This window comes from Phyllobates terribilis, unplaced genomic scaffold (genome assembly GCF_046119375.1).
Source record: "Phyllobates terribilis strain yellow unplaced genomic scaffold, ASM4611937v1 Scaffold_5__5_contigs__length_657084704, whole genome shotgun sequence".
NCBI classification, from domain to species: domain Eukaryota; kingdom Metazoa; phylum Chordata; class Amphibia; order Anura; family Dendrobatidae; genus Phyllobates; species Phyllobates terribilis.
The window spans coordinates 183872893-184017071 of NW_027362765.1; the positions used below are offsets into that span (position 1 = coordinate 183872893).

Below are 144179 nucleotides of genomic sequence, written 5' to 3' on the forward strand. Positions count from 1 at the left end.
ATATATATATATATATTTGTACGTAAAATGTGTGTATTTGAGGTCTGCCTGGAAAGAGCCGTATTTTCAAAGCCTGTCTTTTCACTCTCAGCAATTGTAGAATTATTCTTATTAAATAAGATTCCAATAAATGGCTTGTTTGTCTTCCGTCCTATTATCTCATGGTCTGGGAGTGCTTCCAGGGTTGGAGCTGATGACTGCATTTCTTTTGGAAAAGCCACATCAGTGTTCTGCCCATACATACAGACATATTGTATTGCTATCTTCTCCTATGATGTGCGACAGAGCATACAGACTGGAATCACCTATAGAAGAGGTGATAATCTGTATGAGCGTTGCTGAGGTCATGTCAATGGCTGTTCCTTACACTGTTTTCCACCTTGATAAGGCCATGGACATGGATGTTTTCTTCCGAACGTATCTGATTTTATAGTCCTATTTGTTTCTACAAGGCGGTGATACAACCACATTGTCGCCCAGCTCTCCCAGGCTCTGAAATGGCAATGCTGCTTATTTCCGTAACTTAATTTCTAATTGCAGATGCCTATTGTGGTAGGTAATTGTAGGAGGTCGTCCTATAGCGACGCCTTAACAATTTGTTTTTTTTTACAGAAAGTTTTCGTTCACCCCATTATAGCCTACCACAGTAACGAGCCACACCAGCTGCCACTTTTGGCTTTCGATAGTAAAGGAGGGGTACAAAGCACTGGTGTCTCCAGCACAACCGATTGCCCCTTAGATCTTGCCATATTATATTAAATTGGGTATCCGGTGCTGTTCACTTCATAATCGTAAGAGAGCTATGCCAATGACATTACAACCCCACGCACCTGCCAAAATGTAAGATGTGTACATGTCCTGATCACTAGAATAAGACATGTGCACGATAATCGGTATGTGTGTGGAGTCGTAATGTCACCAGCACCGCTCGCCTCCAAATAACCTCCTTTACGGGACAGACCTCCTAATTGTTCTGTTCATAGATGTATTTATTTTTCTATTCAAACATTAACTTTATTTAGGATGCGTAGAACAAGAATAACAATCAGTATACAATTATAAGAATATTGTCTAGATCTGTTATTGCTAAATATAAAGAAAGTTCCAGTAGTAGAAAAATAATGGTTAAAGTCCATGTGCAGGTTGACATTAGACACCAAGGCCAGCATCAGTGTATTTACAAGGATCAGCCTATGTACAAGGTCCTCTGAACGAATAGAAATGATAAAGGGACCCCAAGAGCCAGAGTTACCTCTCCTGGAAATTAATAAATCAGCATGGTAAAACGGATCCTATGGCAGCATGGGGAGCCTTCAACCATTTGTCCCAAATTTTGTAGCTATTTCTTATGGAGTAACATAGCATTAATGAGCGAAATCCATTCAGATGTCATTGGGGATTGAGCCACCAGCCACTTCCTCACCACCGCCACCTTCTCTTCATAATATAGAGATTGTGTCAGAAAGGTGTGCATGCATCTTGACTTTGCTTCAAAATCAATGTATAGTAAACATTTTTTTCGGGGATCCCATTAAGCCATTTAAGAATCTAATTACCTGCTCCCAAAAGCCCACTATCCATGGAAAGTTCCAAATGAGGTGGAAGAATTTTGCAGGTTCTGTATGGGGCATTCATTTAGGTAATCAGGTTGGAAACTAGCTAGTTGTGAAGTAGTGTAATACGCCCTATGTAGGATGTGTAATTGTGTAAGATGTTAATTGTGATTCAAAGAAACTAATTTGAGTGAGGTTATTGCCCCTTCCCTCTCCTCTTCTGTTATCCCTTTCACAATATTTGACGTAAGTTTACGTCATGGTCGAGAAGGGGTTCCCACAAAATAACATAAATTTACGTCATGGTGGGCACAGGAGCAGTGCCAGCACGGTTGCCGCTGGAGGTTTGGCTTAAGTGAAAGCTGAACCTTGGCTGTCACTGCCAGGAGTGCTGCCCGCACCGCCCCGAGTATTTTAGCCCCCTATTTGCCAAGATAGATACCGATCGCAGCATTTAGAAGGCAGAGAGAGGGGGCTCGCTCTCACCTCCGATCGGCGCATCTGCAACATCGTGGTGAGGGCCCAATTGTCGCCATGGCAACCCAAGGTTGAAGTGACTACCTCCGAGCAAGCCAGCTTATGGGAAGCCTGTACGACCATGCTCAGAGCATAGTGAAAGAGGCTTCTGTCAGTCTAGCACTGACATATAATGCATTGCAACGCTGGTGCATTGCAATGCATTATACCAGCGATCAGACTAATAAAAGTTAGTCTCATAGAGGGACCAGGTTTTAAAAGAAAATGTTTGTGTGTGTATATGTACATATGTATATGTGTGTATATATATATATATATATATATATATATATATATATATATATATATATATATATATATATATATATATATATATATATATATATACACAATATAATTAGTGTGTGTAATCAATAAAACAACGTACTAGGCACTACAACTGCAGCTTGCAGTTTTCACTCAGCAACATCCACTGCTGCTTGTTTCTGGGAAACTCCCATGGAGTCAGAATCGGCACTACATCTGTAGATAAATTCCCAAAAGAGGTATAATTTCCAAGATGGGGTCACTTGAGGGGGGATTCTGCTCTTCTGGCACTTATGGGCTCTGTATATCGAGTCCGCAAACTATTCTAGGAAAATTTGCGCTCCAGGAGGCAAATAGCACTCTGTCTCCCCAGTCTCGCTGTGTGGCTAAGCAGTACTGTACAGCCACATATGGGGTATTGCCACATTCAGCAGAAATTGTGGGACACATTTTCTTGCCAATTTTACCCAATTTCCGATGTGAAAATGCAAAACCTAGGGCTAAAACAAAATTTTGGCGGTAAAGATGTAATTATTATTTCTTCACTGCCCAATGGTATAAAATTCTGGGACACCTGTGGGAAAAAAAAAATTATATATATATATATATATATATATATATATAATATTTTTTATTTTTTTTTCACAGATCAGAGTTTTAAAATTCTGTGAAGCACCAGGGGATTCAAGGTGCTGACTACATGTCTAGATAAATTCCTTGAGGTTGTCTAGTTTCCAAAATGGGGTTACTTGTGCGGGTTTCTACTGTTTTGGCATGTCAGGTGCTCTGCAAACATGACATGGCATCTGCTATCGATTCAAGCCAATTTTGCATTTCAAAAGTCAAATGATGCTCCTTCCCTTCTGAGCCCTGCCGTGTGCCCAAATAGTAGTTTTCCACCACATATGGGGTATTGGTGGAGAAATTGCACAATAAATTGTATGGTCCTTTTTTTCCTGCTACCCTTGTGGAAATTAAAACTTTGGTGCAAAATCCACATTTTTGCATGCAGCAAAAATGTATTTTCCAGGAAGTCCCTCCTGAGAGCACCATGGAGGTCGTCCTTCTTATCCTTTCAGGGACAGTAAACACTGACAGGTTAAAAAGCCCATCCCACCTCTACCCTTCAGTGTTTTTCCTGATCCAGTGAGGATAGGAACAGCGAGAGCAAGAACAGAAGATCAGCGGTGTTACCTTAGGAAGGCAGACTCAGGCTGATCGGGGGCTCAGCTTCTCTTTCCCCCTGGCAAGTGGCTCCTGGTTTGCAAGCCGCCTCCCTCCGTTGAGGGATTCTCGGCTCTGGCGCCCGTCTCCGGCACACTGAAGATGCGGACCATGTGCAAAGGCGCACTTCCACTGACGTCACCTAAGCGCGTGAGTTAGCGCACGCTCCCAGTGGAACACAGTCAGCGTGTGTTCCACGGTGGAATGTATGAGGCAGGACAGAGGTACCACAGACAAGGTAGTATATAAAATGTTACTATTGTCTGAAGCCCTGCTAGCTGGAAACTGGCTATGATGGAAGCAGATGTCCCACCAAAGCAGCCCATGGTGCATGTGAGTTTGGGGTGTTAAAATTAATACACAAAGTAGAAAATATGCAAAGGCTTGCCGTTAAGGTTGAATCCCCGCCTAATTAATAGATGTGTTCCTTTCTATGTAATATAGGACAGGGGAACTTCTACTACATCTATAGCAGCCAAGAAGGATGGCAGGGAAGCTTAGATGTGCCATATGCAACACTAAATTACTTGAAGCATGGGGGAAACCGTTACGCACGTGGTCAAAATTGTTGGTACCCCTCGTTTAATGAAAAAAAAACACAATGGTCACAGAAATAACTTGAATCTGACAAGTAATAAATTAAAAATGTATGAAAATGAACAAATGAAAGTCAGACATTGCTTTTCAACCCTACTTCCACAGAATTTAAAAAAAAATTAAACTCATGAAATAGGCCTGGACAAAAATGATGGTACCCCTGAAAATAATGTGACAAAAGGGACATGTTTAATCAAGTTGTGTCTACTAATTAGCATCACAGGTGTCTACAATCTTGTAATCAGTCAGTGGGCCTGTGTATAGGGCTACAGATACTCACTGTGCTGTTTGGTGACATGGTTACACACCATGAACCAGATGAAGCAAAGGAAAGAGTTGTCTCAGGAGATTAGAAAGAAAATTAGAGACAAGCAAGGTAAAGGTTATAAGACCATCTCCAAGCAGCTTGATGTTCCTGTGACTACAGTTGCACATATTATTCAGAAATTTAAGATCTGTATTTAAGGACTGTAGCCAACCTCCCTGGACGTGGCCGCAGGAGGAAAATTGATGACCAATCAAAGAGACGGATAATGCGAATGGTAACAAAAGAGCCCAGGATAACTTCTAAAGAGATTAATGGTGAACTTCAAGCTCAAGGAACATCAGTGTCAGATCGCACCATCCGTCGTTGTTTGATCCAAAGTGGACTTCATGGGAGACGACCAAGGAGAACACCATTGTTGAAAACAAATCATAGAAAAGCCAGACTGGAATTTGCCAAACTACATGTTGACAAGCCACAAAGCTTCTGGGAGAATGTCCTGAGACAAAATGAGACAAAAATTGAAGTTTTTGGCAAGGCACATCAGCTCTATGTTCACAAATGGAAAAATGAAGCATATCAAGAAAAGAACACTGTCCCTACTGTGAAACATGGAGGAGGCTCTGTTATGTTCTGGGGCTGCTTTGCTGCATCTGGCACAGGGTGTCTTGAATCTGTGCAGGGTACAATGAAATCTCAACACTATCAAGCGATTCTAGAGAGAAGTGTGCTGCCCAGTGTCAGAAAGCTTGGTCTCAGTTGCTGGTCATGGGTCTTGCAACAGGATAATGACCCAAAACACACAGCTAAAAACTCCTAAGAATGGCTAAGCGGAAAACATTGGACTATTCTGAAGTGGCCTTCTATGAGCCCTGACCTAAATCCTATTGAGCATCTTTGGAAAGAGCTGAAACATGCCATGTGGAAAAGGCAACCTTCAAACACGAGACAACTAGAGCAGTTTGCTCATGAGGAGTGGGCCAAAATACCTGTCGAGATGTGCAGAAGTCTCATTGACAGTTACAGGAATCGTTTGTTTGCAGTGATTGCCTCAAAAGGTTGTTCAACAAAATATTAAGTTAAGAGTACCATCATTTCTGTCCAGGCCTATTTCATGAGTTTAATTTTTTTTAAATTCTGTGGAAGCAGGGTTGAAAAGCAATGTCTGACTTTCATTTATTCATTTTCATAGAATTTTAATGTATTATTACTTTTGTCAAATTCAAGTTATTTCTGTGACCATTGTGGATTTTTCTTTCATTAAATGAGGGGTACCAACAATTTTGACCACGTGTGTATGTGAGAACTGTACTTCCAAGTTCATCAGGGAGGAGCAACCAACCTTTCTAACAGACATGTGAGGTCCATGATTGGGGAAGAAGTATAGGCGTCCATCTTCTCTCTGGTTTCGCCGCATACATCTTAACCTGGGTCTCGTGCAAAGAGGCTAAGGTAGGAGATGGAACGGAGTTCAGAAGAAGAACTACAGTCTTTCTGATCAGGAAGAAGATTGAGCCTTAGATCCTCTGAAGGAAGGGAAAAAATACCTCTTCTCATCAGAGAAAACAGATGAGTTCCTGAGAGCGGTCAGGAATACTATACAGGATGAGGAAGCTCAGAAATCTCATTCTATCCAGGATGAGCTGTTCGGGGGCCTAAGGTCTCAAAATAATAGTCCTTCCAGTAAACAACCACATCCGTGCCATGATTCTTGAGGAATGGGAGGATGCCGAAAAAAGATGGGTGATACCCCGTGACTTTAGGCTCTGTCTGCTGTTTAAGGTAGAAGACATTAAATCCTGGGAGGAAATTCCAAAAATTGATGTTCCAGTGGCCAAGAAGACTTCAATTCCATTTGAAGATTCTTCAAGTCTAAAGGAATTCATGGATAGGAAGGCTGGCTGCCCTCTGAAGAGAACCTGAGAGACATCACCAGCTATAATAAGAACCAATATAGTTGCAACCTCAGTCGCCAGATCCATGCGCCTGTGGGTTGACGATCTGGAAGAACACTTGAGAGAGAAGTCTCCTAGGGAAGTTATTTTAAGGTCCCTCCTCTTACTCAAGTTAGCTACAGGATTCGTGGCTGACGCATCTGTAGAATCAGTCAGATTTGCTGCCAGAAATAGTGCTCCCTCAGATGCTACCCAGCGTGCTATTTGGTTGAAAATGTGGTCTGGTGCTAATGAGTCCAAAAACAGTCTCTGTTCTATCCCCTTCTCAGGACCTAGAGTATTCGATGAGATTCTTGAAAAAGCATCAGACAAAAAGAAAGGGTTTCCTGAAGATAAGGCCAGGAAATATATGCCCATTCGTAGGTCCCCCCGCCCCTCCCGGAGACTGAATTATAAAGGGAGCTACCCCAAAGGAGGTAGGGATAGAGGTTCCCTTTTTTGGCTCTGGGTCAGGTTGGGGAAGACAATGACTCCATACGTGTGGGAGGACGGCTAAGTTTATACATAGAAGGCTGGCAGGAAGTTTCCCAGGATCAGTGTGTCCTGAAAACTATATTTTCCGGGTATATGATAGAGTTCATCCAGTTTCCACCCGGAAAGTTTGTCCTAACTGATTCCGAGTCACCGGCTGTTCTCTCTCCCATGTGGACAGACATACAGGACCTATTAAAAATAGGAGCAACAGTCCCAGTTCCCCAATGGGAAAGATTCTGGGGGCACTACTCGAGTCTTTTTTTCCATCAAAAAACTCTCAGGCGAGTAATAATAAATTTAAAACCTCTAAATCATTGGGTAAGATACAAAAGATTCAAAATGGAGTCAATCAAGTCAGCCATTCCCCTGATAGAGAGACGATGATGTGTACATTAGATTTAAAGAACGTCCCCATTCATCCCTCTCATCAGAAATTTCTAAGATTTGCAATAAAATCTTGAGATGAGATTCATCATTTCAGTTTCGATGTCTTCCCTTCGGCTTAGCCTCGGCCTCCCAAGTATTCACGAAGCTGGTAGCAGAAATTGTAGCTTACTTAAAGAAGGAAAAGATCATCATAATCCCTTACCTGGACGATTTCCTACTAGTGGCCAGTTCGGAGAAGGAACTTCTAGAACATCTAGAAATCTTGGTCTCTACACTTCAGAAATTAGGTTGGGTAATAAATTGGAAAAAATCAGACCTAGTACCAGAAAGATTTTCTTGGGAGTTCTCCTAGACTCCTATCTAAGGACCTCATTTCTACCAGTAGAGAAACAGAGAGAGTAAAAGACAGGATCCGTTTGTTCTCAAAAAATCGTTCGATCAGATGGGCCATGAGAATCCTTGGGTTAATGACAGCCTGCATTGCTTGTGTTTGATGGAGTCAATTCCATTCAAGAGAGAACTCAAAAAGGTTATTTTATTAGCCTGGGACAGACGGCAGGTAACTCTGGACATCGAAATCCCCCTTCCCCTGACTTTAAAAAGATCCCTGGTCTTGTGGACTGTCCCACAAAACCATCAAGTAGGGATCTCATGGACCTCCTGCCCGTGCATGGTGGTTACCACCGACGCGAGTCAATTAGGATGGGGTGGTCATCTAGAGGGGAAGTTTCTTCAAGGGGTCTGGCCTCCGAAAGTTCGGTCCAAATCTTTGAACTACGGAGAGCTTTGCTCCATATGGGAAGTTCTGCGACAGACTAGATCTCTAGTCAAAAACGGGTATATAAAGGTTCTGTAAGACAATGTAACGAGAGTATCCTTTCTGAGCCATCAAGGGGGACCAAGACATTCATTACTACAGGGTCTAGCTACAAAGATATTTCTTTGGGCAGAGAAGACGGTTCTGTCCATTTCAGCTGTCCACTTAGAAGGGGCCCAAAACCAAGTGGCAGACTACCTAAGCAGGCAAAGGAATTTGCCCACGGAATGGAAACTAAATGGGGAAGTGTTATCCATGCTTTGTCAACAATGGGGACTTCCGCGAATAGACTTATTCGCTACCAGGGAAAATTCAAGGATCAGGAGATTTTACTCCTTGAATCCCCTAAACAATCCAGAAGGGATCGCCACTCTTGTCTCAGGACTGGAGTCAAGATCTATCTTGCGCCTCCTCTACCCTTGATTCCAAGAGTACTGAGGAAGATTTAGGAGGACCAAGCAAAAATAATCTTGATAGTTCCCTTCTGGCCGAAGAGGAGCTGGTTCCCTCTATTGAACAAGATGGCCTTGGAGCAGCCTTTTCTGCTTCCCCTAAGGAAGTACCTCCTTCATCAGGGTCCAGTTCTTCATCAGAATGTGGTCAGTTTTCCCCTTTCAGCCTGGATCCTGAAAGGCAGGTCCTAAAATCCTAAGGTCTTTCTGATCAAGTAATATCCACCATGCAGGCAAGCAGAAAAAGCCTGTTACCTCAGTCATATACAATAAAATCTGGAAGAGATTCTGTGTAGAATGTGGGGAATCTTCGATGGATACCTCTCACCCAAATATTCCTAGAATTCTAGATTTGTAGGAGGGCTTCAATAAAGGGTTAAGGCCAAGTACTCTGAGGGTTCAAGTTTCTGCCCTAAGTGTTTTCTTTGACTGACGTTCATGTATTATTTAGAGGCTACCCGGGATCGGAGACAGGACTCCAATTTGTTTATCCAATATGGGGGTAGGAATAAAGGGAAATAGGCGACTAATAGCAAGTTGGATAAGATCCATGATAGGCCTGGCCTATGCAGCGGAAGGGAACCCCCCTCCCCCAAAGGTTTTAAAAGCTCATTCAACTAGACCAGTCTCTACTTCCTGGGCGGAGAGAGGGGGGCTCCGGTGGATTAAATTTGCAGGGCTGCAGCGTGGTCCAACCTGAACACTTTTTTCCAAACACTATAAGTAAATGTATTGTCAGGGCAGCCAGCTACTTTCGGTAGGAACGTTCTCCATGCAGTGGTCCTGCCCTAATGCCATACTCTGGTATTCTCCATGGTGTTGTCAGGATGGACGTCCTGGAAAATGGTAATTAGACCTACCGGTAATTGTATTTCCATGAGTCCATCCTGACAGCACAGTTAGTTTCCCTCCCTTGGAAAAAAAAATATATAGTGATGTGAATTAACATTTGTATGAGGAGATTTAATAAAATACCGTTGCATTCATCCTGGTGTGGTACTTGGAAAAGACACAGAAGGGTGGAGTTGGGGGGGAGGGGCTTTTTAACCTCTGTGTTTCCTGTCCCTGAAGGACGACCTCCATGGTGCTGTCAGGATGGACTCCTGGAACTACAATTACCGGTAGGTCTAATTACCATTTTTTCATTTTCACTTATCAACGTTGTAAAATTAATTGAAGCTCCTGTGTGTTCCAGGTGTACACCACAGCTCTAGGTGAGTTCCTTGAGGGGTTTAGATTTCAAAATGGCGCTCTTTCCCTTCCGAGCCCTGCCCTGTGCCCAAAATGTAGTTTTCCATCACATATGGGGTATCGGCGTACTCATGTGCACAACATATTATACTGTCCATTTTTTCCTGTTACTCTTGTGAAAATGCTAAATGTGGGGCTAAATCAGCAACATTTTTGTGGAAAAAAAGTAAAGTTTTCAATTTTTGCTTTGACATTGCATTAATTCCTGTGAAGCACCTGAAGAGTTAATAAACTTCTTGAATGTGGTTTTGAGCCCTTTGAAGGGTGAAGTTTTTAAAATGGTGTCACTTTTAGGTATTTTCTGTCATATAGGACCCTCAAGGTCACTTCAAATGTGATTCGTATGAAAATGTATTTTGTTGGAAAATTGAGAAAGTACTGATCAAATTTTATCCCTTCTAACTTCCTAACAGAAAAAAATGATGTTTAAAAATTGTGCCTCAAGGCTCTGTTTTGAGACCCATACTTTTCTCAACTGTACCTTTTTGGCCTAGGACAGCTCATAAAGTCCCATGGCTTCCATTGCCACCTATACGCTGATGACACTCAAATACTCGGATCTACCTCTCTGGCCCAGATGTCACTTCCCTGCTGTCCAGAATCCCAGAATGTCTATCAGCCATATCCACCTTCTCCTCTTGCTTCCTAAAATGCAACATCAACAAAACGGAACTCATCATCTTTCCTCCATCTCGCCTAACCCCCCTACCCAATCCATCTATCAAAATTAACAACCCCACCCTTTCCGCGGTACCAGAATTCCACTGCCCCAGAGTTACCCTCAACTGTGCCTCGTCCTTCAAACCGCACATCCAAGTTCTTGCTACTTCCTGCCGCCTCCAATTCAAAAATATTTCTAGAATTCGTCCTTTCCTCAAACCTGAATCTACTAAACTGTTAGTACTTGCCCTCATCATCTCCTGCAATATCCTCCTCTATGGCCTCCCTGCTAACATTATTGCACCTCTCCAGTCAGTCATTAACTCTGCTGCCTGACTAACCACCAATAGCAGAAATTGAAAGGTGGACCTCACCGTCCCGTAAAACAGCAGATTTATTCAAACCAAGTTAAAAACATGGATGCAGGAAGATATGAGCAACATGAAGAACGACGGCCGTTTCGCGTATAACTGCGCTTCAACGGGTCCTGGTACTAGGCTCTCATAGATTTACACTGAGAGCTTACGACCTTTTAACAATGATTTCCGGTCAGTGAGAAGTTGCAGTCACAGGTTGGCAGATCGGGACCGAATCAGCATCAGGAAGATCAGAAGACAGTGTCAGGTACAAGTCCTCACTAAATTAGAATAAAATCAAAAAGTTCATTTATTTCAGTTCTTCAATACAAAAAGTGAAACTCATATATAGAGTCATTACAAACCTTGATCTATTTCAAGTGTTTATTTCTGTTAATGATGATGATGATGATGATGATTAGGGCTTACAGCCAATGAAAACACAAAAGTCATTATCTCACTAAATTAGAATACTTAAAACCATTTTTCAAGCTGTTGTTTTTAAAATCCGAAATGTTGGCCTACTGAAATGTATGTTCAGTAAATGCACTCAATACTTGGTCGAGGTTCCTTTTGCATCATTTACTGCATCAATGCGGCGTGGCATGGAGGCGATCAGCCTGTGGCACTGCTGAGGTGTTATGGAAGCCCAGGTTGCTTTGATAGCAGCCTTCAGCTCGTCTGCATTGTTGGGTCTGGTGTCTCTCACCTTCCTCTTGACAGCACCCCATAGAGAATCTATGAGTTAAGTTCAGGCGAGTTTGCTGGCCAATCAAGCACAGTGATACTGTTGTTTTTAAACCAGATATTCGTACTTTTGGTAGTGTGGACAGATTCCTTGTGAATCTCCCCCAAATTTTTGAATCGCCTTTTCTTAACAATCCTTTCAAGACTGCAGTTGTCCCGGTTGCTTGTGCACCACTTTCTACCACACTTTTTCCTTCCACTCAACTTTCCATCAACATGCTTGGATACAGCACACCTCCTTGTGGAGTGTGTCAATGACTGCCTTCTGGACATCTGTCAAGTCAACAGTCTTCCCCATGATTGTGGAGCCTACTGAAATAGACTAAGGGACCTTTTTAAAAGCATCAGCAGCCTTTGCAGGTGTTTTTTGTTATATTAATTTACTGAGATAATGACTTTTGTGTTTTCATTGGCTGTAAGCCATGATCATCAACATTAACAGAAATAAACACTTGAAATAGATCACTCTGTAATGACTCTATATAATGAGTTTCACTTTTTGTATTGAAGAACTGAAATTAACTTTTTGATTTTATTCTAATTTAGTGAGAAGCACTTGTAAGTATATTACTAGAGCCAAGGAACTTACATTAGTGGCGCAACTCCAGCACTGAAATAAAAAAAAAATTCTGGAGGGGTGCTTTAATCCCTTAATGACCGCCGTAACACATTTTTACGGTGGTCATTAAGGGTACTTATTCCACAGCGCCGTTAAAATGCGTCACTGTGGAATAAATGTATAGCGCTGCCTGGCAATTCCTGCGCTTGTCAGTTATGTGTGACAGCTGACACCCTGCAGTATCAACCCCGGCCGGTCTCTATGACGATCAGGGCAGATTAACCCCAATCGTGACAGCGGTATAAGTGCTTACCAGGGGGGTCTTGCGACCTCCTTAGTAACAATCAGACCCCCGCTATGAGAATCGCGGGTCCCGATGGTTACTATGGTACCCTGAGATAATGTGATGATCTCAGTGTACGGTGGCCTGTGAGATCCAGCAATAAGTTGGATCTCACAGGCACAGTCAGTGAGTTCAGTGACTCACTGACAGGTCTAGTGAAAAAGTAAAAAAAAGTTAAATAAAATATGTAAAAAAAAAAAAAAACAAAGTTCACACAAATCACTAAAATCCATTTCGCCGCTCAAAACGCAGCGTTTGTAATAAAATAAAAATAAATGAAAAAACGTACACATAATTGGTATCGCCGTGTCCGGAACAACTCGCTCTGTAAAATACTGTTTTTAGTGTGTAAAAATAGCAAATCATAAAAAAAAAAATCTAAATCTGGTATCTCTGTAATCGTACTGACCCGACAAACAAATTGGTCTTATCACTTTTACCACACGGCCAATGGCGCAAAAAATAAAAATAACTGAATTCCTGTTTTTTGTTCATTCTGTGTCTGAAAAATCTGAATAAAAAGCGATCAAAAATTGTGTCCCAAAATGGTACCAAAAAAATCTGCAACTCGTCCGGCAAAAAATAAGCCATCATACAGCTCTGTTTACCAAAAAATAAAAAAGTTACAGCTCTCAGAATGTAGTGACAAAAATAACTACTTTTTATTAAAAAAAGCATTTTTACTGTGTGATAGCAGCAAAACCTAAAAGAACCCCATATAAATCTGATATCGCTGTAATTGCACCGACCCGAAGAATAAATCCGACTTATCGCTTATACCACACGGTGAACTGAGCAAAAATAAAAATAAGAACCTATTCTGGTACTGCTGTCTATTTCTTCATTCGGCCTCCAAAAAAAATCAGAATAAGGCTCTGCTCATGTTTATCCTGTGCTCTCTGCTGAGCGCTTACGTTGGGATTTCTGTGTAAATTCATCAAAACCGCAATTCAGACAAAAAAACACAGATGGAGCCACTCACTTATGAGGCTGATGGAGTCCCTTTGGACTGGTCTTAGTTCCGGCGGCGTACCATCATTTTAGGCTTTTTTTAGTGCACAAGTGTGGACGACCACAGATCTGTGTGTGCCTAAACAAGATGGAGACCACCGAAGCAGATGTCAAACAGTGTCTCCATCTGCCTCTTTGTGGTGGATGGTTCCGTTGGGGATTTAGTCTGAATCGCATTTTTGTGGGATTTACACAGATACCATGTGTGATACCAAGTGCTCAGCGTAGACTAGTGATCCAGTCTTATTCTGGAAGCAATCGAAAATTATGTACCCCAAAATGTTATCAATGAAACCCCTAATTTATCTCACACAAAACCAACCCCCTCTCAGGTCCGTCATCTGTCACTGGGACTATAGGGGGTCCCACATTACCGGTAGAACAAAGACTCTGGAAAAGCGACATGGCTCCTGCGCCCTCAAATAAAATCCAGTGAATTCTGTGCTCCCAAATCTAAATGCCCCCTCCTTCTTAGCCCCACTGTGCCTAAACCGCAGTAAGCGGCTTCATGTTTGGCATTATTGTAGCAGGGAGAGCGCTTAATTTACGGGGTGTGTGCCACCAGTAGCAATGTATGGGGGCACCACACTTTATGGGGGCACAATGCAAGGGCACTAAACTGACATATTTAGAATTCTGGCGTGGATGTTACATAATAGTCACTGCAGCAGTAGATGAATTCATTGAGATGTGTAATTTCTACAATGGGGTCACTTTTGGGGTTTTTCTGCTGTTCTGGCACCTTAGGGGCTCCGCAAATGTCACCCACAAACTATTCTATCAAAATCTATGCTCCAAAACCCCAAATAGTCCTCCTTCCTTCTCAGCACTGACATGTGGCCTAACAGTAATTTCTGATGACATGTGGGGCATTATCGCATTTGGGAGAAATAGCATAAAAAATTATGGGGTCCGTTTTCTTCTATTATTCATTGCAAAAATTGCAAATTTGGGTCTAAAACTACATTTTTATGAAAAAAATGAAAAATTTCAGTATGACGACCTAATGTTATCAAATTCTGTGTAGTACCTGTGGGTTCAAAATGCTCACTATACCCCTGGATTAAATCCTTGAGGGGTGTAGTTTCCAAAATGGGGTAACTTGTCAGGGTTTTCCACTGTTTAGGCATATCGGGGGCTCTCCAAACGTGACATGACACCCGTAGACCATTCTATCAAAGTCTGCGTTAAAGATGTCACTCCTTCCTTTTCTTCCTTGCCGTGCACCCAAACAATAGTTTTCCCCTACATGTCAGGTATGACCATACTCAGGAGCAATTGTACAACAAATTGTGGGGTCCATTTTCTCCTGTTCCCCTTGTGAAAATAAAAAATTGGGGCTAAAAGTACATTTTTGGGGAAAAAAAATTGATTTCTTAATTTCACGGCTTTACGTTATAAACTTCTGTGAAGCACCTGGCAGTTCAAGGTGTTCACCACACATCTAGATAAGTTGCCTGAGGGGTCTAGTTTCCAAAATGGTGTCACTTGTGGGGGGGTTTCCACTGTTTAGGCACATCAGGGGCTCCCCAAACACAACATGGCGTCTACTAATTATTCAAGCAAATTTTACATTCAAAAAGTCAAATGGTGCTCCTTCCCTTCCGAACCCTGCCATGCGCCCAAACAGTAGTTTTGCCCTACATATGGGGTATCGGTGTACTCAGGAGAAATTGCACAACAAATTTTGGGGTCCATTTTCTCTCGTTACCCTTGTGAAAATCAAAAAATTGGGTCTGGAGTAAACATTTTGTGAAAAAAAAGTAAAATGTTCATTTTTTTTTCCTTCCACGTTGCTTCAGTTCCTGTGAAGCATGTGAAGGGTTAATAAACTTCTTGAATGTTGTTTTGAGCACCTTGAGGGGTGCAGTTTTTAGAATGGTGTCACTTTTGGGTATTTTCTGTCATATAGATCCCTCAAAGTCACTTCAAATGTGATGTGGTCCCTATGAATATGGTTTTGTAAATTTTGTTTGGAAAATGAGAAATCACTGGTCAGCTTTTAACCCTTCTAACTTCTGAACAAAAACAATTTTTGGTTCCAAAATTGTTCTGATTTAAAGTAGACATGTGGAAAATGTTATTTATTAACTATTTTGTGTGACATATCTCTCGGATTTAAGAGTATGAAAATTCAAAGTTTGTAAATTGCAAAATTTTTGACAAATTTCCTTTTTTTTTCCACAAGTAAACGCAAGTGATATCGAAGAAATTTTACCACAATCATGAAGTACAATATGTCACGAACAAACAGTCTCAGAATCCGGGGGATCCGTTGAAGCGTTCCAGAGTTATTACCTCATAAAGTGACACTGGTCAGAATTGTAAAATGTGGCCTGATCATTAAGGACATAATTGGCTCTGTCCTTAAGGGATTAAGACTGTGTATGAGAGGGCCTCTCGCTGTGGGGAGTAACATGGATACAATCTAGTTGATGGACGTGACTTTCGCCAAGCATCTTGTTCTAGTCATAGATTGACTCCTCTTTGATCTATCTCTAGCTGACGCAGTAAGGTAATGTATGTACAGTGGTAGATGCCTAGCTCATGGGTGGTACATGATGTATCTTGTATGGTGGTTTTACCCTTTCATACTAGATGGTCAATAGCCTGTTGCCATCTTTGATGCTCAGACTTCAGTTTATACTACACCATGATTTTGCTTTTTTTTTCTGGTGGAATCTGCTGCTACAGTACATATACAGTCTGTGCTGCACTCCGGCCTCTCATTTTTTTTTATTGTAGTCACTTTGTCCTCTCTATACTCTACCGTCTCGCAGCAGGTTGCAGACCCAGCTTGTCTGATCTGGCTCTCATTACCCCCACAGCCTGGTTCTTGGAAGAGAATTGCTGGCAGCCGTCCTGGAGATCAACAGAAAGTTATATTTGTTCTCCAGCTTTTGTTCCTGAAATATATTCCAGGAAGCCTGCTTATAAATTTAGGACACATTATATGTTCATATACTATAAGTAAGGCCAGGTGCACACATTCAGTATTTAGGCTATGTGCCCACGATGCAGAAATGCTCCGGATTTTTCCTGAGCGTTTCAGCATCTCCCTGGCCGAAAAAACGCATGCGGTTTGTACATGCGGATTGTACATGTGTTTTTCCTGCCAGGGACATGCGGATGTTAAGCGTTCTTCATATGCATTTCCGCATGCGGGTTGATAAGTGCTTTCCAAGCGATTTTAGCATCACTTTGAAAGTGCTTGTCAACTTGGTCACACTATATAAATCCATGCAAACGGCATGGATTTATATAGTGTGACCCCAAAGAATGTCAAAAAAAAAAAATCCTATACTTACCTTCTGATGGCCCCCGGAGTCTTGCTTCCCTCCGTTCTCCCTTGCCGGCAGATCGCTTTACACTGAAGGACCTGCCGACGTCAGCGTCGCGTGACCCGTCACATGACTAAATGACGTCAGCGCAGGTCCTTCAGTCCACCGCGATCTGCCGGCAAGGGAAGACAAGGAGACCGGGGGCCATCAGTAGGTAAATATAATATTTATTTTTTATTTTATTCTTTTTTTTTTTTTTACAGGTACCATGGTACCCGGGTCCGGAGGAGAGTCTCCTCTCCTCCAGACCCAGGTACCATTCGCACATTGAAACGCTTGGATTCCGCATGTAAAGATGCAGTGATGCAGAATCCAAGCATTCCAATGGAAGTCAATGGTGGCGAAAACGCCGCGCTTCCGCAAAATAATTGGTAGTGCTGCACTTTTTTCCGCAATGATAATCCTTAGCGGAAATTTCCGCAGTATGTGCACAGCACATGCGGATTATCATTTGGGAACATGGCAGGCCTTCTACCATGTCTTTTTTAAGCGTTTCTGCAGCGTTTTTGCCGCAGCGGAAACGCTTAAACGCATCGTGGGCTCACAGCCTTAGTCAGTATTTTACATCAGTATTTGTAAGCCAAAACCAGGAGTGGATGAAAAATACAGAAGTGGTGCACGTGTTTCTATTATACTTTTCCTCTGATTGTTCCATTTCTGGTTTTGGCTTACAAATACTGAACCGTGTGCACATGGCCTAAGAGAGATATACATACCCCCTACTGTAAATGATGGCGTATGAGGATCACGTACAGTGATTTCTATACCATACTAGATGCATTGTTTGTTTCTTCCATCTGACCTTTTTCTCCTAATCTTCAGTATTATCCTTCTAAATTGTTTCTGTTCGGTTCTCTGTGCTGCACATAGAATGTACTAGTGACCACATGTCTATTACATGCACAAACAGTCACTGAAGTGCACATCATGTTAAATTGTATTTAATTAACATAGTAACATAGTAACATAGTTTGTATAGCCGAATAAAGACTTGCGTCCATCAAGTTCGACCTGTAAGTTCTGTAGTTGCTAAAGTTGATCCAGAGGAGGGCAAAAACCCCAAATGATTTAGCCAATCTTCACCTGAGGAAAAATTCCCTCCCGACTCTGAAACCAGCAGTCAGAATAAATCCCTGTATCAACCTACTATTTTATTTTATTTTTAAGTATATGCTGAAATCTGCCTGGTATCTAGAAAAGCATCCAGTCCCCGCTTGAACTGGTGTAGTGAATCCGACATTACCGTCTCCTCACTCAGTGAATTCCATATTCTCACTGCTCTTACCGTAAAGAACCCCTTCCTATGCTGGTGCTGAAACCTTTTCTCTTCCAGTCTTAGTGAGTGCCCTCTTGTTACCGTAATATCCCTCCTTTTGAACAAATCCCGGGCAAGATCTCTATACTGTCCCCTAACATATTTGTACACATTTATTATGTCCCCCCTCAACCTTCTCTTTTCCAGGCTGAATAGTCCTAGTTTTGCCAACCTCTCTGGGTATTGCAGTCCCTCCATTCCCTTTATTAATTTTGTTGCCCTCCTTTGTACCTTTTCAAGCTCATTTATATCCTTTCTATATATTGGGGCCCATAACTGAGCACAGTATTCCAAGTGTGGTCTGACCAGTGCTTTGTACAGTGGAAGAACAATGTTCTCATCCTTTGTAGCTATACCTCTTCTGATACATCCCATTACCCTGTTTGCCCTTACAGCAGCGGCCTGACTTTGGGCACTCCAATTTAGTTTACTATCAATCAAGATGCCCAAGTCCTTCTCCATCTCTGAATTCCCCAATGATTTCCCATTCAGTGAGTACTGGTGACTTCCATTTTTCCTTCCCATATGTATGACCTTACATTTCTCCTCATTAAACCTCATTTGCCATTTAATGCTCCACCTACCCAGCTTATCCAAATCCCTCTGTAGGTCTGCACTGTCCTCTTTTGTATTAATTGTTTTACATAACTTTGTGTCATCTGCAAATATAGATATTTTACTATTTATCTCGTTGACTATGTCGTTAATAAAGATATTAAATAACATTGGGCCTAGTACAGACCCCTGTGGTACCCCACTAGTGACGCTTACCCAATCTGAGTATATTCCATTTATAACCACCCTCTGCCTTCTATCCTTTAGCCAGTTAGCTACCCACTTGCAGACATTTTTCCCCAGCCCCATCATTCTCATTTTGTATAGCAACCTATTATGTGGCACGCTATCGAACGCTTTTGAGAAGTCGAGATACACGACATCCACTGGTTCCCCCTGATCTACTCGAGAGCTAACCTCCTCGTAGAAGTCAATCAGGTTTGTTTGGCAGGAGCGATTCCTCATGAATCCCAACGGGGTTGTCCAGCTTTTAGAGCCTTTGTTTAAACAAATTTTGCACCAATTGATACTTACAGGTTCTTTCTTTCCTTGCACATTCAATTTTGATGTAGTCATAAATCAGCTGAGAGAAGCTCAGAAAAAGACATAAAAGTTAACAAAAAGTGCAACAAAAGTTCAACAAAAAGGCTATACCAATCAAATAGTGCAATTTTTTTTTTAACAAAATCCAATTGCAAAAATGACTTAGCCCTATGTACATACATTTAAGAAAGAAAATTTTAACAGCCCCTTTAATCAGTATCATAGCTACCGGGGTGGAGGGGGGTGGGACAGAGGCTGCATCACTCTGGGTTTCACGCACAGAGGGGCTCACCCAGAACTACCACTACCATTTACTATATCTGCGTGCTACGTTCCCCATTCTGTAGACCACGGCCTACAGAATGCAGGGCGAAGAACTGCAGAAACGCCGGCGCACACACAGTATGCCCGCATCCTCTCGCAGTGACATCATCGTGCCGCATCGGGACTCTGATGTCCATTTTGTGCGCGGACGTTTTGAAGGAAGGCTTGTAAGGATCCTGGATTATGTGAGTGTATGTTTTTATTTTAATTAAAAAGTGTGCTGTGACTGGGAACATCATAAAGTATGTGGGCCCCTTCATACATTGTAAAGGCTAGTGTGGGGGCCCTCATACAATGTGAGGTGCTCTCAAAGTTTGTGGGCCATTATATAGCGTGTAGGCCATTATACAGCGTGGGTGCAAATGTGGGGGCCATTATACAGCATGCGTGCAAATGTGGGGCCATTATACAGCATGAAGGTTATTACATAGTGTGGAGGTCATTATAAAGTGTGGGTTGCAAATGTGGGTGCCATCATACAATTTGGGTGCCATTATATAGTGTGAAAGCTATTGTGAGGGCCACTATACAATGTGGGAGCTAATGTGGTAGCTATCGTACAGTGTGGGGATTATTGAGAGGTAGGTTCATTATACAGTATTAGAGCTATTTGGGGGCCATTATCTAGTGTGGAAGCTAATGTGAGGGCCATTATACAATGTGGGAGCTAATGTGGTGGCTATCATACAGTGTGGGGACTATTGAGAGGTTCATCATACAATGTGGTGTCCATTATACCATATTAGAGCTATTGTGAGGGCCATTATACAGTTTGTGGGGGGCATCATACAGTGTGGGGACCATTGAGAGGTCCATCATACAATGTGGGGTCCATTATACAGTATTAGAGCTATTTGGGGGCTATTATCTAGTGTGGAAGCTAATATGGGAGCTAATGTGGTGGCTATCATACAGTGTGGGGACTAGTGACAGTTCCATCATACCGTATTAGAGCTATTGTGAGGGCCATTATACAGTTTGGGGCCTAATGTGGGGGTCATCTTAGAGTGTGGTGGCTCTCATAAAGTGTAGGGACTAATAAGGTGTCTATCATGTAGTGTGGGGCCTACTGTAGGGGCCATTATACAGTTTGGGGACTACTGTGGGGGTCATTATATTGTGTTTTGGGGGAGCAATGAGGACATCATACTATGTATAGGGGAGCTGTGGGCCCATCATACTGTTTATTGGTGAGCATTATAATGTGTACAGTGGAGCTGTAGGCCCGCCATACTGTGTATAGGGGAGCTGTACATGGAGGGGGCACAGGTGACATTAAATGTTAAGTGGGCATTTAAGAAGTATTATTGTTATAGGGGCACGCCAGAGAATTGTGACCGTCAAAGGCGCCCATGTGGGCATTATTACTTTTTAGGGGCAACATGTGGACACTGTTTTCTAGGGCATTTGCACAGGGCATTCATATTTTCCATGGGAGAATTTTACCATCTAGAGGGCACAAAGGAGTTATTTACTTTGTAGGGGGCACAGTGGTGGACATTATTATGCGGGGCAGTAAGAGGAGCACCGTTTTTGTGACACACAGTACGTGCAGTAATAGGGGCACATATGGCAGCAGCGGCTCAGCATCGGGGTATCCACAGGATAAGGAGTTTGTGCACATTGGGAATAAATGGAGACGGTGCTGGAAATGTGAGCAGTCAAATGCGTCTTTGTTGCAATTTCTGCCGATGAGTCCTGGTTGGAGAAGTTATGTCAGTCTGGGGCAATCGGAAAAGACGGGAAAAGTGAACGACTACACCAGAAAGAACGTCAGCTGTAAATCTCTATATATAACTGTGCTGTAATCGCTTATCTGTTCTGCAGGACTGGTATTACTGCCAAATGTCTTAGGCTGAGGTTCCCCTGAAGCCACAATTAGGGTGTGCCACCGTAGTTGTAATCAAGGTTACCTGATTAAGGGCACATTCGGGTAATTCGCCCCCCTGAGCTGAAGCCATAGCTACGCCTCTACCTATAATCCTTGATTGCCCAATTAATTTCTCAATTTACAGTGGAGCACAATATTTTAAATATAATCATTCATCTTTCATACTTGCCTTGTAATTAATGATCTACGCTATGTGGGTCCAGGTGTGGCCACCTAGTGTCTGTGATGTGCAATGTGCATTGCAGTCTTCAGTGTTTTGCTAGCAGGTGACTGTATTTTTTAAAATTTAACGTTTTAAATAAATTTGCCTAGGGGTAATGGGTGACACATTTATACAAATCTCTACATTGTTACCTGCATTCCCTACCAATGGTAGTGACCTGTGTTAAGATGCAATGTCAGTTCTTCTGCTCCTGCGCCAGAGGGAGGAAACAAGATGGCAGTCTATCTCTAAGGCCACGGCCCCCTTATCAGTATTTGGTCAGCATTATTTCTCAAGAGTGAGAGCCAAAACCAGGAGTGGGTGATAAATGCAGAATTGGTGACTTGTTTCTATTATACCTTTTCTCTGATTGTTCCTCACCTGGTTTTGGCTCCTACTCCTGAGAAAAAATACTGATCAAATACTGATAGTGGGGCCGTGGCCTAGGGCAAAACACGGTAACTAACCTTTTCTTATAGCTGTCACACTTATCAAGATGAGGAGATCCAGACGAGAGGTCTCCAGCACCTCCAGTATTCATCAGTTTGTTTCGAGAATTATACTGTCATCTATGATTGTGACGACGGGTAAATATTAGCAAAGTAAATTGCTGCCAATTCTCTGGCACCAAGAATAATAGGGGTACATTCGCCAAAAGCAAATCATAAACTTGCCAAAACTTAATTAGCCTTAATTATTCCAAGCAGGAACTAAATGAATTAAATAAGAAATGTAAAAATAAAACTTTTGTTTCTCAAATATTTTTTATTCAAAAAAACAAAAAGCATATTTTCAAAGAGCACATAACTTTTCAGGTGAGGACTTTTGGCATTTGCACATCCAACAAGGCATTGTAAAACAGTGCAAAATGGGGTAGGGGAAAAAAAAACCAGACAAATGGACTTAATACACAAAATGCCGAGTGACTCCTATCAGCCTGTGTAGATTCACCAACATAGCAGTTATTCCTGATGGCAATGATTGAACAGGGATGCAGTGGTGAGAACAACATGATATGATTGTCTTCTATCTAACCTTGCTAGGAGATTGTGTAGTTGTGTGTCCTAACATTACAAAGGAGGGCATCGTATAAATCCCCTCTGATATACTAATGTGACTGGTCCCAAACAGCGGATGATGACGATAATTTCATAAGTGTTCATTTTTAGTTCTAGGCTTGTGAGTGATAGATATACTGCATTAATCCTAGACACTGGTGTGGTACACAAGAAGTGAGCAGCCACTGAACAAGTAGTTAAAAAAAACTCCCATGTGTCCAATTGTGGCCAATACTCAATATATTACAATTTGAAATGCTGTATGAAAGGTACATAAACCACAGTTAATAATGTGGATCTATCTGGAAGGGGCTGAACATTGTTTTTTTTCATTGCTTGCCAGAAACCATTGTATTATAACAGCCATTTAATTGTCGCGGCATGTGGAGGGGGTGCTGCCTGCAGCCTGAAAATCAGAGGATGAGAGAACAGAAAAGTAAACTTGGCAATTAGAACACAATACTAATTGTTTCCCCGTGTACGGATGCTCATTCTGGCTATGGCAGGGGCAGATAATGCAGGTTTACACATAGAGGATCTGTCCACTTTCCTGAGATGTCCATTTTGGTAAATACGTGTTTTCATTATAAAACAAAAATTACTTTTTTTTATTTCAATAACTCTCTGTTCTGATGATTCTCTGTTATACGTCCTTGATATTTATGAATAAATTGACAACTGGATGTCACCATTTTATCTCAAAGGGGCGTGTCCTTACACAGTCTGATATACACAGCACTGGTTGGACAGTATAACACTGTGCAGGGACACACCCCCAACTTGTAACACCCAGTTGTCAATTTATAGGTGGAATAATAGAGAAACGGTACAACACCGAGTTATAGGGAAATATAATGGGGGATACAAGTAGTTACTAAAACATTGACTATTTACAGACATGTCAAGAGAGAAAGCACGTCCCTTTTAACATTTCAGTAAAGGGAACTAGTAGGCTGACATTTTTGCTGGGGATGTTGACGGTTCTTAAATGAGTTGTCCGGCCTTAGATGGAAAGTCTGCAGTCACGCTTATGTGAATTCATTTATGACTCCTCACATCGTGCACACTGCGCACTTTGAAGTTTGTTGGGAGCCGGTGGTCATGTGACCACAAGTAGGCGATTTGCATACTTCAGGTCACATTCCGACTAGACTATACCCAGCCTCGTTCAGTACACTTGCATTGAGCGAGGCTGCGCTCATCTAGTTATCATATGACCACCTGTGTGCAAATCACATATTTGTGGTCAGGCGCCCACCATTCCTGGCACCGGCACTGGAGAATCCTTACAGTGAGCGTGATGTGAGGATTCACAAGTCTGCTGTCACATAGAGTGACTGCATACTTGTAGCCTGATGCCGGACTATCCCTTTAATGAACAGATTCACATATGGCTACTGCTGAGAAAATACTTAAATTTGTGAATATTATGGTTTGCTGCTGATCGGTGATTTGGATGTGGCTCTTAAACTTTAGATGCAACGCAATAATACCCCTCTCTATAGGCAATGTATCAGAAAATGTCAGAAACTATGGAGTCAAATTTCACAAAGACCAGACATAGGCCCCTTAGCCATTACTAACTATATTGATGGCAGCCAATGACATTACCAAGAATAACAACAAAGATGGCACTTTTTCTCACAATGGAATCAAAGCAGTGATTCAACTTTTGTGTTGTACTAGTTGTGATAAATTTCCCAGTGTGTGATTTCTTCCTCCATCTCAGCAGGAGCGCTAGTATTTTCCTGGAGGGGACTCCCCATTGGATCAGTGAAACTGAACTTTTATCATCTATAGCTTACCTTATACCGGCTGCTGTTTCTGTTCTTTCATTCCCCCGGTTAATGGATACAACTATGGTGTATAGTATTCCAAATATTATAAAAACGTGGTTGGATCAGCAGATTCCTGCCCATAATGAGTACTGATCGACTATATACAGATCGATTGGTGCTGCCCTTTCCAATGAGCAGACATGAGCTGTATGGGAACAGAATGATTCCAGTCCCCATACAGAAAGCATATAGTCAGCAGCACATCCCTGTCAACCATGTGGTAGACATATGCTTCATACCACAATAGGGCACAACACATTCCCAAAATGTAGAAATGTTGCTCTTGTTTACCTGAACTTGATATTTCACTTGTTATTAAAATTTGTCATCTAGCAAAGCATAAGAGACTGGAACAGAGATGCCTGTTTGTCTTTTTTATCGTTTTTTTTTATTATTTTTTTTTTAGAAACTGCAACACTTTTTTCTTTTCTTTCTTTGTTTCTGGTATTGCACCTAAAGGGGTTTTCCCATGAACAAAAGTTCATTTTAATCAATAGATCTTGGAATAATAATAAGTTCCAAGATTTGATGTGTTGGACCTTAGGTATCCATGGTTATGACCACTTAGCAACTAGCTAACTGTCACTATATCAGTACTATATCCGTGATCGTAACCATGGATACCGAAGGTCCTGCAATGCCTGCACATGAGGAAAGAGACATAGCGAATCAGAAGAACTATACTATATTTCTAATTGGAGGTATTTGCTAATATTATTATTATTATTACACCTACTACATATTGGGATAGGATCTTGGAGGTGGGAATACACCTTTTAACTGGCTGAAATGACAGAACCAGAGGCTGACTGATGTTGCCTGTGGTACGGGCAGCAAGAATCAGATTTCATGTTCAGTTTAATGAGATTACTTTGTAAGTGTACTGTGTCTGGGTAACTTGAAACTTTTGTAAGGTTCACTTGTTTATCTGAAAGGTTTTTTTTATTTCAAGGAAAAGGGTTAATGTTTTTCAAAGCAAACCTTCATCCCTTTTCTCTTCCAATAATCCACTTCCACAAACAAAATAGACTTGTACGAGAGGCTGATCACTGGTGAGAAAACAATGTTTTATTCTTTATGCAAATTAGACTCCAAGTGTATTGTCGGTGGTCCAAAACCAAGCAAGGGTTTTGGCTTGTACCAAACCCTCCCCAATGTTTCCCCACTTGCATTAATTCACGGCGCCAGCGCCGAGCAAAATGGACGTGTCCAGCTCTAAAATCTGATGTTAGTTGTTAGAGGGGAGGTGCGTGTGCGGGAGCTGAGAATGTACTGTGTATACGCTGCCCTGGAATGACCTCCGCAGACATAGGATTTCAGAGTAGGACAAGATGATGTAAATGGCTGTAATATGAACCCTAAAATACACCAATACTATGGCTATTCTAATCATATAGAACAAAATGAAGTTAATTACCTAATACACTGTGTTATGTCCAGTGCCTGGGTAGGTGCTCTAGAGATTCAAAGAATACTCAAAGGGAGTCTGTTATGATCAATAACCGCTCACCATACCCCCCAAAAAACCCAAACATATAATATCTGTACCTCTTATTTATAAAATCCATGTTTAATCCACATACAAATGAGGCTGAAGAGCTCTGGGTGTGTTCTGACCTGAACTTCTGACTCCACAGTGCTATTCCCTGCCTAGCACCCAGCAGCATACCACCAATGTCGGCAGGCCAAATAGCCCCTATGTGGCCCGTAAGCCAGGGGGCCGCAGTGCCAGTGCCAGCACCAAGCTCCCCCTCCAGTCATAACACGTTCAACTGTATCAGCATCCTAAATGCTGATATTCCCTTTTTCATCATTATTTTCAAGTATATTATTTTCCTCCTCCATCATTCTTCAAGCGTCTGACGTCTCATCGGGTGCAATGACGTCACTACATGGTGCCTGCTATTCTGAGATGTTGTAGTGCTTCAGAACGCTCACTGCAGAGACCGGAGCAGCGGGGGAACGTGGAGGAGAGGTGAGTATTTTTTTTTTAAATTGTGGTGGCCATAATACTGTATGGAAGACTACGGGGAGTGCATTATACTGTATAAAGGACTATGGGGTGCATTATACAATATGAATGACTATGGGCTGTGTAGTATATTATATGGAGGACTATGGGGTGCATTATACTATATGGAGGACTATGGGGTGCATTATACTATGTGGAGGACTATGGGGAGTGCAGTATACTGTACTGAGGACTACAGGGATTGCATCATACTCTGGGGAGGACTATGGGTTACATCATACTATATGGAGAGCTATGTGAGGCCCATTATACTATATGGAGGGCTATGTGGGGGCCATCATACTTTATGCAAGCAGTTATACAATGTGAAGGATTGTGTTGAGGGCTGTGTGGGGGCGATAATACTGTTTGGAGGGATAGTGCCGGCCATTATACAGTGTGGAGAGCGGTGGGGCCATTATACTGTATGTAGACCCATCATACTGCATGTGGAATCTAGAGTTTCAGTAGGAGGAAAATCACTTTGTAAAGGTTGCAAAGTTGAGAGATATGCTCTTCTGTGAACTTGCTGAATATTATTTTTTTGGGGTGTGTAGGGGCCAACTAGAACTTTTGCTATGGGGCCCCATGATTTCTATGTATGCCCTTGCTAGCACCCCCTTTTTCTGGCTTGACTAAACAAAGGATCGGGAAATGCTCAAAACACATCCAGAACACTTCAACTTAATTTGAATATTTATTAAACATGGATTTTATAAATAAAGGTACAGATTGGCTCATCTTTAAAGGAGCGACATGACAATGAAAGTGGTTTGGGGTAGGGGTGGCTGATTGTCTTGACATTATCTTGTAATGACTGTATGGCTACTTCTGCAATTCTAACAATCTTTAATAAAAAGGCTGTTTGTCTATTGCGACAATATGGAGAGTGTAGTAGATAAACCAAAATACATGAATTCTGACCGTGGTGTCTATCACCAATGGGGCCCCCCAGCAAAGATTAACAACATGTCCTTTATGATATAATTTTGCTTTTGAATATTCTTGTAAAGAGTTTTTGTTCCAATGGTAATTTACTCTAAAAACGTAGAAATAACATTGATGACTAAAGTGCTTTTAAAACATAAACTTAGTTTTTCCCTTTATATAAAGCACAATTTATAAAATAACAAAAAAACATTACTCCGGTACTCCTCCTTTCAAGCAAGACCGAGAAAAGCCAATTTTCCTAAAATAACAAAAAAATGGGATTACTTCCTCTGAAATAATTGTTTTGCCAATAAATATGAAGGTGATGCCCTGGCTGACAATAATGGCATAAATTGTGTAGTTTACAAACATGCAAATAGATGGATTATGGATGTATAATGAAAAATGACATGTGAAGGAAGCCTACCAGGGGCAAAGTTTTTGGTTTAAAGAAAAAAAAAAAAAGCCTAGTATTAACTTTGTCGTGAGTCCATAAACACATTTGATTATTTTGTGTACAGATTATAAAGCTGTGGATTCCTCAGGATAGACTGTATTCAGCCCAGATGTATTAGCAAAATGTCTTCCAACTGCTGTAGACTAGAATTATGCAATCAGGTGGCATTGCACATGACCAGTAGTTAGAGATGGCACAGGTCAGACCAGCTGGCTCGGGTCTTCAGAAAAACGACTGCTGCTTTCACCAGGAGAAGGAGGTCCATTACTGATGCAGGTGAGGTATGTGTTAATAAGCTGAGTGATCTCATCCACCTGAAAGCAGAACAAGCAGCTGTTAGTCACATGACTACATATCTATCCAGGAGCGGTGAAGCGTGTGGGTCCCATATGTTTAGTGCCAACACTAACAGAGATGTCTCCCGCATGCATCAATACTAAAGATTGGTGTCGACATGTATACCTATTTAACTTAAAACAATATCTTTACTTGAAGGGGTTGTCCATGATTAGAGATAAAAAAAGACTGACTCAATAAGGAGCCGGACTGTCAGGATTGACACTGAATGGTATCAAGCAGCTTGCAATGTATTGTAATAAGTGCAAGCTGCAGAAGTAAAATGCTGAAAAGTTTACTTTACAATTAAACAATTACTATCATTCTTTTCACTATAAACACGCAGTGCAGTTACATAGAATATCACTCATCATATCCTATGAAACTAAGTAACAGCCAACAACTTTGCTGAATAATATCCATAAGTGAAAGATTGCGAGAATTGTATTACCTATTAAATGGAGGTAACAAAATCCATTCTAAAGACTAACTCATTACACTGCATAACTTGTAATCATTAGCCACTTAAAATGCAGTTTTATCATATTTACATATCTATCAATACTTAAAGTGGTTGTTCAGTGGAAAAAATCTTTTAGATGTGATTCTGAGAAAATATAGAATTTATTATGTATTTGCATTATGGAAGGTGGCTGGAGAGGCCACTTCAGGCCGGTTTTTGACACCAGAAAGATCTCCTCATTTGGTATGTTATCAGTGCTGTGTGTAAAGGGGGCAGGCTGGTTTTAGTAGCTAAGCCAGACTCTTTCTCTGAATCAGCTGAAACTGGAAAATTGTCTGTCTCGGCTTCAGAAATGAACAGTCGGCTGACTTTTTTCACACACCCGTGATGACTTTCTTCTGTGTTCAGCACAAGCTGGAAGGAGAATGGCCGGGATTGCACTGATTTCAGAAGGTTCGGCAGCTTTGAGAATAACATTTTAAAATTCTACTTTTTTTAATTAAAATTAGGGACCCATAAAAAAAAAGTTCTCAATTGGACGACTGGTTTAAAGGGAAATTAGACAAGTTTTTTTTTTTTTTTTTTTTAAGAAAGAACATCACTCTTGGTCAGTGGGCTCAGTCTAGTATTGTACAGCCGCATTGATGTGACTCGGGCTGGGCTGACCCATACATTTATATGTAGTTTGCTTGGGTGCAGTAATAGGACAGCTTTCTGACACACGGCACTATATAAATGTACCGTTACAGTTCTTTAGATACAGGAATAACAAACTTGTACCATAGCAGCAGTGATTGACGGTTTCACTGTAAACCTCACCTTGGAAGTTTCGAAGATCATTTCTTTTTCCCTCACTGACACTTTAAAAGTGGAATTGTCTGAAACGCCAAAGGATGTTATCTGGCTGTACTGAATACTTTCAAAGGAATCCACTTCTCCCTGCTTGTAGAGACTAAGAGCGTTGGCATTGATTCCCAGCCAAAGCCGCTGTGAGAAACTCCCAACAGAACTCTGCATGAAAGAAAAACATAGTGAGTGAGGATCCTTGTACAAAATATACTATGTCATGAGCCGTTCTCTATTGAGGTGAGCATCATCTTATACGAACTACCCCGCATAGCTGTCGGCCACTTTTGGCCTTGACATATATTGGGTTTTAACATGTACAAGATCTCCTGCTCTACTCCCCTCTTATCTCCTCTTCCCACAATCACATACGAGATTTCTCCCGTGCATCCCCCCTACTCTGGAACTCTCTACCCCAACATATCAGACTCTCGTCTAACATGGAAACCTTCAAAAGGAACCTGAAGACCCTCCTCTTCCGACAAGCCTACAACCTGCAGTAACCCTCGCTCCACCATACCACTTCATGACCTCCTCTACCCTCACCTACTGTATCCTCACCCATTCCTTGTAGACTGAGCCCTCGCTGGCAGGGTCCTCTCTGCTCCTGTACCAGTCGGTGACTTGTATTGTTTAAGATTATTGTGCTTGTTTTTTTATCATGTATACCCCTTTTCACATGTTTAGCGCCATGGAATAAATGGTGCTATAATAATTCATAATAATAATAGAAATCCTAAAAAGTTTTAGAAGATATAAAATGCACTGAATTACATAAATTATGACTCCTACTAGCTCATTTGAGTACTCTCCATCAAAGGAGCCTTCCACCATTGAATTTATTAGGAGATGAATATACAAGTAGGTATAAATCATAGTTTCCCTTAGGAGCTTAAGAAAAAAAACAACTTACCATGTAAAAGTCAATGTCAAATAACGTGGATCCATAACCAGACCATTGTTTAACTATGGACAGATATGTGGCCATGACTTCAGTTCTATCCATGCTCTGTACAGCCTTCCATTTGTCTACAATAGCAGACATCATATTGGCCCCTTCTTCCTTCATTCGACCCTTGAACTTTTGACTTTCCTCAGCCTTCTGTTTAACTAAAGAGTTGTTCCACAATCCATTGGGAAGAGCTCCTGAGAAAAGACCTTTATGGAGGCCGGGACAGGAAGGTTTTGATGTGATGTGAGGTTTACTAGATGCCAACACCCGAGAATGAAGAATGTAGATAGGGAACAGCTCCTCTAACCGAGGAAAAGGTGCATTTGGGGAAAAGTCACCATTAAGGAACTGTAGACGGAGAGCTGCCAATGATTGCAACGTTTCCTCATTTGTTGGAAGATAGCCTTGGATTACCGCTTCATGTGCCTACAAGATAAAGACAGATGTAATTAAATCCCATTCTAAACTGGATTTTCATTCTCTAAAAGAGCACAGAAGTGACACATTTTACAAACCAGGGCTGTGGAGTCAGAGTTGTGGAGTTGGAGTCGGTGTCCATTTTGGTAGAGTCGAAATCGGAGTTGGTATAAAATGGACTGACTCCAACTCCTAAAATATATAATAAATTGGGTACAGTAGTTCAATGCAGTTTGTGGGGAATATTTTATTCATAAGAATTTGGGAAAGTTATGAAATGTCCTATAAATGTCTGTCCTATTCCTGATCTAAGGGTCTAGACTTTTAGCTGAGATTAATCTGTGCTACAGTAAATTTATCACTTAAACATGAGCCATGTATGAAGGAGTTGTGGAGTGTGAGTTGGAGTCATGAAAATTGAGGAGTTGGAGTCGGAGGTTTGGCTTACCGACTCCACAGCCCTGTTACAAACCATATCACACTGGCAAGTCCCAGTCCAACTGTGGGTCAACTAATTTTCTAGACTCCTTGCCTCTAGATAAAACTACTCCCCTGTACAAAATAAATGGATCCACACTGGAGCCAGCTACTACATAGAAATACCAGTTGGCCTTGTGACATTAATTTTTAGCAAAGTAAAGTGACTTTTAAAAAATTGAGATTCAGTTATGTCCTCTCCAGGCAGGCTCGGACAGGCCCACAGGAGAACTGGAGAATCCTCCGGTGGGCCCCTGTGCAAGAGTGGGCCACCACCCTCTTATATGAGAAGTACTTGGCACTATATACTTGATTCACTATGTACAGACAAAGGCAGCATCTTATTCATTTAACAATCAACCCATTTTATTGCTATAGAAATTTGTGAGTGAGGATGAAGTCATATTTGCAATTAGCTGAAAAGTGGGACCTTGGAGTTGGTTTCTGGTGGGCTCTTGGCACTTCTGTCCAACACTGTTTCCAGGTAATTTACATCATTCATATCATGACTTGGTATTTTCAAAGATTTCTGTAGTAATTGACCACAGGACTAAACAGGGGCCTGACACAAGATCGGGAAGCATGGTTACAAAATATAGATCTGTAACATACCTGCTCGAAGAGGAAAGAAAATTCTAAGCTGTCTTTCGAGACATCATCCGTGTCAAGGAAACAGTAAAGCTTGAAGTATAATCTCCATCGCGTTTCAAATCCCTTCTCTTTACATGTAAAGCTAAAAAATACAAAACAAAAATGAAGAATTGCCTAATGAACAAAGAGTAAGTTGATTAATATAATGATTTGTTTTACTCCCTTTTTTCGTTTTGACTTTATTTCTATCTACAAAAACTTTTTTTTGAACCATTACATTTTTATACAACAATTTTTTAAAAGAACATTGTTACAAAGTTACACTAAGAATATTTTAAGGGGTTTACAGTAAAACAAAAATTTAGATAAATTATTAAAATAATTCAGTAATATAGTTCTAACCAAGGTGACCCATAAATGCTCAATTCTGGGTCTTGGCTTCTAATCCAGTGCCCAAGCAGTGAGTGAAGGGCGCTGGCCCATTTTTTCACTGTATAGACATAGAGCTGGGCGGCCCTAGTTATTGAAATGAGCAATAAAGTCCAACTGACTGCGCCCCCCTCACCCCTAAGAACCACCAGTAAAGCTGTATTTACTTTTCAAACCTGGTGAGGGTATCGGCAACTATAGTGGCTTTGGCCAGAGCTTGCTCGTAATGGTTGTTCTGCTCGAAGAGGGCAAACACGTTTCTACTGTGAGTCAGCTTCAGTTTTTTGATCACTTCTTCCACCAACTGGTTCAAGGAAAAAAAAAATTGAGACAGATTCATGATAATGAGTCATTACATGTAAGAAGCCAGGGTCTAGCTCATGTTCCTTCTCCTAAAAGAAACACAGTTACTAATAAATACATTACAGATGAGACGGACAAAACCCAAACTGATAACGTAGTAAAAACACAGACACCTTCCAAGACAAGAACAGCTCGGTGCAAATTAGATCTCAAGCGTAAAAAACGCTGCAGTTTACAGTAAAAGCAAAGTGAATGAGATTTTAGAAGTTTCCGGCACATGCTGCTAATTATTTTCTTGCGGATTTGAACCATTAAAGCGTTTTTTTTTGTTTTTTTTTCAAATCTGCAGCCTGTCAATTCTTTTAGCATTTTTGTAGCATTTTTCACATATTCAAATAAATGGAGAAAAAAACGCACACAAAAATGCATCAAAAACACATATTTTTTTATGCAGAGTTTTTCCTGCCAGCACTCTATTTTTTGTGCAGAAAAATCTACTGCAAATACTCATTGTGAACATACCCTTACTGGTAGAGGAAGGGACAATCTTGGACAATTTTATACTTTTTATTTCACTATGAACTACACGGCAAGTTATTGCGCTGCTACAGTGCAACTAATTATAGTCGAGTTGTGACAAGCAAATTACAGCTGCAAGACAATCGTCAGAAATCCAAAGCCCCTGGATTTATGTGCAACCATATTCACTGTCATTATATGGGATTTAAGCAGCATTAAAGTGATCTTGTCTCATGTGACCTCAACTGGACTTGTAGACTTAGCCTTAAAGAGAGTGTCTCACTATAACAACCCCTTTAAAGAATGAAGCCCCAGCACAATTAGCCCGAGTATAGGCGTTAAATAATAGACTACATGCTAGAAGAAATAGCGACCCGTAGTCTGCTGATAGTGGAGAACTCACTCCACCCTGCATGCAAAGGCAGCAGGTGTTTCAGTAATATCTCAATACATTAAAAAATTCTGGTAGGTTTTCCAAAGATAAAGTTATCTTAGTAGCTACAAAAAAACTAATTTTGGATTAGAATATGCATTCTGTATCTTTGAATCAATTTTCCCATTCAACTATGCCACCTTTTCATAGGGCGACATAGTTTGATGCCAGATTTGCTTTAAGTTGTAATATTGTAATATCCCAAGGATAGTTCATCAATGAAAAATTAATAGACAACTTCTTTAAAGAGGATGCATTATATGTGTACTGGATGGCACCGAGATTTCCCCACATCAGCACGGGCCTTTTGGATTGTAGGGCTGATGTATAGAAATAAATAAAATAGTATCCACAATGCAAACAACCTCTCACCTCTCCAGCTGTAGTATGAGATGTAATTGGAACTTTACAGACTCCGGATCCCGGGTAGTAGACAGTACATATAAGCTCCTGCCGCTGAATAAGCACCGAGATCTCCTCGTAGGATGGTACAAACTCTCGCTGCTTTGTCTTATCCAGAGAAGATAGGATGAAATCAGCGTACTTCTCCATTTCAGTGTGAGGGGAACAGCTTTTCGTTCTAGCAAGGGCAAAATAGGATTTTATGAAGCAATTGATTGACAATCTATTACCACTGTCTTTCCAAACAATCATATGAAATTAAAGAGTTTGTCATAGAAATAACATACATTATATGGACAAAAGGAGTGGGATACCTACACATTAATCTACAGAAGCTTTTATAACATTCTAATATAGGTATTAATGTGGAGTTGGTCGCCCCTTTGTAGCTATAACCGCTTCCACTTTTCTTGGAAGGCTTTCTATAAGATTTTGGTGTGTTTCTGAGGGAAATTTTGCCCATTTATTTAGATGAACGTTCGTGAGGTCAGACACTGATTTTGGATGAGAGGTCCTGACTCGCCATCTCTGTTCTAGTTTATCCCAAAAGTGTTTGATGAGGTTGAGGTCAGGGCTTTGTGAGGCCAGTCATGTTCTTCAGCACCAAACTCACCCAACCATGCCTTTATGGACCTTCCTTTGTGCACTGGGGTACAGTCATGTAGGGCCAGAAAAGAGACTTCCCCAAACTGTTCCCACAAAGTTGGAAGCTACAATTGCCCAAAATGTCTTCGTATGGTGAAGCATTAAGATTTCCCTTCACTGGAACAAAGGGGCCTAGGCCAACCCCTGAAAAACAACCCACGGCATTAGGTCTCTTCCACTAATCTTTACATTTGGCACAATAATGTCAGACAGGTAATGTTTGTTTTCTTGGCAGTTGCCTAAGCCAGTCTTGTCCATTTTATGGCCAGACAGAGAAGTCTGATTCGTCACTCCACAGACTCCAGTGGCAGTGTGCTTTATACCACTCCATCTGTGCTTGTGCTTGGTGAAGTAAGGCTTGCATGCATCTGCTTGAACAGGGAAACTCATGTCATGAAGCTCCTGGAGCACAGTTTTGTGCTAATTTAATGTTGGCAGAGGTTTGGATACTTGCAGTTTTGGAATCAACTTATATACTATGCACCTCAGCACTTAGTGACCTCGGTTCTGTAACTTTCAGTGGTTTGTCACTTTGTGGTTGAGTTGCTGTGGTTCCTAAATGCTTCCACTTTTCAATAATACCATTTAGAGTTTCTCATGGAATATTTGGGAGGGAAGAAATTTTACAAACTGACTTGTTACAATAGTGACATCCTATTACAGGACCACACTCGAATTCAGTGAGCTTTTGACAACGACCCAAAAATGTTGGTAAACGCAGAGACTACATGGTGAAGGGCTGGATTTCATATATCTGTGGTAATGGTGTCCATAAGAGTATATCATTCTCCTACAGAATGGGTGATGAATGCATGATTGCTAGGAATCCAACCATTATAATCAGAACGGTGGTCCAAAGGTTACCTGTGTGAATGGAGCAGTCATGAGCAGGTGCGACTATGGGAGGGGTGGTTACGCATGAACACTATAATTCCATTCAGACAGTGCACTTAGGTTTCTCTGTTCTCAGTATTAGGTCACGTTCACACATTCAGTATTTGGTCAGTATTTTACATCAGTATTTGTAAACTAAAACCAGGAGTGGGTGATAAATACAGAAGTGATGACGTGTTTCTATTATACCTTTCCTCTGATTGTTCCACTCCTGATTTTGGCTTACAAATACTGAGGTAAATTACTGATCAAACACTGAATGTTAACGTGGCGTCAATGTGAATCTGAGCACCCCCAGCAATCATAGATTCATCATCTGCCCTATAGACTGTATGTAATCAGTAAGGAAGGACAGACTTTACCTACCATCACTTATCTCAGGATTCCAGTTGTCCTTCCACAGTTTGACCACTAGTGGCTGCTATTGTTCACCTTAATAATTGTGCTGCAATTCCACTCCTTACCACTGGAGGCTGCTGTTGTGCTCTGCAATTGCCCTTTACTAAGATGGCAAATCCTGAACCTGTGAGATCCATCTTTCCTGTTTGGGCCTACTTAAAGCCGCATGGATCTCTCACTCATTGCTTGAATATTGTGTCTAGCTGTTAGCCTAGTTTCCAGTCTCCAAGCTCCTGAACATTCTTACCTAGATTGTTCTCAGCTATCTACAGATTGTTTCCTACAACTCCTTTTGCTAACTACAAGAACCTCTACTATCGCTTGCTGTTCCTGCTTGTGCTCCTTCAGCCACTGGTTTCCAGCAATACTACACCAGTATCGTAACACTTATCAAGATTTGTTTTTCACTGCTTATCCTATTATATGTTGTATATACTGTATACATCACCCACCGTAACCCCAAATAAAATTTTCACCAAGAGTCTCATTCCTTTGATTTCGTAATATAATAATGGCCTGCTCCTGGCCCAGGAAGAGACAACGAACAGCTTGAAATTAACATTTGACACCTTGTAGTCATTCCATTAGTGTACAAAGAGCTGGGGAGGGGTGCAAATTACAGGAGATGATTCACCATATTTGTCATTAATAAGTAATATCATCAGAACTAACTCCATGTAACCGGCTCAGGTCACCTTGATGGCTTATAATTGACTACTAATTTACCTGTGCAGGTGAAACTGTAGGAAGCGAAGGACAGCAGGACTGGGCAGGTAAGTGCAGCTCATGCAAGTAAGCAGCTGCCAATATCGGAGGTCGGATGCACTCCCTGGCTCTGGTGGATCTGTGGTTTGCTTTATAACCTGGCAGTAAACTTCATCTCGAAGAGGCCGTAGGTCTAGGCATGTCTGAAGAACCCCCTGCATTAGCGGAACAGGGTCTCGTTCATTCTCCATTTGCTGTAGGGAGTTAAATATCTTCACCGCTTCGTCTCGTAGGGCCGTGTATCCTTTGACATTATGGGCTGAAATAAGCAGAAAGTGCAGATTAGGGTTTGAAACACACTAAAGGGTAATGCTGATCTGTGATTTGCACTAGTCTAAATATGAAATATATACAATCATACACGATTTGCATTTGTGAAAAGGCATGCTGCAAAAATACATGAAAGGGGGCACTTAAAAGAGCTTAATAACCTTTCGTTACACGAGTCTGACAGGAGACAGATAATTGCTCTTACAATTTCTCTTCAACCGTTTCACAAAAAAAAAAATCAAGGTTTGTAAGGTTTTGTCCCATGGCCTAGAAGGAGGTATGAAAAATGGGTGCACAAAACAGTGGTGTTACTCTCAGCCAATGATACAGAATAATGATTCTTTAGTTTCCATGCGTAACAACTGGCAATCTTACTGCCTCCCAGAAACAGATATTAGTCACATAGCATAATGTTAGTGGTTTAAATAAATGCCAGCGATCAGCTGATTGATGCAGGTCTTGCTTCTAAAGCCCCCGTCTCACATAGCGAGATCGCTAGCGAGATCGCTGCTGTGTCACGGTTTTGGTGACGCAACAGTGACCTCACCAGCGATGTCGCTATGTGTGACACTTTGCAGCGATCAGGCCCCTGCTGTGAGGTCGCTGATCGCTGCAAAGTGTCCTGGACCATTTTTTGGTCGTTGCTCTCCCGCTGGTCAGCACACATCGCTGTGTGTGACCAGCGGGAGCAGCGATCAGGCTGGTAACTATGGTAAACATTGGGTTACTAGGGGCACACGCGCTCCTAGTAACCCGTTGTTTATCATGGTTACGAGCCTGCTAAAGTGAGCGGTAACCTCCCGCTCACTGTAGCAGAGTGGTAACCATGATAAACAACGGGTTACTAGGAGCGCATGTGCCCCTAGTAACCCAATGTTTACCATAGTTACCAGCCTGCTCCTGCTTCAGCAGGCTGGTAACCAGGAGCAGGACATCGTGGAAAGATTCTTTCCACGATGTCGCTGCTACCATGATCGTTGGTGAGCCTGCCTGTTTGACAGCTCACCAGCGACCACATAGCGACGCAGCAACGATCCCTGACAGGTCATATCGTTGTCGGGATCGTTGCAGCGTCGCTAAGTGTGACAGGGCCTTAAGGCTGGCTGCTACAAAGGAAATATGGCATTAAGGAGAAACTTTACCCCATAGATCCCAGTCTTAAGCCTCTCACCTAGCCAAATCAGATCTCACACTTTACACTGATGAGGGGCAATACCCAGAAACACCATGTCTACAAACTGAGATTTTGATTTGGCTTTTATCCTAAGTAAGATAGCAAGACTTGTTAAAGGGTCGATATTGACTTTTAGGATTGCTACTTCCAATAGGTGGCGCTAGATTTCTAGTCCTCTTCCGCTCTAAAGAGACAATTTGCATATTTTGTTGCGGTTGTTGAAATGAATAGATGAATATAAAAGGCATGGATGCACCCGATATCCCAGAGTGGTTTTTCATTCTGGCTCAAAGGGAGAAGAGTTCCCCTCAGTGATTTTCATATACCTTAAAGAAAGCCTGTCAGCACAAAATGACTGTACAAACAAAGCATATCTGCTTAGTGCACCCTTGACATGACCATTACACCTTCCCAGATACTAGTTTTCCATCTATCTCCTTTTACTTGATTAATAGCTCTGTCTTTACAGGAGGTAGATAGACACCAAGTCTGTAGGAAGGTGTACTGAACTGCTCAGCCATACCAAGGGTGCACATATTACTTGTGCTTTGTTTGTACAGTCATTTTGTGCTGACAGATTCCTTTAATAGGGGTTGTCCTAATGCAGCAACCAATATGATCTCACGCATTTGCACAATGCCGCGGTATGGAACAAATCAGAGGAATCAAAGAACCGTTTCCGAGAAAAGGCACAAATGTGGTAAAAATAAAATGAGATATGAAGCGTGACCAGAAGCTTTCATTTTAATATTTAATATGAGATGTTTGCACTGCTTTGTCTGCCAGACTGGAGGGAGGGAACAGAGACAAGGGATCAAAGGACAGAGAATGACTAAGACATTTCCAAATTCCCTGGTGTCTGGGGTCCGCATCAAAAGACAATGATTTCCTTATTAGCTGGAGTGGGAATCCCCCAAGTGACAAGCTGCATGTGCGGTAAATGATCGTTTTACAGATGATCAAATCATAGATTACCAGTAATATTTTGGTCATCGTAGAGGTGCTTGGCATCTTAGTTTGCTTATATATGATTGTGTTTCATGGATTTTTCCTGTATTTTGCAGAACTGGAGTGAAGCTGACCATTATCAGTCATTAGAAAGAAGGGGCTGTGAAGCATGCAGCATTTAGAGATATGCTTTACAACAGCCTTATGGATCACAGCCAGAAAATGATGGGCTCTTACTCATTGACTCCTATAGGAGAGCTTTCTAAGCATGCTATGATCTGTGAAAAAGTCACTGTGCAGAGAGGGGGAGGAGGTGAGCTGTGACCTCACCTGTTATAAATATTGTATCCTGTACTATTGTGTATTGTAATCCTGCCTGTAATGATAATGAGATGCGAAAAGAGATCTTTACAGAACAGAAACAGACAATATTTCTGTCTGTCTTTTTTTTCAATGTACAGTAGATAATATGGAAACTTAAAAAAAAACATCATAAAGAATATATTTGATATTACAACTGCCCAATTAGCATAAAACTGTGACTAACCTCGATATATAGAAGTGAGCCAGCATGTACAGTAAGAAAGCTGCTAGCCGAACACTCAGCCAAGTCTGCATGTGTTTTTAATGGGGAGAGGAAAGTAAAGTGGCTCGCAAGACATCCATGGCAGCAGCTTATCCTACATGTGTGTGTGCAAGGAGCGTCCATTTTTTCACATGGTTTACAAGTGATTTTATCTGGTCATTGGGAACTAGTAAAGTTTGTCTTATAGATGGAAATACAGGAGTGTAGATCTAGAACCTGCCTGTTATAATACACTACGGTATATTATTATTATTTATTGTTATTATAGCGCCATTTATTCCATGGTGCTTTACACGTAAAAAAGGGGGTATACATAGCAAAAACACTTACAATAATCTTAACAAAACGAGTCAGCGACTGGTACAGGAGCAGAGAGGATCCTGCCCGCGAGGGCTCACAGTCTACAAGGGATGGGTGAGGATACATTAGGTGAGGGTAGAGCTGGTGGTGCAGCGGTATGGTGGAGCGAGGATTACTGCAGGTTGTACGAGGTATATGGCTGATAACATAGAACAAACATTTGCAGTTGACTACATAACCTGTCTCACCAGTCCATGACCTATCTCACTTTTTAGTGCCTGGACAAACACACTCTATCACCCCTGGCATACTGGTGTATATATGATATATTTGCCATTATATAATGTAGACTATTTTTATTGAGTTGAGATAAATTAAGAGTGTATTGATAGTTTGCGAAGACATATGATTGGAGAATGTATTGTGCATGGTGGCGACTTGACATTTGATGTCCATACGGACGGTATGCTAGATTTTAACGTTCTTCCTTCTTTACCAGCGAAGTAATTAACTGATGGCTTTGAAATACTCTTTGCACAAGTCTGGCACACACATGACATTACATACTGTACATGACATCACATACATGACATCACATACATGACATCACATACATGACATCACATACATCACATCACATCACATACATCACATCACATACATCACATCACATACATGACATCACATACATCACATCACATCACATACATCACATCACATACAGTACAGACCAAAAGTTTGGACACACCTTCTCATTTAAAGATTTTTCTGTATTTTCATGACTTTGAAAATTGTACATTCACACTGAAGGCATCAAAACTATGAACTAACACATGTGGAATTATATACTTAACAAAAAAGTGTGAAACAACTGAAAATATGTCTTATATTCTAGGTTCTTCAAAGTAGCCACCTTTTGCTTTGATGACTGCTTTGCACACTCTTGGCATTCTCTTGATGAGCTTCAAGAGGTAGTCACCGGAAATGGTTTTCACTTCACAGGTGTGCCCTGTCAGGTTTAATAAGTGGGATTTCTTGCCTTATCAATAGGGTTGGGACCATCAGTTGTGTTGTGCAGAAGTCTGGTGGAAACACAGCTGATAGTCCTACTGAATAGACTGTTAGAATTTGTGTTATGGCAAGAAAAAAGCAGCTAAGTAAAGAAAAACGAGTGGCCATCATTACTCTAAGAAATGAAGGTCAGTCAGATCGAAAAATTGGGAAAACTTTGAGTGTGTCCCCAAGTGCAGTTGCAAAAACCATCAAGCGCTACAAAGAAACTGGCTCACATGAGGACTGCCCCAGGAAAGGAAGACCAAGAGTCACCTCTGCTTCTGAGGATAAGTTTATCCGAGTCACCAGCCTCAGAAATCGCAGGTTAACAGCAGCTCAGATTAGAGACCAGGTCAATGCCACACAGAGTTCTAGCAGCAGCAACATCTCTACAACAACTGTTAAGAGGAGACTTTGTGCAGCAGGCCTTCATGGTAAAATAGCTGCGAGGAAACCACTGCTAAGGACAGGCAACAAGCAGAAGTGACTTGTGTGGGCTAAAGAACACAAGGAATGGACATTAGACCAGTGGAAATCTGTGCTTTGGTCTGATGAGTCCAAATTTGAGATCTTTGGTTCCAACCACCGTGTCTTTGTGCGACCTAGAAAAGGTGAACGGATGGACTCTACATGCCTGGTTCCCACCGTGAAGCATGGAGGAGGAGGTGTGATGGTGTGGGGGTGCTTTGCTGGTGACACTGTTGGGGATTTATTCAAAATTGAAGGCATACTGAACCAGCATGGCTACCACAGCATCTTGCAGCGGCATGCTATTACTTCCGGTTTGCGTTTAGTTGAACCGTCATTTATTTTTCAACAGGACAATGACCCCAAACACACCTCCAGGCTGTGTAAGGGCTATTTGACCAAGAAGTAGAGTGATGGGGTGCTACGCCAGATGACCTGGCCTCCACAGTCACCAGACCTGAACCCAATCGAGACGGTTTGGGGTGAGCTGGACCGCAGAATGAAGGCAAAAGGGCCAACAAGTGCTAAGCATCTCTGGGAACTCCTTCAAGATTGTTGGAAGACCATTTCCGGTGACTACCTCTTGAAGCTCATCAAGAGAATGCCAAGAGTGTGCAAAGCAGTCATCAAAGCAAAAGGTGACTACTTTGAAGAACCTAAAATATAAGACATATGTTCAGTTCTTTCACACTTTTTTGTTAACTATATAATTCCACATGTGTTATTTCATAGTTTTGATGCCTTCAGTGTGAATGTACAATTTTCAAAGTCATGAAAATATAGAAAAATCTTTAAATGAGAAGGTGTGTCCAAACTTTTGGTCTGTACTGTACATCACATCACATACATGACATCACATACATCACATCACATCACATACATGACATCACATACATCACATCACATCACATACATCACATCACATACATCACATCACATACTTTAAATCCGTCCAAGAAGGATTTAACAGCTACATGTTTCATCTTCAGTCTCCACTCTACCATAGCAGAATAATCTCTTTGATCTGATTGTTGCTATTCACAACACTTACGGGAATGATCGTCGGATCCATAGGGGAAGGGTAAAAGTGGAGCGTAGAGCGGGTTCTTTGTATGCCGTAGGATGGGGTTCAGTTTGTAGATTTCCTCCACAGTTTCTTGATTGCAATGATTCTCCTGAAAGAAGAACAAGGAAGAAGAAAAGAAAAGAAAGACATTGTGAGAATTTCTTTCTGGTGGCACTGTCGCAATAGTGGTCATCCGCTACTGTTGCAGAACATACAGAACATATGTAACATCATGAAACTTCCTTCTTACAAATCTCAAAATAAGCTTCAGATTTATCTCAATATCCTGTTTCTACAGAAACTTTTTATGCAGAATAGCTGAGATTATATGATATTTTGAGGTAGTGCTGCATTTTGCGCAATATGTTACGACAGAAAAGTCTGGTTGAAGTGTAATTTAGAGGATATGTCTTGTGGGAAAAGAAGAATACACAACAGGCTAAGGCCATCACACATAGGCCCAGATTCATCCAAGCTATTTTGACAGAATTCGGAGTGGTGTTAAAACATTTTCTGTGAGTTCCACCAAAATGGGTGAAGCAGGAAGGCGCATCACCCCAGCTTATCTAATTCATGAAGAGCCTTGGTGTTCCTTACACCAGAATCTTACTCCAGTTGGGGACTAGAGAAAGATTTCTGGACTGAGGCTACATTAAAAATGACTACATCTAGTATTTTGACAAGTTGCGCATTATTCCAGCTTCCAGGCTCTTAAAAAAAGGTCATTCTTGAAGAATAGCAAAAGATAAATATGTCGCCAACGTGTTCATTCCATGCCTAGTAAACTTGGTGCTGTCCTTATATATCATGAAGGTCATACAAAATACTAAATGTCTGTACTAAATAGGGTGTATTTATTTTTGCATTTTTGAGTAAAACTGAACATTTTGTAATGAAAGTTATATTATTAACATTACTTTCATGTTATGGGTTAAAAAATGTTCTATGAAACCTTGTCAAAATGTTGGAATTTGTTCTTCTGTTCCGTGCAATATTGATTAAAATCTTACTTTTTAAAGTTGGTATACTCACTTATGCAGAGCACTATAGCAAGAGAGAGTGAGCCTGTTCAGCTTAAAACACATTGGGAGTATTTACACATGTTTTGGAATTGCCAAATATGTGTATTATATTTTTTTAAGAAGATAGAATAAAGCTTTGGAGCTTTGGAAAATTTTATCCCAGGTGCTAGACTCTCTCATACTCTAATGGGACCCGTGAATAATACTTGTTGGGTCTTGCTGGGTCTCAGACTGTTGCCTCTGCTGCTCTCCATGAACATGTATTTGTTCTTACGTGCACTAGATAGGCTGATGTAGCATACAGTCAGTCTGGTCTACTCACTTCAATGTCTTTTATGAGCAGCTGTGTGGGAGTCTCCAATGGGTCTTTGCTGTCAATCACTTTCTGGATGGCACACACCCAATGCACCGCCTCATTGAGATGTTCTGTGTACAAGCGGTAACAGTGCTTCCTTCCATACACAGTTACATTCCAGTACCCTAGGGACAAGTAGACCATTGGTGGATTGAATACTTAATATAGCCATCAAAGATATGAAACCTCATTTTGGAACAAGATATCTTTCAATTATTTGATTACGATCCTACCCAGGGTTAAAAAAAGGGTTAACCAATAGATCCAAAAGACATGCAGGCCTCCTGTCCCAATGGTAAGCAGGTATATTGAAAGGAGGATAAGCTGCTATCAGATACATTTGGTGGTGGCTTATACTCTCGGAGAACAAATGTTTGGATCACCATACACATTAGATGATTGAAATGTGTCACCAAGATTGGTGGATTCGGCAAGCATCTGTCTAATGTGTATGGACAGCTTAGTTGTAAGATAGTTATAAGGTAGTGAGACATGGCAGGGCAAGTCCGATGTGGTTACATGGTATGATAGAGAAACTCTCCACCAGAACCAAAGCTTCAAGGAAAAAATACTATAGTAATATGGAATCGGATAGGACATGGCACAAAAACCTCAATATGACTCTGTATGAAACTGGAGGCGTACAAAAGTGCAGTAAGCCTCATACAAGTTTATGGGTGGCCTATTATGATGCAAAAATGAAAAGGTAGACATAAAGAATAGGATATCATATAGTGATGGCTCACCTGTCTCCTTGTAAGTTTGTTTCGATGGCCACATGACAGAACACAAGCTGGTGAGCACCAAGCTTCCCAAGCGTTTGTTAGGCTTCTCATTGCTATTGTAACAATCCAGGGAATCTGGAGTGAGGACAAACCAGTATTTCTTCAGCCTGGACCAGGGCCGTCTGGCCTCACCACACACCTCGCGCTGCAGCCACCCTAAGGCAAAGGAAAGGGGATAACTGAATTTAATTTGGTGGAGACGAAGCTTCTCCTGCTTACTCCACAACAGACAGGTATCCATCCATTCATTTCTCTCTAAGTCCGCTGTATGTGTATAAAGCATAAATAATGGCAGGCGAGATGACAAAACACTGGAGTTAAGAACCAACAGAAACCGTCCAATTTAATACAGTTAAAATAAAGAGACATTGTATAAATATCAATGTAGGAATCATAACAGAGTTTATTTTCCTAGTAGAATTCTCATGGGTCTGCTTTCTTTAACTGTTTGTGGCTTGTATGGGCGCTTACATTTTTGCTTGTTTTTGATATGGAGCCAACATATCTGAGCTTCAATTTATATTCCATTTTTTTGTGAATATATGGAGAACAGTAAATACTAGAGAGCTAAAATGCAGTGTAAAATCTTCCTAAGCACCTGATTTACCTATGTGTCAAATTTGGTGCAGATTGGTTGAGTCGTTTGGCTGTAAGTAGTGATGAGCGAGCATGCTCGTTACTCGAGATTTCAGAGCATGCTCGGGTGTTTTCCGAGTATCTTCAGCGTGCTCGGGTGTTATGTTTGAGTCACCCTGTGCGCATGATTTGCGACTGTTAGACAGCTTTAATACATGTGAGGAATGGCTGTTTCTTAGGCATTCCTCACATGTATTAAAGCTGTCAAACAGTCACAAATCATGCACAGGGAGTGACTCATACATAACACTTGAGCACACTGAAGATACTCGGCGAGCACCTGAGTATGCTCGCCGAAAGGGATAACAGAACATACTCGCTCATCACTAGCTGTAAGTTAATATTTGCTTTTGTTTTCTTTAGTTATTTTTTTTGCAAATATGTTGAGAACGATAGGTTATGCAGTCGCTTCGGAAGGTTACAGCTCTCCAGGACCTATGTGCAAAATTTGGTACAGATTGTTCCAGTCGTATGGTTGTGCATAAGAATAGAACCCACTTTAATTTTTTGGGGGGTCACCCCTTCTTAATAACCAGGAAAGGCTAAGTAGACAGCTGTGAGCTGATATTAATAGCCTGGGAAGCTCCATGTTTATTAGCCCCTTTCCAGACTATAAACATCAGCCCCCAGGTGTTGGCTTTCCCTCAGCTGACTAAGAACAATATGGGGGACCCCGCGCCATTTTTTTCTTTAATTTATTTTAGATAAATACATGTACAGTAAGCTACACACTAACCATATATCTCACTGATATCTTTCTATCTATCTATTCTATCTATATGTCTATTCTATTCTGACGGTTCACTCTGAATTTACTGTACTCGGCTGATGAAATGTCGGGTTTCCTATGAGATGGGTGTGTAAAAATCGCACGGCATAAGCATGGTTTGTGTACTGTGCGATTCTGCTCTCGCACCCATTGACTTTCATTGGTAGGTCTCGGCCGTTTTACGCGGCCATACGCAGCATGCTGCAAATTTTTCCTCACCCCAATTCCAGGTATGGAATAACTCGCAGATGAGTACTGCCTAACTGACTAACATTGTAGCGAGTGCAATGCGAGGTTTTCTCAAATTGCACTCTCCGAGTTTAAACGCAGATGTGAGCGCACCCTTATACTCACCTCCGATGCCTTTCCACTGGTGTCGGCACTTGCTCTCCCCTAAATCGAGTGTCACTGTTATGTCACGCGATCCCTGTGGCCAATCAGCACTGGCTTCACTCTCCCTTCAGAGAAATCAGACATCAACAGGAAGTGAGAGTTGCAGCTGGCCGCTCACTTCCTCTTGATGTCTGATTCGTCCGAAGGAAAGGAGAGTGAAGCCAGCACTGATTGGCTGCAGGGATCGCGTGACATAAAAATGACACGCGATCAACGAGAGAGCGAATGCCGACACCGCTGGAACAGTGCCAGAACCGGAGGTGAGTATACAGTATGTGTTGTTATTTTACTGGGGCAAGCATGCTGATTGAGATGTGGTTGTCCGAGTAGTAGACAACCACTTTAATTTCAGATTGGGCATGTTGCATTTCAATAGCCGATCCTTTTTGTCTCAGGGTAAATAAGCTACTGCGAAAGCGGGAGATGGTGCGAGGCGAGGGTTGGGAGGAATAGCTGTTAGTGTTTTGCCCTCTTTTACCTATAAGAAGTGCTGAACAGGTCTAGGGACTGCTTCTTAATTGCTTTGGCACTTTTTTTTATCTAGATTTGTGTTTTTTGCACTTTTTTTCTCTTATTGCCATATTCATCTTTCCATTTTGCAACTTTTTGAAGTCTACTTTATGTGTTCGCCTGATTTTTATTATGTTTGTCCTTGTGGGTGAAGTTTAGGGTTTCCAGATGTTTTCGCCTGATTCATCATCTGCGACTTTTCCAAAATGCGTAAAATCAGCATTTAGGATTTCATGTCCCCTCCCATAGGTTACCATTAGAGGCAATGTTGTGCAATATCACACCTTGATGTACCACAATGTGACGTTCGGCATGCTTTAAGATCAAAGGTCAGTCAGGACACCAACATCAAAATGACTGCTGACAAAAAATATAGGGCCAAATTCATTATTGCATTTGTGCCTGTTTTTTGTCGAGTTTTTGGTGCTTTTCACCAATTTTTGTTTGCAGCAAATTCATCTTTCCATTTGGGCCTTTTTTGAAGTTTATTTTATATTTGTTCGCTGTTTTTGTGGGGTTGTAGACGGGGCTCATGGTTTCCATATATGTTTGGCTAATTCATTATTTGTGACTTTTCAAAAAGTCACAAAATGTGTCTCAAATGTACTGCAGTCACCCCCTGGAGTGATTCTATGTACACCAAAAAAATGTATGAGAAACATGCAAAATAAATCTATGCAAAGGCAATTAATGACAGTAAAAAAGACCATTTTAAACTTTGTGTAAAATTCATGAGCCGTGTGCGCTATTTTCATGAGTTTTTGCGCAAAAAACGTCAGCGAATACGATAATAAAAAAAAGCGAATTCACAAAAACTGCAAATGATAAATCGAGCCCATAATGTTTACTACTAGATTTAGGGCTTGCTCACATCAGCGTATTTAATCGGACAAGTGCAATCCGATTTTTAATACCAATGTTGATCTCCAAATTTTTCTCAGGTGGAATCTGCATGAGAAAAAAAATCACAGCATGCTGCAAGAGTCTGCATATATCGGACGAGACTCGCCAATGCAAGTCAATGGGTGCGAGAAAAAAACGGACGGCACACAGACCATACGTATGCTGTCTGTTTTTTTTTCTCGCACATATCTCAAAAGGAAGCAGGAAATTTCATCAGCCAAGTACAGTAATTTCACATCCAGAACCCTGAGAATAAATAGGTAGATAGATAGATATATTAAATAGATAGATATCCTGTAAATACACTATATAATTTCATAAGCCCCCTACATATAATAAATTAGCACCCTTTAGTACCACATTAAAGGTAGTAAAGGGTGCTGTTTTTTTATAAGTAGGGGGCTTGTGAAATTATATATCTACAGGATATCTATCTATTCTATTTATCTACTGTATCTATTTATTATATATCAATTTTATTTCTATCTATGTACAGTATATAAAATTGCTTTATTCGTTTGTAAACTTGCTTTTAATTACATAGAGAATCACAGTATGTAAAAGATGATGTTAAAATCGCATTGCATGCGGATTGCATAGCATATCATATGGATGTCATACGGATGTTAGGAGAGAAAATCACATTGTACTCGAATAACACTTGTCCTACTTTTCTGGATCAACATCGGAGCGATTTTTTTTTACGCAGATGTGTGCGAGGCCTAAAGGTCCCCATACACATTAAACTAATGTCAGCTGAACCCGCTGATGTACAGAAGGTTCAGAAGGTGGTCTAATGTGAATGGGGGCGCTGGCCGACTGTCGGTTCAGGAAGATGTTGATTGCACATGTCCGATCGCATTGTTCTCCCTAAGATAAGCTGTTGGCCGACATGTCAGCCCGTGGCTTTCTCATACAGAACACAGGTGCCGAATGAGCGCTCCTGTGCACGGGAGTGTCAGCTGAAATGGCTGGTGGCTGACCAATTGGCTGAAGCATTGCTCGGCAGATAGCCATCTAATGTGTATGGCCAGCCTAACTCTTTCTGTAAAGTGATAGGAGCTTGTGATATGTACAATGAACAAAGAACTCCAATTTTTATCATATGACGATGAGCAGTGTGCGACAAAAGGTCTCCGTATACATTAGACTAAAACTGTCTGAATCCACCAATATAAGGTTGGCCTACAATCTGGCATCCTCATGAATCAGAACCTGTCTTTGAAGGCTGACTGTTAACGTGGGATTGATGTTACAAGGCATGGAAGCCGTCTGAACGTTTTATACATATTTGATATCACTAGTCCAGGCCGCGGGCCAATCCTCCCACCACTTCCTTTTACTTTTCCAACTCCCACCATCCTATTAGTGTTGATGTCCACCAGTCGCGAATGAATATTTCTTTACCTTTTACAATGACATCCTGGTCGTCCTTGCATATAACCTTGCTGCTCAGTGTTATCAGGCTGTCTTTTTCCTCAGAGACATGTAAGGGCCTGAAATAAACAGAGACAGGATAAAATCTCCTTGCCAGCCACCCACCCACACTTGTTACATAGCAAATGATAGCAGATAAGAGGCTTCTAGGCCACCTACCCTTTTTTCCTCCTATTTCATATCAGTCATGATTTATAGCCAAAAATAATGGAAGTAAGTACTTGTGAAGTAAGATGTCACTGCAAGCCATACATCCATCTCCGAGGATCATGGCATCATAGCATTATCCATTTTAAATAAAAATCACCTTTGTTTAAAGGAGACCTGTCAACTATCCGGAGATGTCTGTTTTAGTAAATACGTCCTTCTCCCATAAAGTAACAATTGTGAAGTATCTTTTTCAAATGTATTGTGCTGTACCTCTGTTACTCTACCTGGAAATATATATATTAATTAATAATGAAGTTTTATTATTCTTCTTGGGACATGTACCTCCACACAATGACAGTTTAGAAGAGTTGCGTAGGTAAAATAAAATTATCCCCCATAGAATATATAAAAATGAACAAACCCAGTCATACTGACCAGGGTCCATCACAGGCTGATGTGTTTTCTGCACACAGGAGTCATTAATGTCACTGATCCACCAGCCGCGTCCTCATTAAATGTTTGATGAGCCACCTGACCTCTGCAGCCAATCGCAGGCTGCAGCAATCCAGCGGTGGTTGGAACAGTGACACCACCGCTTCCTGTCAGTGTAAACTGTTCCACTCATTGATCACCCGCAATGTCAAAAAGTTTTTTCTAATATCTAATCTGTAACTTTTCCCTTTCAGTTTCATCCCATTGCTTCTAGTCTTTGTTTGTAAAAATGAGAATAAAGCTCATCCCTCTACAGTGTGACAGCCCTTCAGATATTTGTAGACCGCTATTAAGTCTCCTCTCAGTCTTCTCTTTTGCAAGCTAAATATTCCCAGATCCTCAAATACCACCCTTTATTCCCAATGCTCAAACTCTATTACCCTATGTGAGCATTGTCCCTATTTCGGCTCATATCAACAGTCAGGAGAGCTGACAAATCCTCTTTCGGAAAACAATATAGGCCTTTTTAGGTAATATTGCCTTGATACTAGACAGAAAAAAGAACAGCTACAAAAACATATTCATTTATCCTCAATTTCTAAGTGATAATCTCCTGAACATACATGTGTTTTTAATAGGCTGATAAGAGTATGCCCCAGCTAGACATCTCTGTTGACAAATTATCTCCCCTGAATACAAAACGATTGGGCATGTTGAGATCCAACAGCCTGATCCTCTTCTCCCCTGACATCTGACATTGGTGGTCCCATTGTGCTGAAGTCTGAATATAGACTATAGCAGAGAAATGTGACATAAATTTTGAGGAAATGTACCAAGAATTTGCTTATAACTAAAGAGCTATTTGTCGCCCTGGTCTGGCATCAATTCTGGTTATATTTGCAACTGGTCATGACGTCGCGTGAGGCCTAATAAGCACCAGAGGTGTCCTTGATGCTGGGAGCACAGATGAAGACCGGCTGCCATGGAAGCCTGGACGGGACGCGGGAACAGGGTCTCTACTAATTACATAAAACATCAGAGGTGGTATTCTCCCTCTTTCGAGGGGCTCCTTGACTATTCTGTGGATGACATTGTGTACCAATGCAAAGCAATGGGAAATTCATATTGCTAATTCGGACAACTATGTAGATGTTTTTATAATTAAAGGGGTTTTCCCATGAATGAAAGTGCTCCCATGCTGTCCTGTCTGTATACTCTTTTGTTTCCTTCCCTGCCCTGGAGATGTGGTATGATCAGACCATGTTCCTGAACGGTCAGACACAGCCATTACACAGTACACAGCAGGGGCACATTTATAAGATTATCTCAGCACAGGAACATTTTATTTAACATCCATTTGTGGGACTTATTATCATTCCATGATCTATGATTAAAATGAACTTTTGTTCGTGGGAAAACCCCTTTAACGTTTTGTACACTCATGTGACTCTCACCCTCTGGGGGGATTAACAAATACTTTGCTACTTTCCATTAATTATAAAAATGTATGAAATCACCATGATAGTTACTCTTTAAAAAGAAAGAAAAAATCAGAAGCACGAGGCCCTGGAGAAATACCAGGATAGTTGGTTAAGAAAGTCTCATGCCAGAGGGCTAAACTTATACCACAGGATTATGCCTCTAAAAGTGCCATGGGATGTTGCAAGCCCAGCAGGAAGGAATGCTTGGCCACGCCAATATGCTGTGTTTAATTTAACCACCTGAAGGAAGGGAGGGAAACCACACAAACCATGGGCCTGGGCCAATGCCTGCACCCAGACAGTCAGATGAAGGGCAAAGGAGATGGGGCAGCAATGCAGACTGAATGTATGAAGGAGGAGGAAGAGGAGGGGGACGGGAGGCTGAATCACTGGGAAAGAGAGAATGATTTGTGTAATGATGGTGCTGAGTCAGAAAAACTGGAGGAAGGGAGACAAAAGGTAAAAATAGAGGAGCGGGAGCGCAGGACGGGATTGTGATATAGATGAGAGAGAACAGTAATGGTGCATTTAGACGTGCCAATTATTAGCCAGTCAATGCACCTCAATGATATAAAAGTCTCTATATAGAATATTAAAGGAAAAAAGAAGAACCACTGTAAGAGCGAAGTGATACAAGACATACGGCTAGCAGATTGTAAACTGCTGGCATTACCCTGGACTTCTGCTGGCAGAAATCTGATGGTATAAATATAGCTAGAATTAAATATAAATACATGTTCGATGTCCTGAGGCAATGTCCTTCCATCTGTAATGGAAGGGATAAACACATATTTCTAACAATCTGATTACATTAGCTGCCTGAGGAACAGAATGACCTCCCCTTACTACTGTAGACACACATCACCCCATTGCTGCTCTAAAGCTGGCCATAGAAATGGGAGGGTTATCAGCTGAGCAGCTCATTTTAGTAACTATTCGTGGTCATGGTGGTCAAACCTCCTAACCTTCCCGGATCCAGAAATTGAAGAGGTTTGGGGGTATGTCCCGACTTTTGCTGTATCTATGTCCTTAGGTCACAGATTCATCTGAATATGACAGTGGAGCAAGGAATAGACAATTCCTTCCTCCACCGTTCAGTCTATGTAAAGATTGAAGGTCCTGTCAGGACCTTCAAGTCAAGACACAGTCTCAGGTCATATGAAGAGGGCAGTGTCGAGGAGGAGCAGGACACAGGCAAAGTGTGTGTATTTTTGATGTTACAGAGCTGTGTGTAGTTGTGTGTGTAGGGAGGACATGTACTGTGGAGACAATATACAGTATGTGTTGGTCACTGTGGGGGCATCATACTGTTTGTGGGGAAGTGTTCCCTGGGAACATCTTACTGTATAATGAGCACTGTGGTGGCCATGAAAGGGTTACAATAGTGTATGAGAACACTAAAAGGGTTCACTAGGAGGAAAATGTCTGTGCAGGCTCATATAAAGGACTAGGCAAAGTTAAGGTACTTGTTTAGTGTAAAATATAATAAACTGCCACAGTGCGCTATGCACGCCGCAGTGTGTGTCCCTCTTTCTTATCATTCAAAGTTGCGTGATGATGCCAGTAGTATGGGACATGACTACTGTAGAGGAAGAAAGAAAAGAGTATTATTTCCTTCTTTGCAGCTGGTTTTAAGAAGTTGAATAACAGCTATAATTTAGGTTTTGGACTGAACAGCCAGTCATGTCTGTCATTCTGGTTGCTACGGATATGCTGCCTAACAACTTACTAGGCCTCCATTTATTAGTCTAAAGTCAAAAAGGTTATCCTTTTGGCCTCATTCTAACAGGTTTGCATTACAGTTTAATTAACTGTATAGGAAAGGGCAGCAGACTCTGCTCTCCTATACAGAGGGCCACTGCAAAATATAATGGCTCTGATCATGAAGACTGGTGTGAACAACGCCGGTCTTGATGAGGGGTGTGTGTTGGAGTCAGACACTCCTTCTTTGAGACAAATGTCTCTTAGAATCAGGTGCATCTGAAAAGTGGCCTGGGCCTCCGTGCTCCACACCATAAATTTTATTCCTGTCAGGGACCGAAGTAAGATTTCTGGAGTAAAGTATTGCCACAGCTCTCCATGAATTAGCCAAGCTATGGTGCTCTGCCCCAGTCTCTCCCCAGCTCTGCTCATTTTGGCAGAGCTAAGCAAAACTGGAGTGAAAGTGGCAAAAGTTGCACAACCTCAAGTTATGCAAACATTTTGGGACTTTTCAAAGTGTTTTAGGCCAGATTTTTGGTGCAAACACTTTGTTGTATCAGGGCCATTGTGTTTTAAAGTGAAGCCCTATGGTAGATGGATTTCACAACATCTGCTAAGAATAGCCACTGTTGGATGGATACAAGATTATGTCATGCTCCTGGGTTCAAACCCTTGAGCTTGTGTTTTGTGGTCTACTTCTCTGTCCGCCGAGCCACAGCAGACACACCTTTTCTCTGGGTGTTTAGGTTCTGTCTTTCTGGCTGCAGTCTGTTTAGCATTGCATAGGTGTTTTCATTTGTCTACCCTATCACCTTCCGGGTGCGGCTTTATATCCTCTTCCGCTGCTGGCATTTGCTGCTGGTGATAGTCTCTTTTGGATCTTCATCCATTCTGCTGTAGTTTAAAGCCAGTCAGTGATATTCCAGCTAGGGTTTAGCTGGAATATCAGTTTTGCTCTTTGCTGAGTCTGTTCTGTACCTATCTTCTTTTTCTTTTTGGGAAGTAGGCTGCATATTATCTAATAGTACGTACTTTATACTTTATTTTGTATTTTGTGGTTTATTTTACTCACTCCGAGATCTTTCCTTTTTCAGCACACTTTCCCTTTTGTAAGTAATTCACACTCTGCTCTGCCCTCCGGTTCTTTAGGAGGAACGTGAAGCAATTCACGGCCTTTCAGGCAGCATAGGCCCAAGTTGCCATCTTCTAGTCTGTGGTTAAGGCTATCTCAGCTCACGCAGGAACCACTAGGGACTGCGGGGTCAGGATCTCTAGTCTGTACAGGAACCGACGCGGTCATTTGCAGTTTTTTTAGCTTTACCTATTATCCCGAGTGAGTTGTTACTCTAGCATAACAAAAGAATATACAGTATATGTCTGACAGTAGGCACAAAGGCAACGTGCACTAAGCCTAAGTGAGGTGAGTGAACAGAAGGTCAAAGCTTGAGTGGTACATAGGAATGAAGGAAGCTTCAGAGTTGTGTCCACCATCATGGTGATAGATGATCCTTTTATAGACATGTACAACATTTGTATGAATCTTGTTCTAATACTCTATTAATTGTCTGTAAGGACAGATGTGAATGTGACGATCTCTGTACACTGCTGGGAAAAGTTGCCAATATATTGGCAATGGGAAATACATACTAACATGTGGAAAATATTTAATAAAGACAAGATCCTTTCAAGATCCTTTGAGGAAGACACAGCTGCTAAGTGTTGGGACAGATTCCCCTAATATTCATAGGTCAGACAAACATTCAGTAAAAGCAACTTGCTGAAATTAATTAATCTTAAGCTTTCCAGGTAATTGTCCTTTAAGGCTTAGACAAACCATTCTTTAGACGATTTGGCCATTTCCTGCCGCATACCACGATAAGAAACTTCTAATAAGAAATGTAGCTGTACATAATCCTTACAGATTCCCAGACTCCTTTGCTGCTGAGCTGGTGGGAAAGTAGGGAGCCAGTCTAATCAGAGCGAGACCTCGGGCCTAAAAATAAACTTGTTTACGTAAATCCTGCGGCCAAGGAATTTGGAAAATGGTCCGAAAAAGTATAAGGAGGGAGGGAGGACTACAGAGAAATGTCAGGAAAAGAAAAGTCGACAATGCACGAGTACACGGTCAACTTCAAGAAGCAGCAAAATCCTGAAATATTAGTACCGCAGGGTTATTTACTCTATAAATTAGGAAAAAAGTTAGGAAACATTACAGAAACTAAGACAAGAAATAGGAAGCTTCTGCTTACAAGAAAAGGACTTAGAAAAGAGAGGACAGGCATGCGGGGGAGGGGATTATGACAGAGCCTGCACTCCGTATTAACCTTGCTGTCATTCTCTCCAGATGGATGTGGATATTACATTCACATACTGGGATAGTGCTGAGCCCAGCTGGGCTGGATCTGCTAAGTATCAGGGGACTCTCTTTATCGAGCACTCAAGAACACTAAATCCAGGGGTACAGTCCTACTAACAGTGAACATTCCTCTGACAGCTATTGCCTCATGACAGACCCATAGACACGGTACAAAAGAAGTTTGAGGCACAAAAATAAGTCCAAATTTATTGTATTTTTTACCAATTATTTATAGCAAGACATAATCTAAAGATCTCTCTCGTGCCCACATTTTAGACGTGGTCATACACAAGAGGCTAATGTGTCCTGAGATGGCAATCTCGATAGGTCCAGCCAACAATCTTCGTTCCACAGGTACCAAGGCGAAAAGCAATCAGGCAGTTGGATTTCAATGTGCCCAATCCTTTGTTCTCAAGGGAGATAAGCAATGCTAGCTCAGCTAAAACCTACTGAAGGAGCATGGTCATACAATTGCAGTGACATAATGTACAGCGTTATTCATACATATTGGACTCACATTTTGAAGGCGTTAATACACATTACACTAACGTATCCCAAAGTGGCCATCTCAATAGGACCAGCCAACCATCTAATGTGTACCACGTATTTGGCCTGACGTTCGTTCTACAAATATCAAGGTAAAAAAGGATCAGGCAGTTAGATTTCAATATGCCTGATCCTTTATTCTCAAGGGAGATAAACCAATGCCACAATGCTGTTCATATATACAGTACAGACCAAAAGTTTGGACACACCTTCTCATTTGAAGATTTTTCTGTATTTTCATGACTTTGAAAATTGTACATTCACACTGAAGGCATCAAAACTATGAATTAACACATGTGGAATTATATACTTAACAAAAAAATGTGAAACAACTGAAAATATGTCTTATATTCTAGGTTCTTCAAAGTAGCCACCTTTTGCTTTGATGACTGCTTTGCACACTCTTGGCATTCTCTTGATGAGCTTCAAGGGGTAGTCACCGGAAATGGTCTTCCAACAATCTTGAAGGAGTTCCCATAGATGCTTAGCACTTGTTGGCCCTTTTGCCTTCACTCTGCGGTCCAGCTCACCCCAAACCATCTCGATTGGGTTCAGGTCTGGTGACTGTGGAGGCCAGGTCATCTGGCGTAGCACCCCATCACTCTCCTTCTTGGTCAAATAGCCCTTACACAGCCTGGAGGTGTGTTTGGAGTCATTGTCCTGTTGAAAAATAAATAGAATAGCATGCCACTGCAAGATGCTGTGGTAGCCATGCTGGTTCAGTATGCCTTCAATTTTGTATAAATCCCCAACAGTGTCACCAGCAAAGCACCCTCACACCATCACACCTCCTCCTCCATGCTTCACGGTGGGAACCAGGCATATAGAGTCCATCTGTTCACCTTTTCTGCGTCACACAAAGACACGGTGGTTGGAACCAAAAATCTCAAATTTGGACTCATCAGACCAAAGCACAGATTTCCACAGGTCTAATGTCCATTCCTTGTGTTCTTTAGCCCAAACAAGTCTCTTCTGCTTGTTGCCGGTCCTTAGCAGTGGTTTCCTAGCAGCTATTTTACCATGAAGGCCTGCTGCACAAAGTCTCCTCTTAACAGTTGTTGTAGAGATGTGTCTGCTGCTAGAACTCTGTGTGGCATTGACCTGGTCTCTAATCTGAGCTGCTGTTAACCTGCGATTTCTGAGGCTGATGACTCGGATAAACTTATCCTCAGAAGCAGAAGTGACTCTTGGTCTTCCTTTCCTGGGGCGGTCCTCATGTGAGCCAGTTTCTTTGTAGCGCTTGATGGTTTTTGCAACTGCACTTGGGGACACTTTCATAGTTTGCCCAATTTTTCGGACTGACTGACCTTCATTTCTTAAAGTAATGATGGCCACTCATTTTTCTTTACTTAGCTGCTTTTTTCTTGCAATAATACAAATTCTAACAGTCTATTCAGTAGGACTATCACCCCATTTGTAAGGCAAGAAATCCCACTTATTAAACCTGACAGGGCATACCTGTGAAGTGAAAACCATTTCGGGTGACTACCTCTTGAAGCTCATCAAGAGAATGCCAAGAGTGTGCAAAGCAGTCATCAAAGCAAAAAGTGGCTACTTTGAAGAACCAAAAATTTTTAGACATATTTTCAGTTGTTTCCCACTTTTTTGTTAAGTATATAATTCCACATGTGTTAATTCATAGTTTTGATGCCTTCAGTGTGAATGTACAATTTTCATAGTCATGAAAATACAGAAAAATCTTTAAATGAGAAGGTGTGTCCAAACTTTTGGTCTGTACTGTATATATATATATATATGTGTGTGTGTGTGTATTCGGATTAGCCAGAATTAGAGAGATATGGCCGCCATCATCTAAAAACAGCGCCACCTCTATCTACAGGTTGCGTGCACTATCTTCAAATGAGAAGGTGTGTCCAAACTTTTGGTCTGTACTTTAAATATAATATGGGTAAGGTGCGTTGATTACTGCACATCTTGGCTACCTATCTTTATCTACGTAGGAACCAAAGTATCGGATATGTTAACATCTGAAGACTTTTTTTCCACGGAATTTGGGGCAAATAATGTCAGCCGAACACGTAGCACATATTAGATGGTTGTCCGATCTACAGATATTGTTGTTTCAAGATATATAGGAGAAAGATATATATATATATATATACATATATATATATATATATATATATACAGTATATGTAAAAATATGGAGGCAGCACACAGAATAGAATGAAGTAATAAGGTTTAATAGCCCATGTGGCAACGTTTTGGTCCGAAACGTTGCCACATGGGCTATTAAACCTTATCACTTCATTCTATTCTGTGTGCTGCCTCCATATTTTTACATATACTGTATATATATATATATATATATATATATATATATACAGTGTGCTGCCTCCATATTTTTACATGGATATTCAAAGGACTGGTATGTACCTGGGGGGCTTTCTTGCACCAAAAAAAATATTTTTTGTGCTGTTTCCTATTTTTTGTTTATATATATATATATATATACATATAGTTGTGCTCAAAAGTTTACATACCCCGGCAGAATTTTTTCTTTCTTGGCCTTGTTTCAGAGAATATGAATGATAACAAAAAACTTTTTCTCCACTCATGGTTATTGGTTGGGTGAAGCCATTTATTGTCAAACTACTGTGTTTTCTCTTTTTAAATCTTAATGACAACCAAAAACATCCAAATGACCCTGATCAAAAGTTCACATACCCTGGTGATTTTGGCCTGATAACATGCACAGAATTTGACACAAATGGGTTTGAATGGCTACTAAAGGTAACATCCTCACCTGTGACCTGTTTGCTTGTAATCAGTGTGTGTGCATAAAAGCTGAGTGAGTTTCTGGGATCCAGACAGACTCTTGCATTCTTCATCCAGCCACTGACGTTTCTGGATTGTGAAAAAAATATCCAAGTAATTGATAATGCCAGTCAGCAGCGTTCAAACTGTGATTAACAAATGGAAAATCAGGGGCTCTGTAAAATCCAAACCACGGTGAGGTAGACCAACAAACATTTTGGCCACAACGGCCAGGAAAATTGTTCGGGATGCAAAGAAAAACCCACAAATAACATCAGCTGAAATTCAGGACTCTCTGAAAACTAGCGGTGTGGCTGTTTCAAGATGCACAATAAGGAGGCACTTGAAGAAAAATGGGCTGCATGGTCGAGTCGCCAGAAGAAAGCCATTACTGAGCAAATGCCACAAAGTATCTCGCCTATAATACGCAAACAGCACAGAGACCAGCCTCAAAACTTCTGAAACAAGGTAATTTGGAGTGATGAGACCAAAATTTTACTTTTTGGCCACAACTATAAACGTTACATTTGGAGAGAGGTCAACAAGGCCTATGATGAAAGCAACACCATTCCTATAGTAAAGCACGGAGGTGGATCGCTGATGTTTTGGGGATGTGTGAGCTACAAAGGCACAGGAAACTTGGTAAAAGTTGAAGGAAAGATGAATGCAGCACATTATCAGCAAATACTGGAGGCAAATTTGCACTCATCAGCCCGGAAGCTGCGCATGGGACGTACTTGAACGTTCCAACATGACAACAATCCAAAGCACAAGGCCAAGTCAACCTGTCATTGGCTACAGCAGATCAAAGTGAAGGTTCTGGAGTGGCCATCTCAGTCTCCTGACCTCAATATCATTGAGCCACTCTGGGGAGATCTCAAGCGCGCAGTTCATGCTAGACAGCCCAGGAATTTACAGGAACTGGAGGCTTTTTGCCAAGAAGAATGGGCAGCTTTACCATCTGAGAAAATAAAGAACCTCATCCACAACTACCACAAAAGACTTCAAGCTGTCATTGATGTTAGAGGGGGCAATACAAGGTATTAAGAACTGGGTTATGTGAATTTTTGATCAGGGTCATTTTGATGTTTTTAGTTGTCATTAAGATTTAAAAAGAGAAAACACAGTAGTTTGACAATAAGTGGCTTCACCCAACCAATAACCATGAGTGGAGAAAAAGTTTTTTTGTTATCATTCATATTCTCTGAAACAAGGCCAAGAAAGGAAAAATTCTGCTGGGGTATGTAAACTTTTGAGCACAACTGTATATATACACATAAGCTCGAGAGAGGACGAAGGGACAAACATATAGATATATATAACTATCGGTCTCTTTCTTCTCTATGTCTTGAAACAACAATATCTGTAGATCGGACAACCATCTAATAAGTCTTCAGATTTCAACATATCCGATACATTGTTTCCAAGGGAGATAAAGATAGGTTGCCAAGATGTGCAGTAATCAACGCACCTTACCTGCCTAATATATATATATACACATACACATACACACACACAGACATAAATATTTATACATACATATATTATATATATATATATATATATTTATTTATATATGTATATATAAAATTCCATAAACCAGCATATAATGCTTTTAGGAACAGTTATTTCAGTATAATTGCCTACATTCCCATAACGTGACTACATATTCAATAATATCAGAACCACACACATTTATCACATGCCAAGAGCTTCCCATTACATAACTCCCATCTTGTGTTTTATATTAAGTGTGGCACGCAATGATTGTATAATGTTATTTGTCAGAATGGGAATCGCATACTTTAGTACATATTACCCAACATTTCATTCATGAGTCAGTCCGTGATCCTACCTTTCCAAGCCATTGGATGTATGGACAGGTGGGGTAATGCCGACATCAGCTGACCCCTAAAAAAGACAATTAAGTCATTTAGTGGCAGAGCATGTTACATATTCAAAATTTTAGTAAATACCAAAGCTTTTCACAATCTTCCGTGACCGACTAACAAAAAGATTGTGACGTGTAGAAATTCCTGAACTCCGACTTCAACTGTCATGTACACATAGAAGACAAAGTGAAGAAGCAGTTCTGCTTGACCTGTATTCACGCTGTGTGCATGCTTCATGGCTTGTCTCCTTCTGTGACAAGTCAGATACAAAGAGCTAATCAGTACGGTGAGAGATCTTTGACAGCTGTCAACATTTGGACAATCATTTTTGGTTGACCTAAGTATCTTAAAGGGGTTGTGCAGAATTAGAAAAAGAGGTTGGATTTTTTTTCCCAAGAGCAATGCCAATCTATTAGCTGTGACAAAAGTGGCACTGTTTCTGGGGAAAAAAGACAGCCCGCTTTACTTATCCTGGAAACCCCTTTAATAAAGTATTTTAAAGCAGGGGTCGACAAAGTTGTTCAGAATCTAGGAGCCAGCCAAAAAATTTAGGAGCCAGAATTTTTTTTGTTGACAAACTGTACATATAGACCCCCTCACACACGGCGCCTCCCCGGGGAGCACGGCCTTTGTATGTACTTACACAGGTAGCGGGAGATGAGAACGGGCCCCCGGCCACAGCGATCCTTCCCCCCAGGGCCGGCTCCAGGTTTTTCTGGGCCCCGGGCGAAAGAGTCTCAGTGGGCCCTTTTAACACATACACGATTCATGAGGCACAGATACGGCGGAGAAATAAATATATAAATATATATATATATATATATATTTATTTATTTATTACACATGGCCCAGCCTGCCCCCTCATCCTTCACATACGCAGACATATGCGCGCGCACACACGGTACGCAGACATATGCGTGTGCACACACGATACGCAAACATATGCACGCACACACGGTACGCAGACATATGCGTGCGCACACACGGTACGCAGACATATGCGTGCGCACACACGGTACGCAGACATATGCACGCACACACGGTACGCAGACATATGCACGCACACACGGTACGCAGACATATGCGTGCGCACACACGGTACGCAGACATATGCGCGCGCACACACGGTACGCAGACATATGTACACATACAGACATACACATAGATAAAACAGACAAATATATATACACAGTCATATACACTGACATTCACATACATGCACTCACACAGACCCATTACTAATATTTTTAATATGGGGATTGGGGAAGCCTCACTCACCTGTCCCCGGTCCAGTGTCCTGTCCAGCAGCTCCTCGGGTATGGGGCAGTGCAGGGCCCCCGGCGTGTCACAGACTTCATGGCCCTGGAACATCAGAGGGGCCCACTTGCGGTCGGGTCCGGGCCCCTCCCGCCCATCTGTGCAGGACCTCCGCTCCGACGGTGTTTGATTGCCGGCACTCCCCCAGACATGGCCGCGCGCTGTGCGGCTGTGTCTGCTAGTAATGACGCGGCAGGAGCGACACACAAGCACAATTAAAGGTGCAGTGCCGTCGACCCTGCCGTGTCATTACTAGCAGACACAGCCGGACAGCGCGCGGCCATGTCTGGGGGAAGTGCCGGCAATCAAGCAGCGCCTGCGTCCCTGAACAGGTGCCGAGGAAGCGGCCAGGGCCCCGACAGTGAGTGGGCGGGTGGGTGTGTGGGCCCGGCCCCGACAGTGAGTGGGCGGGTGGGTGTGTGGGCCCGGCCCCGACAGTGAGTGGGCGGGTGGGTGTGTGGGCCCGGCCCCGACAGTGTGTGGGCCCGGCCCCGACAGTGAGTGGGCGGGTGGGTGTGTGGGCCCGGGCCCCGACAGTGAGTGGTCGGCTGGGCCCCTCTGATTTTCCAGGGCCCCGGCACTTGCCCGGGTACGCCGGGTGCTGACGCCGGCCCTGCTTCCCCCGTAACCCAACTCTCCCTGTCCAGTCCCGGAGCATAAGGGGGGCGGAGCAAAGTGGAGAAGGCGGCCTGAGCGATACTGTCCCTGCTTCCTCCGATTGGATGACTCCGTGCAGGAGGTGGGATTGGATTGAGAGTATTTTTTTTTCTTCTCAACTCCTCAAGCACCAGGCAACATTTTCTAGGCGCCAGACAACATTTTCTAGGCGCCACTGGCGACCAGGCGCCTGGGTTTGTCGAGCCCTGTTTTAAAGGGAATTGTTCACCCTCAAAAAAATCTTTTAATGATTATAAGGTGAAACTTACTGGAATAAGAAAAGCTGTTCGATCTCGAGACATCATTGCTGGTCTTGGATCCACTCCACTTCCAGTTTTGTTTCGACACAGGAGAAAGTTTCTGGCATGTAACCAGTGATGTAGCCATAGCTATTGAAATGAGTCAGTCATCCATCACCCATCACTGGTCACGTGCCATCACAGGAAACTGTCTCTTGTGGAAACAAAGCCAGAAATGGAATCACAGGGATAAGGGCTCATATCGTAAAATTGGGGTAACTTTCTCAATCCAAGGTGCCTTTAATCTTTTTCCTCAAATTAAAACAACTTTTTTCAAGCAGAAAATTTGCTTTTACCATATTACTCCTCTAATAATAAACGGTCCAGCAGATATATTTAGTTGTTTTACAACCACTTTAACCTCTTAAAGGGAATCTTTTAGTAAGATGAATCCTCCTAAGCCATCTATATCAGCCTCCAGTGCTTATTTTAAATGAAATGGGGGGGCATTACCAGTGTGTGACATGTAGATCAAGAGAACAGACTGTCTGTCATTACATTTCTCACACTGGTAACACCCCCTTTAATTTAAAATAAGCTTTGGAGGCTGATTCTCGGGGAGATCTATGTCCAGCCTATAGATCTTAATAGCTTATATGGATTTTTCAGGACTAAGACATTGGATTGCAGATATCAAACTATCATTTTATTTAACTTTCTATGAACTGCATGTCCATATAGATGGCTTAAAGAATTGATCCTACTGACAGTTTCCCTTTAAAGCGGACCTGTCACAGGTCAAAAGTGGCCAATTTGTGATCTTATTTTATTTTTACTGCTCCCAGTATATTCTTCTTTTTTTTTCAAATTATATATATAATATAGACCTTTTTATTTAGTGACAATTTTTATGGTCTTTACCTGGGGAGAGTGCTTTTGGGATAATAATGCAGAGCAGTCTAAAGAATACCCCCTAGTGAAACCTGTCAATCCAAATCGCAGTTACTAGCCCAGCCACTCATAAAAAAAATTGTGTTCATATCCAAAATAATTGGTATGTAAAGGAGAACAAATTTTAAAGTGTATTTCATTGGTCCTTTGTGGTCATAAGAAAATTAAAAAAAAGTGAAAAACAGACACATATTTCCTTTACTTTCACACTAATATTGGGTGATATTGGCAAAAGAAAAAAGTAAAAGAAGAGAAAACGAAAATGACATAAAAATTATCCTCACGTAAAAAATAGGCAAATATTATTTGAATATCCAGATGACTACATTTTTTACAGCTCTTTGAACTACTTGTACGAAAAAAAAAAATATGCCTCGTTAGGAACAGGTAAATGGCCTGATCTTGAACTGGTTGAAAAAAAGAAAAAAGCAGAATACTTACGGTAGCAGCAGGAATAGAATAACAGTAAAAACTGGCCATTTTTGACCTGACGATAGGCTTTCTTTAACGAATAGCCCTAAAACGACCATTATGACCACCAGCCATTTTTTTTTTCATTTTTTTGCTTCTCCAAATTTCAGGAACCATACCTTTTTTTTATTTTCTGACATGGCTATATGAGGTCTTGGATTATTTTTGCTGCTGTTTTAATGCACTCATAAATTACTCTGCAATTTATATATACACTGCTCAAAAAAATAAAGGGAACACTTAAACAACAGAATATAACTCCAAGTAAATCAAACTTCTGTGAAATCAAACTGTCCACTTAGGAAGCAACACTGATTGACAATCAATTTCACATGCTGTTGTGCAAATGGAATAGACAATAGATGGAAATTATTGGCAATTATCAAGACACACTCAATAAAGGAGTGGTTCTGCAGGTGGGGACCACAGACCACATCTCAGTACCAATGCTTTCTGGCTGATGTTTTGGTCACTTTTGAATGTTGGTTGTGCTTTCACACTCGTGGTAGCATGAGATGGACTCTACAACCCACAGAAGTTGCTCAGGTAGTGCACCTCATCCAGGATGGCACATCAATGCGAGCTGTGGCAGGAATGTTTGCTGTGTCTGTCAGCGTAGTGTCCAGAGGCTGGAGGTGCTACCAGGGAACAGGCCAGTGCACCAGGAGACGTGGAGGGGGCCGTAGGAGGGCAACAACACAGCAGCAGGACCGCTACCTCCACCTTTGTGCAAGGAAGAACAGGAGGAGCACTGCCAGAGCCCTGCAAAATGACCTCCAGCAGGCCACAAATGTGCATGTGTCTGCACAAACGGTTAGAAACCGACTCCATAAGGGTGATATGAGGGCCCGACGTCCACAGATGGGGGTTGTGCTCACAGCCCAACACCGTGCAGGACGCTTGGCATTTGCCACAGAACACCACTGTGCTCTTCACAGATGAAAGCAGGTTCACACTGAGCACATGTGACAGATGTGACAGAGTCTGAAGACGCCGTGCAGAGCGATCTGCAGCCTGCAACATCCTTCAGCATGACCGGTTTGGCAGTGGGTCAGTAATGGTGTGGGGTGGCATTTCTTTTGAGGGCCACACAGCCCTCCATGTGCTCGCCAGAGGTAGCCTGACTGCCATTAGGTACTGAGATGAGATCTTCAGACCCCTTGTGAGACCATATGCTGGTGCGGTTGGCCCTGGGTTCCTCCTAATGCAGGACAATGCCAGACCTCATGTGGCTGGAGTGTGTCAGAAGTTCCTGCAAGATGAAGGCATTGAAGCTATGGACTGACCCGCCCGTTCCCCAGACCTGAATCCGATTGAGCACATCTGGAACATCATGTCTCGCTCCATCCACCAACGTCACGTTGCACCACAGACTGTTCAGGAGTTGGCGGATGCTTTAGTCCAGGTCTGGGAGGAGATCCCACAGGAGACCATCCGCAACCTCATCAGGAGCATGCCCAGGCGTGGTAGGGAGGTCATACAGGCACGTGGAGGCCACACACAATACTGAGCCTCATTTTGACTTGTTTTAAGGACATTACATCAAAGTTGGATCAGCCTGTAGTGTGTTTTTCCACTTTAATTTTGGGGGTGACTCCAAATCCAGGCCTCCATTGGTTAATAAATTTGATTTCCATTGATGATTTTTGTGTGATTTGTTGTCAGCACATTCAACTTTGTACAGAACAAAGTATTCAATGAGAATAGTTCATTCATTCAGATCTAGGATGTGTTATTTGAGTGTTCCCTTTATTTTTTGGAGCAGTGTATTTTTTGTGATTCAAATACAGACTAAAGATATGGTCTTGTTTTATTTTTTTATTCAGATTTCGCACCAAATAACCAGTGGAATGAATTATTTAAGTTATTACAGTTGGGTAGATACCTAATTTTTGTTTGTTATATGTACTAGAACATATTTTTTTGCAGGTTGGAGTCTTTTTTTTTATTATAACCAGGTTACCCCTTTATCAACTAGTCTGAAGAAGAAAAGTCGAGGACTTCGATTACAGTGGAGGATGGTGTTTGGAAACTGTTTAGTCTAGCAGTGAAGCTAAGTTCTTAATATACTGCTTTTACTTTGCTCTGTTTGAACCTTCATTTGATGCTCGTGTTAATAAATGTCTATGGACATACAGACCAAATAAAGAGTCTCTGGGAAGTAGCCTGAGGGTGTTTAGAAACTTTTATTTATGTCTCCAGAGACCTCTCCCTATAAACACATGTAGATCTTTATGTTGTAAGTAAAAATAAATGAACGCAAAAAAACAAAGAAACAAAAATAAAAATGCTTAAAACAAAATACACACTGACTATGCCACACAGAAAGTGTGCTTCTTCAGGAAGCTGTCACACTTAAGACCATCAAAGTGGTATATTATTTAAAAAAATAATATTGACAGAATATTTACTGTAAGTAAACTAAATCGTCCATGCAGTCTATTGTGTAAGGTGGGGGAGTGGGAGATCCAATTTCGGGGTAGATCGAGCACATTTCACAGTATATGTGGTACTGGTTCTGTGAACCAAGGGGGCAAGAATTGCCTGTTTTGTCTTGGCCATACAAAATAGATAGCTAGCTCTTTGCCAAATGCTCCTTTAGCCAACCACTAACTCACCTGGACATTTACACTTATACATGCTCAGCTGAGTGTACATATGTCCTCAGTAGAGATAGAGGAAGAAGTTCCTGGATAACAAAAGGATCAGAAAGATGAAATCAAACTGTCCGATACTTTTCTCCTTCTCCATATATTTTTCAATGACATTTGTGGGTTCAGTCCATATCAAATGTGTATGGACAGCTTTAAGGCCCACGTACACGTTAGATGTGTTTGGAGGCACCATACACAGCCAAAGCCACTGATTTCAGCGAGACGGTCCAACCATCTGATGTATATGGTGGCCTCTCGACTGTTCCTCAACAGATGATGTGGTGGTTGGAAGGAAGGATTGGGCTTTTGTAATTTCAACAACTGATCCTTTTGTTTTAGAAGAGAGAATTTGAACATGACGGATATTTAACTCCTCCAACAATCAATTGTCCTGAGCTCCATACACTTTAGACATCAATATTGGAGGGATCAGTCGAGGTTAGTCTAATGTGTATGGGGGGCTTAATTCCCAGGCTGACATAGAAGAAGCAGTTTTATGAGTAGAGCGGGACGCAGAGAAGTATGGTCAAGATTTTTAAAGGTGAACTTTATTTTCTTGTTCTTATAAGCAATGAAAATCCCTAAACATCCTCAAACAATTCATTGTTTTATGGGGAACATACAGGTAACAGCTTTTTAGTAGAAGATCTGTACAAAACTCTTCTGCATTGTCGACATTATTTAGCCTATTTAGGCTGTGTGCCCACGATGCGTTTTTTTAAGCGTTTCCGCAGCGGCAAAAACGTTGCAGAAACGCTTAAAAAATGCATGGCAGAAGGTCTGCCATGTCCCCCAATGATAATCCGCATGTGGCCCCCGGTCTCCTTGTCTTCACTTGCCGGCAGCGCGCTGTGGACTGAAGGACCTGCGCTGACGTCATAGTCATGTGACGGCAGGTCCTTCAGTGTACCGCGAGCTGCCAGCAAGCCAGGATGGAGCGAAGCAAGACTGCGGGGGCCATCAGAAGGTAAGTAAAGATTTATTTTTTACCATTCTTTACGGTCACACTATATAAATCCATGCCGTTTGCATGGATTTATATAGTGTGACCAAGTTGACAAGCACTTTCCAAGTGATGCTAAAATCGCTTGGAAAGCGCTTGTCAACCCGCATGCGGAAATGCATGTGAAGAACGCTTCACATCCGCATGTCCCTGGCAGGAAAAACGCATGTACAATCCGCATGTACAATCCGCATGCGTTTTTTCTGCCAGGGAGATGCAGAAACGCTCAGGAAAAATCCGGAGCATTTCTGCATCGTGGGCACATAGCCTTACACTTAAAGAGGTTGTCCAATCCCAACCGATAAGTCTGCAGTCACTCTGTGTGACTGCAGACTTATGAATGCCCCCAGCATATGCACTGTGCGCTGTGGGGATTCGCCAGTTTCAGACCAGAGAACGGAGGGTATGTATGCTTTATACATACGCCCGGCCAGTGGGAGCGGCCTCGTTCTCCATACACTTGCATGGAGCGAGGAAGCACTCACTGGCCGGGGTATGTATAACTCATACGTACCCTCCGTTCTCTGGTCTGAAACTGGTGAATCCCCGCAGCTCACACTCCGTGCGCTCGGGGGATTCATAAGTCTGCAGTCACACAGAGTGACTGCAGACTTATTGGTTGGGACTGGACAACCCCTTTAAATATGTTTAATCAACATAATTAATAACGATTAAATAGCCAATTGTTTCATCTACAACAAGTAAACAGCACCCATGTACCAATATTGTCAGTGAGGTTCATGCAGTATATAGTGTATGTTTTCCTGATAAAATATACTGTACTCAACAAATTCCCTCTCCTAAGAGGACTGTCGAGTATTAGCTGTTATATTGACACTGTATTGTACACAATTTGAAAGTGCTCTATAATTAAAACGTGATCTATATTGCGTGACTAGCAATTACCATTAAACCTTATAAAATATGTAATTAGGTACTTAATATTTTCTAGATTACCCTCCATAGGGTATATAGTAATAACTGTGAGTATACAATATGTCACTACACAGTCAAAAACAGTTCAGTCAAGCATCCAAAATATCATTTAGACATTAGGTATCTATAATGAAATACTTGAGAATTTCTGTACCTGTGTGAATGAGAGGTGCGGTATAAATGGTAGCCTTATAAGATATTAGCCCTAGACTAAAAGCTGTCAGCCAAGTGGTACATGACATCCAACCCCCCATAAACATGGACATTTGGCCTGTCTGAATATACAGTGGTATGAAAAAATGTTTGCTTCTTCCTGATTTCTTATTCTTTTGCATGTTTGTCACACATAAATGTTTCAGATCACAAAACAAATTTAAATATTAGACAAAGATAACACAAGTAAACACAAAATGCAGTTTTTAAATGAAGGTCTTTATTATTAAGGGAAAAAGAAATCCAAACCTACAGGGCCCTGTGGGAAAAAGTGATTGCCCCTAAACCTAAAAAATGGTTGGGCCACCCTTAGCAGCAACAACTGCAAACAAGCTTTGCGATAACCGGCAATGAGTCTTTTACAATGCTCTGGAGGAATTGTGGCCCACTCATCTTTGCAAAAATTGTTGTAATTCAGCCACATTGGAGGGTTTCTGAGCTTGAACCACCTTTTTACGGTCATGCCACAGCATCTCAATTAGATTAAGGTCTGGACTACGCCACTCCAAAGTCTTAATTTTGTTTTTCTTAAGCCAATTAGAGGTGGACTTGCTGGTGCGTTTTGGATCATTGTCCTGCTGCATAACCCAAGTTCACTTCAGAATGAGGTCACAAACAGATAGCAGGACATTCTCCGTCAGGATTTTTTCGTAGACAGCAGAATTCATGGTTCCATTTACCACAGCAAGTCTTCCAGGTCCTGAAGCAACAAAACAGCCCCAGACCATCACACTACCACCACCATATTTTACTGTTGGTATAATGTTCCTTTTCTGAAATGCTGTGTTACTGTACTTCTACACCAGCTGTAATGGGACAGACACCTTCCAAAAAAGTTCAACTTTTGTATCGTCAGTCCACACAGTATTCTCCCAAAAGTCTTGGCGATCATCAAGATGTTTTCTGGCAAAATGAGCCTTTATGTTCTTTTTGCCCTCAAGTTGTTTTCTTATTGGGACTCTGCCATGCATGCCATTTTTGACCAGTCTCTTTTTTATGGTGGAGTCATGAACACTTACCTTAACTGAGGCAAGCGAGGCCTGCAGTTCTTTGGATGTTGTTGTGGGGTCTTTTGTGACCTCTTGGATGAGTCGATTGCAGCATGATGTCTAGTTTTTGAGGATCTTTTGGTCTACTTCACTTTTTCAGGCAGGTTCTATTTAAGTGATTTCTTGATTGAGAACAGGTGTGGTAGTAATCAGGGAAATTGAACTCAGCTTCCCAAAGATGTGATAAACCACAGTTAATTTATGTTTTAAGGGGGGGAATCACTTTTTCACACATGGCCCTGTAGGTTTGGACTTCCACTTCCCCTAAAAATAAAGACCTTAATTTAAAAACTGCATTTTGTTTTTACTTGTGTTATCTCTGCCTAATATTTAAATTTGTTTTGAGATCTGAAACATTTAAGTGTGACAAACATGCAAAAGAATAAATCAGGAAGGGGGCAAACACTTTTTCACACAACAGACTATCTGAGAATGTTCCAGTGGGCTCTGGTCCTGACACAATTAGGGTATGGTCACGCAATGTATTTACAGTCCATTTTTCACTCCATGCTGCAGCTGTGACCTTCTTTGTGAGTGTTTGCTTTTACCCCTTTATGACGAAGACATGTTTTGAATGGCCAGCATCATAGAGGAGAAAAAGCAAATGCCCACAAAGAAGTTTTGTGGTATTTGCCAAGTTGGTTGAAGGGAAAACTTGCAAACTGAGTTCTCTTTAATACTGGAGGATATAACTTTGGAATGGACAGACACAGAAGACACAGAAGAAAAAGAAAAACTGTTCCAGAAGCAGTGCAGCAACGATAGGCGGAGGAGGTACTCTGTTTAAATTAAAAATAAAATCTAATTTAAGGTCCTCTTCACATATGTTACAAGATTGGGAGAGCACAACTGATTCCTATGTAAACCACACTACTACTGTCATCAAAAGATTATTGGAGCACACAGCATAAAATACACAAGACTACTGTACATAAATCATAACCTTCCCACTTAGATTATTTTTACACAGAGTTTTTTTGAGGCTTACAAAAAACATGAGTTTTTCATGCAGAAACTTATTCAGGAAAATCCCCTTTTTGGGAGGAGTTTTTGGTGGAGTTTTTCTTTCTCTGTAGCACTTCCTGAAGAGATTATGAATAGAGATGAGCGAACCTGAACTGTTCCGGAAAGTCCGTTTTGCAGTTCAGGAAGAAAAGAGAGAGAGAAAGAGAGACAGAGATTTTCCAGTTCCAAAGTTCAGGTCGCCATTGATTTCTATGGGGTACCCGAACTGAACTTTGGACTAAAGATCGGTCAAACTTGACAAAACCGAATTTCCACGGGTCCACTCATCCCAACTTGTGAATAGCTTTTGAAGAGTTTTTTTCCTGAAGCGTTTTTTGCAGACTTTTGATTGGACAGTGCCTAGTTTGGAGAGGTTTCTTCTAGCATCCACTTTAAAGAAGTGACAAGCACTTTCTTTGTTCCATCAAGCATTTTTCAACACCTCTTCAGGGGAAAAAAAGCTCAAAAACATTCTCATATGATTAGTAAAGTGGCATTCCCATAGAAATGGATAGGTAAAGTGCTTCAAGCGTCTTTAAGCATTTTTTGAGTAGAATTTAGGAGAAAATCTGCTAACTAAAAAAAACCTCCTTGAAAAAACTCCATGTGAACATACTCTAAGGCTATACGTACGGTGCTGGCCAAAAGTATTGGCACCCCTGCAATTCTGTCAGCTAATTCTCAGTTTCTTCCTGAAAATGATTGCAATCACAAATTCTTTGGTATTATTCTCTTCATTTAATTTGTCTTCAATGAAAAAAACACAAAAAGAATTGTCCTAAAGCCAAATTGGATATAATTCCACACCAAACCTAAAAAAGGGGGTGGACAAAAGTATTGGCACCCTTTGAAAAATCATGTGATGCTTCTCTAATTCGTGTAATTAACAGCACCAGTAACTTACCTGTGGCACCTACCAGGTGTTGGCAATAACTAAATCACACTTGCAGCCAGTTAACATGGATTAAAGTTGACTCAACCTCTGTCCTGTGTCCTTGTGTGTACCACATTGAGCATGGAGAAAAGAAAGAAGACCAAAGAACTGTCTGAGGACTTGAGAAACCAAATTGTGAGGAAGCATGAGCAATCTCAAGGCTACAAGTCCATCTCCAAAGACCTGAATGTTCCTGTGTCTTCCGTGCGCAGTGTCATCAAGAAGTTTAAAGCCCATGGCACTGTGGCTAACCTCCCTATATGTGGACGGAAAAGAAAAATTGATGAGAGATTTCAACGCAAGATTGTGCGGATGGTGGATAAAGAACCTCGACTAACATCCAAACAAGTTCAAGCTGTCCTGCAGTCCGAGGGTACAACAGTGTCAACCCGTACTATCTGTCTGCGTCTGAATGAAAAGGGACTGTGTAGCATCGGCGTCCCAGCCTTCTGCTAGGCAGGGACGCCGTCCCTCTCACCTCCGCGCTCCTCTCTCTGTCGCCGCAGCGGTGTCTCTGCCCCATTTCAGACAGGGACACCGTCTCTCTCGCCCCCCGGCTCCTGGCGCGGCTTCTCCCTGCGCTCCGTTCCCTGCTGTGGCCGGCGCGCGTTCCTCCTCCAGCAGAGTGCTTAGGGCGCGCGCACTCCCCCCCTCCTAAAGGGACTGCGCGCGTCTTCCTAAAAAGTCCCCGGCCAATGGCCAGAGGACTTCCCACATTTAAGGCACCTCCTCCAAAATGGAGGTGCCCGAGCAACAGTTGCCGCACTGTGTCTTCACCTCTGCTTCAGCCCTGCTTTGACTGATGCCTCATTTGCCTGAAGTCACATAGCATATGGGCTGTCAGTAAAGAAGCATGCAGTGCAGTGCGAGGAAAAGAGCTGGAGTGACAAAGGCTTCAGATCTATAATAATGTTTCAACCTCATTTACATGTCAATTCAAACACTGATTTCTAAATAACGGAGGAATGGACCATGTAAAGGTATTGTTGGACTTGTATTTGAAAGAGGTACATATTAATAGATTGGGGGTGAAATCCTGCTGGCAGATTCCTTTTAAGGCTAAGTTTAGGTTAGTTTGGGTTTATTAGCATTTAATTATGTCACTAAATTGACAATTTTGTAACTATTTGAAGACTACTAAGGGTAATTTGGCTGATAGAAGGGCTTTAGGGACTAACAGGCATCCATTGAAATCAATGAATGGCCATTGATTTCTGTGAACATTCTGCATTGCTTAATGAACTCTTTAGGGAAAATCAGCATTTACACTGCAGCTCTCCTAGCAATCTGTCAAGTATGTTAAAGGCAACCAGCTACAATGATTCATGCTGTCTGGACCATCAGAGACCTGCTCTTTCATTATAAACTTCCATGTTTTAAGGCCCCGTCACACTTAGCGACGCTGCAACGATCCCAACAACGATATGACCTGTCAGGGATCGTTGCTGCGTCGCTATGTGGTCGCTGGTGAGCTGTCAAACAGGCAGGCTCACCAACGATCAGGGGAGCAGCGACATCGTGGAAAGAATCTTTCCACGATGTCCTGCTCCTGATTACCAGCCTGCTGCTGAAGCAGGAGCAGGCTGGTAACCATGGTAAACATCGGGTTACTAGGGGCACACGTGCCCCTAGTAACCCGTTGTTTACCATGGTTACCACTCTGCTACAGTGAGCGGGAGGTTACCGCTCACTTTAGCAGGCTCGTAACCATGATAAACAACGGGTTACTAGGTGCGCGTGTGCCCCTAGTAACCCGATGTTTATCATGGTTACCAGCCTGCTAAAGTGAGTGGTAACCTCCCGCTCACTGTAGCAGAGTGGTAACCATGGTAAACAACGGGTTACTAGGTGCGCGTGTGCCCCTAGTAACCCGATGTTTACCATGGTTACCAGCCTGATCGCTGCTCCCGCTGGTCACACACAGCGATGTGTGCTGACCAGCGGGAGGGCAACGACCAAAAAATGGTCCAGGACACTTTGCAGCGATCAGCGACCTCACAGCAGGGGCCTGATCGCTGCAAAGTGTCACACATAGCGACATCGCTGGTGAGGTCGCTGTTGCGTCACCAAAACCGTGACACAGCAGCGATCTCGCTAGTGATCTCGCTATGTGAGACGGGGGCTTTACTCTGAAATGCTGTTGTGCCAGAGAAAATCCAGCTGGAAATGGGGCAGTGGACAAGGTTGTTGAAATGACTAGTCACGGAGGTTGTTGACCCCTGACTTCTCTCAACCTGGCTTAGATTTATTATTAAATGGGAGAAGCCGACTGAGACATGCCCTTGTGACTAGTCTTCCCAGTCACCTAGTCCTGGCTACTATTGTCAACTATGTAAAACATAAATGTTTATGAGGTTGCCTGTCTCTGAATCAATTGACAGGTTCCCTTTAAATGGTCGTCCAAACAGTTATCCAGATTTTATAAGTCAAACTGCATACACTTTTAAATAGATATCTTTGACCAGATGAGGCTGGTCTACTTATTTTAAAAATCCATTTCAGAATGGCAGAGTGGAAAACTTTTAAAAAGGACTATACAGCCCTTCTGACATGGGTTTTTAAAGTTATGTGGACATTAAGGCCCCGATCCATCAAGGTGTTTACACCAGGTACTGTGGTAAAACACCTTCAAATTTCACAATTTTTTTGCCCAAAAGAAGTTGCACAAAAATTTTTGAGACATTTGACATTTTTACTCCAGTTTTCGCCAGTGCCCCTGGTGGTGCTCGGGAGGGACTAGGAAGGGGCGAGGCAACACCTGTCGGAAAAATTCATTAGAAGTTGTAGCACATCTTACGCCAGAAATGTTACTCTAGACCAGTGTTTCCCAACCCCCGTCCTCACGGCTCCCAGCACATCATGTTTTCAGGATTCCTTAGTATTGCCCAGGTGAGACAACCTGTGGGAATGTCTGATGCCTTGATAATACAGTAATTCCATCACATGTGCAATACTAAGGAAATCCAGAAAACATGATCTATTGGGGGCCGTGAGGAGTCTGGGAAACAATGGACTAGTCCCTTACTGGTGTAACATTTCTGGCGAGACACATAGATGCGCAAGCTACTGATGAGGGCACTTTCACAGGTCAGTGTCTCCAGTACGAGTGGTGACAGTTTCCACACATACCGGAGACACTGACACACGCAGACCCATTCAAATGAATGCGCACATCTCAGTGTGTTTTCACGGACCGTGTGTCCGTGTGCTCCGCACGGAGACAAGTCCGTTTTTTTGCGGATACATGGTCCGCAAAATATCCCACACGGATTACATCTGCTTGTCATCCGTGTTTCACGTACCGGCGCCTGGGAATCAGCGCTACAGTTAGCGCTATCCCCAAGCGCCGGGTGCTGAACACTGCCCTCATCATGGTTCCCTGTCGGTGCTGCGATCAGCACCAGCCGGTACAATGATGAGCGTAGTAGTGTCTGCTCCCGCAGTGTCCACACCTGTAAAAATAAGCATAAAATAATAAAATCCATATTTTTTTCCTGTACCGGAGATATGCGGATGTGTGAAACCGAACTAAGATGCACCCAATTCATTAAGTGGCATACACCTCTTAATGAATTCAGAGCATCTTATTCCTATACACCCATCATTTTGACTGGTGAATGAAATGCCAGTCTTAAAGAATCAGGGCCCGAGTCTTTTTTGATGAGTTTTTGGAGAGGAAACTTCAAGGTTTTAAGGTGTTTTTAGTTTTTGATGAGGATTTGGAGAATTTCTGCTCAGTTTCCAAAAACTCAATGAGAACAAACACTAAGTCCATCTGCCTGATTAGGTCTAAAGATGCCCATAAGCTCTAGATAGCTGTTAGCGCACCTCGGCCGACAACTATCTCACCCGACTCGCATCTCCACCATGCTTATGAAATTTCGGTCCTCCTAAAAAATGGACAGCACATAGACAAACATGGACAAATGTTAATCAACGTGTTTGTTCATCAGAATGCTTTTCCACACAGAACTTGAAAAAAATTGCAGCATCCCATACATTTCAATGAGTACACAAAACAATGGATGTAATACAAACCCCATTTATATGGCATCTGTTTAACAAATCCATTGCAATTATTAACCGAGGAAACTGTATTTCACCTTGTATATTTTTTTAATTATTGATGTATAAAAACGAATGCCATACTGATATCAGAAGCCGACATACAAATGGCATACGGGTGACAATGTGGATACAAAAATCAGCCACTTTTTCTGGATGCAAAATTACTTATTTTTCACACTTTCTGGTAAACTTAAAGGGGTATTCCCATCTCCAAGATCCTATCCCAAAATAGAGTAGGTATAATATTAATAACATTAGCAAATATCTCCAATTACAAACGTAGTATAGTTCTTCAGATTCGCTATATCACTTAACTCATGCAGGGCATTGCAATAGCTTAGGTATCCATGGTTATGACCAGTAAGAGCTGTTTAACTGTCACTATATTAATGGTCGTAACCATGGATACCTAAGCTACTGCAATGCCCTGCATGAGGTAAGTGACATAGGTTATCAGGAGTACTATACTAAATTTCTACTTGGAGGTATTTGCTAATATTATTATTATTACATCTACTACATATTGGGATAGGATCTTGGAGATGGGAATACCCCATTAAGCTACATTTACACTGAAAGATAATTGTGAATGACCGTTCTAAGAAATGCTTGCAGTATAGGCAGGTTGCTAATCACCCCATGAACAAGCAAAACGCTCATACATCAGGTGAAGAGATCTTTTTCACAACGCAGAAGATCATCGTTCTCGGCGGTGCATCGTCCTGTGTTAACAGGACCCGAGCTGCGGAGAACAATGGCAGACCGCGCTCTGCGCAAACTATTAATGATCGGTCAGCGTGTATCGTTTACTTCAGTCTGCCTGAGTGATCAGGCTATTAAACGACTGCTGATCGTGGCGCCGATCAGTGTAAATGGACCCTCAGCCTCATGTGGAATCTATGCAATAGTGTACAGTTCTACTGGAAAACCTGGTGACAGATGATTGTAAAAATCACAGTGACACCGATAAGCTAGATACTGTATTTAGCCTTGTGGGTACAAAGCTGGGATCACTCCCATAAACTGTCTAATTGTGAATTTAAAGTAATGTTTTATGTTTAGTGAGTTGGCAGTGAACAGGTTAACATTGTGTGAATGGAGCAGAGAACTGTCATAAAGAGGGAGCACTCAACCATGTAACTTCTCCCAAACCAGGTGGCTTATCACAGTCTGAGACATAAGTAAACACAGACACAGAGATCTGCACAAGAAGATGGGGGAGGGGAGGTCTGCCAAATGCATTGTCCTTCAGCCATTTCTCATGTCCATGCATGCATTCACTGTCTATTACCACATCACATTTTTATACCTTCCAAATACAAGATTTTTGATGCTTGCTTAGGGAGAGGTCAAGGGTAAATGAGGACCAAAGAAATATTTACCCACTTTGCATTTCCATTTTAAAGGGAATCTGTCACTAGGTTTTGCTTCCTACTCTGAGAGCAGCATATTTTAAGGTCAGAGACCCTGATTCAAGTGGTGTCACTTACTAGGCTGCTTTCTGTAGTTTTTATAAAATCACAAGTTTTATCAACACATTATCACTAGAGGACTAGTAACCCTCCTGCCATGCAGTCCTCCATATTCATGAGTTCTGTATAACCTCGCCCACACCACTGATTGGCAGCTTTATGCCTATGCACAGTGTACACAGAAAAGTGCCAATCAGTGGGGTGGGCGGGGTTATACAGAGCTCAGCATTCAGAGACCTGATAGATCTGCAGCAAATAAGGCAGTGATGTTATCAAAACTGCAACAAGCAGCCCATTAAGTGATATATCACTGGAATTCGGGTCAGTGCCCCTACACTGTTCTGCTCTCAGTTGGAGTAGCAAACACCTCGTGGCAGATTCCTTTTACGGCCTTTTTCACTTAGTGAAGATCTAGTAAAGTTTTTGCTTGCATTTTTAGCCCAAACCCATGAGTAGATAGTACAGGATAAGATGTATCAAAAACTACACCAAATCATATTGTCTGAACAAGGCCTAAGAACATGAGATTAAAGAGGTATTCCCTTCTCTCCAAGATCCTATCCCAATAAGGAGTAGGTGTAATAATAATAGTAAATTCCTCCAATTAGAAATGTAGTATAGTTTTTCTGATATGCTTGGTCTCTTTCCTCATGTGCAGTGCATTGCAGGACCTTAGATATCCATGGTTACGACCACTAGCAACTAGCTGTCATTATATCAGTGGTCTCAACCATGGATACCTAAGGTCTCTTTCCTCATGCCTGCACATGAGGAAAGAGACATGGCGAATCAGAAGAACTATACTAAATTTCTTATTGAAGGTATTTGCTAATATTATTATTATTACACCACCTACATACTGGGATAGGATCTTGGAGATGGGAATACCCTTTAAATTGTGCCATTTTATTTAACATTATTCCAAATGAGAAAGGTTTTTCGCTATGATTGTCCAGGTCTTCTTTCATACAAAAATGTATAGTATTGCTTTATTAAAGCGACCCTACACCCCTGAAATTAAATGCTGTGTCCAGGGAATGCATGGCTTAGAATATTCACAGGGTTTCACATGCAGCTGTGTCAACCATTTTAAAAAAGAGAAGGGGCAAAGAGACACAAAAAGCAACAGTGTTTGAGGATTTATAAAATGCTAAATTCTTCCAGATCAATGCTATGTGTGAATGGAGATTTACTAAGTATGTGTCACGTCACGCTGAAATCACAGCAACTCATTGCAACATTGGATAGAATGACTTCTTATAGTGAGGTGTTGCCACCCGCGACATACTGAGTCTGCAACGCAAAGTCACAAATGATTCAAAATGCGTTGGCTTTTCTGTCGCTGGTCACAAGTTGCATGCGACACACTTGCCATAGACTTTTCAGGTAATTGCTATTGCATTACACATGTTGACGTATAGCCCCAGCTTTGCTGTACATTGGTATTTTACAGCAAAGGTGACAACACCATAATTATGCCCTAGATGAATCGAGTCTCAAAGTGACATACTGCCAAACCACTAACGATCAAGGGTGACTCACAGAAAAGTGCGGCATGAACCAGTGAATCCTAAATCCAGTGAACATATGAACAGCAAGTAACCTGTACAAATAAGTGACTAGTCATGTGATGTCAGTTAAAGGGTTATTCCCAATCTTGGAAGTTAGCACCCGATAGAATGGAGCGGTAGCTTCATTCATCTGTTATGGGACTGCTGGAGATGGCCTAGCACACCTGTTTTCCCTGCAGTCCCATAGAGCATCCTGTGAAGAGGTAAAAAATGTCAATATTGGGAATAACCCCTTAATGGGGTTGTACAGGGAAGGTCACCCACTTGAGACCCTCATTTATACTCCTTAAAATTGAAATTGCAACATCAAGAAGGAATGGTGGAATTATGGAAATCACAGGATGGATAGACATGCTAATGATATCCATGATGAAAAAACAGAAAGAAAATGTTCAAAACGTCTCGATTTATTTAATATCTAGTATGAGTGCCACACGTAGAAATAGACACACGCACCTTGGCTGCTATCAATGAGGTTATTGTTAGCTGTCTGATTGTTCTGCCTCGTTGAATGCATTTGGGCACACAAATCATCAAAATCTGCAGCTGGCAGCTCTCTTTGCAATTTGCTGACCGATGACATCCTACGTGTGCCCGATAGGAGACAAGTCGGGACATGCTGAAGGCAATGGTAGCATGTTTAGGCCATGCTGACTGCTCACAGTTTCATGGGCAAAAAGCAGCCTGTGTCCTGGGACACTTTTACTTTTCAAGAAGGCCTCTTCATGTTGTTAATGATGATTTGCATGCCCTAGTGCATTCAGTGTGGCAGAACATTCCTGGCAAACATTAATAACCTCATTTACCCCTTCACGACCGCCGATGGTAAATAAACGTTGTCGCTTGCGGGGCTTTGTGCAGCGCCGACATTTCTCTATGGTTGGTAGTCTTGCAGCGCTCGGGGCCCCCAGAGTCCTGCTAGCGCCGGGATTCCGGTGCAGAGTGATAGCTCTGACCGGCAACATCATCGGGTCCTGATTGGAGACACAGTGGAGACACTGTGCACGCAGTCTGGCCTATGAACTGGCGGTGTCCGTCTTTTTAAACGTGCATAAAAGCGTGGTCAACCATAGTTTTGTGCACTTCTGAAAAGAAGGACACTGCTGAACAGAGGCCAGACAGAATTCAGAGTAAGGCTATGTGCCCACGATGCAGAAATACTCCGGATTTTTTCCTGAGCGTTTCAGCATCTCCCTGGCAGAAAAAGCGATTGCGGATTGTACATGAGCATTGTACATACGTTTTTCCTGCCAGGGACATGCGGATTGTACATGCGGATTGTACATGCGTTTTTCCTGCCAGGGACAAGTGGAAGTGAAGCGTTCTTCACATGCATTTCCGCATGCGGGTTGACAAGCGCTTTCCAGGCGATTTTAGCATCACTTAGAAAGTGCTTGACAGCTTGGTCACACTATATAAATCCATGCAACCAGCTTGGATTTATATAGTGTGACCAAGTTATAGTAAAAGAATGGTAAAAAATAAAAAATAAACCTTATACTCACCTTCCGATGGCCCCCGGTCTCCTCCAGTGCGTCCGATGCGTTGGGCGGCTCGTGGTGGTCTAAAAGGACCTTCCATGACGTCATTTAGTCATGTGACAGTTCACGCGACCGCCGACGTCAGCAGTCGCGTGATCTGTCACATGACTAAATAACATCATGGAATGTCCTTTTAGACAATCGCGAGCCGCCGGGAAGCCAGGATGCATCGGTATGGAGACCGGGGGCCATCAGAAGGTGAGTATAATGTATTTTTTTATTTTAAATTCTGTATTTTCTTACAGGTACTATGGTACCCGGGTCTGGAGGAGAGTCTCCTCTTCTCCAGACCCGGGTACCATCCGCACATTGAATCGCTTAATATCCGCATGTGCACATGTAGTCATGCGGATATTAAGCGATTCAATGCAAGTCAATGGCAGCGAAAATGCCGCGATTACGCAAAATAATTGGTAGTGCTGTGTTTTTTTCTGCAATGATAATCCGCAGCGGAAATTTCCGCAGCATGTGCACAGCACTTGTGGATTATCATTGGGGAACATGGCAGGCCTTCTACCAAGCGTTTTTTAAGCGTTTCTGCAGCGGAATTGCGGCTGCGGAAATGCTTAAAAAACGCATAGTGGGCACACAGCCTAACTCTGCTGCCTCATTATAGTGAATGGATCCCTCAGGGGTTTCATCTGAATCACGTCATTTGGAGATTTAGATGGAAACCCTGATGTAATTGCTCAGCGTAGAGCCCAGGACAAATGTGATCCAAAATGTTATGTGAAATGTTCTCAATAAAAGTTTCAACTCAATCCACAAAAAATGGAAGTCACCACTCAGGTCCATCATCTGTCAATGGAAATATAGGGGGCTTCCATGTTACAGGTAGCACAAAGGCTCTGAAAAAGCGCTATTGCCCCCCCTCAAAAAAATAAAATAAAATCTAGGACATTCTGCACTTTCAAATTCAAATGCCCTTCCCTTCTGAGCCCCACAATGTGCCTCAACCAAATGTAGTGTCCACATTTTGGCATTTTTCTGTAGTGATTAGAGCCTGCTTAATTTACAGGGTGTGTGTTTCCAAAAACAAGAGCTGGACACAATGCATGAGCACTACAATGTACTGGGCACTACAATGTACTGAGCACTACAATGTACTGAGCACTACAATGAAATGAGCACTACAATGGCAGATGAAAACGTAAAATCTGGGGCTAAAACAATTTTTTTGTGGTAAAAATGTAATTGTTTTTTCTTCACCACCCAATGGTATAAAATTCTGTGACACACCTGAGATGTGAATATACTCACTGCACTCCTAGGTAAATTAAATGAGAAGGGTGGCAATGTGGCATGGCACCCGCAAACCATAACAGCAAAATCTGCACTCCAATATGGCGCTCCTTCCCTTCTGAGCTTTGCATTGTGCCTCAAAAGTAGTTTTCCACCACTTATGGAGTATTGGTGTACTCAGGAGAAATTGCGTAACAAATTGTACTATTTGTTTGATCCTATTATCCCGTTTGAAAATTACAAATTGTATGGAGCGAGGCTGCGCTAACTAGTCGGGCTCTGGTCGGGAGTATGTATATCGCACATAGTGCGTGCGCTGGGGGGATTCATAAGTCTGCAGTCACGCAGTGTGACTGCAGACTTATCGATTTGGACCGGACAACCACTTTAAGCATTTGCCAAGGCATGTGTGTGTATTTCTGCTCATGGTGCTTATACTCGATACTGAATAAATCGAGATGTTTTGAACATTTTGTTCCCTTATTTTCAGCATTTATATACTTACTAACATGTCTATCCATCCTGTGATTCCCATAATGCCACTACTTTTCCTTCTACATGTAACATTTACACGGTATCATCTCAAGTAATTCTGAGTGTTCACAGCAATAATTGCTGTGCGTAAATGCACAAAAATATTCATAATAATCAAAAGTATGGAGATATGGGGGTAAAAATGAGAGAATAGTGTAAACCCCATGGTAGGACTTATTCTGAGAAGGACTACCGAAGTACATAATGCAAAGAACAAAGAAACAGAGAAAACTTCGAAAAACGTCAAATTGTAGAAAAAATGAATACTTTATTAACAAAAAGGAAACACAAATGGATCACAATAAGAATATTAAAATCACAAAAGGAGGGGAAAAGGATGTGAGAGCAGGGACAATAGGCTAGCATAGACAAGGAACAACCTCATAAGTGACACATGGACAAAGAGTGCAGATAAAGTTCCTTTATATCCAGTGTTTAGTAATCAATAGTCGAGGTGGGGCAATTGAGATCCAATGGCAGGTTTATAAATATATTAGTAATCAACATGTCAGATACACATCAATATTAGAACCTTTAATGATATAATATTATTGGGGTTTATCAAGAAAGCCTCAGCAAAATCTTAATACAATATGGATAGAACATGTGACAGGATAAATTGCTCCAACCTCACTTGCCACAAGCTGAGGCAAGTATTTCTCAAGGTCTATGCAAAAAATGCCAGTGTTGGCGCTATAAGGGTACCATTCATAGGTATGAGTGCTAGAAATGATACCTAGCAGGATAGCTGCAAACGTTAACAGCGCAAATGCACAGCATTTTACCCAGGAGGGGAAAAAGAAAAGGAATCGTAGGTAAATAAATTCCAGGATCATAAATGGATGTTAGTAAAGCTGTCATAGGAGACAATGGTATAATCGATGATCCAGCAGCAAATCCCACCATGTGAGTCTCATACTTACAGTGCCAACAGAAAACCGATGCCTCGTGCTCACACACCGCCCTCTGCCCTACGTGCATTTCGTCTGGGGATGCCTTCGTCAGCTCAGATTAGAGACCAGGTCAATGCCACACAGAGTTCTAGCAGCAGACACATCTCTTCAACAACTGTTAAGAGGAGACTTTGTGCAGCAGGCCTTCATGGTAAAATAGCGGCTAGGAAACCACTGCTAAGGACAGGCAACAAGCAGAAGAGACTTGTTTGGGCTAAAGAACACAAAGAATGGACATTAGACCAGTGGAAATCTGTGCTTTGGTCTGATGAGTCCAAATTTGAGATCTTTGGTTCCAACCACCGTGTCTTTGTGCGACGTAGAAAAGGTGAACGGATGGACTCTACATGCCTGGTTCCCACCGTGAAGCATGGAGGAGGAAGTGTGATGGTGTGGGGGTGCTTTGCTGGTGACACTGTTGGGGATTTATTCAAAATTGAAGGCATACTGAACCAGCATGGCTACCACAGCATCTTGCAGCGGCATGCTATTCCATCCGGTTTGCGTTTAGTTGTACCATCATTTATTTTTCAACAGGACAATGACCCCAAACACACCTCCAGGCTGTGTAAGGGCTATTTGACCAAGAAGGAGAGTGATGGGGTGCTACGCCAGATGACCTGGCCTCCACAGTCACCAGACCTGAACCCAATCGAGATGGTTTGGGGTGAGCTGGACCGCAGAGTGAAGGCAAAAGGGCCAACAAGTGCTAAGCATCTCTGGGAACTCCTTCAAGATTGTTGGAAGACCATTTCCGGTGACTACCTCTTGAAGTTCATCAAGAGAATGCCAAGAGTGTGCAAAGCAGTCATCAAAGCAAAAGGTGGCTACTTTGAAGAACCTAGAATATAAGACATATCTTCAGTTGTTTCACACTTTTTTGTTAAGTATATAATTCTACATGTGATAATTCATAGTTTTGATGCCTTCAGTATGAATGTGCAATTTTCATAGTCGTGAAAATACAGAAAAATCTTTAAATGAGAAGGTGTGTCCAAACTTTTGGTCTGTACTGTATATATATATATATACTTCCTAGTGTTTTATAGTAAAAATTTAGACAGACTACACTGTATTTTCTACACTCTGTTCAGTTACAGACAGTTCTTCACTGAATGGAAAAGATCGGGTTTCCATCTTGCCCATGTCTGTCCAGGAGAAATGAAGGTGACACTATCTATATATAACTTCATGTCCCATCTGTCCCACACCAGGTGTTGTCACCTCAATCCAACGCTAACGGCAGGTGGCCAAAAGGAGGACCTGATACTAAATTTAATAGGGACATGGCAGTGGATCTTCAAAAGACGAGTGCTAATGGTCTTAAAGCTGTAATACCCAGTCCTACATTATGAAAGCCTCTAAACCCTATGCGCACTGGACATACAACAGAACAAAACCTGGAATAGTAAAATAGCCTTCTATGTGGCTCTGTAACAATGTGGACAACGCTGAACATTTACGGGTTAATAATTTATTCACAATTTCTGTTTGCTGCTAATCTAATCTAATCCATAACCTGTTCCGCTGCCAAAAATTGTCATCTAATTAGGTCCTTAATGTTAACCCTGTAGCTCATGATGACAATACAGAATTACAGTAGCTTTTGGGTTTTATACTTGTTTCGTCAGATAATATAACCAAGTGCAGCATTGCCTTCATAGGTTAAGTTCCCACCATAAATTTTTGATGCTGCGTATTTTCACTGCGTAAAAAAACGCAGCGTCTTACAGTTCCAGTAAAGTGGATGGGATTTATAGAAATCTTATGCCTACTGTACTTTCTTTTTACGCAGCGTAAACTGACCTGCGGAGCGTGCATGAAATCTGCTACATGTGAATTTCTCTTGCTGGTACGCTGAGTTTTATGTGTGGATTTTCCCCTTAGAATTGCATTAAATGTGTTTCAGTGTGTTCCTGTAAGGATGGTGGACTAGGCTGTCGCGTTCCTGCCCCTGAAGACATCACGTTGTGTTATATTGTAATTTGTATTGTGTCATGCGTCTTTTGTATATAATGTGTTGTGTGAATTGTATATATAGTGTTTTAAGTAGTGTACAGTGTAGGACATAGTATACGATAGGTAGCATAGGGATAGATAGTTGACGGTAGTTTAGGTAATGACAGTAGGGTAAGATAGAATTAATGTTTGGGACTAGGTCATAGTGGAAGGGGATTAGTGTTAGGGCAATTGACTACTTCCTGATAGTTAGGGAGTTTGAATTTAGAGTGCAAAGTGAGCAGTGCTCGCTAATGGGTGATCCATAGAAAGAGGAGACCAAAGGCTAGGGATAGCAAGATTCTGAAGAGAAATTACTGACGAGACACTGTGACCTCCTGGAGGAGGCATCCATGAATAGAAGCCAAGTCATGGACACCTGAGCTTGCAACGCCGATGGTAATGGGCCTAAACAGGACTGAGTTCATGGTACTAGTGGGGGTTCCAAACAGTAGTTCCAGGGTGTCAGTAGTGGAAGAAATAGGATGCGGAGCCGCTGAGCGAGTGGAGAGACTTGGCACTCAGGCTGGGTTGTGGCGATGTAGGATGAAACAGATACGGTGCAGAGCCCTGGAGTATAACTACAGACGAAGGATACAGTGTGAGGGAAAATGCTTTATGCCGTACAAGAAACGACCATAAGATTATGTACCCTCTATCCCCTGTATATATCCTTTGCCAAGTTATCATTCAGTAAAGACTCTATGTTTGAACGACGGTCTCCTCCTCTATTGAACTGTAGAATACATGTTCCTGGCCAGCCCACACCACCAGCTACAGGCGGCCTGCACAGGCGTGATGCACACACAGCACAAGTCCTCACACCGAGACAGGACCCCCATTTTCATGTAGCGGGGAATAAAGGGAGATGAGTGCCTCGCCCACTGCTATCGCCCCGCGCTACATTACTGCTATGAAAACGCACTAAAAAAGCATGTAACCGCACATACAGTCATGGCCAAAAGTTTTGAGAATGACACCAAAATTATATTTTCACATGATCTGCTGGCCTCTGGTTTTTGTTAGTGTTTGTCTGATGTTTATATCACATACAGAAATATAATTGCAATCATATTATGAGTACCAATAGGTTATATTGACAGTTAGAATGAGTTAATGCAGCAAGTCAATATTTGCAGTGTTGCCCCTTCTTCTTCAAGACCTGTAATTCTCCCTGGCATGCTCTCATTCAACTTTTGGACCAAATCCTGACTGATAGCAGTCCATTCTTGCATAATCAATGCTTGCATTTTTCCAGAATTTGTTGGTTTTTGTTTGTCCACCCGTCTCTTGATGATTGACCACAAGTTCTCAATGGGATTAAGATCTGGGGAGTTTCCAGGCCATGGACCCAAATTCTCTATGTTTTGTTCCATGAGCCATTTAGTTATCACCTTTGCTTTATGGCAAGGTGCTCCATCATGCTGGAAAAGGCATTGTTGGGCGCCAAACTGCTCTTGGACGGTTGGGAGAAGTTGCTCTTGGAGGACATTCTGGTACCATTCTTTATTCATGGCTGTGTTTTTAGGCAAGACTGTGAGTGAGCCGATTCCCTTGACTGAGAAGCAACCCCACACATGAATGGTTTCAGGATGCTTTACAGTTGGCATGAGGCAAGACTGGTGGTAGCGCTCACCTCTTCTTCTCCGAATAAGCTGTTTTCCAGATGTCCCAAACAATCGAAAAGGGGATTCATCAGAGAAAATGACTTTGCCCCTGTCCTCAGCAGTCCACTCCCTGTACCTTTTGCAGAATATCAGTCAGTCCCTGATGTTTTTTCTGGAGAGAAGTGGCTTCTTTGCTGTCCTCCTTGAAACCAGCCCTTGCTCAAAGAGTCTCCGCCTCACAGTGCGTGCAGAAGCACTCACACCAGCCTGCTGCCATTCCTGAGCAAGCTCGGCACTGCTGGTAGTCCGATCCCGCAGCTGAAACAGTTTTAAGATACGGTCCTGGCGCTTGCTGGTCTTTCTTGGGCGCCCTGGAGCCTTTTTGACAACAATGGAAGCTCTCTCCGTGAAGTTCTTGATGATGCGATAGATTGTTGACTGAGGTGCAATCTTTGTAGCTGCGATACTCTTCCCTGTTAGGCCATTTTTGTGCAGTGCAATGATGGCTGCACGTGTTTCTTTAGAGATAACCATGGTTAACTGAAGAGAAACAATGATACCAAGAACCAGCCTCCTTTTAAAGTGTCCAGTGATGTCATTCTTACTTAATCATGACTGACTGATCGCCAGCCCTGTCCTCATCAACACCCACACCTGTGTTAATGGATCAATCACTAAAACGATGTTAGCTGCTCCTTTTAAGGCAGGACTGCAATGATGTTGAAATGTGTTTTGGCGGTTAAAGTTCATTTTCTGGGCAAATATTGACTTTGCAAGTACAGTAATTGCTGTTAAGCTGATCACTCTTTGACATTCAGGAGTATATGCAAATTGCCATTGCAAAAAATGAAGCAGTAAACTTTGGAAAAATTACTATTTGTCTCATTCTCAATACTTTTGGCCATGACTGTAACTCTATCAGTAAAGTTTTGTCAAAGCCGAATACCAGGAAGTATCCAAAGTAAATCAGCTTAATTTAAAACATGGCATACCAAAAAGAGACAAAAACCACAGCGTGAAAAACATGCTGAAATAGCATGTAAAGAAAAAACAAGTAACCTAATTAACCTAATAGGTGCAGAAACGCTGCAGAAAGTCTGCAACCTCAAAAACTCATCATATACTCTTTGTAAGAATGTAGCCTAATAGCACCACAAAGACCACAAAAACTCAAGATCCACCAATCCATCTTGCCGGTTCTTCCTAGTAAATTACAATTGTCGGTTTACATCAGCTTAGACATGCTGGGTTAATTGGGAAAACCTTCTGAAGTCTGAAGCCACAGATGTGTTCAAAGGCCCTGTAATCATCATATACACATGCATATATTATAGACTCAGATTTTTTTTTTTTACACCAGTCTTAAAGAATCTTTACCATGTGTATTTTTTTAATTAAATGTGTGTATATTTAATGTAATTTAGTGTGAGTGTATTAATATATTCACCTCCCGCTGCCTTCTCCGGGCTCCAGTGCTGTTCTGCTCCTCTTCTCAGCGACGTCACTGCAATTGCAACTACCCGGCTCACTCTATGCGTGAGACGGAAGTCTGTTTTACACTGAAAGCCTATGAGCCTTGTTTTGACACTCCATAGACTTACATTGTAAAAGCCACTTCTGGGTCACGCAGAGCTCAGCATGATCCAAAGACTCTACAAAGCGGTGACATCACTCAGAAGAGGAGCAGAATGGCGCTGGATCCTGGAGAAGGCAGTGGTAGGTGAATATATTAATGCACTCACACTGCATTACATGCACATATACACACATCTAATTAAAAAAAATATAAAGAGGAGTGTTTCTTTAATTAAAAGTACAATGGAGTAAGATGCACTAAATTAAGATGAGTGCGCCTCTTAATGAGCTTAGTGCATCTTTCAGTAGCCAAGCACCACCACAAGACATTTTTGTTGTAATTTACGCTACTTTTGTGGCATAAATTATGATAAATATGCTGATGACACCCAAAAGTTGCAACATTTTTGTGCAGTTACCAGGGCTGTGAAGTCGGAGTCATGGAGTCGGAGCCCATTTTGGTGGAGTGGGTATAAAATGGACGGACTCCTAAAATAATAAATTGGGTACAGTAGTTCAATGCAATTTGTGGGGAATATTTTTCATAAGAATTTGGGAAAGTTATGAAATGTCCTATAAATGTCTGTCCTATTCCTGATCTAAGGGTCTAGACTTTTAGTGGAGATGAATCGGTGCTACAGTAAATTTATCACTTAAACATGAGCCATGTATGAAGGAGTCGTAATCGTGGAGTCGGAGTCGGTGTCCTGGAAATTGAGGAGTCAGAGTCGGAGGTTTGGCTTACCGACTCCACAGCCCTGGCAGCTACGAGTTTTTTTCTGATGAAAACTATATGATGAATTGTCCCCATACTCTCATTTTATTTGGCAGATTGATACTTATTCCTCTCAAATTCCAGGCCTTGTTTGTGAGTTGACGATTTAAAATTTTGAAAATATGGACTTGATTCTGTCACTTTAAAATATAATTTACATACCCTAAATCGCAATGATTTGATCATTAGTTTATGTTAAGATATGGTGAAAAATGTACACAATTGATGTGTTTTATGCACTTAAAAAGAAACTCTGCTGCAAAATGAATACGAATGTTGCAAATTTGTACATCAGAAGTGATTCCTAAAATCTGCACTAAAGGTGCGATGCCCTGCATTTACCACATGCATTTATATGACTATACACTCAAGATAGCTGTCAGTAAGCAGTCAAGCTGGCTATCGCTTAAACCTGTCTAATATGGCTTGATTACTGTAGCTGACAACGGTGTCTTATAGTCCTATACCGGTGTTGGCTTCCGGCGAGAGCAATAAAGATGGGTATACTTGCTTCAGTCTATCAGGAGAGGACCAGAACTAGAAGACAAAGGTGCATGAAAGTGATTTTGGATCAGCTTGTGGTCTTGTTGATGTTCATCAAGCCTGGTTGGGCAGGTTTGGGACATGGATAGCTTGACTCTGCTTCCCATCTTCTCCACCTACGTGATTCCAGCAAGATATTGCGCACGCTCACAATTAAGGTGCATTTTTTTTCCAAATTCCTCTTTACACTTTGGTCAAAATGGACACCCATGACCTAATCCAGCATCTAGTGGTGGTGGTTTGGAGTAGATACACCCTTTGACAGGTTTCCTTTGAACATACTTAGGTAATTCCCAACACAACAACTTCACACTAATGAGTCTGCCAAGACTTGATGAAACTGTGAATATTGAAGGATCCCATTTCCTGGTCTAGAAGGTTAGATCGGGGTAATGAGAGGTAACTAATGATATCCAGTTTTACATGTGGCTGTGGGTTATTTAGCTGTACATAGGAGTAAATCACATCCCTCTCACAGTGGTGACCTGGGAAGACTTGCTGCTCTGTATGCAATGTGGTTTCCACACCGCTGCTATTTATCTTGCAGGAAATAACCAGCTCCAATAACTTCAGGGGCTGGAATTAATGGTATAATATCACTGCCCAATTATATAGCCAATATTTGCACTGCTATCACATCCCTTGTATGTGGTAATGTGTCCGGAAAATGGGAGGCAATCATCAACATTTTTTTTTTTTCATTTATTCAGCAGTTTCCCATCTAAAACAAGCTTTTATTGTTCCAAGAAAGATACCAGCTTTGTGTCAAGCATGATGATGTATTTGAGATGATTCATATTCACTTATTGATCTTTATACTTTTATATTTTTGCAGTTTTAATTACAAGTAACTGGTACTGAGCAAAATTATCCTGTATATTAAATGTTCAGGTCTACTTTCATTGTCCTAAGGCCAGTATATCTTTCTATTCTGGATCCATGTAATGTAGGATCTCAAAAGCAGCGAATTGCAGAAGATGACCGCTGTGACCAATCACTAGTTGCAGCTGTAAACGTTGGCTACAGGTAGCTATGGCCTTTGATTGGCTGCACAAGTCACATGCGCCCCCTCAAAATAAGGAAGTAAGGAGACTAAAGGGGACATGGGCAGCATTATGGAGGAGCTGCGGGGAATCAATAAGTGGGTAAATATTTTTGTATTTTAGATCACGGCCTAATTTAAAAAAGAAAAAAAATCTGTCACTGTATTAACAGTAGAGAGGGGGAACTTTCAACAATTACACTATACCATTTTTCATGATTGCCTACCTTAATAAAAAAGGGCCTGTCAGCTCCCCTAGGGTGTGTTGTCATAAATACTTATATTTTACATAAAATCTGCATTGTGCCGATCCTCCATTCTATCTTCTATAAGTTTATGAATATTCACAGCTGTTTTGGGCATTTCCCTCACGCTTTGAAATTGTCCATCAGATACACACACCTTTGACAAAAGAAAATGTAATTCCAGTTGTCACTTTATTCATGTATTTCCAGATGGAATAGCAGATGAATGATAAAAATCAAAGTTCTAAGAAACGATGATGCAGAGTTGTTATAAAATGGGGAATTTAGGTATTCATTATAGTTGATATGTCAGGAGTGGTGACAGGTTCTCTTTAATCAGCATTTTAAAAAAATGAATGAAAATGAAGAATTATTACATTACATGAGTTCCCCAGGCCACCGTAATTACTAAGAATGTACAGCATATACCGTAACTAACTTGTGGGACTTAAGAACTGGGGAATCATTGTACTGTATCAAGCCACATATTTAAGGATACGAAATACCAGTATAATTTCAGACATGTTTTACAACATGTAAAATTGCACAGCACTGTCATAAATTCTTTAATCCAAGTGATGACATGCATATGCTATCTAGTGACTAAAGAATTTTGGCGCCAGTGAGGAGGTTTCTCCGGTAAAACAGGTTAAAGTCCTCTGGATATTGTTGAATTACATCTTTAATCATCCTCTGCTAAATACATATTGGTTCTGACTTTTTTTTTCTAGTTTTTGGTGTTTTTAGCCTTTTTCAATTTGTGCCCTTTTTGAAGTGTATTTTATATGTGTTCAATTGTTGTTTTTTTTGGGATACAATAATTGAGTTCAGGTTTTCATTCAGTCCCATTGCCACAGGTGTATAAAATCCAGCCCTTAGCAGTGTATTCTGCCTGTACTAACATATCTGAAAGAATAGGTCGTAATAAAGAGCTCATTGAATTTGCGAGCAGTTCTGTAATGGGATGGCACTATTGTGACAAGTCTGTCCATGAAATGTCTTCCCTTTTAAATAACTCATGATGAACTGTGAGTGGTGTTCTTGAAAACTGGAAGGAACCACAGCAAGTCAGCCACAAAGTGGAGACCACATGTTACAGAGCGGGGTCGCTGAGTGCTGAAGCATACAAGTCTCCAAGGTTCTGCTGACTCAATAGCTTCAGAGATCCAAACTTCCTCTGTGTGCCTGGAGCTTCTCGGCATAGGCTATCAGGGCCGTGCAGCAGCTTGCAAGACTTACATCCACCACCAAACACAAGGCCAAGCGTTGGATGGACTGGTGTACAGCACACAGCCACTGAACTCTAAATCAGCGGAAACGTGTTTTATGGGGTGACGAATCACACATCTCTATCTGGCATCTGATGGACAAGTCTGTTTTTGGCGAATGCCAGGAGAACGTTACCTGCCTGACTGCGTTGCGCCAACTGTAAAGTTAGGGGAAGGAGGGATAATCCTTTGGGGCAGTATTTTCAGAAGTTGTCTTAGACCCTAGTTCTAGTGTCGAAAATGTTAATGCTTCTTCAAACCAAGACATTTTAAGCAATTGTGTGCTTCAAACTTTGAGTGAACAATTTGGGGAAGATCATTTTTTGTCCTACATCACTTTGTCAAGAGCATAAAGCAAGGCTCATAAAGACATTATTGGGTGAGTTTGGTGTGGAAGAACTTGACTGACAGAGCCCTGACCTCAGCCACATCGAACACCTTTATGATGAACTTGAATGAAGATTGGGAGTCTGTCCCACTTGCCCAACACCAATGTCTGACCTCACTACTGTTCTTCTGGATGAATGGGCAAGAATTGCCACAGACTCCCTCCAAAATTTTGTAGAAAGCCTTCCCAGAAGAGTAAAAGCGGTTTTAGATGCAAAGCGGAGACCAGATCCATATTAATTCCTAGGGCTTTAAAATTGGATATCATAAAAGCTCATGTGGGTGTAACATGTAGGTGTATCGATACTTTTGTCCATATAGTATTTTCAGGTAAATGCTTCTGAAATTTGTGAAATAAAAGGTGTGACTGGTATCGCAGACTTTCTGGATTTCTGGACATGTCAGAAGATACTATTGACATGGGCAATAGATCTGAGAGTCCTGTTGAAGGTCTAAATTTTCCTTTAATGAGAGAAGCCGACAGAAGCTGACATTTTTACATGCTCTTTTTGTCGTTTAAGAAGAAAACCTGAATAAATAGGAGGTATGCTTAAGAGCTATGAACCTCTATGGGTATAAAACAGCCAAATGCCTATTTACAGGTCACAATTTTCTAAACAATCCCAAAACAATTTCTGCTGTAAGAAAATATTACAAATATGAAGACAAATGCTTATGCCATTAAATGCTACGTCACCATTGTCAATCGCACATGGTGGACTTTTCATAGGAGACGCTCATCATACATAATTGGTAGAGCTGAAAATCTGTCATAGGAAACCTGCTACATTAGAAGAATTAATGCAAGAGCCTGTAAAATTATTGAATCATGGATACCAGGATATCAGCATTCAGCATATAAAAGAGGTAATGAGAAGGCAGATTCGCAACCTGACAACTACTTATTACATAGCAACTTCTCTCTGTGACAACAACCTCAGTCCTCCATAGCTTGACATAAAATCTGACATCTTTATCACTGAAAAGACACCCGTAATAATCGCATCTTGTCCAACAGGTTTTCTACAGCCTCCAGCAATCTGATGCTAGGAACCACTCCTTACTCGATTTGTACAGAAAGAGTCAGATTCCTTTGTGCAAGTCTCCAGGTTTTCAGAGAATACCACACAAAGGCAAAACCACTTCCTCAAAGCCACCCAACAATTAAAGTGGTCATGATTTCCCAAAATGACTAAGCATCCTTCGAGCTGTGCAATTAAATACAGCTTGCTTCTTATACTATACATCACATTATATTAAATATTAGAATATATAATGTGCTGACAAGTTTAACTTAGAGCAATTCTTCCTCCTGAGAAGAAGCTATTATGGTAATATAATTAGGAGTTACCATCTATGCAACTCGTTAATATACCGTAGGTTCACCAAAAGGTTATATTATGCTTCTTCAAACCCGAGCAAAGATGTAAAAAACTTTTGATATTGCCGAAGTCTATGCCGTTGTGCAGTAATCTTAAGGCCATGGCCCAATTATCCGTATTTGGTCAGTATTCGGTCAGTATTTTTTCTCAGGAGTGGGAGCCAAAACCAGGAGTGGGTGATGAATGCAGAATTGGTGACTTGTTTCTATTATACCTTTTCTCTGATTGTTCCTCACCTGGTTTTGGCCCCCACTGCTGAGAAAAAATACTGACCGAATTACTGATAGTGGCGTCGTGGCCTAATGCAGAGATCTGCACTGGATGTAGCTCTCTTTCTGGATAACCCTTGGGGTTCAAGTCAGGTAAATCCTAATCAACATTTTTATAAATTAATAGGATTTTAGGATTTAATAAATTGGGATAGAAGTTAAAAATGGCAACCAACAATTCTAACCAGTCTGTAGCAGGTGCCTGGATCTCATTGATAGGGTTCTTTCATAGATGCCATTTTAACGCAGTTTTGGAAGACAGTGTCAGCAGTCGACCATAAAGACAAGATAGGATATATTTTGTTTCTTTTATTTACGCAACTCATAGTTTTAATGTAAAGAAAGGCATGAAAATGGCATGTATAAAAACTCCTTAAAGCGGTTGTCCACTACTTTTTCATTAATGACCTATCCTTATGATAGGTCATCAATGTCTGATCGGCCGGGGTCCAATACAAGGCACCCACGCCGATCAGCTGTTATCGGTGTCAGTAGGCAGCCGCCGGCTGGAAATACTCACTTTCGGAGCTGGCCATCTTCTGATAGTGGCTACAGCAGGGTACTACATATCAGCCTCCTATTCAAATCAATGAGTAAAAACAATGATGGGGCAGGGAGCCATGTGGGGGCATCATCCTGCATGGAGGGCTGTGTGGGAATATAATGCTATGTAAGGAGGCTTTTTAGGGACATAATACTGTGCAAGGGGATGTGTTGGGGACATAATATTATGCAAGGGGGCTTTGTGGAGACATTATACGGCACTAGAGGACTGTGTGGGAAAATTACACAGTGCAGGGGGGCTGTGTGGGGACATAGTACTGTGCAAGGGGCTGTGTGGGGACATACTGTGCAAGGGGGCTGTGTGGGGACATTATAGTGTGCAAGGAGACTGTGTGGAGACATCATACTGTGTAAGGAGGCTGTGTATGGACATCATACTGTGCAAGGGGGCTGTGTGTGGACATAATACTGTTCAAGGAGACTCTGTGGGGACATAATACTGTGTAAGGGGGCTGTGTGAGGACATCATACTGTGCAAGGGGGCTGTGTGTGGACATAATACTGTTCAAGGAGACTCTGTGGGGACATAATACTGTGTAAGGGGGCTGTGTGAGGACATCATACTGTGCAAGGAGGCTGTGTGGGGACATAATATTGTTCAAGGGACTCTGTGGGGACATAATACTGTGCAAGGTGGCTGTGTAGGGACATAATACTGTGCAAGTGGGCTGTGTTGGAAAATTACACAATGCAAGGTGGCTGTGTGGGGACATCATACTGTGCAAGGGGCTGTGTGGGGACATTATAGTGTGCAAGGAGGCTGTGTGGAGACATCATACTGTACAAGTAGGCTGTGTGGGGACATTATACTGTGCAAGGGGACTCTCTGGGAACATAATACTGTGCAAGGGGGCTGTGTGGGGACAGAATAGTGTGCAAGGGGGCTGTGTGGGGACAGAATAGTGTGCAAGTGGGCTGTGTGGGAAAATTACACAATGTAAAGGGGCTGTGTGGAGGGACATTATAGTGTGCAAGGGGGCTTTCTTGAGATATAATACTATAATATAAAACAGTAGTAAGTTCAGCTGGTTGGTTCAGCCTTCTACAACAGTCATAGTCTCTCATGTGGTCCCTTGGGAAAATTAATTGTCCATCCCTGCTCTAACAGATAGTCACTACGGTTCAAAAAAGACACATGTTCATCAAGCTCACCTAACGGATGTGAAAGGATAATGGGAATGGAGTATAGGTACATCCATAATGCATGATCCAATCAGCCCCAAAAAGCAAGTTTCGCCTTCCTGATACAGAGTGTTGATCAACTCGCTCAAAATTCAGAACACGTATTTTATACATGTACATATTTATAGTATTTATGTTATTTTCTTCTGAAAAAGCATCTACGCTTTTTTTTAACCATCCATGGTTTCTACTGTGACCAGCTCCTATGGTTGGCTGTTCCACAAATTAAGAGTTCTCAGGATGAAGGTTTGTCTCCTCTGGAGATTGAACTTTTTTTTCTCCAGGAGAAGAGAGTGCCATCTTGTCCTTTGAAAGGGTTTTGTAGGACACAGCTTTTGACCATACTTTTTCTAAGGGCTATTTATGTACTTTTACAAGTCAATCATGTCCACCTTTATACGTCTCTTCTCAATTCCAAATATATTGAATTCTTTAAATCTTTCCTCAAAATTAGATCTACCATGCCCTTTATCAGTTTTGTTACTCGGAATTGAAACTGCATATTCCTTTGTAAAGTGGTATTATTATGTCCTCGTCCTGTGAGCCCATGTCTCTTTTAATACAGGACAATGTCCTGCTGACTTTAGAAGCCGCTAATTTATATTCCATGATATTATTTAGCGTGAGATCTACACATACCCTCAGATCCTTCTCTATAAGTGACACTCCTAGTTTTACTCCCCCTGGAATAAAATAAATAAATCTTCTCTTAGAGGCTTTGGTCCCGATTCATCAAAACTTGCATTGTTCATATCAGTCTTGAAATGGGGGCATGCTGGAATCAGAAGCTCCTGATTCATTAAGAGTTGGACGCCTCTTATGAATCAGGAGTGTCTACAAAGCGGCATGCGCCTCGCCACAAATCTTATTCCAGTGAGTAAGATTTCTGGTGTAAGGTAAGCCACAGCTCGTGATAAGTTAGACAATCTGGGGCGTCACGCTCCCATTCTGCCCAGCTCTGCTGATTTTTGTGCAAAACACCAAAAAGTGACTAACAATTTGCAACTTTTCAAATCGATTTATGTGGCATAATTGCTTTGATGAATCGGGCCTTTGTTCTTTGGGGCATCTTAAACTAAACTAAATAAATATATATTCTGTACTATTGTGCAGAACAGCGAATTTGCACTGGATTCCATCATTTGCACTGGATTTTAGGAAAAGAAAGCAAATAAATATTCAAAGTGCATCAGTGTGTTCCTGCTTATTTTAGCTTTTATCTGTTTACCCATATGTGTGATTCAGGGAATGGGTTAGAAGTGCAAGGCCGGCAAACCTACAGCTCTGAGGCAGCAGATGAAACATGTGGGTCTCATTACTGGGACCTTCACCGCAGGCCAAATACTGTGGGGCTTTGTTGCTCCTCTGAGAAGCCAGGTGCTGAACAGCCATTGTGAAAATGAACGTTGAAGGGTTACATTGATGAGCAAATTCCCAGATGCAGCCCAGCCAATTTGTTTTCCAGAAAATTCATTCTTTTGTGACAGAGTGTGTGAAGAAATACTGGCGATGTCCTAGCATGTAAAGACGGTCATCATTCAGAAGCCGAATATGATTTGAAGTTCAAGGAGTAACACCTTAGACCAGGGAAAAGTAATCCACTTATTTGCAAAGAAGAAAATTCTTCAATTTAGAATCTCTCCATGAACTGTATTTAGCACAAAGAAACTCCCTTAGGCTACATGCACTTGACGTCTTTTAGATGCCGGCATACCCACAATTTTTTTTAAGCAGAAGACACTTCAGGAAAACGCCAGAGGTGTTTCTCCTGAAGTGTCTTTTTTTGGCATCTCTACAGTCGTCTTTTTGCGTTTTGTTTTTTTTATTTGTATTCATAAAACAGTGTCTTTCCAGTGGAAACCTCCTGAAGAATGGTCAGAACACTTCTTTTAACACCTTTAAGAGGTTAAAAGAAACTCCAAAAAGGAACATATGCACAGCAAGCCATTTTTACATTGCAGTGCAACTGTTCATTCTTTTTAATGTTTCTTTAGGGCTTCTTCTAACAGGTTACAAAGCATATAGGTCTGAAATAAATGTCCTTTTCACATATCCTTAGCCTACACTACAAGGCCGAAATTGTGCTGGGTGGGATCGGAGTCAGCATAGGGCAGCACTGGGAGTGGTCTAGGCCCTCAGTCAGTACTGGTCTAGGCCCCTTTCTAATTATCTTAGGTTTATCTCCTGTATGTGTTGCTTTTTTTCAGACCTTGCCCTATGCACTTCCTTAGGAATGAATGGAGTCACACAATATGTACAAACATTGACACATTAACCACCAAAATTGCAGAAGTCAGCACGTTTGTGTGCATAGAATTCATAGAAGTCAATGTAACCTGCTACTGTCATAAAATATTTCCATAGATGTCCATGAGAAAATAGGATGATTCCCTCAAAGTGTGCATAAAACGCATCATTCAGCATATAGTGTGACTTTAGAACTGAATTTTAATCTTCCTCTACCAAAGTGGTGTAATAGCCCTAAGTACTTCACAACAAAGATAAAACCTTAGGTGAGAAATCATTAACCATACCAACCATGCAGCAGGTCAGTGAGTATTTCCCCTGACTAGACGGACCACTGTCATCAGAAAAACTCATCTAAAAATATTCATTTGAGTTGAGCATTGTCTGTTCTCACTAAGGCTGCGTTCACATGCAGCAGACATGCTCACATCAAAAACTGCAGATTGCCTACGTAGCATTGGTCTTTGAACAACTTGATGGAGAATTATTTCATTTTGCATGGAAACAGCTGCTTAACCCGTAAAACCCAGTGCCTACAATCGGGAGCATGTTTTTTGGGTAAGACAGCTATTATCTCCAAAATTCAGTGATTCTGGAACAGGACAGTTTATGGATCACCAGGTCCAATGCAGTTTTTGATAGTGAGCGTTTCCGCATTGTGTGAACACAACTAAAGATGAAGCTAATGGTTTGCAGCAAAACATTGCCTTCTTCCCGTAGTGCAATCTCATGACACAGGTAAGTAATGCAAAGTAGCCTGCTGTCCATATGATGTAAAAAATGGGATTTATTAGACCTGGCCACTTCCATTGCTCCATAGTCAAGTTCTGATGAACAAGTGCCCACTGGCTTTGAATAGGGGTCAACATGGACACTGTGACTGATTTGTGGCTACACAGCAAGCTGTGATGTACTGCCTGATTTGATACCCCTTTTTCAATGCCAGAATTAATTTCTTCATAAATTTGTGCTACAGTAAATTTTGCTCGGGGATCAGACCAGACAGGCGAGCCTTAACTCCCGTTGGACTACTTTTGATAATTACTAACCACTTCATACTGGAACATCCCTTTAGACCAGTCATTTTGGTAATAGTCAGACGCAGTCATCAAGCCACCACAATTTTTCTCTTTTCAAAACTGATCAGATTCTCTTATACTTTCCACGTTTTCCTGCTTCCAACTTCAAGAACTGCTGGTTCACTTCCAATCTAATATATTGTTAATGCTGCTCACTTCATCTGAGGGTAGGTGCACGCGACCATTCTCTATTCATCCAAGAAAAATGGTCCGATTATTCTGATCAGAGCTTGATCAGCGTATGATCAGAGTGGCATCAGTTTTTCTCAGAGGTGGAGTGAATAAAAAGAAGTTTCTCCATCCTCTTCATTATGTCATTGAAAATCGGACCGATGTTTTCCACGGACCTATAGAGTTGCATTGACTATTTTGATCTGCCACTCGTAATCAAAATCGGACATGTTACCAATTATTTCCTCCGACCACTTGATCCGGGGAAATAATTGGACATATGCACAGCATCATAGAATAAGATGGGTACGAGTGCGATCCGTGGAATCCATAGACAGCATTCGTCCAATATAATCGGTCGTGTGCACGAGCCCTGACAGTGATTTCAGTGGTATGGCTAAACTTTGAACAGTTTTATGACATTAATAAATTACATGGATCCTTTATGCCAGGCTGGTTATGCATCTTAGCCCTAGACGGGTGAATGGGGCTGAGCTGCAATAGCAAAGTCAGTAGACAAGAGTGACAATATTATTTTTAAATCTTATCCAACCCCTAGCAGGAATTCTTCATTTTTGTACTGATAGCTATTGGGTACAGGATAATGACATCAGTCATCATCTACAATCACATGGCAAATGCAACTATAGGCATGCCAGTGCCAATGGAACACACAACGTGTGGCACTGCAAGCTTTGCATAGTCGTGTTCCTATGGGATCATGTTTTAAACAACGACATGGTTCTTGCAATTTAAGGGAGGAAAAAATATATAAAATGTGATATGGCCAATATCATACTAGTCCTGTAGAAGTTAGTTTATCAGGCAGAACTTCCATGGATTCTCCTCTTACATCTGCACATACCTGTCACTCTATAGATTCTCTAATGTCAACCTATGGATTAATGTGGATTTTAAAGGCAGATAAATCCATCCCACAAACAGAAGTCACCTCTCACTCAGCTTTTATAGCCACCTCATGATCCAAGAAAAGCTATGGACAGGATTATGTTAACCCTTACTTTCCTGGTAAGACCAACATCTCCAGTCCCTGCAACAGCAGGGCAAGGAGCCCAAACCTCAAAGAATCCATATGTAAAAAGAAATAAACTAACAAACCTAAAACGATCCAACCTCTGCTGTCCTTAGTGTACACATTTTTGTTCTACAAGTAACTGGATAAACCTCTGTACTCTTGCGCAATGAGTGCACACAATGCAGATGGTGGAACTGCCCGAGACATTTGAATATGTATGTCCTAGTGCTACCATGCATGGAAGAACGCTCCCTTTATTCTACACCTACAATGAATATTGCCCAGGGCAAAGTAACAAAACTGTAAAATGTAGCAACACTCAACTTGGCGGATTTCCCAGAATGGTTGCTATAGTAACAGCAGTTTAACCTAAATAAAGTTTACGTACAGATGGAACCCCGCTGCTATATCAGACCAGGATTAGAAAAAGCACCACGTATTTAATTTTTTTTCGTTTTTTACTTTGCCCAAGGTTCGCTGTCCCATATAGAAAATAGTTAATAGTAATGATGCAAAACTATAGATTTCTGATCAAACAGATCACGAAGATTAAATTGGTCCAAGTTGGCCATTTAGGGTAGAGTCACACAACCGTCTTTCTCTCATCCGAGAAAATCAGTCTAATTATGCTAATCACACTCTGATTAGACTTGGATCAGAGTTTCATCAGAGTCGGATCTGATTTTCTTGGATTTGGAAAATTTTAAATAAAAAGTTTCTCCTTCTTCTCCATTGAGTCAGATGTCATCCGAGTGCGATTTTTTTCACTGACCCATAGACTTGAACGGCCGAGTGCGTTCCGATTATCGGAGGCAAATTGTGCATACTGTGAAAAATCGGACATGTGCAGAATCTCATTGAATAACATGGGGACGAGTGCTATCCTTCAAAACGACAGATAGCAGTCATCTGATTTTGACGGTCGACTGCACGAGTCCTTACAACGACAAATTTCCTAGGATACAACCAGTTCTCATCTTCTACATCTGTTATGATTGTCCCCAAATGAAACATTTCTCATACTTATAAATCAAATAATATTTCGGATGCTAATCTGCAACCACCGAGATTGGTGGAGATTTGGAGACCTAAATTTAGAAATCTAAATTTACCTAACAACTCAATGGATTAAATCGTACCCAGAGAATTTGGCAACGTTGATTTCGTGCTCACCAGCAATGTCGCTAGTTCTCGCCTTTATGGTAGGATAAGACATCACATTATTAATACAGGAATAATTTGGTATCTCTGTACTGTGGGAGCCAGTATTCCTGTGTCTTTTGGTTTCTAAATATGGGACTCTTCGGATATTGTGTTAGCCTGTGCCTGGTGACGAGACCTAAGTAGTCTGGAAAGCCTGCAATTTTTCATTACCTTTTCATTTAGACATTAAAGCTGCTGAGGACTCTCAATATTTATTATTCTTACATTAGAAATATACGTTTATATCCAAGGACAAAAATGGTGAAAACAAACCTACCAATTAAGCACGCTTCCAGGCCGTTAGACTGTTAAATCATTCATTATAGACCAGCGGCTATTACATGAATTAATAATTCATAGGCAGGATTCAGTCATCGACAATTTGTAAAACCGGCTTTGACAACTTAACTGCAACTTTTAACATCGCCTTATTTAATTTTCAGTATGATTTCATGGGTCATCGCTGGTAAAGGCCAGACGACGAGATTATCTTTAAGGGAAATAATGGCATAATCATATACAATGTACTGGATGGACACTTACATTTCTATTGGCCATCAGGACACCAGGGCTGCTCATCTCAAAGGATTCCTCTTCTTCCTCTTTCTCCCCATATCTGCCCAGGAGGGTGAACCCATGCCTGCAGCAAACCCACCACCAGAAACCTTGTAAAGGCATTCAGAAGGGTACCCTCCACCTTACTCCCCCCACCCTGTGCTTTGGCTTAGGTGGTTCACATCTGACAATCCTTAACCCCCAACCGAGAATAAGGACTGGAACAGTTTCTGGGCAGTCAGGTACAATTTGACAGTGACAATGAAATGGACAAGAAATCTGTTCTGCAAAGGGAAAAAGAGCAAGACTAGCAGTCAAGGATGAAAAAATGTGATGGTAAGCCAAGAAGAAGACGCTTCTACGTAAAATGCTTTATAATCCAAATTGCATGAAGGTCTAGAAGAATCCAGTATTAGGAATCATCTAACAAGCCAGAGGTGGGCAGACAAGCCCTCAGTGAAGACGATCAGGGATCACAACCGGAAGACAGGACAGTTTTCTCTTCTTTATCTGAGCAATCAGCCTTAGGTTGGAAGGAGGGGTCTTGGCATCTGGTGCTGCCAACATCTGCAGCCACCACAGCCTCACAAGTGGCAGCAGGGCATGATCTCACCCCCGTTAGGACTTTGGGTGTACAAGTGGTATTTTGACAATCCACATCTGGAGTTAGGAGGCACAAATTAGGATGGATATTTTATGTCAGGGTCCAGCTGCAGATATAAGTAGAAAGGGTCAGATGTACCGTAAACCCTCGCCACAGTGCACAGTAACTCTGTAGTTTTTACTTGGATATTATGATCGCCTTTATATCCATTAGTTGCCCATAGGGTAATCCAATGAAATAAAACTTAAAGTATTTAGTATTTTAAGGTAAATAAAAAGAAAATCCAAATGAAGACGTGACTGCAGCTGTGTCTGTAACTACTTCCTGATGAACAAGGCAGAGAAGGAAAAGAGTGGAGGGAGAAATAAAAGGGAGGGAGTGGTAGGAGTGTGCTCCAGCATAGGGAGGAGGGAGGCCCTCCACTACAGTATACAGGCAGATGCCTGACACTCACTACCATGTGGAGGGGGATGGGATCAAGAACTGACCAATGGCACAAAGCCTACAGATGCCTGCAACCAATAGGAATGCAGAGGTGTGTCACCAGGTTGTGCAAAGCCCTGCTCTGAGTCTACAGCTTGTTGCATCATGTGCCCCTTGGCAGAGCACAGGGGAGGAGGGGGCAGCCAGCTGCAGGGCTCTGCTGCCACTGCATTTAACCACTTGCGGGCTCTTTTAAGCCCAAATTACTGGTTACTGTATAGCTTCTATAGAACTACAGATCACGGCATGCCCTATTGATCTGGCTACTGAGAGTTATTACCTACACAAGCTTCGCGGTCCATGGTCTATGTGCTCTGTAATAATAAATCATTTATGCATGTGATGTATTATTAGATAAATATCATTAATGCATTTCTGCACGGTGAGAGAACTAGAATTATCTGGATCGAAACATTTTAGAGAACCTACACACAGCTGTTGAAAAGAAGGTGATCATCATCAAAAGCTAAAACAGATCAAGGTTGTGACTGATCACCATATAACAATTACGTTTTCGGCATTCGCTTTCTATCATTTTATATTGCGGCCACTGTGTCACTCTAAAATCCCTCTGTGGAGGTTAGAGGGGTTACCCACAATGGAAAGTTATATAACTTACTGATTGCTGGAGGTCTGACCGCCATTATACTGAGTGTCCCTGAAATAGCTGAGCGTTATGCTCGGGTCTCTCCCGCCATCCCATAGACAATAAACGGAACAGAGACCGAGCGTGTGGACCTTGGCTTCATTCAAGACAGGGCTCTCCTGCTATCGTCATGGGTGTCAGTGTTTGGACCCAGAGCGATCAGTAAGTTATACTTTATCGTATGGGTAAGGGATAACTTTCAAATTGTGGAAATACCCCTTTAAAGAATTAGTATCATCAGAAAATTACCTATTGTTTAACATTTTTTGGCAGTGTATTTTTTTTTTTATATCATTATCATTATTAAAAAAAAAAAAATTAGTAATCTTGCAATTTTTTACACTGAACACTGGGGCTTTATTAAATGGAACCGTTCACCAGAAAAAAAAACGCTATTAACCTGCAGACATGGGGTTAATACGCAGGTAAATTACGTTATAATGCTGCCCGGTGACTGCATGTAGCCTAATCCTGCGGGGAGAAAATGAACTCTATTCTCTCCAGCACTGTTTCCATTTCAGTTATTCCTGTGTATGAGAAAGCCACCGACTGACTGGTTGGCCAGCGACTTATCTCTGGGAGAACAATGCAATCAGAAGTCCGAAATCAAACATGCACGATCAACATCTCTCCCGAAAAAGTCGGCTGATGCTCCCATACACATTAGACTGTCAGCTGACCCAATAGATATCGGTGGGTTCGTCCAACATTAGTCTAATGTGTATTAGGGAGGCTTTATACTCATACTTCCTGTACTTTCAGGAAGAGTTTACAGCAGACTCATTGTCATTAAATTCAGCATTACAGTGATAGAAAACACCTCTATACACATCTGATTACACAGGATCCAACAATCACAGCTGGCCCTGCTCCCCTTCCCTTCACAATGACTCTTGCACATGCTCAATTGACGTTTCAATATTAATAATATGGCCGGGATGTGATCATTTTAGCTACAGCAGCACGGTGGCTCATTGGTTAGCACTGTTGCTTTGCAGCACTGGGGTCCTGGGTTCAAATCCCACCAAGGGCAACATCTGCAAGGAGTTTGTATGTTCTCCCCGTATTTGCGTGGGATTCTTCTGGGTTCTCCAGTTTCCTCCCACACTCCAAAGACATACTGATAGGGAATTTAGATTGTGAGCCACAATGGGGACAGAGATGATGATGTCTGTAAAGTGCTGTGGAATTAATGGTGCTATATATGTGAGAAAAATAAATATGCATATGTTGTTTCCTAGAGCAACAGGAAGTTAGATTCTTAAAAAGCCAGTGCAAGATTAATATTTTTAATTTTAAATACAGATTGTGATTGTAAAATTAAAAAATTGCCAAAAATATATAAAAAAAATACACAACACAAAAATCTGAATTAAACATGTCCAAATTCCCTGAAAAATGGGATTCAGATGTATGCGCCAACGGGGACATAGACTATAATGGTGCCAGCAGAGTGAAAGTGCGCTCTGACGTGCATCATTTTCAGGCATATACGACTACTGGAGGCAGACACTCCGACATAGTAGACTACATCTGGGTGTCCGTCTCCAGTAGGCATACACAGGGCTGCCACCAGGAATTTCAGGGTCCCATACTGGCAAAATTTTCACGTCCCATTGAGACTCCGCCCAGGCTCCACCCCAGCTCTGCCTCCACCCCGCTCGCCTCCACCCCTTAAATCTTCCACAGTGTGACCACCCACTCTTGGAAAATCTCCAGTTCTGCACCACATCCTCACCAATCACATTAACAGTTCTCATCAAACACCATATATCACATTCATAGCCAGCAGCTTTTGTTTTGGCCAAAAGATTTTTTAAACCGCCACCACGACAAGGTAGACTCTTCTGGCCGGGCCCTACTCTACTCTAACCTATTAAATATTTCTTAAAATATCCAATACTATTTTTAGGTATATTTTTTATTTATTTTTCTTTAAGGGAATGTGTCACATACATTTTTTAAAATGACCAATAATACCACATACAAGGGACAAATACTGTCACACCATGGCCGGACCAGATATTGCCACCACATAGTGACCGAATAATACCACATACAAGGAACACATACCGCAACACCATGACCAGACCACATATTACCACCATATAGTGACCGAATAATACCACATACAAGGAAAAAATACCGCCACATCATGATTAGACCACATATTACCACCACATAGTGACCGAATAATACCACATACAAGGAACAATGACTAGACCACATATTACCACCACAGTGGACTGAATAATACCACCACAGTGGACTGAATAATACCACATACAAGGAACAAATACCTCCACACTGTGACCAGACCACATATTGCCACCACATAGTGACCGAATACTACAATACTGATCATCAATAAAAAAACACAATATTAATATTACCATAAGTGTCATGCTCTGTACATAGTATACAGTGTATAGTGTCAGTGTACAGGTAATACTGTAATCACCAGTGACAATATAAACCTGAGCTCTGTATATAGTGTCAGTGTACAGGTAATGCAGGGATCAGTGACATTATACACAGGAGATCTGTATATAGTGTCAGTGTACAGGTAATACAGGGATCACCAGTGACATTATACACAGGAGCTCTGTATATAGTGCCAGTGTACAGGTAATACAGGGATCACCAGTGACATTATACACAGGAGCTCTGTATATAATAATAATAATAATAATAATTTTTTTTTTTCTAGCGCCAACATATTCCGCAGCACTTTACAAATTTTAGGGGGGACTTATACAACAATACAGAATAAACATAACTCATATCGAAAGGAGTGAGGGCCCTGCTCGCAAGCTTACAGTCTATGAGGAAATGGGGGAGACACAAAAGGTAGAATGTACAGGGATTTATTCTGACTGCTGGTTTCAGAGTCGGGAGGGAATTTTTCCTCAGGTGAAGATTGGCCAAATCATTTGGGGTTTTTGCCCTCCTCTGGATCAACTTTAGCAATTACAGAACTAACAGGTCGAACTTGATGGACGCAAGTCTTTATTCGGCTTTACAAACTATGTTACATATATTGTATAATGCAGACTTGATATACTATATAGGATAAACAATACATAGACTGGTCGCCTGCCAGTATGTGTGCAGTCCTGACCGAGGCTATTATGTGCATGGTTGGTATGAACCTGAAATTGAAGAAGATTTTAATATGAGGGAAAACTTGGACGGACAACTGGGATGGACAGATAGTGTGTGGAGGCGATACGCCAGTCTAAAGAAATGGGTTTTTAGGGTCCGCTTGAAACTGTGGGTATTGGGAATTAATCGAACTGTCCTGGGTAATGCATTCCAAAGAATTGGCGCAGCACGCGAGAAATCTTGGAGACGGGAGTGGGGAGTTCGGATTATGGAGGATTTAAGTTTTAAGTCACTGGCAGAACGGAGGGCACGTATAGGGTAGTAGACTGAGACAAGGGAGGAGATGTAGGGGGGTACTGAAGCATGGAGCGCTTTGTGGGTAAGCATAAGTTTAAATTGAACTCTATATTGGATGGGTAACCAATGCAATTGGCGAGGAATATGATCCTGGCTGCTGCGTTAAGGACGGATTGGAGAGGGGAGAGTTTAGTAAGAGGGAGCCCGATAAGTAGAGAGTTGCAGTAGTCCAGACGAGAATGAATAAGAGCGACAGTAAGAGTTTTTGCCGAGTCAAAGGTGAGAAAAGTCCTGATTCTTGAGATGTTTTTGAGGTGTAGATGACATAAACGAGCAAGTGATTTGATGTGAGGAGTGAAGGAAAGATCTGAGTCAAAAATTACCCCAAGACAGCGGGCTTGTTGCTGGGGAGTAATGGTTGAGCCACAAACGGAAAAGGCAATATCGGGCACAGGTAGGTTAGTGGAGGGAGGAAATACGAGTAGTTCAGTTTTTGACAGATTCAGTTTTAGACAGAAGGAGGACATAATGTTAGACACAGCAGAAAGACAATCACTGGTCTTTTGTAGTAATGCAGGGGTGATGTCCAGAGCAGAGGTGTATAATTGGGTGTCATCAGCATAGAGATGGTACTGAAAACCGAATCTGCTGATTGTTTGTCCAATGGCAGCGGTGTATAAGGAGAAAAGAAGGGGGCCTAGGACTGATCCTTGAGGGACCCCTACAGTAAGGGGAAGGAGAGAGGAGGAGGAGCCAGCGAAAGACACAGAGAAGGAGCGGTCAGAGAGATAGGAGGAGAACCAGGAGAGAACAGTGTCCTTGAGGCCGACAGTGCAGAGCATAGAGAGAAGGAGCTGGTGATCCACAGTGTCGAATGCTGCAGAGAGATCCAGGAGAATCAGCAGGGAGATTAGATTTAGCTGTTAGTAGATCATTAGAGACTTTAGTGAGGGCAGTTTCAGTAGAATGTAAAGAGCGGAAACCAGATTGTAAAGGGTCAAGAAGAGAGTTGTCTGAGAGATAGCGGATTAGACGGGAATGGACCAGGCGTTCCAAGAGTTTAGAGATAAAGGGAAGATTGGAAACCGGTCTGTAGTTAACTGTGCAGTTCTGGTCAAGGGATGGTTTTTTAAGTAATGGATGTATGCTGGCGTGTTTAAAAGAAGAGGGAAAGATACCAGATGAGAGGGAGAGGTTGAAAATTTTAGTTAGGTGAGTGGTGACAGCTGGAGCAGGGGCTGAAGGAGATGTGAGGGAATAGGGTCACTGGTGCAGGTGGTAGGGCGAGAAGATGCAAGGAGTCTGATCACTTCATCTTCCGTGACTGGTTCGAAATCAGAAAGTGAGCAAGATACAATGTGGCGGGAGAGAGCATGCAAAACGTTTGGGGATTGGGAGAAAATTTCCTGACGGATATGGTCAATTTTTTCTTTGAAATAATTGGCCAGATCGTCAGCGCTGAGGTCGGTGGTCGGGGCCTGTGTTGTTTGATTGAGGAGAGAATGAAACGTGTCAAAGAGGCTTTTAGGATTATTGGAAAGTGAGATGATGAAATTGTTAAAGTAGGTTTGTTTGGAGAGGTGAAGGGCAGAGTTATATGTTTTCAGCATAAATTTATAATGGAGGAAATCTTCGGGCAGATTAGATTTTCTCCACAGCCTTTCAGCGCACCTGGAACACCGCTGGAGAAGACATGTTTGAGGCGTGTGCCAGAGTTGTCGCCGTCTATGCCGAAATGTTCTTTGTGTAGGAGGTACGGCTTCATCCAGGGCACATAGCATTATTTCATTATAATGCTTCAATGCAGAGTCGGGACGTGAGAGGGAGGAGATTGGGGCCAATGATGATTGCAACTTTTTCATAAATTTCTGGGTGTTAATGGCCCGTATATTTCTATAAGTGTGGAAAGTGGGGGGGTCTTGAGTAGAGTCACAGTTCTTGACAGAGAATGAAAGAAGATTATGGTCAGACAGTGGAAGGGGAGAGTTAGTAAAGTCATGTACTGAGCAAAGCCGGGAGAAGATCAGGTCCAATATGTTCCTGTCCTCATGTGTAGGAGAATTAGCAAGCAGTGAAAGGCCGAAGGAGGAGGTTAGTGATAAAAGGTGAGCGGCAGATGGGGAAAGAGGATCGCCAATTGGGATGTTAAAATCTCCCATGATTATCGTGGAGATGTCGCAGGATAGAAAATTTGGAAGCTAGGCAGCAAAGTGATCCAGGAACTGACGGGAGGGACCTGGAGAGCGATAGACAACCGCCACTCGCAGGGTGAAGGGCCGGTAGAGTCTGACTGTGTGGGCCTCAAAAGAAGGGAAGATAAGGGAGGGTACTGGGGGGATAACCTGAAAAGTACATTTTGTTGAAAGAAGCAGACCAACACCTCCACCTGATCTGCTGTCAGGTCTCGGAGTATGAGAGAAGTGTAGGCCACCATAGGAGAGAGCTGCAGCGGCGGTGGTGTTCGACTGCTGGATCCAGGTTTCAGTGAGAGCCAGAAGGTTGAGGGAATTAGAGAGGAAAAAGTCATGGATGTAAGAGAGTTTATTACATGCTGAGCGCGCATTCCAAAAGGCACAGTTGAATGAGACAGAAGATATGCAGGGAATATTAATGAGATTAGCAGGGTTTCTGAATGTAACAGGGAAAGAGTTAGTGTTATTACTGGAGGGTCCTGGATTAGGAGAAATATCACCTGCGACTAAGAGAAGGAAGATACAGAGAGTGAGCAGATGGTTGAGTGACTTGTAAGAGTGTTTCCTGTGTTGCATGGTGGGAATGAATGGATTTGTGTGGTATAACATTGTGAAGAGAGCATGATCGCTGTACGTAGGAGAAGAGAGGAGTGAGGGGTTAATATGGATGAAGTATGCCGAATTTGTGGTAGAACGGTGAATGTGGATGATTGTAGCAGCCAGAATATAAACGGCACAGATACAAATGGTGAATACTGTTTGCCAAAAGGATGACCTGGAAGCAAGTTTGTTTAATTGTCTTGCATGTCTTACCTGTCTCCTGCCCTGTCCAACTGCCATATCTAACTGCCGCGGCACTTTGATAAATTATGGCACTTAGATAAAGTATGCATAAATGCTATATGCATAAATGCCCCCGCATGAATGCTGCCCCTTGACTATGTCTCAATATATAGGGACGTATCTGCTTAGATCTACACAGATTTAACTCGTTAGCAATCAATCAACTAGCTTAAGACAACAGGAGACCATAAAACTGCAGAAAAAAAAACAGACTGGCAACTCTACATGGATCATAAACTGTTAAAGTAAGTGTGATGACCTTAAAGTATCATGGATTAAACAACGTAGAGGAAATATACACCAGTGATAGGCTGCAGAGCATTGCATGGAGGTACAAGGCAGTTTTCAGAATAGATCACACATAGGAGTGAGAAATATATACCAGTGATAGGCTGCAGAGCATTGCATGGAGGTACAAGGCAGTTTTCAGAATAGACCACTCATAGGAGTGAGAAATATATACCAGTGATAGGCTGCAGAGCATTGCATGGAGGTACAGTACAAGGCAGTTTTCAGAATAGATCACACATAGGAGTGAGAAATATATACCTGTAAGAAGAGAAGAAAAGAAGAAGAGAAGAAAGATGAATGTTAGCAATGCCATATCTAACTGCCGCGGCACTTTGATAAATTATGGCACTTCGATAAAGTATGTATATAGTGTCAGTGTACAGGTAATACAGGGATCACCAGTGACATTATACACAGGAGCTCTGTATATAGTGTACTGGTAATACAGTGATCACCAGTGACATTATACACAGGAGCTCTGTACATAGTATATAGTGTCAATGTGCAGATAACACACTGACTCACCAGTGACATCTCTAGTTGAAATTCTTCATCTTCGCTTTTCTCCTTCATCAAGCGCAGACCACCATCACTTTTTCCACCCAGGACTCGTCTCTGCATTAAATAACACACAGTTATCTAGAGCACATTCCCCCACTTCTACACTACGCACCTGAATACAGACGTGAACTCACCATTAATATATAATTAGTTATTGTGCAACCCACTATTCCAAATATAAATTGTAATTCACCACTGCGTCCCCACTAACTGTAAATAGCCACTTTCCCCACGTAATAAATATATAAATTAATTAGAACCTGTACTCTTTCTCCCAATTCATTACCAGTCACACTCCGTCATCCTCAATGCCCCCACTCTCCCCATTTATTATATTTACATGATTTAGATGACCCCCTGCGCCCCAATTTATTTTGTCATGTCCTCTCTCTCTCCCACCCTCACATCATCATCATTTAGTCTCCCTCACCCCAATTCATCATTATTTGTTGTCCCTCACCCTCAATTCATTATGATTTGCTCTCCCCTCCACCCTCAAGTCATCATTTGCTCTCCCCACCCCCACCTTCAATTCATCATTTGCTGTTCCCTGTCCCCCACCCTCAATTCATCATTATCTGCGCTCCCCCACCCTCAATTCATTATTTGCTCTCTCTACTTCCACTTCCAATTCATCATTAGCTCTCCCCACCCCCACTTCATCATTAGCTCTCCCCACCACCTACTCCCAAATCATTTGCTCCCCCCACCACCCACTCCCAATTCATCATTAGCTCTCCTCACCCCTCACACCCAGTTCATTATTTGCTCTCCCCACCCCCCACTCCAATTCATCAGGTGCTCTCCCCACTCCCAATTCATCATGTGCTCTCCCCACCCCCCACTCCCAGTTCATCATGTGCTCTCCCCACCCCCCACTCCAGTTCATCATTTGCTCTCCCCACCCCCACTCCCAATTCATCATGTGCTCTCCCCACCCCCCACTCCAGTTCATCATGTGCTCTCCACACCCCCCTCTCGCAGTTCATCATGTGCTCTCACCACCCCCCACTCCCTGTTCATCACGTACTCTCACCACCCCCGGTCATCATGTGCTCTCCCCACCCCCACTCCCAGTTCATCATTTGCTCTCCCCATCCCCCACTCCAAATTTATCATGTGTTCTCCCCACCCCCCACTCCAGTTCATCATTTTCTCTCCCCACCCCCCACTCCCAGTTCATCATGCATGTGCTCTCCCCACCCCTTGTTCATCATGTGCTCTCCCCACTCCCCGGTCATCATGTGCTCTCCCAACCCCCAGTTCATCATGTCCTCTCCCCACCCCCCACTCCCAGTTCATCATGTGCTCTCACCACCCCCCACTTCCTGTTCATCATGTACTCTCCCCACCCCCGGTCATCATGTGCTCTCCCCACCCCCACTCCCAGTTCATAATTTGCTCTCCCCACCCCCCACTCCAAATTCATCATGTGCTCTCCCCACCCCCCACTCCAGTTCATCATTTTCTCTCCCCACCCCCACTCCCAGTTCATCATGCATGTGCTCTCCCCACTCCCCGGTCATCATGTGCTCTCCCCACTCCCCGGTTATCATGTGCTCTTCCCACCCCCCACTCCCAGGTCATCATGTGCTCTTCCCACTCCCCACTCCCAGTTCATCATGTGCTCTCCCCACTCCCAGTTCATCATGTGCTCTCACCACTCCCCACTTCCAGTTTATCATGTGCTCTCCCCACCCCCCGGTTATCATGTGCGAATTCACAGACACAGTGTCACATGGTGCCAGATAGTGAAGTATGCACACGCCTTGACTCTGGCGCCATTTTATTTAAATATTTAACGACAATGTGCTGCAGGGGAGCGCGGGGAAAGATGAGTAGGAGTGTTTTTTTTTGTTTGTATGTATGTATGTATTGAACAACAGTAGCGCAGGCAGAATGGGGGAGCATATAATAGGATGGAGAACCAGGATGGGGGACCATATAATAGGATGAGGGACCAGGATGGGGGACCAGATGGGGGAGCATATAATAGGGTGGGGGACCAGGTTGGGGGAGCATATAATAGGATGGGGGCCAGAATGGGTGTGAATAAAATAGAATGGGGGACCAGAATGGAGGAGCATATAATAGGATGGAGGACCAGAATGGGGGAGCTAATAATAGGATGAGAGACCAGAAAGGGGGATCTTTTAATAGGATGAGGGAGCAGATTCCATGCTGGTGTAGCATATAATAGCATGGGGGAGCATAAAATAGGATTGGGGACTAGAATGGGGGAGCATATAATAGGATAGGTGAGCAGTCTGGAGCAGCATATAGTAGGATAGGGGACCAGAATTTTGGTGCATATAATATGATCGGGGACCAGGATGGGGGTGCACATACCATTCTGGGAGAGCATGTACCATGCTGTGGGAGCATATAATAGGATGGGGGACCAGAACGGGGAAGCATAGAGTAGGATGAGGGACCAGAATGAGGGAGCATATAATAGGATTGGGGACCAGAATGGGGGAGCATATAATAGGATGGGGGACCAGAAAAGGGGAGCTTTTAATAGGATGAGGGACCAGAATGGGGGAGCATATAATAGGATGGGGGAGCAAATAATAGGATAGGGGGAGAATAAAATAGGATTGGAGACCAGAATGGGGGAGCATATAATAGGATGGGGGACCAGGATGGGGGAGCATATAATACGATGGGGGACCAGGATGGGGGAGCATATAATATGATGGGGGACGAGAATGGGGGAGCATATAATACGATGGGGGACCAGGATGGGGGAGCATATAATAGGATGGAAGACCAGAATTGGACAGCATATAATAGGATGGGGGACCAGCATTTGGTTTCAGGCTCTGTATTCTCAGAGCAATGACTGAACCCGCGGCACCCCAGCTCCCATGCCTGAAACCGAATGCTGGCAGGAAGGATAAAGTTAATTTTCTCCCCGCTACATTCGGCTGCATGCGGGTGCTAGGCAGCAGAATAACGCTATTAACCTGCAGATTAACCGCATATCTGCGGGTTAATAGCATTATTTCTGGTGACAGGTTCCTTTTAATTTTTTAGTACAATACTTCAATAAAATAGTGCCGGAGTCAGCGCGTGCGCATACCGCGCTATCCAGCACCCTGGTTTTGAAGACACTGTCTGTGAAGTTGTGAATTTGCATATATAGTGTCTTCAATAAAATGGCGCCGGAGATCACGGTATGTGCACACGCTGACTCCGGCATTATTTTATTGAAGTAATGTACTACAACGTCAACATAGCAGTGCGCATATACCACCCATCGCCAAAATCCATGTGGCCGGCGCTTGCGCACTGCTATGTTGACGTTGTAGTACATTACTTCAATAAACACTAATAAATCATTTGGGCCCAATTCAACATCAGTAACACCAAAATAACTAAAGCAACAACCAAGTACATGGCCCAAGTTGAGTATGAAAACATATAAAAGACACAAATGCACAAAGATAAATAAAAACAAGGTACACCACAGATGATAAAAGGTGGAGCACCTGGACCAAAATAATGTATGAAGTAACCAATATATCATTAATGTAGCTCCAGCAGATAAATATATAACAACCAGTATATGGTATGATAGAGCTTTACATATTAGAGTAATTAGGCAGCATTAAATACATAGATGGCAAACCACATATAGAGAGTTAATAAATATAAATACATAAATGCATAGAGTAGTTCCATCTAAACATGAATATGAATAAATATAAGTAAATAACTATTTTGTATAGAATGTCCAAGTAAAGCTGCATATATAGATAAATAATTCCTATAAGGACTACCCAATATAACCATAGAAAATAACAATAATTACCAAGGAGCGTAGGTCAAAGGTCCAGGCACCCACCACACACCCGACGCGCGTTTCACACAGGAAATGCTTCGTCCAGGGCTGACGTGAAGCCCAGGTTAGTAAAGGAGGGCGTCTATAAGACGCCCACATTAATAACCGTGTAGTAAAGTGGTCGCCGCTTTTTCAATAAATACACGGCCAGAATAAAGTATTTTAATGAAATAAAAAACACACGGTTTTAAAAAAATTTTTTATTGCGCTCTCAGTCCCCAAATCCCTTGATCTTCTGAAAAAAAGTAAAATAAAAAACAACCATATCCCTCACCTGTCCGCTGTCACAACGTAGTCCACGATTCCGTCACGATTGTCCCTTGGCGATCCTTGTCACTTCTACAGCAGTGACATCAGCAATCACTGATGTCACTGCTGTAGAAGACAGCAATGTATACTGACAAGAGTGTAAAATCATTCCTGTCAGTATACATTGCTGCTGTAGGAGTGAGGTCACTGGGGTTCATCAGCTGATCAGCCCCGGTGAGCTCACCACCAGTACTCATGGGAACATTCTTGAGAATGTTCCCACCGTGAGGTCATGTGATCTTCATCTGAGAGCTCACGTGACCGCAGGTCCTGGCAGCGCAGTACACTGCTAGGAGCGAGCGTGAGGACAAAATCGCCAGGGGACATCGCCGGACAGGTGAGAATAAGGTTTTTTATTTTATTTTTTAATTTTTTACTGTCAGTGGTTCCCGGCTCGGCTGAGGAGACTACTGCTCCCCTCAGCCGCGCCACTCTCGCTGTTATCAGTGGGAGCGGCAGTTGGATGAGGGGAGTAATACTCCTCCTCTGCCGACCCGGGTACCACCCGCAGCGCGTTTCTGCAGCGTTTCACTGCCCATTGGGTTTAATTGAAATGCATATACTGGTGGATTTGCTGTGGTTCAATTAATGTCAATGGGTGCGAATTTACGGTGGAAATGCGCGCACAGCTGACATGCTGCGTTTTTTTCCGCAATGGTAATCCTGAGCAGAAATTTCCGCATCATGTGCACAGCACATCAGGATTACCATTGCAATAGCTGGCTGACCGATTAACAAGCGTTTTTGCTGCGTTTCCGCATCAAAAAGGATACGTGTGCACATAGCCTCAGGGAGGAATGGGGACATATATATACACATTACTAAAATGCTGTAAAAGGGCCTTAATGGTGGTGGTCGGACTTTATATTGGGAAAACCTGGTGACAGGTTCCCTTTAATGTTATAACCTGTGTCAATAAAGTCAGCCCAAAATTTTTACTAAACTTTGAGTCAAATTTTCCTGAATTGTAGAGCTGAAGCTGTGTGCACATGTCCCTACATGTCTGATGCACAATGTCTGTCAGGATGAATGCTTTTGGATTATAAATCACATCAGGAATCACATATATTGTACTTTTCACACTTTGTAGCAGCCTTGATGCAATTAAGAGAGTCATCAATTGTTTCACAGACTTAATAGGATCAAGTTCTTAAAAAGTCAGAATGGCTTCCTGAGACAGCACTTTTTTCCTATAAAACAGGATAGGATTTTCCAGTCCATCCTACAGGCTGCTGGCTCTGCACACTAATTACTATATATCTTTCAAAGGAATCCTTTACTTTCAAGTCTGGATTACCCTCCTACATATTGATGGGACCCCAGAGACATCTGTAGGATCAACAATAGGATTTTTATGGGAATTCCTTAATCCAAGCCCAGGCCCTGTTGGTTTTGAGATGTGGAAATAGGGCTAACCACTGTAAAGAAACCACAGATACCTCAATATTTGGCAGAGTTCACAGCATGTGAATGTACTCAGTTGGCAATGGTATAGTCAGCAAAATCCAGCATGTATATTACTGTTAGCTATATGTGTGGGGAACTAATCAGAAATAACTAAATACAACGGTTACATAATAAGACAGTAGTGGAGGTGGAAAAATGTCAATAATTTATAAATAGATAATTTGTTAGAATCGAAGATTTTTCCATTAAAAAATTATGCTAAAGGGGCATTTACACGGCAAGATACTCGTGAACAAGCGTTGTTAAAAAGGCTCGTTTCAAGATTATTTTGCTGTGTAAATAAGCTGACACACAAAAGGTCATCGTTCTCAGCGGTGTATCGTCCTGTGTAAACAGAAGACGCACTGCCGAGAACTATGGCAGCTTATGTGCACTGAGCGATGTATCATGCAATAAGTAAAGACGGAGTCTGAAACGCGTCTGTTTTGGGTGGGATTTTAATGGAAATTAAATAACTAAGAATTTTAAGGATCTTTGTTGCTGGATTTGTTTCTTTATCTATAAGAACATTTGCCATACTACAAGGTTTCAATCAAGATATCCTACTTCGATGAAATTTTTCTTGTTTGTGTATCTATATAGATTGCTTACTGTGCATCGTTAACTTTGTTCTGCCTGTGTAAAAATTCATTAAAAAGATCGTCAATTGGTAAAAGTTTACCGATGAGCCGCCAGTATTATGAATGACAGACCAATCTCTCAATTTGAGGCAGAGGCATGCTGGGCTGTCAGTATTGATATTTACAGCCCAGCTGCCCAGTCTGGTTGGGCCTGCAGGGTCTTCCAGGTGTCACCTGTTCTGGGAGATTACCTGGTTATTCAAGCTGGCTGGCTATTATCAGACCTTGCCAGTTGTAGCCTTCCTTATGTGGTGTGTTTGCTCCATGCTCTGAGTTTGTATATTCTGATCTTTGTTGCCTGGCCTTGGATTTACCTTTGACTACTCTTTTGCCTTTCACCTTTTATTTTTGACACATTCTGATCGTAGTTACCAGACCCCGGACTTGCCCCTGAAAATCCGTTTGTCTTATCCCTTTGACTTTGGCGTACCCTCCTGGCTTTTGACCTCAGACACCTTGACTTCCCTGCCTCACGGCTTGTCCGTGGGCAGTGACTCAACGTCATAGCAATGAAAAATGCGAGTATTCTAATTAAGGTAATAGGTGCATAAATGCTGCAGAAAATATGCCACATTAAAAACACACCAAATACTCATCGTTGGAACGTAATATTAAGGTAAGGTCCATTTACACCAGAGGTGGAAAACCTTTTTTCTGCCACGGGACATTTTGATATTTATACTATCCTTCGGGGGCTGTACAAATTTGTCAACTTGAAAATTACCCTGATATATTTGGTCAAACATTTAATGAACTCACCCCTAACGTGATGGCTGGAGCTGCTTCTCTTTGGTGCGATGTGTGATGTTAGGTGGCATGGATGATGTTGCTACTTGTAACTGCTTTTCCAAGCTTACATCAGTCTGGAGCGCAGAGGACTCTGCGATGATAAGTTTTGTAAAGAATTTGCTGCAGTAAGTCGTACCGAACACAGATGTATGTTACATTGCAGCTCTAGTTACAGTGGGAAATCCATCTCTGCTCGCATTACATTTATAGACCTCAGGCAGTGGGAACTCTGCAGTATAAATCACACAGGTGACACCGAGGCTGCTGTATATACATCACACAGGAGACGCCAAGGCTGCTGTATATACATCACACAAGAGACACCAAGGCTGGGGCATATACATGAAATCACCAAGTATAGGTCCAAGGAAGTGTACATCACACAGGAGATACTGAGGCTGCTGTATATACATCACACAGGAGATACTGAGGCTGCTGTATATAAATCACACAGGAGACACTGAGGCTGGGGTATATGCATGAAATCAAAGAGTATACAGGGTGGGCCATTTATATGGATACACCTAAATAAAATGGGAATGGTTGGTGATATCAACTTCCTGTTTGTGGCACATTAGTATATGGGAGGGGGAAAACTTCCAGATGGGTGGTGACCATGACGGCCATTTTGAAGTCGGCCATTTTGGGTCCAACTTTATTTTTTTCAATGGGAAGATGGTCATGTGACACATCAAACTTATTGAGAATTTCATAAGAAAAACAATGGTGGGCTTGGTTTTAACGTAACATTATTCTTTCATGAGTTATTTACAAGTTTTTCTTTGTTTACAGCCATTGACATGTCGCAGAGGTTAACACGTGATGAGCGGAAAAAAATAGTATTGATGTACCCGGGTAATTGCAGCAAATTTCAATGCAAGACGCCCTACGACACCACCCATCTCCCATGCTACAGTTAGCAAACTGCTTGCCAAATTTCGTGAAACTGGTTCAGTGTTGGATTTGCCAAAATGTGGACGCAAGAAAACTGTCACTAATGAAGAAACATCAGTGGCTGTCCAAGCTTCATTCAACAAGAGCCCACAGCATAGTACTCGCTGCATGTCACTGGAGAGTGGCATCAGTCAAACATCCCTTCGGCGGATATTAGCTACTCACAAATGGCACCCTTACAAAATCCAGCTGCTGCAGCATCTCAACGAGGATGACCCAGATCGGCGCATTGAACTTGCAGAATGGGCAAAATAAAAATTGGAACAGGACCCTCAGTTTACACAGAACATTATGTTCAGTGATGAGGCAAACTTTTTTGTGAATGGTGAAGTTATCAAACAAAACCACCGCTATTGGTCTGACACTAACCCACAGTGGATAGATCCCTCCAAGACTGTTGGAACACAAAAATTGATGGTATAGTGTGGTATATGGGGTACAAAGATTGTGGGGCCATTCTTCATCAATGGAAACCTCAATGCCACTGGATATCTGAAATTGCTACATGATGATGTGTTGCCCTCTTTATGCACTGAAGATGGCACGTTCCCTGAGTTTTTCCAACAAAATGGTGCACCACCTCATTATGGGTGTCAGGTCCGAGGATTCCTACATGAACAGTTTCCTGGAAAGTGGATTGGTCATCGTGGGCCAGGTGAATGGCCACCAAGGTCTCCCGATCTGACTCGCTTAGACTTTTATCTTTGGGGCCATCTGAAGGCAATTATTTTTTGTGGGACGAGTTGTACTCTTAAACGCCATCACTGGTTTTACCATATTGTGTGCTGGAAAACGGGAAAAAATTCCAAGTGCGGTGAAATTGCAAAAAAAATGCAATTCCATAGTTGTTTTTTGGGTCCTTTTTTTACCACGTTCACTGAATGCTAAAACTGACCTGCTATCATTATTCTCCAGGTGATTACGAGGTCGTAGACACCAAACATGTATAGGTTCTTTTTTATTTAAGTGGTGAAAAAAAAATTCAAAGTTTGCTAAAAAAAAACCCCCAAAAAACGACATTTTCTGAGACCCATATCGTCTCCATTTTTCGGGATCTGGGGCCAGGTGAGGGCTTATTTTTTGCGCGCCGGGCTGTCGTTTTTATTGATACCATTTTAGGGTAGATCCGATGTTTTGATCGCTTGTTATTGCATTTTATTGCAATGTTGCAGCGACCAAAAAAACGTAATTCTGGCGTTTAGAATTTTTTTCTCTTTACGCCGTTTATCAATCGGATTAATTCTTCTTTTATATTGATAGATCGGGCGATTCTGAACCAAATATGTGTACGTGTTTTTTTTTTTTAATTATTTTATTTTGAATGGGGCGAAAGGGGGGTGATTTAAACTTTTATATTTTTTTTATTTTTTTAATATTTTTAAAAACATTTTTTTACACTTTCTGCTTGCTTCAATAGTCTCCATAGGAGACTAGAAGCAGCAGTTGTCTGATTGCTTCTACTGCATACAGGCGATGATCAGATCGCTTGTATGCCGCAGAAATGCTCACTTGCTATGAGCACTGACCACTAGGTGGCGCTCATAGCAATTGAGACATGACAACCACAGGTGTCTGCTGCAGACCCTGGGTTGTCATGCCCACCCATTGGTGACCCGCGATCACGTGACGGGGTCACCGATGGGTGGGGCTTAGGACGCGCTTCCCGGAAGCGCGAGTTACATGCCGCTATCAGAGATTGACAGCGGCATTTAACTGGTTGACAGCCGCGGGTGGATCACGATTCCACCAGCGGCTGTTGTGGGCACATGTCAGCTGTAATAATCAGCTGACATGTGCTCGGTTCCGTGCGGGCTCACCGCCGGAGCCCCCGCTGAACCGGCCTTTCAGACCTGGTGCGTACTCAGGGCCGTATTTGCCCTTAGGCACTTGTAGGCATGTGGGCCATATGCAATGCTGCAGTGCCTGCTGCAGCCCAGTTCTCTGTGGGCCGCTCCCACCCCCCCCACCCCCATATATACAATGCTGCAGCCCTGTGGTCTGTGTGGGCCGCTCCCACCACCCCTCCACCCCCATAAACAATGCTGCAGCCCTGTAGTCTGTGTGGGCCGCTCCCACCCCCCCTCCACCCCCATAAACAATGCTGCAGCCCTGTTGTCTGTGTGGGCCACTCCCATCCCTCCCACTCCCATATACAATGCTGCAGCCCTGTTGTCTGTGTGGGCCGCTCCCATCCCCCCCACCCCCATATGCAATGCTGCAGCCCTGTGGTCTGTGTGGGCCGCTCCCATCCCCCCCACCCCCATAAACAATGCTGCAGCCCTGTGGTCTGTGTGGGCCGCTCCCACCCCCCCTCCACCCCCATAAACAATGCTGCAGCCCTGTTGTCTGTGTGGGCCACTCCCATCCCCCCCACCCCCATATGCAATGCTGCAGCCCTGTGGTCTGTGTGGGCCGCTCCCATCCCCCCCACCCCCATATGCAATGCTGCAGCCCTGTGGTCTGTGTGGGCCGCTCCCATCCCCCCCACCCCCATATGCAATGCTGCAGCCCTGTGGTCTGTGTGGGCTGCTCCCACCCCCCCCCCACCCCCATATACAATGCTGCAGCCCTGTGGTCTGTGTGGGCCGCTCCCACCCCCCCCACCCCCATATACAATGCTGCAGCCCTGTGGTCTGTGTGGGCCGCTCCCACCCCCCACCCCCATATACAATGCTGCAGCCCTGTGGTCTGTGTGGGCCGCTCCCATCCCCCCCACCCCCATATGCAATGCTGCAGCCCTGTGGTCTGTGTGGGCCGCTCCCACCCCCCACCCCCATATACAATGCTGCAGCCCTGTGGTCTGTGTGGGCCGCTCCCACCCCCCCCACCCCCATATACAATGCTGCAGCCCTGTGGTCTGTGTGGGCCGCTCCCACCCCCCCTCCACCCCCATATACAATGCTGCAGCCCTGTGGTCTGTGTGGGCCGCTCCCACCCCCCACCCCCATATACAATGCTGCAGCCCTGTGGTCTGTGTGGGCCGCTCCCATCCCCCCCACCCCCATATGCAATTCTGCAGCCCTGTGGTCTGTGTGGGCCGCAAACCATATACAATGCTGCAGCCCTGTGGTCTGTGTGGGCCGCTCCCATCCCCCCACCCCATTATGCAATGCTGCAGCCCTGTGGTCTGTGTGGGCCGCTCCCATCCCCCCACCCCATTATGCAATGCTGCAGCCCTGTGGTCTGTGTGTGCCGCTCCCATCCCCCCCACCCCCATATGCAATTCTGCAGCACTGTGGTCTGTGTGGACCGCTCCCCCCCCCACACCCCAACCTTTTATATGTGCTACATGGAATGGCGGGGAAGCTACATGAAACTTGGGGAAACGGCCGCGACGGGGGGGAAGATATTGGATGTGAGGGGGGCACGACGTGGGGGGGACGTGACGGGGGGTGAGGATGGGCGTGACCGGGGGGGGCGACCACTGACAGTGCCTAGGGCAGCAGAAACTCCAAATACGGCCCTGTGCGTACTATTACTGACCAGGTCGGAAAGGGGTTAAAGTTCACCAAATACACTTTATATAGAAATGATCATGATAAAACATCACTTTTATTATTACTCATTAAAGCCTCAAAAAATGAGAGAAAAAAAATCAAATAATAAAAACAGCTACAACCGGCCAAAAAGTTGTGTCTGGGAGCACCCTATGAGAAAAAGGGGGACAATGACCCTAATAAATCTCTACATCTCCCATACCTTGCCATGGAGGTTAGCACTCTACACAGTACACAATTGGCACCCCCGCTCCACAGCGGCTTACCCTTACTGCCCCTATAAGGCCCTACTGTGGGACAGAACAACTAACATCCAGACAAATATTAAACACCAAAAAATTTGCCAGGGTAAATCTCATATAAAGATGTATGTATCAAGATAGATGCTTAAAGGGGTTTTCCCATGAACAAAAGTTCATTTTAAAAATTCTCTGTGTCTGACCGTGTACGGAACATACCACGTCTCCTGGGCAGGGGAGGAAGTAGAAGACAATACAGACATTACAGCAAGCGATCGCAGAGGATTCATTTTGTGAGGTAAAATATAAAAACAGGCAGTGAAATATTTTACCTCACAAAATGAATCCTCTGTGATCCCATGCTGTAATATCTGTATTGTCTTTTGCTTCTTCCCCTGCCCAGGAGATGTGGTATGTTCCGTACACGGTCAGACACAGCCAATTTTTAAAATTAACTTTTGTTCGTGGGAAAACCCCTTTAAGTGCAAACCACAACGTCTCATAGCTACCTTGAATTTGAATATGTGGACCCAATACTCTGACAAATATTAAATCACATGTTGATATGTTAAAATATGGGCCAGTGATAAATGCACTTTAACTCAGGCATGGTATATTATGCTAGTAAATACATAAATAAACCCTAATCCCAAGTATGCCTAAATTTTGACGCGTTTCCCGTTTCCCCTAGATAGGTTTGTAGCACCCTGAGGATTCGGCTGCTACAGGGGTATTGCACCTCAACCCAGAGGTGTGATATTCCACTCCCGGGTAAGGATGGAGTGTGGAACTGAGCTCGGTAGGCTGCATGCACTACACACATCCCATTTCCGAGGAACAGGCCGACGGTACTCCCACTTAGAAATGTGCAGGTACGACCGAGTCTGTTCCTGGCTGGAGTGGGAGGGGGGTGGTACATCCCAAGTAGTGTAGGGGCAGATAGGGGGAGCAGCCTGGGTAAAGATAGGAGCTCATTGGGTGCTGGTCACCTGAGCTCACACATAGAGGGTGTATATAAGGTGGGCACCATCAGAGATCAGGGTCGGTCAGTCTGTCAGCCTTTTGCAGAGAGAAGTCAGAGGAGGAAGAGGAGCAGAGCAGTCCCAGAGAGAGAGAGAGGAGAAAGAAGGAAAGACCCAGAGAGGGGACAAAGAGAGGACTCTGAGAACCCAAATTCAAGCTACGGGTGAAGAGTCGGCATCAGGGTACCGGAACCCAAGCTGGTGGGGGCAAAAACACACCCCAGCCAGAGACCGGAGGCCGTGGGCAGCGTCTGCCACGGCCACCCACCACATCCACCACGAAGGCATACCACGTGGAGGGTCAGGGAACCCAAGGCCAAGGGTCTCCCAACAGAAGGCCCGAGGGAGCTGGACCTGGGTGGATCAATAGTGGGGACGGCCAGAGAAAGGACAGAAGGAGAGCTCAGGGTCACGCTCCGGACTCGCTTGGGGGTTGGCTGGATCCAGGACCTGGTGGACGCAGCACGGCTCGGGAGGTCACTTGAAGCTGGAGTGACCGGAACATCAGCAGTGAGTAAATACCCTAAAACTGCACAACCCGACTCTGTCTTCCTTTAACATCTATGCTGCACCACCACAACCCCCATCCTCTGCACCTGACCCCCTGAGGCTATACCCCACCCGTTGGGGGTTATACCACCAAAAGCTGCACCTACACCATCAGCCTCAGCGGACCCTGCTGCAGCGGCGGCCATAGTGACCGCAATACAACGGGTGGCGTAGTCGACAATAAAGAACTTAATAACATCTGTAGGACTGCCACATACAACTGAGTTTGACACCCTGGGCACGGACCGGGTCACAGCCACTCGGAAGACTACAACTCCCATCTGATCCGGCTCCGGATATTCCCCCTAAAGAATATGGCCCAGGGGGCGCGTCAACTTTGGCGTAGTCGGCAGGATTACGTGCCCGCAACACCCGGGTACTGCGTGCCTGAAGAAAAGAACGAGTTTACCTCAAAAAGAAGTCTCCTGCCGGTTCCGGAGGGTCCCCGCCATCGGACCCCATCACCAGTCGATTCCCGCCGGTTGTCCGCCATTAACAGCTTTTTCCCGCCATCTGCAGAGTTTTCCGCCACTGGGAAGCGATTCCCGCCATTTCCAAAGATTTCCCGCCTTGGAAGAGCGGACGCCATTATGGGCGTGCCAGAGGGTGGCGAGAGGCCACCTCCCATCGTGGGCCAGGACCGAAAATGGCGCCAAAAGTGGAAACCGCCCCCACCAACAGAGACTGTGATGCTAGAGGTGTCAGTCAGCGTGAAAGAACTGCCCCTGGAGCTGACAATCACCAAGTGGCCCCGGGACCGCCCTCGAAGTGGGAGGACTGGAAAGGAGAGAACAAAGATGGGTGCCGCCTGGAGCAGTCTGGAGAGAGCGCACCCGGAGGCAAGAAGCCTGGAGAAGAGTATCGGAGGAGCTTACCCGGAGATGGCGAGAAAGCAGAGCAGCACCGGCCCGCTGGCCAGGAGCCTGCTGGAGACAACAGGAGGAGAGCAGAGCAGCACCGACCCGTTGGTCAGGAGCCTGCTGGAAACAACGACCCCACTAGGCCTAGTGGAGGTCCTAGCACAGCTCCCCCGAGACCGGGAGTGTGCACAGACCGCTCTGGAGGGCCTCGCAAGGAGGATGGCCCGGGTGCAGCGAGAGACGTTGGCGGAGTGGAGCCGTGAGATGGCCCAGCAGACCGAGACCTGTCAGCGGAGCACGCCACCCGAGACGAGGAGACAGACCGCCTCTGAGGATGGCGCGGGAGGACTGAAGGCCGGAGACGGCGCCGAGAAGGGAGCCGAACGAGTGGAGGCAGGTAAAGGGGACGTCTATACCCCAAACCGGGAAACCGCGTACCTGCCCCAGCTCCCCGTCGCAGAGCCCGAAGTCTATCCTGCCGTGCCCGTCGCTGCAACGTCACCGCCGCAGACTAGGCCTCAAACGGGAGCCGCGACCCCTGTGACGTCACACGCCTCGACCCCGAGCGTGACCAAGCAGGAAGTACCACCAGCCTGGTCGCAAGGCCTAGTACCCCCGGGCGCCGCAATACCAACAGCGCCCCCTACCTCCGCGGAGCCACCGGCCTGGTCGCAGGGCCAAGTAGCCCAGGGCGCCGCCGTCCTTACGGTGCCCTTCACCTTCCAGATACCCCAGGCCTGGCCGCAAGGCCCGGGCAACCCGGGCGCTAACACCATCGCGCCCATAAGACCTAAAGTGCCGCATCTGGGAGAGGACCTGTACGCCCAGCATACGTGCCCGGATGGGCAGCCATTTATATGGCCACCGGAGTTCCACCATCCCCGACTCCGGAGAGAGAGACCCCTGGATGAACCCCTGATCCCGGCTCCAAAGCCCGTAAAGAGGATCTCGCCCCCGCTAGCAGAAGCGCAGTTCGAGTGGGACCCCACCGGAGAAGATCTCATGGGGTTCACTCAAGAGACTCGGGCAGCTGCAGCGGAGCGTGCTGAGTGCTGCCGCCAACAGCTCGAGGACTTTGAGAGGGAGCGGAGAGAGAGGCGGGTCCGGGAACAGCAAGCTCAAATAAGGAGCGCGGAGCAGAAGAGCCGGGCCAGGAGAGACCCCCGTGCAGCGCATAGTCCCCGCACCACCGGGACTGTGATAAAGTTTAATATGCAGCATGGGTGGGGCTTCATCCGAGACCACCGCACCCTAGGCGACGTCTTCGTGACCAGGAGAGACGTTGAGTCCCACCTACCGGAGGGACACAGAGGTCGTGACCTTTACATCGGGGACGAGGTCACCTTCACCCGGCACAAGTGTGCCAAAGGACCCTACGCCCTCCATGTGCATCGTCTGACGGAGGAAGAGCTGCGGTGTGAGGAGGAAGAACAAGAGGACCCGGACGGGTCTGAAACTAGAGCCAAAGGTAACAATAAAGAAAGAGCAGGAGGACGCCGTCGTTAAGTACAGCGAAGCAGGAGCTGTATATAGTTGCCCGTCGGGGCACCATAAACTGAAACTGAAACTGAAACTGTTACTGTTGCTAAATATAGTCCCCGTTGGGACCAGCAAGTGTGAACTGTTACCCGTTTAACCCCTAAATCCCACTGACCGAGGACTGAGAACGGTCATTCCTCCCCAATACCTGGCCGAGGACTGAGAGCGGCCATAATCCCTGTAAATAGTTGCGCGTCCTAAAGCGCCCCCTACCGGTTTTATAAGAAAACCAGTTTTCCAGAGAGACTGTCGCACTTTACCCGGTCACAAGTTGCACAGTGACCGGAGGAGGAGCCTGAGGCGACGAGAATGATTATATGAAAAGTTTTATATGATGTTTTATTATGTTTATGTTTATGAAAAAAATGTATGTTTGGTGTTATGTCTTACAGCCCGAGGACGTGCTGTGATTTACCAGGGGGGAATGTAGCACCCTGAGGATTCGGCTGCTACAGGGGTATTGCACCTCAACCCAGAGGTGTGATATTCCACTCCCGGGTAAGGATGGAGTGTGGAACTGAGCTCGGTAGGCTGCATGCACTACACACATCCCATTTCCGAGGAACAGGCCGACGGTACTCCCACTTAGAAATGTGCAGGTACGACCGAGTCTGTTCCTGGCTGGAGTGGGAGGGGGGTGGTACATCCCAAGTAGTGTAGGGGCAGATAGGGGGAGCAGCCTGGGTAAAGATAGGAGCTCATTGGGTGCTGGTCACCTGAGCTCACACATAGAGGGTGTATATAAGGTGGGCACCATCAGAGATCAGGGTCGGTCAGTCTGTCAGCCTTTTGCAGAGAGAAGTCAGAGGAGGAAGAGGAGCAGAGCAGTCCCAGAGAGAGAGAGAGGAGAAAGAAGGAAAGACCCAGAGAGGGGACAAAGAGAGGACTCTGAGAACCCAAATTCAAGCTACGGGTGAAGAGTCGGCATCAGGGTACCGGAACCCAAGCTGGTGGGGGCAAAAACACACCCCAGCCAGAGACCGAAGGCCGTGGGCAGCGTCTGCCACGGCCACCCACCACATCCACCACGAAGGCATACCACATGGAGGGTCAGGGAACCCAAGGCCAAGGGTCTCCCAACAGAAGGCCCGAGGGAGCTGGACCTGGGTGGATCAATAGTGGGGACGGCCAGAGAAAGGACAGAAGGAGAGCTCAGGGTCACGCTCCGGACTCGCTTGGGGGTTGGCTGGATCCAGGACCTGGTGGACGCAGCACGGCTCGGGAGGTCACTTGAAGCTGGAGTGACCGGAACATCAGCAGTGAGTAAATACCCTAAAACTGCACAACCCGACTCTGTCTTCCTTTAACATCTATGCTGCACCACCACAACCCCCATCCTCTGCACCTGACCCCCTGAGGCTATACCCCACCCGTTGGGGGTTATACCACCAAAAGCTGCACCTACACCATCAGCCTCAGCGGACCCTGCTGCAGCGGCGGCCATAGTGACCGCAATACAACGGGTGGCGTAGTCGACAATAAAGAACTTAATAACATCTGTAGGACTGCCACATACAACTGAGTTTGACACCCTGGGCACGGACCGGGTCACAGCCACTCGGAAGACTACAACTCCCATCTGATCCGGCTCCGGATATTCCCCCTAAAGAATATGGCCCAGGGGGCGCGTCAGGTTCATCAAGAGAATCCAAACATGTAAAGAGCTTAGCTTTTAGGTCAGTTCGTAGGTGCGATACTCAATTCAGGTCAGGGGGACCTGTGTCCTCCAGTGTTGTCCATCAGATAAGTCTCCCTCTGGATGGGGCATACACATGACAGGAGACACCTATGCTGGGGCATATACATCACTGGAGACACTGGTCCTGATGTAATCTTCCATTGCATGCACCGCAGCATCCTGTAGTGAACACTGCATTCGCTTGCACGCAGAATATTAAGAAATTAAAGGGTCAGCAGCCGTCAAAACATAGCTGCCTGCCAGTGCCCTTTGGTCCCAGGGAATCTGCCCGGAGTAAAGGTCATCACAGGCCGTAAACGGCCTGGGGGCCAGAGGTTCCCCACCCTTGATTTGCACAAACCAACCAGTGACACAATATGAGGGACAAGATTAATTGCACATCATAAGGACGATGGGGAGGTAATGTTTCTGCCTCTCTTTCCAAAAACACATCTCTGAAGTCTTTCAGGTACCTTGGCAGAAACTCCAGACTAAAGGGGCAAATTTGTACAGAACTGAGACATTTCTTATGACAATTGAGGCTCCACTGAACAATCTCCTTCTGGCATCAATCAATAACAGGATTGTGAATAAGCAGCCATGGAAGCCCCAGAATCAGCAGGTAAAATTATTCAAGACAAAACAGCAAATGGATTCAGAATGAAGTGCTCCCACTTGAAAGTGAATTCCATCGTTACACGTTTAAAAAAGTTTTGAGGTAGCGGTGTTTTGTCAATAGCAAAAATTTGAATGGATTTTTCCAGACAAACTGTCCCTAATCCTAATTTCAGAACCAGTCCCGGATCAATAAAGTAAGCTGCAGACCCACAGTCAATGAAAGCCAATGCTAGCAACAACTGGTTCTTGAAGGAAAAAAACGTATCATGCAGTACTTTATCTGAGGAGAAAAAAAGTACCAGGAAGTCTTGGTGACCCCCTCAACTATCACCCAGACTTAGGCGTTTTCCCTACAGCTTGTTCGCTTGAGGGTGAGTTGGACAATCCTTTAAAAAAAACACAGTATAGACAGAATCCAAGATCTTGTCTACGTCTTTTCTCCACAGCACGAAAACTGGCAACTCCACCCTCCAATGGCTCCATCTCAGGTAAATGGACCTGCTCTGGGGAAGTATAACGGGCCCCCTGCTGCTCACCACAAGTCATGGCTTCCACAAAGAACTAAGGAAGTCATGAAGAACCAGAACAAGACCTTTGTGGAACTGGAACATGAGAGCTGCATCATTCCATAGAAGTTCAGTGGACCACTGCCAGGACTTGTTGCAGTAGTCCTCAGCAGTGCGGCCCCCTTGTGCCAGGTTCATGATCTTTGCCCCAGCGACTTGGATCCTGTCGGGTTTATCACATATCAAACCTAGGGTGTCAAAAAAGGTGTCAACAGAAGATCGTTCTGGAGCTTGTGGAGATGAAGAAAATGCCCATGTCTGAGGGCCCCCTTATAATAGGGACATGATTATCCCCACCCGCTGGAACGCATCTCCTGAAGACTGAGGTCGCAGGGTAAAAAATAGCCTACAACTCTCCCTGAACACCCTAAACTGTTTTTTCTCTCCCGAAAATTTATCAGGGAGGGTCATTACAGGTTCGTGAGAAACCAACTGTATCAGTAGGTACTGACATCACAGCGACTGCCAGCAGTGGAGGACTATAGGGAGTTTTCATCAATGAATTAGCTGACCTTGCAACTTATATTGCGATAATTCAAGACTCTGGCATTCCTTAGCCAGATCCTGAATCATCTGCGTCAGATTCGCTACCTGGTCACAGAGTGTGTGAACAGGGTCCATACTAGGGAAAAAGACAATGTATAGGCCAGTTGTAATGTGACGCTGTGAGAGGGGGAAGTCAAGGGGTCCGAGGCAAAAAGCCAAAGAGATGAGACAAATGGATAGTCAGGAGCAAGTCTGGGGTCTGGTAACTACGATCAGAATGTGTCAAAGACAAAAGGGGAAAGGCAAAAGAGTAGTCAAAGGCAAATCCAAGGCCGGGCAACAAAGATCAGAATATACAAACTCAGAGCACAGAGAACACACCACTTGAGCAAGGCTACAACTGGCAAGGTCTGATAATAACCAGCCAGCTTAAATAACCAGGTAATCACCCAGAACAGGTGACACGTGGAAGACTCTGTAGGCCCAGCCAAATTGGGCAGCTGGGCTGTCAATCACAATACTGACAGCTTAGCATGCCCCTATCCTATAGAGTGGCTGAGCTGTCACTCCTAGCGTGGTCGAATCGTGACAGTTGCGTTTATGAATGCTATTTTTTACGTTGTACCGAAGTTTAGTTTCCGCAGCGTAAAAAACAGCACAGTGGGCATGAGATTTAATGAAATCCCATCCACTTTGCTAGAACTGTAAGATGCTGTGATTTTTTTGCACAGTGAAAATTTGCAGTGTCAAAAATGCACCCAGCACTCATTGTGGGAACCTAGCCTGAATGTGGCTAGAATTCCAACAAAAATGTAAATGCTGAAAATTTTCATTTTATTCCTTTATTTGTTTGCAAGACTTGAAAAAAAATGTTAACAGAAAATATTAATTAGATATTATAAGGATAATGCAGAGAAAAATCTGAAATAATTAAGTAAATAAGTAAATGAATGAACAAAAATTATTTTATAAACACATTTCACACCTATCCACAGTTGATTTGTGGGCAGGTTCCATTCAACCTCTTAAAGAGAATCTGTCAGTAGGATCAACCCTTCTAAGCTATCAATATGTGCATGTAGGTCATAGAAAGCTGAATAAAATGATACCTTGATATCTGCAATCCGATGTCTTATTCCAGACAAATCCATGTCTTTCTTTTATGTAAATGAGCTGTTAAGATCTACAGGTCAGACACTGATCTGCATGAAAATCTGCCTCCAGAGCTTATTTTAAAGGGGAGGTCCACTACTATTCAAAATAGCCCAATGTATTTTTATGATGAAAAGAATCTTCTTTCTAATTACCTCCCGCTGCTATTTCTGCCTGTGAGCGCCGATATTGCTAGCCGCTCACAAGCATCACGTGACTCCCGGCTACAACCGGCTCTGACGTCACGTCATGATTCCGGATGCAGCCCGGGGGTCTATCTTCTGCATTCCACAGTGGATGCTGGGCTGTGGGCGGGGTTACCCCGCACATCACACCCGGCATTCACCGCACGCTCTCCCTGTCCCCATTCATTGGGAAAGTGCGCGGTGGATGCTGGGTGTGATGCGCGGGGTAACCCCGCCCACAACCCAGCAGCCACCGCGGGGACCCCAACGCTGAGCCACGCCTCACTTGACGTGATGTCAGCAGGGGGCCACGTGCTGCCTGTGAGCGGCCAGTGATAGCGCCGCTCACAGGCAGGAACTGCTGAGGGAGGTAATTAGAAAGCAGCTTCTTTTCATCATAAAAACACATTGGGCTATTTTGAATAGTAGTGGACAATACTTTTAAATGAATGGTGAGTTACCTCTCCTTAACTCAAGAAAGAGGAAGTTACTTCTCCTTAGTTCAAGAATGCTTTTTTCTGTTGTCTTTCTTTTGCAAACATGTTCATAATGGTACAAGGGTCAGTCAATAAGTAATGCCTCCTATTTTTTTTCTCCTTAAATAAGGTAGTTATGTTAAATATTCGAATTTGACACAATTCCTCAAACCTTCTTCTCCAATCCACAGCAATTGCAACTTCCTGCACCAACAAGGTAGCAGGACTGTATCCATGTGCAAAATGGCTGACATCGATGTTCGTATTAGACAACGTTCTGTGATTGAATTCTTGCATGCAGAAGATGAAACGCCCATTCGAATTCATGAGAGACTGAAAAATGTGTACGCTGATGCAACAGTGGATGTCAGTACTGTTAGACGATGGGTTCGTCGCTGTAACACAGCTGAAGGGCCATCACCGTTGGCTGACAAAATGAGGAGTGGCAGGCCAGTAAAAGCAGTGACTCCAAGCAACATTCAGCGAGTCGATGACATCATTCGTGGTGACCGCCGGGTGACTGCAGATGAATTGTGTGGCATTATCTGCTTCAGTAAAGGCAGTGTGATGAAAATTATTGGACAACTGGGATACAGAAAAGTTTATGCACGGTGGGTCCCAAGAATGCTTTATACCATGCTGGAATACATGCCCTTGTTAAACGGTGGACCAAGACTGTGGAAATGGATGGAGATTATATTGAAAAGTGACAAATTAATCGCTAATGTTGTGGTTTTCAACCTATGTAATTGCATTTGAATTTCTTGCCAATTAAAAGGAGAAAAAAAAATAGGAGGCATTACTTATTGACTGACCCTCGTATGTCCTAAAGAGTTGAAACTGAGAGTAAAACCTTCCGAAGCGCTTGATTTACCTATGTGGCAAAATTGGTGCAGATTCACCCAGTCTTTTCATTCATATATTTACGAGAGCAACTGGACGAATTTGCACCAATTATGTCATATAACTAAATCAGGCGCTTCTGAAAGTTTTATACCAGAATTTAGGGCTCTATGACATACAATTCTTGAGACATTTGCAAAAAAACAGAACACAAAAACAAATAATAAACTACTGCCAAACGACTGGGCCAATTAAGTCAGATTATTTCAACACTCTAGAACCCATTATTCTTGAGATATTCACCCAAAAATTGAACACAAAAGGTGTGCAAGTGTGAGTATTTCTGCACATGATGCTCATACTCTATACTGGAAAAACACACACATTGAGCTGGAGTTTGAATTAGTATAAAAATGCAACATATAAACACATGTTCACATTGGCCATAAAACAGACAAAAACTACAAGAAACAAAAAACCCTACCATGTGTCAGAAGTGACCTGTGTGAATAATGTCAGACAAAGGACTGGGTCTCTCAGCCTTGGGAAGCTTTTTAAATGTAATGTCCTGCTCAAAGAGGGGAGGCCACACCCTCACTTGCACAAAATGCAAAGGTCCAAGAAAAAACTCACACATTGAGTTGGAGTTTGAATTGGTATAAATGCAACATATAAACACATGTTCACATTGGCCAAAAAAACAGACAAAACCTACAAGAAACAAAATGAGCATAAACCCTGCTATAAGTAAATGAGTAAAAAGCAAAAGTGCATTAAAATAACATAGGATTCTTAGTAACACTGTTTTGATCAAAAATAGCATAAAAGCCATCCCACCACGGCAAGGTGACCCTATGCGGTACGGTCCTACACTGTCTAATATTAAATACTTACCATGTGTCAGAAGTGACCTGTGTGAATAAGGACAGACAAATGACTTTGTCTCTCAGCCTTGGGAAGCTTTTTAAATGTAATGTCCTGCTCAAAGAGGGGAGGCCACACCCTCACTTACACAAAATGCAAATGTCCAAGAAAAAACGCACATATTGAGCTGGAGTTTGAGTTGTTATACATACAAGATATAATATAGGATTCTTAGCAATGCTGTTTTAGATCAAAAGTAGCATAAAAGCCATCCCACCACAGCAAGGTAACCCTATTTGGGACGGTCCTACACTGTCTAATATTAAAATCTTACCATCATGTGTCAGAAGTGATACTCTACACTAAATAAATTCATATGTTTTGTTCTATTTTTTCGTATGATTTTTATGTGATTTCCATAAATCTACAACTTGCAGTTTCACAGAGTGTATATACGTTTCATTTTTTTACAACATTATACAGTATGGGGACTAGAGAGAGAGACAATACATTAAGTGGTTGCCGAAGAGGGTCACATTATACTACATGGTGGCCAGAGAGGGGGACATTATACTATATGGGGGCCAGAGAGGGGAGTATTATAATAAATAAAATAAATAGGGACCAAATAGTATCAAGGCATAAAAAGTGGATGCTATTATTGTATGGATGCCACTGGGAGGGGGGCATTACTTTTGTATTTAAGCATACAGATGGACATTATTACTTTATGGGGGCACAAAGAGCAATTTTGCTATTGTCTGGGGCCCACAAAAGGGGATATACTGTATGTATTAATAATGTATGGGTGATAAGAGGGCATTTCTACAGTAATATATTTTAGTTTTGGGTACACTGTTACCACAGCCCAACTGTCACATAGTGACTAGGGAAGGTGGACGCCTACGTGATCCCTTGAACTAGGGGGCATCCTAGTCTATCCCTGTCCCCTGGATTACCCCAGAAGGTGGAGACACAAGGGTCACATACCTTGCTATGCCCCTATCTTAAACCTTATCTGTTAAAACTCCCACAGAGGTGTGAGGCCGAAGTGTGTAGGATTACACTAACCAGACAGACAAGGGTAGACAGACAGGGATGAAAGAAAACTACAATCATACAAATATACTCACAAAACAGTAGAGTGGAACACAGGGGAGGGATAGGTAGGAGAAACCAAATAGGAGAAGATGAGGATAAGCATGCAAACCAACTCCAAGCAGAAATCTCTCCACAACTCTCCAATTCACTACTCTAAACACTGAATTTCTCCTCCAACACCTAACCAGGAAGTAGAACTATCACTGGTAACTCCCAAGTGCCAGTGGTAAGCAAATATACCAGAGGGATATAAACAGTGCAGGATTTTGTGTGACCGGATGCTGCGATCTTCTGGCCACTCTCTGTTGCGGTATCCCCATGACACTCACAGTGTGTGAGTGCTATGTAAATAAACATTATTATTGTTAGGAAATTGAAGGTGAATGGAGTGGCGCAGACCTTGGCAAAGTGCGGCCTGTAGGCCACATCCGGCCCTCTGGCTGTTCCAGTCCGGCCCGCAGACTGAAAAAGCCTAGAGCCTGAAAACAGTGGCATCTGATGCAGACAGTGGTGAATACATTGGTGGAGAAGGGGCCGTCTGCCCATTCTTCCACCAATTATCGTGTGAGACAGCTAACACAGGAGCACAGAGCCAGGGAAACAGGAGCGAGGTGAGTATGTGGTGTTTTTTTTCATGTGACTGAGACGTTTGTATGTACATAGGAAGCTCATAGTGTATATAAGGGGGCTCAAGCTATATATAGGGGGCTATGTGGGGTTCATACTATGTATAGGGGGCTCAAGCTATATATAGGAGGCTATGTGAGGCTCATACATAGACATAGGGGACCCAAGCTGTATATAGGAGGCTATGTGGGGTTCATACTGTATGTAGGGGGCTCAAGCTGTATATAGGAGGTTATGTGGGGTACTTACTGCATATAGGGGGCTATGTGTGGTTCTTGCTGTTTATGAGAGGCTATGTGGGGCACATGCTGTATATAGGAGGGGCTAAAGCTGAATATAGGAGTCTATGTGAACTTCATACTCTATATAGGGGGGCTCAAGCTGTATATAGAAGGCTATGTGGGTGTGGGTCTCATACATAGACATAGGGGGACTCAAGCTGTATATAGGAGGCTATGTGGGGCTCATACTGTATATAGGAGGGGCTCAAGCTGTATATAGAGGCTATGTGTGCCTCATACTATATATAGGGGGCCTCAAGCTGTATATAGGAGGCTATATGGGGCTCATACATAGACATGGGCGGCTCAAGCTGCATATAGGAGGCTATGTGGAGCTCATACTGTAAATAGGAGGTTATGTGGGGCACATGCAATATATAGGAGGGGCTCAAGCTGTATAGAGGAGGCTATGTGGGGCTCATACTGTATATACAGTAGGAGACTATGTAGGGCTCATGATGTTTATGGAAGGCTATGTGGGGCATATGCTTTATATAGGAGGGACTCAAGCTGTATATAGGCGCCCAATCAGCGCTGGCGTCACGGACCCCGCCTTCGTACGAACTGAACATGAAGAGGAAGCCAGGTCTGCAGCTGACCACGGACTTCCTCTTCATGTTCAATCAGGCAGAGACAGTGACGCCAGCGCTGATTGGGCGCTGGGCATCAAGTGTCATTCCACAGCATCACAGCCCCGGGAATGCGAATGCCGACACCGCTGGAATGGAGCCGGCACGGGAGGCAAGTATAAGCTTTATTAGTTTATTGGGGCCGAACATTTAGTTTAAGAAGGGGTTGTCTTAATAGTGGACAACCCCTTTAATATTGAGCAGAATTAATTTCAACCTGTTGTTTTGGCTCTGCACAAGAGTCACGGTTTCTCATGGTAAATTAATTGCCCACCCCTGGAGAGGGGGCTATGTTTTGATCTATTAAGCAGAGTTGGTACAAAGATTGTACACTTTGTACAACCTTTTAAAACAGAAGAAACCATGAGTACAAACTGGTATAAAGAATTGAAGTTTTATTTAGTCAATCTGTAAATAACTTACATTAATATATTCATAATATAAATATAATACATGACAAGAGAGTGCAATGTGCTGGAAGAAAAACACACGCGTTTTGCTTGCAAAGAGCTTTATCAAGAGACACCTGTCTCTTGATAAAGCTCTTTGCAAGCGAAAAGCGCATCGAGACACCTTTACCACCGGTCCTCCGCGTCCCCCTGGACCCCATATACAATTGTAGTAAGCATCTGGTGAATCAGGGTTTGGTTTGAACATTTTTTCTTCTCATGCTCCACTTCGAATATATAGCCTTATTCTATCCAGTATACCTCTGGAAAGATACCACACTATGTATATGGACTCTATCTTTTTAGCTTGGGTATGCCCTTGCAGGTGGAACTGCATTTTTCTTCCAGCACATTGCACTCTCTTGTCATGTATTGTATTTACACTGCTCAAAAAAATAAAGGGAACACTTATACAACAGAATATAACTCCAAGTAAATCAAACTTCTGTGAAATCAAACTGTCCACTTAGGAAGCAACACTGATTGACAATCAGTTTCACATGCTGTTGTGCAAATGGACTAGACAATAGATGGAAATTATTGGCAATTATCAAGACACACTCAATAAAGGAGTGGTTCTGCAGGTGGGGATCACAGACCACATCTCAGTACCAATGCTTTCTGGCTGATGTTTTGGTCACTTTTGAATGTTGGTTGTGCTTTCACACTCGTGGTAGTATGAGACGGACTGTTCAACCCACAGAAGTTGTTCAGGTAGTGCAGCTCATCCAGGATGGCACATCAATGCGAGCTGTGACAAGAAGGTTTGCTGTGTCTGTCAGCGTAGTGTCCAGAGGCTGGAGGCGAAACCAGGAGACAGGCCAGTACACCAGGAGATGTGGAGGATGCCGTAGGAGAGCAACAACCCAGCAGCAGGACTGCTACCTCCACCTTTGTGCAAGGAGGAACAGGAGGAGCACTGCCAGAGCCCTGCAAAATGACCTCCAGCAGGCCACAAATGTGCATGTGTCTGCACAAACGATTAGAAACCGACTCCATGAGGGTGGTATGAGGGCTCGACGTCCACAGATGGGGGTTGTGCTCCCAGCCCAACACCATGCAAGACGCTTGGCATTTGCCACAGAACACCAGGATTGGCAAAGTCGCCACTGGTGCCCTGTGCTCTTCACAGATGAAAGCAGGTTCAAACTAAGCATATGTGACAGACGTGACAGAGTCTGGAGACGCCATGGAGAGCGATTTGCTGCCTGCAACATCCTTCAGCATGACCGGTTTGGCAGTGGGTCAGTAATGGTGTGGGGTGGCATTTCTTTGGCGGGCCGCACAGCCCTCCATGTGCTTGCCAGAGGTAGCCTGACTGCCATTAGGTACCGAGATGAGAACCTCAGACCCCTTGTGAGACCATATGCTGGTGCGGTTGGCCCTGGGTTCCTCCTAATGCAGGACAATGCCAGACCTCATGTGGCTGGAGTGTCAGCAGTTCTTGTAAGATGAAGGCATTGAAGCTATGGACTGGCCCGCCCGTTCCCCAGACCTGAATCCGATTGAGCACATCTGGGGCATCATGTCTCGCACCATCCACCTACGTCACGTTACACCACAGACTGTCCAGGAGTTGGCGGATGCTTTAGTCCAGGTCTGGGAGGAGATCCCACAGGAGACCATCCGCAACCTCATCAGGAGCATGCCCAGGCATTGTAGGTAGATCATACAGGCACGTGGAGGCTACACACAACACTGAGCCTCATTTTGACTTGTTTTAAGGACATTACATCAAAGTTGGATCAGCCTGTAGTGTGTTTTTCCACTTTAATTTTGGGGGTGACTCCAAATCCAGGCCTCCATTGGTTAATAAATTTTATTTCCATTGATGATTTTTGTGTGATTTTGTTGTCAGCACATTCAACTTTGTACAGAACAAAGTATTCAATGAGAATATGTCATTCATTCAGATCTAGGATGTGTTATTTGAGTGTTCCCTTTATGTTTTTGAGCAGTGTATATTATGGATATATTAATGTAAGTTATTTACAGATTGACTAAATCAAATTTCAAATTTTTATGCCATTTTGTACTCATGATTTCTTCTGTTTTAAATGCTATATGAGTAGGCTATTCTGGCTGACCCTGGATTTACCGGGGCTTCAGCCATTGTTTCTTTAAGATATGTTGGTTGCTGTTTGTATATTGACTTTGTACAACCTGGCACATCCACATATTACATGACAGTCTATTATATCAATAAGAACTACTGTATGTAATGCCTTATTTTCTCTATGACCGTGTTGCAACTAAATTGAAATTTGCTATTAGGATCTGCTACAGATTAACAGTGGATCCAGCAGCGGAATACCCAGTATTCTACTCAGTCAGGAGCCACATAACTAGAGGGAATGTCCATTTTAGTCCATTTTAAGCGTTTCACACTTGTGTTCTCTCTGTGTTTATTTCACAGATAGAACACGAATCCATTATAACCTATTGAGATTTTCACGTGTGCATATTTTGGAATATTCAAAATCACCCATTCAAATCAATGGGACTGTGAAAAAAACAGATAGCACATGGATACCATCAGTGTATCATCCGAGTGTTTTTTTTTTTTTACTGTTTAAAGAGGACTTGTCACCAGGTCAAAAGTGGGTATTTGTTGCTTTTATTTTATTCCAGCTGTTCCCCAGAGTATTCTGTTTTTTTTGTGTTTTTTTTAAATCTGCCATATGGTTCCAGAGATATGAGCCTTTTAATTTAGTGCTAATTTTTTGTGGTCTTTACGAAGGGGGCGTTGCTCACTGGGTAATGATTCAAAGCAACTTAAAGAGAATTCTGTGAGCAACACCTCCTTGGCCATAAAAAAAGGTATGGTAAAAGACATCAAATAAAAAGGCTCATATCTCTGGAACTGTGTGGTGGATTAAAAAAAAGCACAAAACAGAATAATATAACAGCAAAAACTGCCTATTTCTGACATGGTGACAGGATAGGAGAGGACGGAATTTGTTTTTCAATAGGAGAAAAAATGGCTGCCTTACTGATAGTAAAAATGGACACACAGACCAGAAATGGATGTAAATGAGATCCAGCTGATGAGCAATGGTCTGTTTTTATCTCGTGCTCACAAAACACCCAGACTCATGAAGGAGACTTAAGGCTTTTAACATGTTTTCTGGTGTCAAATCACCATGCCAGCCAATTGTGTTGATATAATTGGGAATGACATGTCTGACATGGCGCTGTGCCAACAGAAGACACGTTATTGCTGTGTGATGACTAAAACCAGTGGTTCCCAGTGGGTGGTAGCACAGATACAGTGCCAGATATCAAAAACTAAATATAGTAATTGTTTTTATCATTCTGAGTAACTGTGTTGAGAAACCAGTTTAGTTGTTTTTGTGTTCCTTTATGTCTGCTGACCAGATGTTGTGACAAAAAAAATGGACTGTCTGACCCTATTGTTTTCGCTCTGATAAACAGCACCAGATTTGTGTGGCTACCACTTATTCCCGTTGCAACCATAAAAAGTACACAAAACAGGCAGGTTTATGAGGAAAAAAGGGGGCTGAGCTGTCGTCAGATATTTAAATAATGTCTAACAGTTCTATTAAGAGACAAAATAGAAAAAACACTACAAACGAAGTGAATGGCGTGAAAAAGAACGGTTCTTATTACCCCTAGATGTGTTCTGAATGACATGAACTATCTTGCAGAGGGTTTTGAGACAGGCTGATGCTTTTCTCTCTGGACCTAGTCGAAGATGAGTATTAGTGAAGTCTCAATAATGGAATGTAAAACGACAGTGGACTGTCGTGAACACAAACTGCCAGAAATACCTAGAGGAACCCCAGTAACCAGTGGCGTAACTAGAGTCCGATGGGCCCGATGCAAGATTTGAACCTGGCCTCCCCCCATTCTGGTATATTTATATGTCCTCCATCCTGGTATATATGTCCCCCATCCTGGTATATATATACACTGCTCAAAAAAATAAAGGGAACACTCAAATAACGCATCCTAGATCTGAATGAATGAACTATTCTCATTGAATACTTTGTTCTGTACAAAGTTGAATGTGCTGACAACAAAATCACACAAAAATCCTCAATGGAAATCAAATTTATTAACCAATGGAGGCCTGGATTTGGAGTCACCCCCAAAATTAAAGTGGAATAACACACTACAGGCTGATCCAACTTTGATGTAATGTCCTTAACCGGTTCAGGACCGCCCACTGTACATAAACGTCGGCGCTGCCTGGGCTCTGTGCAGCGCCGACGTTTAAAAACGGTGGGTGGTCCCGCAGCGCTCAGGACCCCCAGGGTCCTGCTAGCGCTGCGGTACCGGTTCAGAGCGATAGCTCTGACATGTGGCATCATGGGGACCTGATTGGATCAGGTCCCCATGATGTTAACCTGTTCCTATCTTCTAGATGCCGCGATCCATAGCGATCGCGGCATTTAAAAGATAGGGACAGCCGGTGGTCGGCGATCGGGACCCCCCACATACCTTTCAGCAGCGGGGATCCCGGTGCTGTGACCTCTGACATCATCGAGACCTGATTGGCTCAGGTCTCGATGATGTCAGCGTCACACCAGCCAATCAGAGAGATCACCAGGGAAGTTTGTTTTAGCAACAAACTTTCCCGGGCGATCTGCCTGATAAATGCAGTTTCTCCTCCGATCTCAGTGAGAGAGCAGAGGAGAAACAGTGTGACAAGAGCTGTCAGCCTTGCCACTGTGAAAGTAAAAAAAAAATAAAATAAAAAAGAAAGTAAGAGTTAGGGTTAGTGAGTCTGTCAGATCAGTCAGTCCTGTCAGATCAGTCCAGTCAGATCTGTCAGTCAGTCAGTCCTGTCAGATCAGTCCAGTCAGATCTGTCAGTCAGTCAGTCCTGTCAGATCTGTCAGTCAGTCAGTCCTGTCAGATCTGTCAGTCAGTCAGTCCTGTCAGATCTGTCAGTCTTGTCAGATCTGTCAGTCAGTCAGTCCTGTCAGATCTGTCAGTCAGTCAGTCCTGTCAGATCTGTCAGTCAGTCAGTCCTGTCAGATCTGTCAGTCAGTCAGTCCTGTCAGATCAGTCAGTCAGTCAGATCTGTCAGTCAGTCAGTCCTGTCAGATCTGTCAGTCAGTCAGTCCTGTCAGATCAGTCAGTCAGTCCTGTCAGATCTGTCAGTCAGTCAGTCCTGTCAGATCTGTCAGTCAGTCAGTCCTGTCAGATCAGTCCAGTCAGTCCTGTCACATCAGTAAGTCAGTCCTGTCAGATCAGTCAGTCCTGTCAGATCAGTCAGTCCTGTCAGATCAGTCCGGTCAGTCCAGTCCGGTCCCGTCCTTTCAGTCCGGTCCGTTCAGTCCAGTCAAAAAATATAAAAATAAAATGGCCCGTCAGACTTATACCGCAGAGGAGGTGTATGCCCTGCTGTGTTCTGACACTGATGACAGCGCAATCTCAGATGGAGATATGGATTTTGAGGGCTTTAGTAGCGGCGACACTGAGAGCCCAGAAATGAGCAGTGATTCTGTTCCATCCTCAAGCCCAAGGACCAGTACAGCAATAGGGGCAAATAGCGCTACTGGAGAAACGTCTCCAAATCAGGGAACACTGCCCAGTACAAGCGCTGTCCCTGCTACCAGTGAATTGGCGCACGCCAGTGTACAAGGGGCTTTGCCACATGATCTAGCATTTCCCAGATGGGAGGCTTCAGATTCGGCTGCTCCATTCAGCCCTGATTTCAACGCCATTCCTGGTATAAATGTGGAGGTGGAAGATTTTGGACCAATTCATTTTTTTAATTTGTTTTTTACAGACAGCTTGCTAGAGCATATTGTCGTGCAAACAAATTTATACGCGTCCCAATTCATAAGCCAGAATCCCCGATCTTACTATGCTAGGGCAAATTTATGGACACCAACTAATGTCCCGGAAATAAAAAAAAAATGCTTGTTAAAAAACCGAGCATTCGATCCTACTGGTCCAACCACCCTGTTCAAGCCACCCCTATGTTTTCAGTCATTCTGCCTAGGACCCGTTATGAAATGCTCATGCGGTTTTGGCATTTTAACGACAATAGTCAATGCCTGCCCAGAAATGCCCCAGAACATGACAGGTTATATAAAATTAGACCCATCATTGAAAATTTGTCAGAAAAATTCTTAAGCCTCTACACCCCAACACAAAATATTTCTATAGACGAGTCCCTTGTAAAATTCAAAGGAAGACTGCACCTCAAGCAATTTATCCCATCTAAAAGGGCAAGGTTTGGAATAAAGCTCTATAAAATGTGCGAAAGTTCAACCGGATACACATCCGCTTTTCGCATATATGAGGGGAAAGATAGCCAACTAAACCCACCAGGATGCCCTACTTATCTGGGGACATCTGGAAAAATTGTTTGGGAGCTGATAAGTCCATTTTTTCAAAAAGGCTACAATCTATATGTGGACAATTATTACACCAGCATACCCCTATTTAAAAGTCTGGTTGAACACAACATCGGAGCTTGTGGGACCATCCGTAAAAACCGTCAGGGGTTTCCACAACCATTGGTCAACCAAAAGTTTCAAAAGGGGCAGTCAGGGGCTGTACGCAACGGAGAGCTGCTTGCCCTGAAATATAGGGATAAGAGGGATATTTTTGTCCTCAGCTCGATCCACACAGATGCCACAAGGGCCACTGTAGAACTAGGATCCACCACTCCGAAGCAAAAACCTGTGTCAGTCATTGACTACAACAAACACATGGGGGGTGTGGACCTTGCAGACCAGGTTCTACAGCCATACCAGGTATCAAGAAAGTCCTATACCTGGTATAAAAAGTTGGTTATTTATTTGTTTCAGG

General features: G+C 42.9%; 1 protein-coding gene across 3 annotated transcripts; it reads right to left on the reverse strand.

The window, feature by feature from the left end:
* Positions 1–22350: 22350 nt before the first annotated feature.
* Positions 22351–103725, reverse strand: PLEKHH3 (pleckstrin homology, MyTH4 and FERM domain containing H3). 3 transcript variants are annotated; one of them, XM_073683592.1, is made up of 13 exons: positions 102708–103725; positions 60745–60800; positions 49416–49504; positions 44759–44953; positions 43980–44137; positions 42621–42744; positions 36732–37029; positions 34038–34245; positions 32587–32714; positions 32003–32123; positions 30458–30922; positions 29518–29709; positions 22351–28213 (listed from the first exon to the last, which is right to left on the reverse strand). In XM_073683592.1, exons 1-13 carry the CDS (start codon positions 102840–102842, stop codon positions 28100–28102), a joined length of 2283 nt encoding a protein of 760 aa, XP_073539693.1. In that variant the 5' UTR covers positions 102843–103725; the 3' UTR covers positions 22351–28099. The 3 variants fall into 3 exon arrangements, with proteins under 3 accessions (XP_073539693.1, XP_073539692.1, XP_073539694.1); XM_073683591.1 differs by having other exon boundaries at positions 32578–32714; positions 102708–103723; XM_073683593.1 differs by lacking the exon at positions 60745–60800 and having other exon boundaries at positions 32578–32714; positions 102708–102757.
* Positions 103726–144179: the final 40454 nt, after the last annotated feature.

Bases quoted from the DNA above. Each gene is read 5' to 3' on its own strand.
- PLEKHH3 (XM_073683591.1), bottom strand. From the start codon at position 102,842: ATGCCTTTACAAGGTTTCTGGTGGTGGGTTTGCTGCAGGCATGGGTTC. The intron at 32,124-32,577 runs GTAAATACAGCT...TGTATTTTTTAG, and splicing joins ACCCTCACCAGGTTTGAAAA to CTTTACATGTAAAGAGAAGG. The intron at 29,710-30,457 runs GTAAGTTGTTTT...TCTTTCATGCAG, and splicing joins TTGACATTGACTTTTACATG to AGTTCTGTTGGGAGTTTCTC.